The sequence below is a fragment of the Pristiophorus japonicus genome, chromosome 14, assembly GCF_044704955.1.
Source record: "Pristiophorus japonicus isolate sPriJap1 chromosome 14, sPriJap1.hap1, whole genome shotgun sequence".
NCBI classification, from domain to species: Eukaryota; Metazoa; Chordata; class Chondrichthyes; family Pristiophoridae; genus Pristiophorus; species Pristiophorus japonicus.
Window position 1 is genome coordinate 131,404,926 of NC_091990.1, and position 144,179 is coordinate 131,549,104.

A 144,179-nucleotide genomic window follows, 5' to 3' on the forward strand; every position below is an offset into this window, starting at 1 on the left:
TTCACATCTACAACCACAAGGAACATTTTACCCAAGAATGGGCCTGCATAGTCGCATGGACCCTAGACCACGGTTTGGAGGGCCAAGACCATAAACTTAGTGGTGCCTCCCTAGTTACATTGCTCAGCTGCAAGCATGTATTACATCTGTGCGCACAGGACTCTAAGTCTGCATCAATACCGGGCCACCACACGTGGGATCTGGCTATCGCTTTCATCATTACGATGCCTGGGTGGGTACTGTGGAGGTCACTGATGAAGGTCTCTCTGCCCTTCTTGGGAACCACTACCTGATTACCCCACAGAAGGCAGTCTGCCTGTATAGACATTTCATCTTTGCGCCATGGGAACGGCTTTATCTCTTCCTGCATTTCCACTGGGACACTGGACCAGCTCCCGTGAAGCACACAGTTTTTAACTAGGGACAATAAGGGGTCCTGGCTCATACAGGTTTTAATCTGTCGGGCTGTGACGGGTGATTGCTCACTCTCAAATGGTTCCATAACCATGACTAAATCTGCGGGCTGCACCATTTCCACCCCCGTGGTGGGCAATTGTAGCCTACTGAGAGCATCGGCACAGTTTTCTGTGCCTGGCCTGTGGCGGATGGTGTAGTTGTATGCAGACTACGTGGGCGCACATCTCTGGATGTGGGCCGATGCATTAATATTTATCCCCTTACTCTCAGAAAACAGGGATATAAGTGGCTTATGATCAGTTTCCAATTCAAATTTTAGCCCAAACATATATTGATGCATTTTCTTTACCTCAGAGACACACGCTAATGCTTCTTTTTCAATCATGCTGTAGGCTCTCTCAGCCTTAGACAGACTCCTGGATACATAAGCAACCGGTTGCAATTTCCCAAAATCATTAGCTTGTTGCAATACACACCCAACGCCATATGACGACGCATCACATGCTAGTACCAAACGCTTACATGGATCATACAACACAAGCAATTTGTTTGAGCATAACAATTTTCTAAATTTACAAAGGCATTTTCTTGGCTTTTGCCCGATACCCATTCATCCCCTTTACGCAGTAAGACATGCAGTGGTTCTAACAGTGTACTGAGACCTGGTAAGAAGTTACCAAAGTAGTTCAGGAGTCCAAGAAACGACCGCAGTTCCATCATGTTCTGTGGCCTCGGTGCGTTCTCGATTGCCTCAGTCTTCCAATCGGTGGGCCTGATGCCGTCCGCCGCGATCCTCCTCCCCAGGAACTCCACTTCAGGCGCCAGGAAAACACACTTCGAGCATTTTAACCTGAACCCCATGCGGTTGAGTCGACTAAGAACCTCCTCCAGGTTCTGCAGATGCTCGACTGTGTCCCGACCTGTAACCAAGATGTCGTCCTGGAAGATCACCGTGCGGGGGACCGACTTCAGTAAGCTTTCCATGTTTCTCTGGAATATCGCCGCCACTGATCAAATTCCAAACGGGCATCTGTTATAAATGAAGAGACCTTTGTGCATGTTGATGCAGGTGAGGGCCTCCGATGATTCCTCCAGCTCCTGCATCATGTAGGCCAAGGTCAAGTCCAGCTTCGTGAACGTCTTTCCTCCCGCCAGCGTTGCAAAGAGGTCGTCGGCTATTGGTAGTGGGTATTGGTCCTGCAGGGAGAAACGATTAATAGTTACTTTGTAATCCCCACAGATTCTGATGGTGCCGTTTCCCTTGAGGGCTGGGACGATTGGGCTGGCGACTCGTTGAATTCGATCAGTGAGATGATGCCCTCTCTTTGCAGCCGGTCTAGCTCGATCTCTACCCTTTCTCTCATCATGTACATACTGGTGTCACCTTGTGATGAATGAGTCGTGCCCCCGGAATTAGGTGGATCTGCACTTTTGCTCCTTGGAATTTCCCGATGCCTGGTTCGAACAGCGAAGGGAACTTGTTTAAGACTTGGGCAAACGAAGTGTCGTCAGTGGGCGATAGCGCTTGGATGTCGTCCCAGTTCCAGTATATCTTTCCCAGCCAGCTCCTGCCGACCATCGCCTGGTACCACCCAGAGTGGTAGCTTGTGCACTGTTCCATCGTAGGAGACCTTTACTGTAGCACTGCCGATTACGGGAATCAGTTCCTTAATATAAGTTCTTAGTTTTGTGTGGATTGGAGTTAAGACTGGCCTTGGGGCCTTGCTGCACCACAGTTTCTCGAAAGTCTTTTTGCTCATGATGGACTGGCTCATGCCTGTGTCCAGCTCCATTGACACCGGGAGTCTATTTAGTTCAACATTCAGCATTATCGGAGGACACTTTGTGGTAAATGTGTGCACCCCATGTACCTCTGCCTCCTTGATCTGAGGCTCTGGTTCGTCGTGATCTGCCGTGGATCTGTCCTCCTCTGCAACATGGTGGTTTGCAGGATTAACAAGATTTGCAGTTCACCTGCACATACGTTGGAGGTGTCCCATTGTTCCACAGCTCTTGCAAACATACTCTTTGAAGCGGCATGAATGGAAACGATGATCACCTCCGCAGCGCCAACAAAGTGTTAATGGCCTTGCATTCATCACCCTTGATGGTGGACTCTGGGACATCTGCGGATGTGCAGCTGCAGGCATGTGTGACCTGCCCTGTACGTTGCGATTTGAAAACAGCATCACTTTGTTCACAGTACTTGTATCAGCACTCGTGTGCTGAGAGATTTGCTTCATATTGTCACTGGTGGCAATGAACACCTGGGCTATCGCTATGACCTTACTCAAGGTTGGGTTCTCTGCAGTCAAAAGTTTGCGACGTATTGTTTTGTGGCCAATGCCAAGCATGAAAAAGTCTCTGAGCATGTGCTCCAAATGTCGTTCAAATTCACAATGTCCTGCATAACTCGCCACTTCCTGGCCTTCAGACCATTTGTAGGTGCAGAACCTGTACCTCGCCATCAGAACACTTTCCTTCAGGTTCAAATGCTCCCGGACCAGTGTGCACAAATCATCGTGTGATTTCTCCGTGGGTTTCGCTGGAGCAAGCAGTTTTTTCATGAGGCCATACGTTGGTGCCCCGCAGATGGTGAGGAGAATCACCCTTCATTTGGCAACGTTCGCTTCTCCATCCAGCTCGTTGGCTACAAAGTATTGGTCGAGTCGCTCCACAAAAGTTTCCCAATCATCTCCCTCCGAGAATTTCTCCAGGATGTCCACCGCTCTCTGCATCTTTGGGTTCGCTATCTGTATCTCGTCGCCAGTTGTTATGTATGAAGAAAGAATCCGATGGAACACTGTGAGCTCAAAGTAAAGTGTGATCTTAGTCTTTTATTGCAGGTCTCCAGAATGCCTCTCCAACCTGTGAGGCCTCCTTAAATACCTGTGCTCCCAAGGGATTATGGGATCCCTTGGGACTCCAGGGGATGAGCCTTCTGGTGGCTGTACAGAGTATATATAAGTTTACATATATAACAATAATGCCAGATAATCTATTTTTGTTATATTGATTGACGGATAAATATTGGCCAGGACACTGGAGATAACTCCCCTGCTCTTCTTCGAAATAGTGCCATGGGATCTTTTACGTCCACCTGAGAGGGCAGATCGGGCCTCGGTTTAACATCTCATCTGAAAGATGGCAACTTGACAGTGCAGCAGTCTCTCAGCACTGCATTGGAGTCTCCGCCTAGATTTATCTGCTTAAGTTGCTGGAATGGGGCTTGAACCCACACCACCTGACTCAGAGGTGACTGTGATTCCCACTGGGCCACCGCTGACACATTATAAGAGTAAAGAAGTCTTACTGCAATTATATAGGGCATTAGTGAGACCATATCTGTGTGCAGTTTTGTTCTCCTTACCTAAGAAAGGATATAGTTGCCTTGGAGGAAGTACAATGAAGGTTTACCAGACTGATTCCTGGGATGGTGGGATTGTCCTATGAGGAGAGATTGAGGAGACTCAGATCATATTCCCTAAAATGTAGAAGAAAGAAAGCTGATCTCATTGAAACACATAAACTCCTTACAGGGCTTAACAGCGGAGATGCTGGGAGGATGTTTCCCCTGGCTGGTGAATCCAGAACTAAGGGCCACAGTCTCAGAATAATAGGTTGGCCATTTAAGACTGAGAAAAAATGCCTTCAATCAAAGGGTTGTGAATCTTTGGAATTCTCTACCTCAGAGGATTGTGGAGGCTCAGTTGTAGATTATATTGAAGACAGAGATCGATTTTTGGATATTAAAGGAATCAAGGAATGTGGGAATAATGTAGGAAGGTGCAATTGAGGTAGAAGATCAGCCATGATCTTATTGAATGGCGGAACAAGCTCGAAAGGCTGAATGGCCTACTCCTGCTCCTGTTTCTTTTCTTATGATTGGACAACAGAAGCTATTAGTGAGCTTATTTGTGTGCAGCGATGGCAATCCCACAGACATTCCTCTCTAATTGCAGGTTTTGGTGGAGAAGGGGATGAGGATCAGAAGAGGTGTGGCACATGGGTGTGTTTGCACTTTAGATAATCCATTATGTCCTTCTGCCAACACTTTTGTGTACAGTGCAAGCGCTTTGTATGCGAACCTATCCCAGGACACCTGCCCAAAGAATGCCATAACGGAACTATTATTTTACAGCCAGAGCTGCAAAGCAGTTCCAGCACAGAGATGGCTCTGTGAATCATGTCGAGGTTACAACTGCATTCAACTTTTGTGCAGTAGGCTCCTTCTAGGCAAGTGCGAGAAATTTCTGTCACATCTCCCAACCGTCAGAACACATTTTCATCAAGCAGGTCACTGGGGCATTGTTTGTCAGGGCCAGTGAGTTTGTTAATTTTTCTCTGGAAAACAGCCAGAAACAGAGAGCCCTCCACTTCTACCATGTAATAAGATTCCAAAAAGTGCAGGGCATAACTGCCTGCAGTTATGTGGCGATACATGCCACACATCCCAATGCAACACTAGTATTGAGTAGAAAGGGCGACCACTCCACAATTTGCAGATGGTCAGTAAGATTTCTAAATCTCTAACATTAAATTGACAGCAAGACCAATTTTTTTTAAACAATTTGGAATAAGTTTATTAAACACCCACACATGCACATCTATCAGAGAAAGAGCAGTCCTCGGCTCTCCTCCGGATTTATTTAGTTGCAACAGATACAGTGATGTTACAATAAAAAAAGTATACTTTACTTCCCTCTGGCAAAGCACACAGTCTGCTTCTTTGTCCATAGAGGGAGGTCCTGCTTTTGCCATGTGCTAAGGAGAAGAGAGAGAGCAATCTTTGGCTTGAGGTTTTATACCTCTTGAGACCATAGTCTCTCAGAAAGCCTCAGGATTGTGTCTTGGTTCCAGGGCTGTTCCTGATTGGCTTCTCCTCATACATGTGTCTGTCTGGAGGGCTGGTGTCATTCCTTGATTAGGTTAATGGCTTTCCAATTAACATATTTTCTAGTTTGGTGAATTTCAAAGCCATGCTTCTTTTGTAACTTGAGCTCTGCCCAGCCAGGAGACATGAACTTGGGGAAGGTATCCATTTTGTTGCTTCAAACTTGTCTTTTCATATGATCTACACTTTTAACATTATATATAAAATATATATACAGAATCAATTTTACTATTACTAAACACCTTTATTCTTACAGGTCTGTGGCCATAAGAACAAAATTGTGCATGGCAATGCACTTTACCTTGGCAACTTCCATGATTCTTCCATCCTGCGATAGTCAATGCTGCCATTATTACTTGAAGAGCCAGGACGACTGCAGGGATTGTTTTTGGGAGATCCACGATGTGCATTGCAACCACAGCTTGTGACATTACTGAATGATCCAAGACAACAACAGTGGAGAGGTACAATAGCCCATACTTCCACCGGGGTTACAGGGGAGCACTTTGATAAACACTCGGACTGTAATTCCATTGTTTAGGGGTATCAATACTGGTGACATTTTAAATCGGGGCCCTGAAATTGGTAAATTTATACTAAACTGTTAGCATAGTTCTTTACCATCAACCTTCCTCAGTGGCACATCTGTACAACGGATCAGCCCTCCCTCATGTTAACAAAATATTTAAGCACAGAGACAGGCCATTCGGCTTAACTGGTCCATGCTGGTGTTTATGCTCCACATGAGCCTCCTCCCACCCCTCTTTATGTAACCCCATCAACATGTCCTCTATTTCTTTCTCCTTCATGTGCTTATCTAGCTTCCCTTAAATGCATCTATGCTATTCGTCTCAACTACTTCTTGTGACAGCAAGTTCCACATTCTAACCACTCTCTGGGTAAAGATATTGTTCCTGAATTCCCGATTGGATTTATTGGTGACTATTTTATATTTCTGGCCCCTAGTTCTGGTCTCGCCTGCAAGTGGAAACCCTTTCATAGTCTTAAGGACCTCTATCAGGTCATCCCTCAGTCTTCACATATAGAGAAAAGAGCCTCAGCCTGTTCAATCTTTCCTGATAGGTATAACCTCTCAATTCTGGAATCATTCTAGTAAATCTTTTTTACACCTTCTCCAGCACATCTATGTCCTTTTTATAATATGGAGGCCAAAACTGTCCATTGTACTCTTGTGTAGTCTAACCATGGTTCTATACAAGTTTAACATAACTTCTCTACTTTTCAATTCTATCCCTTTAGGAATGAACCCCAGTGCTTTGTTTGACTTTTTAATGGCCTTCTTAACCTGTGTCGCTACCTTTAATGATTTGTGTGTCTGCACCCGCAGATCCCTCTGTTCCACTATCCCATTTGAACACTTCTTTTCCAAGGAATATGTGGCCTCCTTATCCTTCCTACCAAAATTTATTACCATCCACTTGTTTACATTGAAGTTCATTTGCCAATTACATGCCCATTAAGTTTATTAATGTCTTCCTGTATTTTGTCACAGTCCTCCTCTGTATTAACTACACCACCCCCCCAATTTGGTGTCATCAGCAAATTTTGAAATTGTATCTCTGATTCCAGAGTCCAAATAGTTTATATAAATGGTGACCCTTGTGGAACACCACTGTCCACCATTTGCCGATCTGAGTTAACTACCTTTAACCCCTACTCTCTGTTTCTGTTTTCTGTTTTGTAGCCAGCTTGCTATCCATTTTGCTACATGTCCTCTGACTCCGTGTTCTGACCTTAGTCATGAATCTACTATGTGGTAGCTTATCAAAGGCATTTTGGAAATTCAAATATTCAAATGCATTACCCTTACCTATGTTTTCTGTTACTTCTTTAAAGAATTTGTTCCCTCTTAAAAGATTTATAATCCATGACTGACTTTCCAATTGAAAATTAGCCAGGCCATAACTACTTCAAGAGGGCATCAGCTTAAAATTAGAGCTCGGCCATTTTGGAGTGAAATCAGGAAGCAGTGTTTCATACAAGGGTAGTGGAAATCTGAAGCTTGCTGCCTTTTGGCTAAGATCATGCGTAACTGACCTGACAGGGGAGTAACCATGACCAGAAAGTGGTTCTCCCTGGATCAGGAAGGTGGTTCTCCAATGCTTTTTGGAAATAGGAGGTGGGTGGGGGGCTTGACCCATCCACCTCCATGGCACGAACCTGGTATTGCAGTACTTCCAGGAACGGTGCTTTGGCTCTAGGCCTTTTGGCTAAGAGCAAAAACATTGGCGCAGAGTGATCCTTGAATGGGCCCAAGGTGACCTTTGGCGTTTATGATCTGACAAGTTGATCTGACAAAGAATTGGAAAGATTGGCAACGAATAAAACATAAAAAAAAAAATCTGAAGCTTGCTGCCCCAAGAGGCCATGGATGCTGGGTTAATTGAAAATTTCAAGACTGAGATTGCTAGATTTTTGTTTAAGTTGGGGTATCAAGGAATATGGAACAAGGGTGGGTAAATGATAACTGATCAACTATGATCAAATTGAATGGAGGAAAAGACAGGCTGAATGGCTGCCTCTGTTCCAATGTTCTTAAGGAGCATTCTACAATATTTCCAAATACTTGACCACTGAAATGTTGCCTCTGAATCAGAGTTAATTGAAGACTGACTATTTTGATGTAAAGACGAGGTGATTCTTTGCTTTTTTTTGACTCGAGTTTGAAGCTGAAAGAGACCGCAGAGTCTATGTTGACCTGACACTAAACATGTCCAAACAATGCAGAAGAGGAATCAACAAAGATAATAGTATGTTGAACTACTTATCCAAAACAGAAGAATATAAGTCACAGAAAATAATGAGCAACCTTTATAGTGCTCTTGTCAAACTACACTTTGAAAATACTGCGTCCAGTTCTCGTCACTGAGAGATATTCAGGCAGTGGAGTGAGAAACCATAAGCTGATGTACAGTATCAGTATCTGAGTTATGAGGAAAGATTGGATGGATTTATATTTTTCAGCCTGGAAAGGAGGCTTTTGTAAAGTGATCTTATCGAGGTATATAAGATTGTTAAGGAAATAGAAAACGTTAAACTTAAATATTGGGCTAGTACTTCTGTGTACGGCACACGCCGTTGTTAATGTGCAAATTGGCCAGCAACTTGTGGCGAGGAAGAGATACCCAATGAATTACCAATCACCACAGGTCTGTGCTGTTCCACTGTTAGCTTCGCAAAAACTACATCTCACCATTAACCTTCCTGAAAGTTTTATGAAGTTGCTGCATTTACATATTAATTGCTTATTAAACACATCGCAAAGTTAAGTCTCGTAATTAATAGCATAGGTACCCTTTTTACAATGTGATAATTGTTAATGTCGGCCAGTCAACCTCTCTGGCCCAGAAAGTGAACAATTAAAAGTCTGGAGTCTCATTCGTTCAGGTAGTGAATTGTTCTTGGAAATTTTTTAAGTGTCAAATTTTTAATTTTTACAGTTTTTGTTTTCCTTTCTCTCTTTTTCTCGATCCCAATCCAATCTTTCTTTCCCTCTTTATTTTTCTTTCTTGTTTAATTGTTTTGTCTTATAACACTCCTATGAAGCGCTTTGGGATGTTTTACCACATTAAAGGCACTATATAAATACAAGTTGTTGTTGTTGTTGTTTCTGTACCTGATTTGATTCTAAGTCACCCTCCTTCTCAGTGATTCCTGTGTTTATTTCTCAATGTTTAAATCCCATTGGTTAAGGAGATATACTGTCGGTCCCACCATTCACGAAGGGTTCAGATGTCCTGTTGCCCTCCCCATGCTGCCATTTCCAGCAAATTAGGTCACAAAAAATGTTTGAACTGAAAGGTGCAGGAAAAAGTCTAACTAAAGACATATGCCATGAGATGCCCTGTTCCAGCAAGTTCCAGCCTATTACTTTAAATTAAACTTGCAGGATTAGAACTCAGGGATGCAGGTTTAAACTAGTAAAAGATAATCTGGGAACTGATATTACGAAATACTTCTTCACACAAAGGGTAACCAACATATGGAATAGACTTCCAGGAAGAGTAGTGGAGGAAAAAAATCTTGGAATCATTTAAGAAACAATTGGATGCTACTAGAGGGTAAATGGAAGGGTATCTCTGGATCAGTTAATTAAGAGGGGCCAAATGGTCTTGCCATTTGTAATTATCTTGTGATTAAGGTTATCTTTCCATGTGAGTGTAAAGATCCCAAGTGAAATGAACTTGCACAATAACTTAATTCCCAGTGAATGTGAGTTCACAAACAAAACTGCCAATAATTGAACATAAATGAGCACAAAATTGGCACTCATTTGGGAAGGCTAATGGCTGTTGTGACAAATGGAAATGTTACTCTGATGGAAGAGGTGTTCTTCGGCACACAATAAAGCAAGTAAGTAATGCAAGTAAGAAATAAACTTCATTTATACAGCACCATATAATGTACATAGGACGTCCCAAAACCTTTTACAGTGAATTAATTACTTTTGAAATGCAATTACTGTTATGTAGGCAAATATGGCATTGAACCTATGCACAGCAATATCCTACAAACACTAATCAACAACAACTTGTATTTATATAGCACCGTTTCACCAAGGCGCTTCACAGGAATATTATAAGATGAAAATCTGATACCAAGCCACATGTGGAGAAATTAGGACAGATGACCAAAAGCTTGGTCAAAGAGGTATGTTTTAAAGAGCTTCTCAAAGGAGGAAAGAGAGGCAGAGAGGTTTCGGCAGGGAATTCCAGAGCTTGGGGCCTAAGCAACAGAAGGCACAGCCACCAATAGTTGAGTGATTATAATCAGGGATGCTTAACGGAAGAATTAGAGGAGCGCTGATATCTCGGGGTGGGGTGGGGGGAGTTGTAGTTGGAGAAGATTAGAGGTAGGGAGGGATGAGGCCATGGATGAATTTGAAAATAAGGATGAGAATTTTAAAATCGTGGCCCTGCTTAGCCGGGAGCCAATGTGGGTCAGTGAGCACAGGGGTAATGGGTGAACGGGACTTGATGCGAGTTAGGATATGGGCAGTTTTGGATGACCTCAAGTTTCCGTAGGGTAGAACGTGGGAGGCCAGCCAGGAGTGCGTTGGAATAGTCAAGTCTAGAGGTAACAATGGCATGGAAAATGGTTTCAGCAGCAGTTGAGCTGAGGCAGGAGTGGAGACGAGCGATATTACGGAGATGGAACTAAGCGGTCTTAGTTATGCTTCGGATATATGGTCGGAAGCTCAGTTCGGGGTCAAATATGACACTGAGGTTGCAAACATTGTGGTTCAGTCTCAGACAGATGTTAGGGAGAGGATGGAGTCAGTGGCTAGGGAACGGAGTTTGTAGTGGGGACCAAAAACAATGGTTTCGTTTTTCCCAATATTTAATTGGAGAAAACCCCTGCTCATCCAGTACTGGATATCGGACAAGAAAGAAAGTCTGACAATTTGAGACCGTGGAGGGGTTGAGGGAAGTGGTGGTGAGGTAGAGCTGGATGTCATCAGCGTACATGTGGAAACTGACACTGTTTACGGATGATGATGCAAAGGGGCAGCATGTAAATGAGAAATAGGAGAGGCCAAGGATAGATCCTTGGGGGGAGACACCAGAGATAATGATGCGAGAGCGGGAAGAGAAGCCATTACAGGTGATTCTCTGGCTATGATTAGATAGATACGAATGGAACCAGGTGAGTGTGTCCCACCCAGCTGTATGACGGTGGAGAGGCATTGGAGGAGGATGGAGTGGTCAACCGTGTCAACAAATTGAGACGGACAAGGAAGGATAGTTTACCTTTGTCATTTGTGACTTTGAGTGCCATTTCGGTACTGTGGAAGGGGTGGAAACCTGATTGGAGGGATGCAAACATGGAGTTGCAAGAAAGATGGGCTCAGATTTGGGAGGCGACAACATGTTCAAGGACTTTGGAGAGAAAAGGGTGATTGGCGATGAGGTGGTAGTTTGCAAGGATGGAGGAGTCAAGGGTTGTTTTTTTGAGGAAAGGGATGATGACGGCAGATTTAAGGGAGCGGGGGACAGTACCTGAAATGTTATGTAAGGCAAATATGGCATTGAACCAGTTACGTATGTAATAACTCGATAGACTGAATACTGTAAACTAACAGGCACAAACCTGGCTCTGCTTTATTAGGGCCCAAAATGATTACATTACATGATGGTTTGCCTTTTATACCTGGGCTGCACACACGTGCATACAGCCCAATGACCTCCGACAGTCACGCCACCTGGTGGCTAGTAACGCCAAGCATACATACATGACAATATCCCCCTTTAAGATATTAGTAACAGTCATTTTACAAATTGAGATGCTCCGGGGCTTTCCGCTCCCGAGTTGATCGTCTCAGTTCAACTCCAGCCTTGGGCGAGCGTTCTGAGTCTGTTATGACCGGGGGCTGGGTAGCCGATCTGATGAGAGTGGCAATGACCATGTCAGGGATTGAAAGTCCAGATTCATTGATGACAGCGGAGTCCTCTGATGACTGAGGGTAGGTTGGTTGGTCACTGTGTCTTCCTCAGACTGTTCCGGTTCATCCGTGTGCCGCAACTTTTTCTGATCAACATGTTTCCTGCATGTTTGCCCATTCTTGAGCTTGATGATAAACACTCTGTTACCCTCCTTGCCCATAACAGTACCGGCGATCGACTTGGGACCTTGACCATAATTTAGTACATACACAGGATCGTTAACAGAAATGTCACGTGACATGGCAGCGCGATCATGATACCACTGCTGAATACAGACCACTGTCTGTATTCAACATGATCGTTCAAGTCAGCGTGGACAAGAGAGAGCTTGTCTTGAGACCTCTCTTCATCAAGAGTTCAGCAAGGGGGACCTCGGTAAGCGTGTGGGGTCTTGTCTTGTAACTAAGCAATATGCGTGACAAGCGAGTCTGCAGTGAACCTTGAATTACATGTTTCATACTCTGCTTGATGGTTTGGACCGCACGCTCTGCTTGACCATTAGATGCGGGTTTGAATGGTGCTGGCCTCACATGTTTGATACCATTGAGTTTCATGAACTCTTGGAACTCCAGACTAGTGAAGCAAGGTTCGTTGTCGCTTACAACGATGTTGGGCAGACCATGAGTGGCAAACATGACATGAAGGCTCTCAATGGTAGCTGTGGATGTACTGGATGACATGATTATACACTCTATCCACTTGGAATATGCATACACCACAACTAAAAACATCTTTCCCAGGAAGGGTCCTGCAAAGTCAATGTGGATCCTGGACCATGGTTTAGATGGCCACGACCACAGACTCAGTGGCGATTCTGGTGCTTTACTTAGCTGCATGCAAGTATTGCACTGATGCACACATGATTCCAGATCAGAGTCAATTCCAGACCACCATACATGAGACCTGACAATGACTTTCATCATGACAATACCGGGATGAGTGCTATGTAGGTCATGTACAAATTTCTCTCTGCCTTTCTTAGGCATAACAACACTATTACCCCACAGTAAACAATCTGTTTGAATGGATAGTTCGCCTTTGCGACGGTTGTAAGGTTTGGTCTCATCACCCATTTGCTTGGGTATGGCAGACCAATCACCACTAAGGACACAACGTTTCACAACCGATAATATTGGATCCTGGCTGGTCCAGGTCTTAATTTGTTCAGCCGTGACTTCACTTTCAAAAGCATCCATGACTAACAGTAGGTCTACAGGTTGTGGCGTCTCCACCTCTGGTGTGGGCAACAGCAGGCGGCTCAGTGCATCGGCACAATTATGTCATTCGCCAGGTCTATGGCGAATGACATTATCATAGGCAAATAATGTCAGCACCCACCTCTGGATGCAGGACGATGCATTGGTATTGATACCTTTGTTTTCCGAAAACAATGAAATGAGTGGCTTGTGATCTGTTTCCAGTTCAAACCGAAGACCAAAGAGATACTGATGCATCTTTTTAACCCCATACACACAGGCTAATGCTTCTTTTTCTACCATGCGAAAGGCTATTTCCGCCTTTGACAAACTTTTAGAAGCATACGCAACAGGTTGTAGTTTACCCGACTCATTAGCTTGTTGGAGCACGCAACCAACTCCATATGACGAAGCATCACAGGCCAATACTAGACACTTACATGGATCATAATGTACCAGCAGCTTGTTAGAGCAAAACAGATTAGTAGTTTTCTCAAAAGCTCTGTCTTGAGACGCACCTCAAACCCAGATATCGCCTTTTCTTAGCAGCATGTGCAGTGGCTCTAATAAAGTGCTCAATCTAGGTAGGAGATTACCGAAGTAGTTGAGTAGACCTAGGAACGAACGCAGCTCTGTCACATTCTGAGGCTTGGGTGTATTTTTAATGGCCTTGGTTTTCGAGTCCGTAGGCCTGATGCTGTCAGCAGCAATTTTCCTCCCCAGGAATTCGACTTCCATGAAGACGCACTTCGAACATTTCAGTCTGAGTCCCATTTTGTCCAGACGATGTAGAATCTCTTTCAAGTTATTCAGATGTTTGGTGGCGTCATGACCTGTGACCAGGATGTCATCTTGGAACACGATGGTTCTAGGGACTGACTTCAGCAGACTCTCCATGTTCCTCTGAAATATGGCTGCAGCCGAGCGAATTCCAAAAGAACACCTGTTGCAGATAAACAGTCCTTATGAGTGTTGATGCATGTAAGTTTCTTCAACGTCTCGACCAGCTCCTGTGTCATGTAGGCCGACATCCGATCCAGTTTAGTGAACGACTTCCCCCCCCGACTATCGTTGCAAACAGGTCATCAGCCTTCGGTAACAGGTATTGATCCAGTTTCAAAACTCGGTTGATCGTACGTAATCTTGTAGTCTCCACAAATCCTGACAGTTCCATCATTCTTCAACACAGGAACAATGGGGCTGGCCCATTTGTTAAATTCGATCGGTGGTATGACCCCTTCATGCTGGAGTCTGTTAAGTTCGATTTCAACCTTCTCCCTCATCATGTACGGAACCACCCGAGCTTTATGATGGACGGGTCTTGCATCCGAGTCCACGTGGATTTGCACCTTGGCTCCGATGAATTTGCCGATGCCTGGTTCAAACAGTGAGGGGAACTTGCTCAGCACTTGAGCACATGTAATATCATCCTCCGACGACAACGCTTTGATATCATTCCAATTCCATTTGATTTTTTCTAGCCAATTCCTACCATCGCCTGGAATAATCCATAATGGTAAATCATGAACCGCACCATCATATGACACCTTGACTACTGCACTGCCAATCACCGTTATGAGTTCTTTAGTGTACGTACGCAATTTGGCATTGACTGGACTCAGCTTAGGCCTCACAGCCTTAGTATCCCACAGCTTGTTGAATGTTCTCTGGCTCATTATTGATTGACTCGCACCCGTGTCCAATTCCATCGGTACTGGCACACCGTAAAGTTTCACGTTAATCATTATCGGTTGGCTCTTTGTTAGGAATGAATATAGTCCATACACTTCCTCCTCTGGTATCTCGGATTGCATATCTGGATCCACGCTATACTGGTCGTCATCCTCCAGGTGGTGTGTCGCAGCACGCTTGCTCAGTTGCGTACACATGCGCTGGAGATGCCCCAGTCTCAAACAGCCTTTACAAATGTACTGTTTAAACTGACACTGATGAGGCCGATGATTGCCCCCACAACGCCAACATGATGAAATCGGATTCTTTCCCGTTGGCAGACTTTGAGCAGCCACAGTCGAGTAGGCCCTGCCATAGGCAGCTCTGCCAAACGACGATAATCTTGTTTACAGTACTTGCCGAGTTCTGATTTTCAGATGATATCTGCTTTAAGTATTTGTTCATCGTCATGCATGCCTGCGCAATCGTGATGGCCTTGCTCAATTCCAGCATTTCCGCCGCCAGTAGCTTACACAGGATCACCTCGTGGTTGATGCCGATTACAAAGAAGTCCCGCAGCATGTCTCCCAACGCGTTTTCGAACTTACACGGTCCAGCTAGACGTCTTAGGTCGGCAACGAATTACGACACATCCTGGCTCTCAGAACGAACATGCTTGTAGAATCGATATCGTGAGATGATGATGCCTTCTTCTGGTTTGAGATGGTCATGTACCAGAGCACACAATTCCTTATAGTCCTTGTTCGTTGAACTTGCAGGCGAGAGAAGATTCTTTGAGTCTATAGATTTTTGGACCGCAAACTGTGAGGAAGACCGCCCTGCGCCTAACTGCGTCAGTGGGTTTCTCCAATATGTTTGCCACGAAGTACTGGTCCAGGCGAGCTACAAAATCTGTTCAGTCCTCTCCCTCCACGAATCGCTCCAGAATTCCTATTGTGTTCATTTTTGCATGCAAAAGGTTCTTAAGTTACCTCATCACCAAATGTTACATATGTAATAACTTGATAGACTGAATATTGTAAACTAACACAGGTACAAACCTGGCTCTGCTTTATTAGGGCCCAAAGAGATTACATTTAGGAAGAATAGACAGAAAGGAAAAGGAGGTGGGGTGGCGTTGCTGATTAAAGAGAAAATTAATGCAATAGTAAGGAACGACATTAGCTTGGATGATGTGGAATCTGTATGGGTGGAACTACGGAATACCAAAGGGCAGAAAATGCCAGTGGGAGTTGTGTACAGATCACCAAACAGTAGTAGTGATGTTGGGAACAGCATCAAACAAGAAATTAGGGATGCGTGCAATAAAGGTACAGCATTTATCATGGGCGACTTTAATTTACATTTTAATTGGGCTAACCAAACTGGTAGCAATGCGGTGGAGGAAGATTTCCCGGGGTGTATTAGGGATGGTTTTCTAGACCAATATGTTGAGGAACTAACTGGAGAGCTGGCCATCCTAGACTGGGTGATGTGTAATGAGATAGGACTAATTAAGGCCCCTTGGGGAAGAGTGACCACAATATGGTAGAATTCTTTATTAATATGGAGAGTGACACAGTTAATTCAAAGACTAGGGTCCTGAACTTAAGGAAAGGTAACTTCGATGGAATGAGACGTGAATTGGCTAGAATAGATTGGCGAGTGATACTTAAAAGGTTGACAGTGGATAGGCAATGGCAAACATTTAAAGATCACATGGATGAACTTCAACAACTGTACATCCCTGTCTGGAGTAAAAATAAAATGGGGAAGGTGGCTCAACCGTGGCTAACAAGGGAAATTAAGGATCGTGTTAAATCCAAGGAAGAGGCATATAAATTGGCCAGAAAAAGCAGCAAACCTGAGGACTGGGAGAATTTTGTAATACAGCAGAGGAGGACAAAGGGTTTAATTGGAAGGAGAAAATAGAGTATGAGAGGAAGCTTGCTGGAAACATAAAAACTGACTGCAAAAGCTTCTATAGATGTGGGAAGAGAAAAAGTTTAGTGAAAACAAACATAGGTCCCTTGCAGTCAGATTCAGGTGAATTTATAATGGAGAACAAAGAAATGGTGAACCAGTTAAACAAATACTTTGGTTCTGTCTTCACGAAGGAAGATACAAATAACCTTCGGGAAATACTTGGGGACCGAGGGTCTAGTGAGAAGGAGGAACTGAAGGAAATCCTTATTAGATGGGAAATTGTGTGTGGGAAATTGATGGGATTGAAGGTTGATAAATCCCCGGGACCTGATAGTCTGCATCCCAAGTACTTAAGGAAGTGGCCCTAGAAATAGTGGATGCATTGGTGATCATTTTCAAACAGTCTATCGACTCTGGATCGGTTCCTATGGACTGGAGGGTAGCTAATGTAACACCACTTTTTAAGAAAGGAGGGAGAGAGAAAACGGGTAATCATAGACTGGTTAGCTTGACATCAGTAGTGGGGAAAATGTTGGAATCAATTATTAAAGATGAAATAGCAGCACATTTGGAAAGCAGTGACAGGATCGGTCCAAGTCAGCATGGATTTATGAAAGGGAAATCCTGCTTGACAAATCTTCCAGAATTTTTTGAGGATGTAACAAGTAGAGTGGACAAGGGAGAACCAGTGGATGTGGTGTATTTGGACTTTCAAAAGGTTTTTGACAAGGTCCCATACAAGAGATTGGTGTGCAAAATTAAAGCACATGGTATTGGGGATAATGTACTGACGTGGATAGAGAATTGATTGGCAGACATGAAGCAGAGAGTTGGGATAAACGGGTCCTTTTCAGAATGGCAGGCAGTGACTAGTGGGGTGCTTCAGGACTCAGTGCTGGGACCCCAGCTATTTACAATATACATTAATGATTTGGATGAGGGAATTGAGTGTAATATCTCCAAGTTTGCAGATGACACTAAGCTGGGTGGCAGTGTGAGCTGTGAGGAGGATGCTAAAAGGCTGCAGGGTGACTTGGACAGGTTAGGTGAGTGGGCAAATGCGTGGCAGATGCAGTATAATGTGGATAAATGTGAGCTTATCCACTTTGATGGCAATAACATGAAGGCAGAATATTATCTGAATGGTAGAAGATTAGGAAAAGGGGAGATGCAACGAGACCTGGGTGTCATGGTACATCAGTCATTGAAAGTTGGCATGCAGGTACAACAGGCGGTGAAGAAGGCAAATGGTATGTTGGCCTTCATAGCTAGGGGATTTGCATATAGGAACAGGGAGGTCTTCCTGCAGTTGTACAGGGCCTTGGTGAGGCCTCACTTGGAATATTGTGTTCAGTTTTGGTCTCCTAACCTGAGGAAGGATGTTCTTGCTATTGAGGGGGTACAGCGAAGGTTCACCAGACTGATTTCCGGGATGGCAGGACTGACATATGAGGAGAGGCTGGATCGACTGGGCCTGTATTCACTGGAGTTTAGAAGGATGAGAGGGGATCTCATAGAAACATATAAAATTCTGACGGGACTGGACAGGTTAGATGCAGGAAGAATGTTCCCGATGTTGGGGAAGTCCACAACCAAGGGACATAGTCTAAAGAAAAGGGGTAAGCCATTTAGGACTGAGATGAGGAGAAACTTCTTCACTCAGAGAGTTGTTAACCTGTGGAATTCCCTACCGCAGAGAGTTGTTGATGTCAGTTCATTGGATATATTCAAGAGGGAGTTAGATATGGCCCTTACGGCTAAAGGGATTAAGGGGTATGGAGAGAAAGCAGGAAAGGAGTACTGAGGTGAATGATCAGCCATGATCTTATTGAATGGTGGTGCAGACTCGAAGGGCCGAATGGCCTACTCCTGCACCTACTTTCTATGTTTTTATGTTTTTATTACATGATGGCTTGCCTTTTATACCTGGGCTGCACACACGTTTGTACAGCCCAATGACCTCAGACAGTCGCGCCACCTGGTGGCTAGTAACCCCAAGCATAATTATATGACAGAACCTATGCACAGCAATATCCTGCATACAATAAATGGGATGAATGAAGTTAATTTGATTTTGGTGGTATTAAGGGAAAAAATGTTGGCCAAGATGCAGGAAAACTTCCTGCTCTTCTTCAAATATTGTCGAGCAAGCAAGTGATGCCTCAATTTAATATCTCATCTAAAAGATGGGCTAAAGTACATTGAGCTTTAAAAAAGAAAGGCTTCCATTTATAAAGCACTTTTCACTTCCTCAGGATGTCCGAAATCCCATTCCAACCAAAGATTGTTTTTGAAGTGGAGTCACCGTTGATTTTACATGAGCAATCGTGGCAACTAATTTGTGGATAGAAAGGTCCCACAAACAGCAATGAGATGATTGTCCAGTTAATCAGATAATTGGAGTTAATCAATTTTACTTGTACTTGCATTTAGATACAGGGAGGTGCCAACCAGCAGGAGATAATCTCTTCATTTAGGTGTCCATATTGTGCAACATTTCACAGTCAAGTGGGAGATCATGCTCCCAGATCTTTTCCAAATCCTTTTACAAGCTAAGAGTGTATAACAGCAATCTTTGCCAGCTTTTGCATATTCTTAGCTCACAAGTGACAATGAAACAAACTTGGGAGTATACCATCTAACTGCTCAAATCAACTGAGGAATATTGTGCAATGTGAAGACCTAAGTGATAAAAAAAACCAAGAATAAATATTAAAGAAATGTTTTGTGATCCTTAAGTAATGGTAACCAACTAGAACGGTCTGATGAAAGGTCATCAACCTGAAACGTTAACTCTGTCTCTATCCACAGATGCTGCTTGACCTGCTGAGTATTTCCAGCATTTTCTGCTTTATTTCTCTATTAATGCTGATCGATTCCCCTAACTTTAAGGGTCCCAGTAGAGGAGGGGAAGAAAGCTCTTCCTTTTGTCCTAAAATTAGTTCCATTAACTTCAGGACACTTTTTAGTTCAACAAATGGAAGATATGAATGAAATGAAGTGACAGCAACTTTATAGTGAAAGTAATTTATTTTTTTAATAACGTCAAGTAAACCGCATTATCAAAATTAGACCAAACCAAATATGAAATACCTCCAAGTTGAGGAAACCACAAAAATGCCACTTTAAAGCCCACAACAGTGCTCATTTCATAAAATGCAACGAATGATTGTGCAAGCTTCTTTAATCACAGTAATTGTGTGTGACTGTGAAATAATTTATTTGCAATTTGCATTATATTAATAATGTAAAGACAAAGCCCCTCGTTTCTAGTAGACCGAAGGGCTCTTCTGTTGCTGTGCTGGTTGATTTCTCCCTCTAAATCTTGGTTCCTGATGGAATTACTGCTTAGGGGTTTAAGTTACTTTGCAACAGTACAAACCAGTGGCTTTTTCGGGGGTGGAGTGGGGAAAGAGGGAGAAATAATCCTACAAACCACACTACAAGAAAATACAATATATACTACGTCTTATTAAGTTCCCAATAATGCAACTATGGGAGGATTCTGCATTGCTTTTTCAAGGTTATTGTCGAAGAAAAAAATGCATTTTATGAAAGTAAAGAGGAGTTGGGGGGCTGAAGATCTGGTATCTTGTCATCATGGTGCGATGTTAAAGGGAAATGAATTGTTTGGAGAGAGAGAGGGCGAGCGAGGGAGGAACTTTTTTTTTGTATACGTCCGCAGGTTGGATGAGGGGGGATTTAAATTAATTAAAAAAAACAACCGCGCCCTCGTTCAAAACACCAGCCGGTAAAACCTTTCCGTCCGCTTTTCTGTATGGAGGGTGAAGTATAGTTGTTGCGAGAGGGCGGTGTTTTGGTGGTGTTGTTGTTGTTGTCGGGTGGTCGGTCGGCTGGAAGCGAGCGGACTATTTGCGGGATTACTTTGCCGCTCGGTGCGGGAGCCGCTGTCAGCCTGCCGGCCGCCGCCATGTTGAATTATAATGTTAATTTTCTAGAAATTGTCCCACGGATTTGGACGGAGATTCCCGGCTCGTCCTGAGGAAAATAGGAGTTTAAATTTTTTTTGAGAAAGCGAAAGGACGACCCGGCGTTTTTTCTTGTGTTCGCCCCCTCTGGTCGCAGAAAGCAGACAAGTTGGGTAAGGTGTGAGAAATGGTGGCCGGGTTTGTGTGTGTGTGTTTTTTTTCAAAAAAAAATAATTCTCACTACTTTTTGTTCTTGTGAACATTGAAAATTGGGTTTTAACGACCGAGTGGCGGGGCGGAGAGGAGAGGGGAGCTGGCAGCCAGTGTGTTGGAGATGAGTTTTAGGCGAGGCTTTGCTTTTGGCCTGAAAAAAAAATATTTTATTTTTTCTCTCTCTGTAAGTCACACAAAATGGAACCGGTTTTAACTTCACTTTCATTCGTCTGCTTTAACTGCAATTTGTTTTTACAGTAACTTTTTGTAGACCTAATTTTTTCTTCTTGCCGTGTGTGTTTTTTGCGTTTTATTGACAGGTGTAAGTTTAAATTTCTACAATCTCTTTTTTTATATATATATATATATCTTGATTTAAAGAGACTAACCAATTTTAAAGAATCACACGCGCCGCCAGGTGGAGGAGAAAGGAAATGTTATCATTTGGGGGAAATAGGATTAAATGTTAGTAACTCAGTCTAAGTTCGAGTCTTTTTAGAAAAAAATATATTTGTTGTGTGTAACGTGGCGTTTGCCTGTAAGCGGTGGTTGTGAGGGTTTTAATTCCCTCTGTCTTTCTTTCGACTTGCTGCAAAGTGTCCAGAAACTAGCTTTAGGATTGTTGCTGAGGTTTCCTTTCGCTTTCAGTCGTAAGGGGGCAGTGAGATATCGCAGGGACAACAACTGCGAACTCTCAATCTTGTTACGTCTGTGTTTCGTATTGAGGTCAAGGGTAAGAAATCTACTATAGTAACAGAACCGGCATGGTACTGTGTAGTCAGCAATTCTGTGCGGAGTCTGATCTGTTCGTATATTTATGCAATAGAGCAATGTTTCCGAGGGGTTTTTGTATTCTTCTGCAGTAGTGTTGGAGATAATTTCCCCGTAACTATGGTTATTTTCTTGGAACTATTGCTATGATTGGAATTTATGTGGGATGCAGGATACAGTCTCCTATCCCTAATTTTATAACTGGGATATCTGGAAGATCAAACTAATTCTTGAAGCGGATTCGTTACAGTTTTAAATTGTTAATTTGTGGCTTCTAGTGCCTTTGTCAAAAGGGGGCATTTGATTTTACAAAATAGTTGAAGGGGAACTTCCATTTATTTTGTGTGTGTGTAACCAACTTCTAAATTAATTTGAATGTGTATATGATATATAAGTGCATAACCAAGAGGTGAAACATTTTTTCAACGATTAATGGCTTCAGTTGGTTCTGAAGTGTAATTTTTGCGAAAATGAAATAAACATGTATGCAGAGTATGGTGTATTGTGTTTTAATGCATTTTACACCAGTTTGAATTAATATGTAACATCAGAAATGATATAAATAGTATAGTTCAAGCCTGAGAAAGTCTTAAACTTAATGGTGTTTGGTCAGACCAGAGTTTGAGTATTGTGTCCTGTCTTGAACCCTGAAGGCAATGCAAAGGAATGCTACAAGACTGTTTCAGTGTCAGAGGATTTGATTATGAGCAAAGACTTGAGAAACATGAGTTTTTCACCCTTGAAAGAGGGCGACCTTGTACATAAGAGAGCAAACTGTACAAAATCTGGATCACGGCTGCAAACTAAATTGTAGGAACAGTTGAATGATGTGATGAGAGGGTGCTATTTGGATTCTTCTCGATTGATGAGTGGTGATGGACCAGTGAGCAATGATGGACCAAATAGCCGCCTTCATCTGAACATTTCTGTCTTTTTGAGAACTGGGAAAATGTGTTGCCTTGGCTCAGTGGTAGCAATCTCTCCCGAGTCAGAAGGTTGTAGGTTTAAGCCCCATTCCAAAGACTTGTGCACATAATCGAGGCTGACGCTCCAGTGCAATACTAAATGAGTGCTGCACTGTTGGTGGTCCCATCTGCAAGATAGAGGTGTCCTGGCTTTTGATACAAATGCCTCGCCCTTGTCTTTCTGCTGCCTACTGCCGCTCCACACCGCACGCCCCCGCTGCTCGTTGGTCCTGTGTGATCTTGGCCTGCGGCCCTTCTTTCGACTTTCGTCCAGTCTGTGTGTGTCTGCCTCTCTCCATCACTCCCGCAGTTTTCCCACACCGCACGCTGCTTGTTGATGACGTGTTGAGGAGCGTCTGCCCTCTTGCACTATTTGAAGAAGAGCAGGAGTTCTCCTGGTGCCTTGGCCAACATTTATTCCTCAACCAACATCACTAAAATAGATTGCTTTTGTGGGAGCTTGTTGAGATCAAATTGGCTACCACATTTCCTACATTGCAACAGTAATCACTCCTCAAAAATATTTAATTGGCTGTATTTTCAAATCCCTCCATGGCCTCGCTCCTCCCTATCTCTGTAATCTCCTTCAGCCCCACAACGCCCCGAGATGTCTGCGCTCCTCTAATTCTGCTCTCCTGAGCATCCCTGATTATAATCGCTCAACCATTGGTGACGTGCCTTCTGTTGCCAAGGCCCCAAGCTCTGGAATTCCCTCACTAAACCCCTCAGCCTTTCTACCTCTCTTTCCTCCTTCAAGACGCTCCTCAAAACATACCTCTTTGACCAATCTTTTGGTCACCTGCACTAATTTCTACTTTTGTGGCTTGGTGTCAAATTTTTATCGCATAATACTCCTGTGAAGCGCCTTGGGACGTTTCGCTACGTTAAAGGTGCTATATAAATAGTTGTTGATGATAAGCACTTTGGGATGTCCTGAGCTATATAGATGAAAGGCGCTATATAAATGCATGTCTTTTTCTTTAATAAGGTGATGTCAGTTTTATGAGCTATCTCCAGAGGGTGTTTGAGTATATTATATAGGTATCATTCTGGAAAATTTGATGTACAGTAGTTGTCATTTTGGATGGCTCCTAAATGCCATTTGCTTATGTTGAGTCGGCTAGTGATTATGAACAGCTAAAACATTTGCTGCATGCAGTAGTTGGGGAAGGATGCAAATTGTTCAGCTGGTATTCAAAATATAAGCTCCTCAATCTTTAGACTTTCAAAGTAGAATGTTGGCTTAGCTCAATTGGCAGCACCCGCCTCGTGAGTAAGAAGGTTGTGGGTTCAAACCTCCAATATGGACGATCACATAATAGAGGATGAGACTTAGTTTACCAGACTGAGGGCCAGCTGTATTATTAGTGGTGCTGAATTGCAAATAAGTTGTTAAACCAAGGCTCAGTCTGTCTGCTTAGGTGAATGTAAAAGATTCCATAAGAACATAAGTAATAGGAGCTGGAGTAGGCTATTTGGCCGTTTGAGCCTGCTCTGCCATTCAACAAGACCCAATCCACGTCCGGACGAGGTCAAGCAGGGCTGCGTCATTGCTCCAGCCCTCTTCTCAATCTTCCTCGCTGCCATGCTCCACCTCACAGTCGACAAGCTCCTCGCTGGACTCGAACTAAACTACAGAACCAGTGGTAACCTGTTCAACCCTTGCCGTCTCCAGGCCAGGTCCAAGACCACCCCAATCTCTGTCGTCGAGCTACAGGACACTGACGACGCCTGCGTCTGTGCACGCACACAGGCTGAACTCCAGGACACAGTCGGCGTATTTACTGAGACGCACGAAAGCATGGGCCTTACGCTAAACATCAGTAAGACAAAGGTCCTCCACCAGCCTGTCCTCGCCGCACAGCACTGCCCCCCCAGTCATCAAGATCCACACACGGCCCTGGACAACGTGGACCACTTGCCTTATCTCGGGAGCCACCTATCAACAAGAGCAGGCATTTACGACCAGATCCAACACCGCCTCCAGTGCAGCCTTTGGCCGCCTGAGGAAAAGAGTGTTTGAAGACCAGGCCCTCCTGTATGGCTCAGAAACATGGACCATGTACAGTAAACACCAAGTCGCTGGAGAAATACCACCAACGATGTCTCCGCAAGATCCTACAAACCCCCTGGAAGGATAGAAGCACCAACGTTGGCATCCTCGACCAGGCCAACATCCCCAGCATTGAAGCACTGACCACACTTGATCAGCTCCGCTGGGCAGGCCACATAGTTCGCATGCCAGACACGAGACTCCCAAAGCAAGTGCTCTACTTCGGAGCTCCATCACGGCAAACGAGCCAAAGGTGGGCAGCGGAAATGTTACAAGGACACCCTCAAAGCCTCCCTGATAAAGTGCGACAGTGACAACTGGGAGTCCCTGGCCAAAGACTGCCCTAAGTGTAGAGAGTGCATCCGGGAGGGCGCTGAGCTCCTCGAGTCTTGTCGCCGAGAGCATGCAGAAATCAAGTGCAGGCAATGGAAAAAGCGTGTGGCAAACCTGTCCCACCCACCCCTTCCCTCAACGACTATCTGTCCCACCTCTGACAGAGACTGTGGTTCTCGTATTGGATTGTACAGCCACCTAAGAACTCATGTTAAGAGTGGAAGCAAGTCTACCTCGATTCCGAGGGACTGCCTATGATGATGATGGCCAATCTTCTACCTCAACTCCACCTCCCCCCACCATCTCCATATCCCTTAATTCCCCCCAAATTATCGACCTCTGTCTTGAATATACTCAAGTACTGAGCATCCACAGCTCTCTGGGGTAGAGAATTCCAAAGATTCACCATTCTGAGTGAAGAAATTTCTCCTCAACTCAGTCCTAAATGGCTGGCCCCTTATTCTGAGACTGTGACCCCATGTTCTAGATTCCTCAGCCAGAGGAAACATTTTCACAGCATTAACCTTATCAAGCCCCTCAAGAATTTTTTATGTTTCAATGAGATCGCCTCTCATTCTTCTAAACTTTAGGGAATATAGGCCCAGTCTATTCAATTTTTCCTCGTCGGGCAATCTCCTCATCCCAGGAACCAGTCTAATGATATTTCGTTGCACTCCCTCTAAGGCAAGTATGTCTTTCCTTAGGTAAGGAGACCTGAACTGTGCACAGTACTCCAGGTGTGACCTCACCCAATTGGCCCTGTATAATTGTAGTAAGACTTCTTTACTCTTGTACTCTAATCCCTTTATAACATACCATTTGCTTTCCTAATTACCTGCTGTACCTGTGTGTTAACTTTGTGATTCATGTACAAGGACACCCAGGTCCCTCTGAATTAAAATATTTCCCAATCTCTCATTATTCAAAACATATTCTGCTTTTTTGTTTTTCCTACAAAAGTGGATAACTTCACACTTCCCCACATTGTATTCCATTTGCCATGTTCTTGCGCACTCAGTTAACCTTTCTGTATCTCTCTGCAGCCTCTTTGCGTCCTCCTCACAGGTTACTTTCCCACCTAACTTTGTATCATCAGCAAACTTGGATACGCTACACTCAGTCCCTTTATTTAAGTAATTAATACAGATTGTAAAAAGCTGAGGCACAAGCACTGATCCTTGTGGTACGCCACCAGTTGCAGCCTGCCAACCCAAAAAAGTCCTGTTTATTCCTACTCTGTTTTCTGTCCATTAACCAATAATCCTCAATCCATGCTAATATATTACCCCCAATCCCATGTCCTAATTTTGTGTAATAACACCTGACATCGGTAGTGGGTAAAATGATGGAATCAATTATTAAGGATGTCATAGCAGCGCATTTGGAAAGAGGTGACATGATAGGTCCAAGTCAGTATGGATTTGTAAAAGGAAAATCATGCTTGACAAATCTTCTGGAATTTTTTGAGGATGTTTCCAGTAGAGTGGACAAGGGAGAACCAGTTGATGTGTATTTGGACTTTCAGAAGGCTTTCGACAAGGTCCCACACAAGAAATTAATGTGCAAAGTTAAAGCACATGGGATTGGGGGCAGTGTGCTGACGTGGATTGAGAACTGGTTGGCAGACAGGAAGCAAAGAGTAGGAGTAAATGGGTACTTTTCAGAATGGCAGGCAGTGACTAGTGGGGTACCGCAAGGTTCTGTGCTGGGGCCCCAGCTGTTTACATTGTACATTAATGATTTAGACGAGGGGATTAAATGTAGTATCTCCAAATTTGCGGATGACACTAAGTTGGGTGGCAGTGTGAGCTGCGAGGAGGATGCTATGAGGCTGCAGAGTGACGTGGATAGGTTAGGTGAGTGGACAAATGCATGGCAGATGAAGTATAATGTGGATAAATGTGAGGTTATCCACTTTGGTGGTTAAAAACAGAGAGACAGACTATTATCTGAATGGTGACAGATTAGGAAAAGGGGAGATGCAACGAGACCTGGGTGTCATGGTACATCAGTCATTGAAGGTTGGCATGCAGGTACAGCAGGCGGTTAAGAAAGCAAATGGCATGTTGGCCTTCATAGCGAGGGGATTTGAGTACAGGGGCAGGGAGGTGTTACTACAGTTGTACAGGGCCTTGGTGAGGCCACACTTGGAGTATTGTGTACAGTTTTGGTCCCCTAACTTGAGGAAGGACATTCTTGCTATTGAGGGAGTGCAGCAAAGGTTCACCAGACTGATTCCCGGGATGGCGGGACTGACATATCAAGAAAGACTGGATCAACTGGGCTTGTATTCACTGGAGTTCAGAAGAATGAGAGGGGATCTCATAGAAACGTTTAAAATTCTGATGGGTTTAGACAGGTTAGATGCAGGAAGAATGTTCCCAATGTTGGGGAGGTCCAGAACCAGGGGTCACAGTCTAAGGATAAGAGGTAAGTCATTTAGGACCGAGATGAGGAGAAACTTCTTCACCCAGAGAGTGGTGAACCTGTGGAATTCTGTACCACAGAAAGTTGTTGAGGCCAATTCACTAAATATATTCAAAAAGGAGTTAGATGTAGTCCTTACTACTAGGGGAATCAAGGGGTATGGCGAGAAAGCAGGAATAGGGTACTGAAGTTGCATGTTCAGCCATGAACTCATTGAATGGCGGTGCAGGCTTGAAGGGCCGAATGGCCTACTCCTGCACCTATTTTCTATGTTTCTATGTTTTGTGGCACTTTATCGAATGATTTTTGAAAATGCAAATACACTACATCCATTGGTTCCCCCTTATCCATTCTACTCATTACATCTTCAAAAATTTCAAACAGATTTGTCAAACACTATTTCCCTTTTTATAAATCCATGTTGACTCTGCCTAATCATGTTACGATTTTCTAAGTGCCCTGTTACTATGTTCCTAATAATAGATTCTAGCATTTTGCCTACTTCTGATGTCGGACTAACTGGTCGAAAATTTCCCACTTTTTTTCTCTTTCCCTGTTTCTTAAACAGTGGGGTTATGTTTGCTCCCTTTCAATCTTTGGAGACTTTTAGAATCTAGGGAATTTTGGAAGATTAATTAATATCAGTGCATCTACTATCTCTGACATTATTTTCAAAATTCTGGACATTATTCAAAAAAGAGAGTGAATTCTCCCAGTTACCTGGCAAACTTTTCTCCTTCAACCACCAGAAATGCAGCATGGTTTTTCTTTCTTTTCATTTGCTATTTATGGACCTTGCTGTGTGCAAATTCAGTGCCATGATTGCTTACACTATATCTGTATACTATGAAAAGCAGAAGATGCTCACTCAATTAATAATTTGAAAGCTGCGATCGATAGATTATTGCGAGCCAAGGGTAGAAAAGGATATGGCGCCAAGGCTGGTGGATGAAGCTAAGCTACAGATCAGCCGTGATCTCATTGACTGGTGGGCTAGGCTCTGGCTGAATGGCTTACTCATGTTTTTTTCTCTTTTTTTTAACCAGTTAAATGAGCTGTGATGGCTTTGCAGTAATGAATACCTTTATTCAAAGCAATGGCCATGAAAACAGGTCATTTAATTTTACTTTAGTTCCCATTGTTTAAGTACAGTAACCAACAGGTGTGTATTTGAAAGTTGATGGGTTGTACTATTAGCCATCGGAGGTTCGTAGCTTTTTCATAAACATGTTTGAATAAAAATATTTTTAGCAGCAGCTGAGAATTGGAGGATCTGTTGAATCAAATTGTTAACAAGATATAAGTCTTTGACATATGAGTTTGTGCCCTTGCAATGACGATTTGTTTATAATTATTGTTTTTTTGAAGTGGTTTCTTCGACTGTACAGTAATGCAATGAATCTCTTGTTCTCAATAAAGTTAATGATATGAAATTACAGTACAGGTTGCACGTCCGAAATCCGGACACCGGGTCGATCCGTGGAGGGGTCATCTGGAAACTGGAAAATGTTCCGAAATCCGGACTCTTTTCCCCCCGCCTCTGGCCCGACTTTGCCCGCCATGACTTCACTCGCCCCGGTCCTCGGCGCCCTGACCTCCCCCCGGCCCCCTCTTCCCCCTTACCTCACTCAGCTGCTCGACCCCACCTATCTCGACCCAGACAAAGACGTTCCAAAATCCGGAAATACCTGGATTCCGGAATGGCCTCGGTTCCGAGGCTCAACCTGTATAAACATTGAATTGCAGTGTATGGTTATGTTAAGCAAAATACCAAATGTTGAGGACAAATATTAATGTTGAGGACAGCAGTATCATTTTCCAGCTTAAAAAAAAATTGCCAGCTGGATTTGTGTATGTCCTCTAACTCCAAATCTTGACTCGAGTATAATGAAAAAATTACACTGAAATTGTGCACAGCCAGGTTCCATAAACAATAAATGAATGACCTATGGTCCTCCGTTTGCTGTGTCTGCATTTGGAACAAACCCCCCACAAATAATTTGGAGAACCTCCCCTTATAAGTTTCATCCATTTTCAATCATCTATTACTTCGAGAAATATATAAATCATGACTGTAAAAAATTCCCCTTTCACTTTGTTTCTGTTTATGAATGTGCAACTATCCTGTCATGATGAGGATGTGTGGTTATAAATAACAATTGGTGTGCCATGAGATAGGTGCAGTAGAGCGTTGACGTGGGGGTGCAATTGACAGGAATATGGTCTCTATCCTGACAACAGAAAAGGAAATAGAGAATTTCTGAAAATATAAAATGTATGTTAGATGTCTTACTACTGGAGTTTCTGTTGTGTATTCAATAAAACATCTTTGTTGTAGAATAATCTGGTTGATGAGATTGTGTTACTCATCACTGCTTTATTTATGGCGTATGTTGCTCTTGTGATACCTGGGGAACAGCAACAACTTGCATTTATGTAGCACAGTTTAATGTAGAAAACTGGAGAAACTGTCCCAAGGTGCTTCATGGAAGAGAAAAGGGCATTGCACTTTCATGTGAGGGTTAGAAGAAGTGACCAAAAGCTTGGTTAAAGAGATGTATCCTGAGAAGTCTTTTAAAACTGTGAGGAACATAAGGACATAAGTAGTAAGAGCAGGAGTAGGCCATTCGGCCTTTCGAGCATGTCCTGCCATTCAATAAGATCATGGCAGATCTACCTTCCTGCACTATCCACATATTCCTTGATTCCCTTGGTATCCAAAAACCTATCAATCTCTGTCTTGAATATACTCAATGACTGAGCACTCTCGGCTTTCTGGGGTAGAGAATTCCAAAGATGCAAGACTGAGTGAAGAAATTTCTCCTCAACTCAGTCCTTAATGGCCGACTCCTTCTTCTGATAATGTGACCCCTAATTCCAGACTCTCCAGCTAGGGAAAAAATCCTCCACCTGAGTACCAACATTTTGCAATCTCACCTTTTTTAAAAAAAAAACATTTTTTAAATTTCCTGCTTCTCTACTTTTTCTATCAAAATGGATAACTTCACAAAAACAAAATATGACGGATGCTGGAAATCTGAAATAAAAACAGAAAATGCTGGAAATACTCAGCAGGTCGGGCAGTATCTGTGGAAAGAGAAACAGATTTAACATTTCGGGTAGGTGATCTTTGATCAGAACTGGGCTGTCGCTATCCCTTTGCAGCCTCTGCGTCGACCTGACAGCATACTTTCCTACCTTAATACAATCCCTATCACTAAAGAAGTACCTGTAGTAATCGGTAAAATAATGGGACCTAAAGGCGGACAAGTCCCTTGGACCTGATAGCTCACATCCTAGGGACTTAAAAGAAGTGACTGCAGAGATAGTGGATGCATTTGTTGTAATCTACCAAGATTCCCTGGATTCTGGGGCGGTCCCAGGGGATTGGAAAACCGCAAATGTAACGGCCCATTTAAAAAATAAAGGAGGCAGACAAAAAGCAGGAAACTATAGACCAGTTAGCCTAACATCTGTCGTTGGGAAAATGCTGGAGTCCATTATTAAGGAAACAGGACATTTGGAAAGGCATGATTCAATCAAGCAGAGTCAGCATGGTTTTATGAAAGAGAAATCATGTTTGACAAATTTGCTGGAGTTCTTTGAGGATGTAATGAGTCAGGTGGATAAGGGGGTACCAATGGATGTGTATTTGGATTTCCAGAAGGCATTCGATAAGGTGCCACATCAAGGGTTACTGCACAAGATAAGAGCTCATGGGTTGGGGGTAATATATTAGCATGGATAGAGGATTGGCAAACTAACAGAAAACAGAGAGTCTGGATGAATGGGTCACTTTCCGGTTGGCAAACAATAACTAGTGGGGTGCCGCAGGGATTGGTGCTGGGGCCTCAACTATTTACAATCTATATTAATGACTTGGATATAATGTAGCCAAGTTTTCTGATGATATAAGGACGGATAGGAAAGCAAATTGTGAGGAGGACACGCACAATCTGCAAAGGGATATAGACAGGCTAAGTGAGTGGGCAAAAATTTGGCAGATGGAGTATAATGTGGGAAAATGTGAGGTTATCCACTTTGGCAGAAAAAATAGAAAAGCAAATTGCAATTTTTCTCCATTTAAATTATGAAAGTGCTGCAGTACAGACGGACCTGGGGGACCTTGTGCATGAAACACTCAGTTGGTATGTAAGTACAGCAAGTAATCAGGAAGGCAAATGGAATGTTGGCCTTTATTGCAAGGGGATAGAGTATAAAAGCAGAGAAGTCCTGCTACAAATGTACAGGGTATTGGTGAGGCCACACCTAGAGTACTGCATACAGTTTTGGTCTCTGTATTTAAGGAAGGATATACTTGCATTGGAGGCTGTTCAGAGAAGGGTCACTAGTTGATTTTGGAGATGAGGGGGTTGACTTATAAAGATAGGTTGGGCCCATACTCATTGGAGTTCAGAAGAATTAGAGGTGATCTTGTCAAAACATAAAAGATAATGAGGAGGCTCGACAAGGTGGATGCAGAGAGGATATTTCCACTCATAGGGGAAACTAAAACTAGGGGACATAGTCTCAGAATAAGGGGCTGCCCATTTAAAACTGAGATGAGGAGGAATTTCTTCTCTGACAGTTGTGGGTGTATTGAATTCTCTGTCCCAGCGAGCTGTGGAAGCTGGGTCATTGAATATATTTAAGGTGGAGATAGATTTTTGAGTGATTAAGGGAATAAAGGGTGATGGGGAGTGGGCCGGGAAGTGGAGCTGAGTCCATGATCAAATCAGCCATGATTTTATTAAATGGCGGAGCAGGCTCGAGTGGCCATATGGCCTACTCCCGCTCCTAGTTCTTATGTTTTAACTTTGTATTGTCAGCAAGCTTGGATACATTACACTTGGTCCCCTGATCTAAGTCATTGATATAGATGGTAAATCGCTTTTTTAAAAATTCGTTCATGGGATGTTGCCATTGCTGGCAAGGCCAGCATTTATTGCGCATCCCTAAGGTGCTGAGAAGGTGGTGGTGAGCTGCCGCTTTGAACAGTTGCAGTCCTTGTGGTGAAAGTACTCCTATTGTGCTGTTGAAAGAGTTCTAGGATTAGGACCCAGCGACTACGAAGGAACGCTAATATATTTCCACGTCAGGATGGTGTGATGCTGCAGTGCATCTTGTAGATGGTACACACTGCAGCCACAGTGCGCTGGTGGTGGAGAGAATGAATGTTTAAGGTGGTGGATGGGGTGCCAATCAAGCGGGCTGCTTTGTCCTGCTCCTTCAGTGTTGTTGGAGCTGCACTCATCCAGGCAAGTGGAGAGTATTCCATCACACTCCTCCTGACTTGTGCTTTGTAGGTGGTGGAAAGTCTTTGGCGAGTTAGGAGGTGAGACACTCGGCACCAGACTGCTCAGCCTTTAACCTGCTCTTGTAGCCACAGTATTTATGTGGCTGGTCCAGTTAAGTTTCTGGTCAATGGTGCCCCCACCCCAGGATGTTGATGGGGGATTCGGCGATGGTAATGCTGTTGGGGCAGTGGTTGGATCATTGAACAACTGACAGGAACAGGAGGTTCCATGGACATCCCGATCCTCAATGATGGGAGCCCAGCACACAAGTGCAAAAGACAAGGCTGAAGCGTTTGCAACTATCTTCAACCAGAAATGCCGAGTGGATGATCTATCTCGGCCTCCTCCTGACACCTAGGAGTCCACGGCCAAAGACCGCCCTAAGTGGAGGAAGTGCATCCGGGAGGGCGCTGAGCACCTCGAGTCTCATCGCCGAGAGCATGCAGAAATCAAGCGCAGGCAGCAGAAAGAGCGTGCGGCAAACCTGTCCCACCCTTCCTTACCCTCGACGACTATCTGTTCCACCTGTGACAGAGAGGTGGCTCTCTCATTTGACTGTTCAACCACCTAAGGACTCATTTTAAGAGTGGAAGCAAGTCTTCCTCGATTCCGAGGGATTGCCTATGATGATAAGTCCAGTGTTGCAGCTTCCCCAGATTGGCAGCTCACTTTTAGATACGTGTGGTGTTGCTCTTAGCATCCTTTTATACACTCCTCATTGAACCCAGGGTTGGTCGCCTGGTTTGATATGGTAGATTGAGGGATATGCCGGGCCAATATCCCGGCTGTCATGCTGAAGACGTGCTCCAGAACTAGCCTCGTCTCTAGCCAAGCTGTTCCAGTATAGCGACAACACTGGCATCTGCCCGACAATGTGGAAAACTTGCCAGGTATGTCCTCTCCACAAAAAAACAGGACAAATCCAATCTGGCAATTACCACCTCTTCAATCTACTCTCAATCATCGGCGATGTCATCGACAGTGTTATCAGGCATCAGTAACTCACCAATAACCTGTACACCAATGCTCAGTTTGGGTTCTGCCAGGACCACTCGGTCCAGACCGCAGACCTCAGATTGTCGTGGAATAAAATTCTGCTGATGATGGCCCACAGCGCCTCATGGATGCCCAGATTTGAGCTGCGAGATCTGTTCTGAATCTGTCCCATTTAGCACGGTGATAGTGCCACACATAAGGGAGAATGTCCTCAGTGCGACGATGGGACTTTGTCACCCCAAGGACTGTGGTGGTCACTGCTGCCAATGCTGTCATGGACTGATGCATCTGCGACAGGTAGATTGGTGAGGACAAGGTTAAGTAGGCTTTTCCCTCCTGTTGCTTCTCTCACCATCTGCTGCAGGTCCAGTCTGGCAGCTATGTCCTTCAGGACTCGGTCAGTAGTGGAATTACCGAACCATTCTTGGTGATCGACATTGAAGTCCCCACTCAAAGTACATTCTATGCCCTTGCTACCTTCAGTGCTCTTCCAAGTGGTGTTCAACATGGAGGAGTACTGATTAATCAGCTGGGGGAGGGCAGTAGGTGGTAATCAGCAGAAGGTTTCCTTGCCCATGCTTGACCTGATGCCATGAGACTTCACGTGGATCTGATTGTATACCACTGTATTGCCACCTCTGGTGGGTCTGTCCTGCTGATGGAGGAGTCTTGGGCACTGACAATATGACTCTGTTAATATGACTGTCAGGCTGTTGCTTTACTAGTCTGTGGGACGGCATAAATTCCCATATGTTAGTGGGGAGGACTTTGCAGGATCGATGGGTGTGCCGTTGTCTCCGAAGCTGGTGCCGAGGTTGATCCGTCCGGCTTTATTCTTATTGTTTCTTGTAACGGTTTGTTGCAACTGAGTGGCTTATTAGGCCATTTCAGAGGACAGTTAGGAGTCAACCACATTGCGGGTCTGGAATCACACATCGACCAGACTAGGTAAGGATGGCAGATTTCCTTCCCTATAAGTGAAACAGATGGGGTTTTACGACAATCCGATAGTTTCATTAACTGAATTCAAATTCTACAGCTGCCATGGTGGGATTTGAACTCGTGTCTCTGGCTCATTAGTCCTGGCCTTTGGATTACTAGTTCAGTAACATAACCACTATGCCACCATTCCCGCTGACACCCAAGTACTGATCTTTTTGGTACCCCACTAGTTACAGCCTGTCAACCTGAAAATGACTACTTTATTCCTACTCTCTGTTTTCCGTTCGTTAACCATTCTTCAATCTTTGCTCCACCATATTATCCCCTATCCTATGAGCCCTAATTTTGTGTAATAACCTCTTGGGCCCAAGTTTCCATATGATTTGTGCCTGATTTTTAGGAGCAACTGGTGGAGAACGGACTATCTTAGAAATCGCAGTTCTCCACATTTTTTTTTCTGCAGTTCTAGTCAGGTAGAACAGTTCCACTTTGGAACAGAATTTTTTCTTCAAAAGGGGGCGTGTCCGGCCACTGACGCCTGATTTCAAAGTTTCCACAGTGAAAACGTACTCCAAACTAACTTAGAATGGAGCAAGTGAAGATTTTTGTAGAACTGAAAAAACCTGTTCTACACATTAAAAAATCAGGCGCAGGTTACAAATTAGGCGTCCAGAACGAGGTGGGGGGGGGGGGGGCGGGGAAGGGAAGTCATTAAATTCTATAATAAATCCTTATTTATACTTATACAAATATTATACAAATAAATCCAACCTGAATAAACATTTATAAGCAAAGAAAAGATTAAATAAACCATCTTCCTACCTGTGTGAAAGTGCTTCAGGCAGGCCTTTCGGGACCGAAGGCTGAACGGGCCGGCCCGAGACTTCGGGCAGGGCCTATCCCCAGCACCAGATTTACAGGTAGGTGGCATTGGGTCGGTTCGGGTCGGGGAGGTTCGGGTAGAGAGAGAGAGAGCGAAAAGGTCAGGTCGGATCCCGTGCGGGGGGGGGCGGGAGCGTGGGTCGGGTCCAGTCGGGGGGGGGGGGGGGTGCAGAGCGGGAGTCGGGGGGGTGGGGTGGGGGGGGGAGCGGCAGTCGGGCCGGGTCCAGTCCGGGGAGGGGGGGGAGCGGGTGTCGGGTCCGGGGGGGGGGGGGGGGCGCGGGTGTCGGGTCTGGTCGGGGGGGGCGGGGAGCAGGAGCTGGCCGTGGGAGGAGCCTTATTCAAGCAGCCCCAGTGAGGCCATTCGGCCAGGGCTAGGGGCTGTGTGCTTCGGGCCCCTCCCACACAGTTTCGGGCGCCTGGAGCTACTGCACTTGCGTGCCCACTGTAGCACGCATGTGCAGAGGTCCCGGCACTGTTTTCAGCGCAGGGACCTCGCTCTGCCCCCCCACAGCTCGTGCTGCGCTGCGCCGAGGGCCAGAGGACCTGCAGGGAGGTGGAGAATACCGAGGATTTTTTTAGGCGCACTTTGTGGCGCGAAAAACGGGCGTCCAGGCCGGGACTGCGCCGTTCTTGGCGCGTGTGGAAACTTGGGCCCCTTGTATGGCACCTTGTCGACTGCTTTTTGAAAATCCAAATAGAGTGCATCCACTAGCTTCCCACTTATTTACCCTGCTAGTTACAACCTCAAAAAAAACTGTCAAACACAATTTCCCTTTTATAAAACAGTGTTGGCTCTGCCCAATCATATTGGCCTGGTTTTTGCAGTGGTAATGACTGTGAAAATTGTCAGCTACCATTACCCCTCTGGTCTCGCTCACCTATCTCAGCATCTGGACATCAATTTGTTGCTGATCCACCCTACCATCAACTTTATCAGACCTCTGACTTTAAATCTAGTATTTCTAATGTTATCTCCTCTCTGCCCCCTGAGCTCTCGAATTAACATTTAACCACATTTATTTAACTTTGTTTCCCAGTATCAAGTCGCGTGCATGTTTTAACTGCTGCTCCGGACCCGAGCCCACCATTTCTATTTCTTCTTTTCTCTCGCTCATTTTTTCCCTTTTTTGTTCCCTTTACTCCTTCCGACATCATGCCTCCTTTTCTCCACTCTTGGGAACTCTGCTCTCACAAACACCAATTCTTCACTACTCATCACCTTTCTTACTCTCCTATCACCATCCCAGACTTGATTCCCTCTTAAATAATTCTACTGTTTCCCTCTGTGCCTCCATTGACATCCTCCGAAATGCCCACCAAGGCACTCCATTGGCTTTGGAAAGTCCAGAGATCGTGAAGACGCTCAAGTCTTTCTATTTGATCTGTTTTTCAGTTGTATTTTGCTGCTTGTGGTATTTATGAAAGCTAAATTATATAGTTTCTTGCTTTTGCTGGCAGCTGGATCTTGTACCTGGCTTCTCTTCAGGCTCTCTGCAATCTGCAGAGGTGACGGAGATGTATGTTTTTGCATCTTTGAGTCTGAATCGGGCTAAGGGGGTTCTCTAGTGTTGCTGGGTGTCAAAGGAGTGCTTAGTTGTGAAGTACCAGAACAGGTCTAGTTGGATATGAGAGAATTTGACAGCTAGCTGCTGGAAGAATATGATGTTGTGGAGGAGCTAACCTAGCCAGCAAAGATGCTGTTATGTTGGGATTGAGATTTATTTGTACTGAGCACAAATTATTGCACTAGATTGGGAGGGGGAGGTTTGTGATATACAACAATGGGATGGTTGATAACTTCAGTGCAACTATGGATGAGGTGCTTCTAGATTCCTGTTTGTTTCTGGGGTCCATAATGGTTGTGCAAGGTTGGAGGGGAAGCCTTGGCCTCTGTACCCAGGCAGTGGTAATGTTTCAAACCACAATTCCTTGAAATTGGGCTAACTAATAGTAACATCTGAAGTTTGGAACACAAGAAAATAAGAAATAGGAACAGGTGTAGGCCATTCAGCCCTTCGAACCTGCTCTGTCATTCAATAAGATCATGCCTGATCTTCTACCTCAACTCCATCTTCCCACATTATCCCCACATCCCTGAGATTCCTCAGTTTCCAAAAATCTATCAATCTCTGCCTTGAACATACTCAACGACTGAGCATCTACTGCCCTCTGAGGTAGAGAATTGCAAAGATTGACAACCCTTGAGTGAAGAAAGTTGTCCTCATCTGAGTTGTAAATGGCTGAAATGCGAAGGGAAGGTGATTGTTTAGCCACTGACAGAATCCAAGGGGGCACTGGTGTTTTTGAGCAGGACACAAAGAAGCTTAAGAAGTTAACTCCTCGTGGGCATGCTGGATAGGAAAATCGGTGTTTAAAAGAGACTGGGGTGGTTGGTTTTGTTTCTCGTAAGGTGGTAGCATTAGGTGGCTCTGGGGATACAGAAGGTAGCTGTGGGATTCAAGCCCATGATGGCAGCAGGAGAGTGGTATGGCAGAGTAGCAGTGAGATGGGATGTGGTAGAAAGTATCCAAGAGGGGAGAAATGATTTGGGTGACTGAAAGAGGAGGTGACGGGAGAGAAAAAAAGGAGATGGAAGTAATGAGCTTTGTTATGTACACACAAATAGACACGCAATTCAGGTTATATAGGCATGGCAGAGATTTGATGAGCTATGTTCTGGCCATATGCAGAGACTTAAAAGTGATGCCATGAAAGAATCCGAAGTTAGAAGTCGGATCTTGTGGTGGATTAAAGCTGACTTGTAGACACCTTGGAGTCAACTTTGAGCAGCCCAAGTACCAGTGTCCAGGTTTGGAGACAATTGTGGAGCTGCAGTGGATTCAGGAGCCATTGGAGGGGCAGAATATTATGATGTGTGCTGCAGAAGATTGTTCAGTGGAATCATCGGGCCGAGGATAAGTGGAAAGTTGACCATCAGCCAGCAGAGTGGTCCAGTGGAATTGCCTTGGGTGTTAGCAGTGTGAACCAGCAGATTCAGTATACTAGCAGAAAAGTGAGAAGCAGTACAACTTAAAATCGGTGACTTAATGGAGTGAAGTCCAGGGAGAGTTTGAACAATGGGTAGAGACCATCTCATCCATCAAGCCTGCTCCATACTATCATAGTGCAACTGAGCATCATGATTCCCAATGCCTACACTTTTTGTAAGCTGCGATATCTTCCATAACTAGAAATCCATCCAGCTCTCGGAACATTTGCAGCAAATTCGTACTTGCTGCAGGAGCTGACAGGTTGTCCAGAGATCGATGACCCCCATATGAAAAGCAAAGCTTTCTGACATCTGAGCCAGTGCTATGCAACTAAGTGATGCCTATTTTTTAATTAAAATATGTTTTTGATAAACTGATGTAATAACAATATTTTCAGTTTGTGCTTTTAAGGTGTTAGGGATTAATAAATGGATTTGCAGGCATCATTATTTTTGTTACCATTGTTTTCAGCCTTGGTCATTAAGCTCTGCTTCCTTGCCACTGAACCAGACTCTCTCAAGCCTTGGCAGCTTGTTTGATTGAGAGTTGAGCTTTAAATTTCACATTTTAGCCAGGATCTTGTTGTGGTGATGACTGTAAACTATCAGCGTCACCGTCATTACTCCTCTGAAGCTGCCAGCAACTTCTGGAATTACCGCACGCGCAGATAAATGTGGAAATCCAGAAGTTGCTGTTGGTGATTCTTCACTTAGCCACAGGCTGCACTGTGGAACCTGGAGCAGGCAATCAATTCAAATTAGTTGAACTGATATAAACTTCTCTTATTATGATGGAATAGTGCTGTGAAACCCCCCCCCCCCCCCAAACATAAAGCCTTGTTAAAAGAGGTGTAACTGGATTATTAACAGTGTACTTACTGCTGAACAACTGTTTTTGGCCCTGAAAGCTAAGTTTATATTGGTGGAATGTCAAATTTTCCCATTAAAATGATAAGAATTACAATGTGTTTTTGTGTGTGTCCCAATCTTTATTTAGCTCTGTTAAATTTATAAAAAGTAAATTTATCATCTGTATTTTACTTCCTGGTTTGCTTCAGTGTGATTGGCTGCTTCGCCTGCTTGATGACATCACTGTTGCTGAACGCTGCTGATTCGCTATATTTTGGCACCATTTTCAAACTTAAGGTCTGCAAAGGGGAAACCCATGGCACAGAGATCGCTAGATCTTTGTGAGCAGCTTTCATACTCATTGAATGGTGGTGCAGGCTCGAAGGGCCGAATGGCCTACTCCTGCACCTAGTTTCTATGTTTCATCAAGATCAGCGGCGATTGCCGTCCCTTCTTTGCTGACCACAAATTCCAGGCCTTTATCTTTCATGAAGACTGCTTCTTTCCACATTACCTATTTCCAGCTCTGCCACAGTCCATCTGCCAATTAAATCGTTATCCATGCTTTTGTCACTTTCAGACTGCATATCTTCTTGCTGGCCTTCCGTACATCAACCTTCAAAAACTCAAACTTATCCAAAATATAGCCATCCTGCACCCTTTCATGAGTTAAATCTTCTTCATCTGTGACTCCCATCAGTAAGGCCTTTGATCCATTTCTTCTACAAAGGCAAGTACTGAAAATAAAGAAAGCACGGATTACTGGAAATATTTTACAATGGATACGTAATTAGTTGAATAGTAGAACCCAGAGGGTAATGGTATCAGGATTGTCATCACCCTGGTAGAATGTTACCAGTGAGGTCCCACAGGGGTCTGTTTTGATACCCCATGTTTACTATTTTTGTGATCTTGAGCTAGGAAGCACAAGCACAATGGCTAAATTTGCAGATGATGATTATGAAGGTATTAGTCTTCAAAGATGAACAGTATGAACTACAAAAAGGTTTGAATATACTTGGAAATGGAGTAGACAGGTGGCGGATTAAATTCAGTGTAGGGAAATAGAAAGCGCTTTCGTGGGGACCAAAATTCCAGGAAGGCACTATTACTTAAACAGAATGAAAATAATGTGCATGGAGAATTGGAGTTCTGGGGATCCTGATTGACAACAAATTGAAGCTGCCACAACAATATTCGGTGGCGGTGAGTAAAAAAAGTCAGAGGAATTAAAATGTCACTACTGAGCTGAAATAGTGAGGTCATTTTGCCACTTTATGAACCATTGGTGCAAACGCACTTAGAATATTCATTACAGTTTTTGGCCGCCACATTGCAAGGATATTGCAACTATTGAAAGGATACAGAAGAGAGCAACCAGAATAATTGAGGGGATGGAGGGATTGGATTATGAGGAGTGATTATGTAAATTGGCCATTCCCTCACTGAAAAGGAGAAGGTTGAGCAGTGATATTGCTGTTTTTAGGATTCTAAATGGACTAGATAATGTAAACCATGACAAGCTATATTTCACTTTGTCCAGAACAGTAGAACCAGAGGACACAGTCTGCACTTGAAGAGGAGTAAATTCAAAACTAATCTGCAGAAACTATTTCAGTGACCGAGTGGTCAATCTATGGAACAAGCTCCCTCAGGAGATGCTGGAAGCAGTTAGTGTTGATTAATTCAAATGCAAATTAGATAGATTGCTTTCAAAAATTTTGGGATACAGTATGATTAATTTAAGATATGACGTGGTAAGTGTAGCATTCTTTGGAGGAACCGGTGACATTGAACCTACTTAAGGCCCAACATCGGTGAGGCTCGGGAGGCGGAGCGGGGAGATCGAGGCGGCCTACTTAAGGCCCACCATCAGTGAGGCTCGAGTCGGCGAGAGGCGGAGCGGGGAGATCGAGGCGGCCTACTTAAGGCCCAGCATCAGTGAGGCTTGGGAGTCGGCAAGAGGTGGGAGTTCGGGAGGCGAGCGGCCTACAAGAGGCCTACCAGTGCAGCTGCAGCAGGGAGGCAAAGAAGTAGAAAGAAATTGAAAGGTGACATTACAGCCAAGGGGGTAAGTGATTGGTGAGAAGTTTTTCTTTTTTCTTTTCCTTTATCAGTAAGTAACCTTTAGCATTGTTGCCAAATTAAGTCAATCTAAGGGTTAAGTCATGGCATGAGAGCTCGGACACGTGTTATGCTCCTCTTGTACTATGTGGGAAGTCAGGGATGCTTCCAGTGTCCCTGACGACAACGTGTGCGGGAAGTGTATCGCCTTCAGCTCCTGACGGACCGCATTGTGGAACTGGAGCTGCGGGTGGATTCACTCTGGAGCATGCACGATGCTAAGAATGATGTGAATAGCACATTTGGTGAGTTAGTCTTACCACAGGTAAGGGGTCCACAGCCAGATAGAGAATGGAAGACCAACAGGAAGAGCAGTGCAAGGAAGGTAGTGCAGGGATTCCCTGCGGTCATCCCCCTGCAAAACAGATACACCGCTTTGAGTACTGTTGAGGGGGATGACTCATCAGGGGAGAGCAGCAGCAACCAAGTTCATGGCACCGTGGCTGGCTCTGCTGCACAGGAGGGCAGGAAAAAGAATGGGAAAGCGATAGTGATAGGGGATTCAATTGGAAGAGGAATAGATAGGCGTTTCCGCGGCCGCAACCGAGACTCCAGGATGGTATGTTGCCTCCCTGGTTTAAGGGTCAAGGATGTCTCAGAACGGGTGCAGGACATTCTGAAAAGGAAGGGTGAACAGCCAGTTGTCGTGGTGCATATAGGTACCAACGGTATAGGTTTAAAAAAAAAACAGAATGAGGTCCTACGAGACGAATTTAGGGAGCTAGGAGTTAAATTTTAAAAGCAGGACCTAAAAAGTGGTAATCTCAGGATTGCTACCAGTGCCACATGCTAGTCAGAGTAGGAATCGCAGGATAGCTCAGATGAATACGTGGGTTGAGCAGTGGTGCAGAAGGGAGGGATTCAAATTCCTGGGGCATTGGAACCGGTTCTGGGGGAGGTAGGACCAGTACAAACAGAACGGTCTGCACCTGAGCAGGACCGGAACCAATGTCCTAGGGGAGTGTTTACGAGTGCTGTTGGGGAGGAGTTAAACTAATATGACAGGTGGGTGGGAACCTATGCAGGGAGACAGAGAGAAATAAAATGGAGCCAGAACCAAACGATAGAAAGGAGAATAGTAAAAGCGGAGGGCAGAGAAACCCAAGGCAAAAAACAAAAAGGGCCACATTACAGCAAAATTCTAAAGGGGCAAAGTGTGTTAAAAAGACAAGCCTGGAAGGCTCTGTGCCTCAATGCGAGGAGTATTCGGAATAAGGTGGATGAATTAACTGCACAGATAGCAGTTAACGGATACGATGTGATTGGCATCACGGAGACATGGCTCCAGGGGGACCAAGGCTGGGAAATCAACATCCAAGGGTATTCAGCATTTAGGAAGGATAGACAGAAAGGAAAAGGAGGCGGGGTGGCGTTGCTAATTAAAGATGAAATCAATGCAATTGTAAGGAAGGACATTAGCTTGAATGATGTGGAATCGGTATGGGTGGAGCTGCGCAATTCCAAAGGGCAGAAAACGCTAGTGGGAGTTGTGTACAGACCACCAAACAGTAGTAGTGAGGTTGGGGACAGCATCAAACAAGAAATAAGGGATGTGTGCAATAAAGGTACAGCAGTTATCATGGGCGCTTTTAATCTACATATTGATTGGGCTAACCAAACTGGTAGCAATGTGGTGGAGGAGGATTTCCTGGAGTGTATTAGGGATGGTTTTCCAGACCAATATGTCGAGGAACCAACTAGAGAGCTGGCCATCCTAGACTGGGTGATGTGTAATGAGAAGGGACTAATTAGCACTCTTGTTGTGCGTGGCCCCTTGGGGAAGAGTGACCATAATATGGTAGAATTCTTTATTAAGATGGAGAGTAACACAGTTAATTCGGAAACTAGGATCCTGAACTTAAGGAAAGGTAACTTCGACGGTATGAGCTGTGAATTGGCTAGAATAGACTGGCAAAGGATACTCAAAGGGTTTACGGTGGATAAGCAATGGTAAACATATTTTAAAGATCACATGGATGAACTTCAGCAATTGTACATCCCTGTCTGGAGTAAAAATAAAATGGGGAAGGTGACTCAACCATGGCGAAGAAGGGAAATTATGGATAGTTTTAAAGCCAAGGAAGAGGCATATAAATTGGCTAGAAAAAGCAACAAACCTGAGGACTGGGAGAAATTGAGAATTCAACAGAGGAAGATTAAGGGTTTACTTAAGAGGGGGGAAATAGAGTACGAGAGGAAGCTTGTAGGGAACATAAAAATTGACTGCAAAAGCTTCTATAAATGTGAAGAGAAAAAGATTAGTGAAGACAAACGTAGGTCCCTTGCAGTCGGATTCAGGTCAATTTATAATGGGGAACAAAGAAATGGCAGACCAATTGAACCAATACTATGGTTCTGTCTTCACGAAGGAAGACACAAATAACCTTCCGATTGTACTAGGGGACAGTAGGCCTAGAAAGAAGGAGGAACTGAAGGATATCCTTATTATGCGGGAAATTGTGTTAGGGAAATTGATGGGATTGAAGGCCGATAAATCCCCGGGGCCTGATAGTCTGCATCCCAGAGTACTTAAGGAAGTGGCCTTAGAAATAGTGGATGCATTGGTGATCATTTTCCAACAGTCTATCGACTCTGGATCAGTTCCTATGGACTGGAAGGTAGCTAATGTAACACCACTTTTTAAAAAAGGAGGGAGAGCGAAAACGGGTAATTATAGACCAGTTAGCCTGACATCAGTAGTGGGGAGCATGTTGGAATCAATGGTCCCGCACAAGAGATTGGTGTGCAAAATCAAAGCGCATGGTATTTGGGGTAATATACTGACGTGGATAGAGAACTGGTTGGCAGACTGGAAACAGAGAGCCGGGATAAACGGGTCCTTTTCAGAATGGTAGGCAGTGACTAGTGGAGTGCCGCAGGGCTCAGTGCTGGGACCCCAGCTCTTTACAATATACATTAATGATTTAGATAAAGGAATTGAGTGTAATATCTCCAAGTTTGCAGATGACAGTAAATTGGGTGAGATGTGAGGAGGATGCTAAGAGGCTGCAGAGTGACTTGGATAGGTTAGGTGAGTGGGCAAATGCATGGCAGATGTGGTTATCCATTTTGGGGGCAAAAACACGAAAGCAAAATATTATCTGGATGGCAGCAGATAAGGAAAAGGGGAGGTGCAACGAGACCTGGGTGTCATGGTTCATCAGTCACTGAAAGTGGGCATGCAGGTACAGCAGGCGGTGAAGTAGGCAAATGGTATTATGGCCTTCATAGCTAGGGGATTTGAGTATAGGAGCTGGGAGGTCTGCAGTTGAACAGAGCCTTAGTGAGGCCTCACCTGGAATATTGTGTACAGTTTTGGTCTCCTAGTCTGAGGAAGGACATTCTTGCTATTGAGGGAGAGCAGTGAAGGTTCACCAGACTGATTCCAGGGATGGCTGGACTTTCATATGAGGAGAGACTGTATCAACTGGGCCTTTATTCACTGACGTTTAGAAGGATGAGAGGGGATCTCATAGAAACGTATAAGATTCTGACAGGACTGGACAGGTTAGATGCAGAAAGAATGTTCCCGATGTTGGGGAAGTCAGAACCTGGGGACATAGTCTTAGAATAAGGGGTCGGCCATTTGGGACTGAGATGAGGAGAAACTTCTTCAGTCAGAGAGTTGTTAACCTGTGGAATTCCCTACCACAGAGAGTTGTTGATGCCAGTTCATTGGATATATTAAAGAGGGAGTTAGATATGGCCCTTAAGGCTAAGGGAATCAAGGGGAATGGAGAGAAAGCAGGAAAGGGGTACTGAGGGAATGATCTTATTGAATGGCGGTGCAGGCTCGAAGGGCTGAATGGCCTACTCCACTTATTTTCTATGTTTCCAAAACTCTCCACCACTGGGGTTCCTTGTGTCATGTCTGTGATTAGTCAACCACTCCATTATCATTGTATCATGTGACTACCAGGAAGGCGAGAAGGTAAACGAGTTGAATCTAGGTATTTTTTTCTCGTCAAGTCCTATGCTTCTCCTCTTACTGACCAATACTGGCTGCCTGCCCCTACAGCCTCTTCTCCACCGCCTCCCCCCAGTGTATTAAATTTAAAGTTTGCACATCTCTACATCGCTTTACTCTAACTCCACAACTTTGTTCGGTATTGTGTACAATTCTGGGCATCACACTTTAGGAAGGAAGTCAAGGGCTTGGAGAGGGTACAGAAGTGATTTACCAGGATGATACCAGAGATGAGGGACTTCAGTTATGTGGAGAGATTGAAGAAGCTGGTGGTATTCTCCTTTTGAGCAGAGAAGGCTGAGGGCAAACCGAATGGAGGTATCCAAAATTATGATCGAGCAAATAGGGAGAAACTATTTCTTTTGGAAAGTGGGTCGGTCATAATTGGCAAAAGAACTAGAAGGGAAATTGTTTCGCATAGATGGTTAAGATCTGGAATGCACTATCTGAAAGGGAGGTGGAATCGGATCCGATCGGAACTTTCAAAGGCAATTGAATATGTATTTGAAGAAGACTAAATTTCAGGGTTCTGGGGAAAAAGCTGAGGGGTGGGATTAAATTGTACAGCTCTTTCAAAGCGCTGTCACAGGCACAATGGGCCGAATGACCTCCTGTGCTATAATTTTCTATGATTCTCCCCACCATTGATGGAAGAACCTTCAACCTCTTGCGTTCTTTCCTATGGAACGTGCTCCTTGGATCCCCCTGCCTCGCCGTCTTTCTCGCCTCTTCTCAAAACCCAAGTTTAGCAAAACTTTTGGCCAATCATTCCAATCTCTTCCCTCCATGCTATGAAATTCTCACTCACATTTTCCATTTGTTAAATGCTTTTAGGACTTTTAACATGAAAGTTACTCTATAAATAAAAGATAGCAAGACTTGCATTAATGTAGTGACATTCATGACCTCAGGAATGTCCCAAAGCCAATGAGGTACATTTGAAGTGTAATCACTTGCGCACAGCAATGTCCTACAAACAGCAATGTGATAATGATCAGATAATTTGTTTTTCGTGATGTTGGTTGATGGATAAATATTGGCCAGGATACCGGGGAGAACACCTGTATACTACTACTAAATAGTGCATGGGATCTTTTATGTCTGCCTGAGGGTAGACGAGGCCTCGTTTTAAAGTTTTTTTTTAATTCCTGGAATGTGGGCGTCACTGGCAAGGCCAGCATTTATTGCCCATCCCTCGTTGCTTTTGAGAAGGTGAGGGTGAGCTGCTGCCTTGAACTGCTGCAATCTGAGGTACTCCCATAGTGCTGTTAGGGAGCGAGTTCCAGGATTTTGATCCAGTGATGAAGGAACAGCGATATGTTTCCAAGTCAGGATGGTGTGCGACTTGGAGGGCAGCTTGCAGGTGATGGTGTTCCCATGCGCTAGCTGCTCTTGTCCTTCTAGGTGGTAGAGGGGCTATCGAAGAAGCTTTGGCAAGTTGCTGCAGTGCATCTTCTAGATGGTACACACTGCAGCCACGGTGTGCCGGTGGTGGATGGGGTGCCAATCAAGCAGCTGCTTTGTCCTGAATTTTGTCGAGTTTCTTCAGTGTTGTCTGAGCTGCACTCATCCAGGCAAGTGGAAAGTATTCCATCATACTCCTGAATTGTGCAAAGATAGGTGGGAAAGCAAGTTATGAGGAGGATGCAAAATCTACAAAGTGATATAAATAGGCTCAGTGAGGTGGGCAAAAATTTGGCAGATGGATTATAATGTGGGAAAATGTGAGGTTATCCACTTTTGTAGGCAAAATTAAAAAAGCAAATTATTATTTAAATGGGGAGCGATTACAAAGTACTGCAGTACCGAGGGATCTGGGGATCCTTATACATGAAATACAAAGTTAACAGACAGGTACTGCAAGTAATCAGGAAAGCAAATGGAATGTTGGTCTTTATTGCAAGAGGGATGGAGTATAAAAGTAGGGAAGTCCTGCTCCAACTGTACAGGGCATTGGTAAGACCACACCTGGAGTACTGCGTACAGTTTTGGTCTCATTTAAGGAAGGATATACAGTTGACCTTCCCTTATCCGGAACTCTTGGGACTTGGCCTGTTCTGGATAAAGGATTTTTCCGGATGAGGGGTGGTCATATTAAATTGGATGGTCCAGGTACTGAGCAAGGGGATATCGGGGCTGGCTGGCTTGGGGCTGGGAGTGCGGCAGAGAGATTGTGGTGGGTTGGTGGATCGCGGGGTCAGGCCAGCGATTGCGGGAGTCGGCAGCAAGGAAGGACTTCAATTTATTCATGTCGGAGTTCTGTGCATGCGCCACCCGGTGGCCGGGAATGGTTCTGGATGAGGGGTCATTCTGGATAAGGGAGGTTCAACCTGTACTTGCATTGGAGGCAGTTCAATGAAGGTTCACGAGGTTGATTCCTGAGATGAAGGGGTTGTCATATGAAGAAAGATTGAGCAGGTTGGGCCTATACTCATTGGAGTTTAGAAGAATGAGATGCGATCTTATTGAAACATACAAGATACTGAGCGAGCTTGACAGGGTAGATGCAGAGAGGATGTTTCCCCTTGGTGCAATCTAGAACTAGGAGCCATCGTTTCAGAATAAGGGGTCGCCCAATTAAAACAGAAGTGAGGAGGAATTTCTTCTGAGGCTCGTGAATCTTTGGAATTCTCTAACCCAGAGAGCTGTGGAGGCTAGGTCTTTGAATATATTTAAGGTAGAGATAGACAGATTTTTGAATGATGAGGGAATAAAGGGTTATGGGGAGCGGGCGGGGGAGTGGAGTTGAGGCCAGGATCAGATCAGCCATGATCTTGTTGAATGGCAGAGCAGGCTTAAGGGGCCAAATGGCCTACTCCTGCTCCTATTTCTTATGTGCCTTGTAGATGGTGGAAAGTCTTTGGGGAGTTCAGAGGAGAGACACTCGCCGCCAGAATATCCAGCCTCTGACCTGCTCTTGTAGCCACAGTATTTATGTGGCTGGTCCAGTTAAGCCTCTGGTCAATGGTGACCCTCCAGGATGTTGATGGGGGATTCGGCAATGGTAATGCCGTTGAATGTCATGGGGTGGTGATTAAACTCTCACTTGTTAGAGATAGTCATTGTCTGGCGCTTGTATGGCGCAAATGTTATTTGTCACTTATCAGCCCAAGCCTTGAATGTTGTTCAAGTCTTGCTGCATGCTAGCATAGACTATGACATCATCTGAGGAGTTGTGAATGGAACTGAACACTGCAATCATCAGTGAACATCCCCACTTCTGACCTTGTAATGGATGAAGCATTGATGGAAGTTTTATCCAAAAAATAGCACCTCCAACAGTGACATACTGGGAGTGTGGGCCTGGATTTTGTGCTCAAGTCAAAAAGTTGTTAGGTTTGAGTAGTACTGTACTTACATTCCAGGAATATTACATTACTGTGTTGCCTGTGTCATGTATGCAAAGCAGGTTTTAAAGAATGTTCAAATATGTATGTAAGGTTTTATCACTTGGGACGCAAGACATTGCGTGTTGTTTGTGCCCAGTTGTGCCGATTGTGGCTTATGACTGATTCCTTGGATTTACCGTCAATAGTACATTTTTGCTCTACATGGCAGTGTTATATAAGCAGTACACTTGCTGGGAACAGACTTCTGAAAATTAGGAGTACTGCCAGCTCTCCTGGGCATGCATGTGTGTAACATGATACTGAATGTTCATGTAATACATTTGTGTCCTACAAATGCTGACCCCAATTTCAGAGGAGTCCAAAGCATCTTGGATGTATGGGCAATATAATGAGATCTATACTAATTGTAGCACATTTGAGAATAACAAAAAACATGATTTACCTTGAACTCTGAATTCTAGATTGGTACTGGCATCCTCAAAAATGGGTTTTTTGATGAGTGCAGATGCTTGCTGGTGTAATTAGTTGTAAAAGTTCAAGATTTGTGAACTAGATCTCAGTGATCCCTCTTCTTACCATTGCTTAGGCTTTCTTTTTCTTTTAGATCTGCCCATATTGTATACAAGTGCAGTCTCCAATATTCAGTTTTCCATAGACCAGTTCCCAATTTTTGCTTTGGTTTGCTGTTAGAGGTAGTAAGTGTGAAGGAGGCACTTCACTACAGGCAAGATTATCTTGCGTTCACTGTCACTTACTTTCTAGTACATAGAAACAGAAAATAGGTGCAGGAGTAGGCCATTTGGCCCTTTGAGCCTGCACCGCCATTCAATAAGATCAAGGCTGATCAGTCCTTCAGTACCCCTTTCCTGCTTTTTCTCCATACCCCTTGATCCCCTTAGCTGTAAGGGCCATATCTAACTTCCTCCTAAATATATCCAATGAATTGGCATCAACAACTCTCTGCGGCAGGGAATTCCACAGGTTAACAACTCTGAGTGAAGAAGTTTCTCCTCATCTCGGTCCTAAATGGCCGACCCCTTATCCTAAGACTACGTCCCCTGGTTCTGGACTTCCCCAACATCGGGAACATTCTTCCCGCATCTAACCTGTCCAGTTCTGTCAGAATCTTATACGTTTCTATGAGATCCCCTCTCATCCTTCTAAACTCCAGTGAATAAAGGCCCAGTTGATCCAGTCTCTCCTCATATGACAGTCCAGCCATCCCTGGAATCAGTCTGGTGGACCTTCGCTGCACTCCCTCAATAGCAAGAACATCCCTCCTCAGATTAGGAGACCAAAACTGAATACAATATTCCAGGTGAGGCCTGTACAACTGCAGTAAGACCTCCCTGCTCCTATACTCAAATCCCCTAGCTATGAAAGCCAACATACCATTTGCCTTCTTTACTGCCTGCTGTACCTGCATGCCCACTTTCAGTGACTGATGAACCATGACACCCAGGTCTCGTTGCACCTCCCCTTTTCTTAATCTGCCACCATTCAGATAATATTCTGTCTTCGTGTTTTTGCCCCCAAAATGGATAACCTCACATTTATCCACATTATACTGCATCTGCCATGCATTTGCCCACTCAGCTAACCTGTCCAAGTCACCCTGCAGCCTCTTAGCATCCTCCTCACAGCTCACACCGCTACCCAGTTTAGTGTCATCCTCAAACTTGGAGATATTACATAGAAACATAGAAAATAGGTGCAGGAGTAGGCCATTCAGCCCTTCGAGCCTGCACCATGGCTGATCATCCACCCCGGCACCTCCACACCCCCCGACCCCCCCCAGCTGCAAGGACCACATCCAATGAACTGGCATCAACAACTCTCCGGAGCAGGGAACCCCACAGGCCAACAACTCCCCGAGTGAAGAAGTCTCTCCCAATCCCAGCCCCAAACAGCCCACCCCCCATCCCAAGAGCGTGCCCTCCCCCGGCTCCGGACCCACCCAACACCGGTAGCACTCCCCCCGCACCCAACCCACCCCGTCCCGTCAGAATCCTTCCCAAATGCCGAACACCCCCGGATGTCGAGCCCCCAGCCCCGGCCACCCCGGAGCCACACCCCCGCGACGCCAACCACACCACATCCACCAACCGCCATCTGCGCAGTCAACCCGTCCACCCCATTCTGAACAGTCTCCGCACAGAGCCCCCAGGCCCGCCCCTCCAACACACTTTGCACCCCCCAGACCTCCGCTGCAATGTGGCCCCTCCTGTCCCCCGCCCTGGGTTTCTCCGCTCCCCACCTCTACCACTCTCCCCTCCATCCCCCTTCCCCGTCTCCCCTCAACTTCCCTCTGCCTCCCCGCACAGGCTCCCATCTTGGGGGCGGTAACATTCTGGGGCAGGGAATTTTAGCCCCCAGCGTGGAAGTTCTGCTCCCGTCGCAGAATTGGCCTTCCCGCCCCTCAATGGAAGCGGAGTGCAATTTCCCACACTCCACTTCCTTTGGGGGCAGTTACTGGGGGACGACTGGATGCTCCTGTGACAGTTTGAACTGGTGCTCTCCACTCTCCCGTCCTGTGACAGTTACACTCAATTCCTTCATCTAAATCGTTAATGTATATTGTAAAGAGCTGGGTTCCCAGCACTGAGCCCTGCGGCACTTTACTTGTCACTGCCTGCCATTCTGAAAAGGACCCATTTATCCCGACTCTCTGCTTCCTGTCTGCCAACCAGTTCTCTATCCACGTCAGTACATTATCCCCAATACCATGCGCTTTGATTTTGCACACCAATCTCTTGTGCAGGACCTTATCAAAAGCCTTTTGAAAGTCCAAATACGCCACATCCACTGGTTCTCCATTGTCCACTCTACTAGTTACATCCTCAAAAATTCCAGAAGATTCATGAAGCATGATTTCCCTTTCATAAATCTTGGTCCGATCCTGTCACTGCTTTCCAAATGCTATTTCATCCTTAATAATTGATTCCAACATTTCTCCGACTACTGATGCCAGGCTAACCGGTCTATAATTACCCGCTTTCTCTCTCCCTCACTTTTTAAAAGTGGTGTTACATTAGCTACCCTCCAGTCCATAGGAACTGATCCAGAGTCGATAGACTGTTGGAAAATGATCACCAATGCATCCACTATTTCTGGGGCCACTTCCTTAAGTACTCTGGGATGCAGACTATCAGGGCCCCGGGGATTTATCAGCCTTCAATCCCATAAATTTCCCTAAGACAATTTCCCACCTAATGAGGATTTCCTTCAGTTCATCCTTCTCACTAGACCCACTGTCCCCTAGTACATTCGGAAGGTTATTTGTGTCTTCCTTCGTGAAGACAGAACCGAAGTATTTGTTCAATTGGTCTGCCATTTCTTTGTTCCCCATTATAAATTCTACTGAATCTGACTGCAAGGGACCTACATTTGTCTTCACTAATCTTTTTCTCTTCACATATTTATAGAAACTTTTGCAGTCAGTTTTTATGTTCCTTGCTAGCTTCCTCTCGTACTGTATTTTCACCCTCTTAATTAAACCCTTAGTCCTCCTCTGTTGAACTTTAAATTTCTCCCAGTCCTCAAGTTTTTTTTTAGCCAATTTATATGCCTTTTCCTTGGCTTTAACACTATCCTTAATTTCCTTTGTTGGCCATGATTGAGCCACCTTCCCCATTTTATTTTTACTCCAGACAGGGATGTACAATTGCTGAAGTTCATCCATGTGATCTTTAAATGTTTGCCATTGCTTATCAACCGTCAACCCTTTGAGTATCCTTTGCCAGTCTATTCTAGCCAATTCACGCCTCATACCGTTGAAGTTACCTTTCCTTAAGTTCAGGACCCTAGTTTCCGAATTAACTGTGTCACTCTCCATCTTAATAAAAAATTCTACCATATTATGGTCACTCTTCCCCAAAGGGCCTCGCACAACAAAATTGCTAATTAGTCCCTTCTCATTACACATCACCAGTCTAGGATGGCCAGCTCTCTGGTTGGTTCCTCGACATGTTGGTCTAGAAAACCATCCCTTATACTCTCCAGGAAATCCTCCACCACTGCATTGCTACCAGTTAGGTTAGTTCAATCAACATGTAGATTAAAGTCGCCCATGATTACTGCTGTTTTCTGCCCCTTGGTAATCCGTAGTTCCACCCATACCGATTCCACATCATCCAAGCTAATGTCCTTCCTTATAATTGCATTGATTTCATCTTTCACTAGCAATGCCACCCCACCTCCTTTTCCTTTCTGTCTATCCTTCCTAAATGCTGAATACCCTTGGATGTTGAGTTCCCAGCCTTGGTCCCCCTGGAGCCATGTCTCCGTGATGCCAATCACATCGTATCCGTTAACTGCTATCTGCGCAGTTAATTCATCCACCTTATTCCGAATACTCCTCTCATTGAGGCACAGAGCCTTCAGGCTTGTCTTTTTAACACACTTTGCCCCTTTAGAATTTTGCTGTAATGTGGTCCTTTTTGTTTTTTGCCTTGGGTTTCTCTGCCCTCCGCTTTTACTATTCTCCTTTTCTATTTTTTGCTTCTGACTCCATTTTATTTCTCTCTGTCACCCTGCATAGGTTCCCATCCCCCTGCCATATTAGTTTAACTCTTCCCCAACAGCACTAGCAAACACTCCCCCTAGGACATTGGTTCCGGTCCTGCCCAGGTGTAGACCGTCCGGTTTGTACTGGTCCCACCTCCCCCAGAACTGGTTCCAATGCCCCAGGAATTTGCGTCCTTCCCTTATGCACCACTGCTCAAGCCACATATTCATCTGAGCTGTCCTGCGATTCCTACTCTGACTAGCACGTGGCACTGGTAGCAATTACTACTTTTGAGGTCCTACTTTTTAATTTAACTCCTAGCTCCCTAAATTCGTCTTGTAGGACCTCATCCCGTTTTCTATCTATATCATTGGTACCTATATGCACCACGACAACTGGCTGTTCACCCTCCCTTTTCAGAATGTCCTGCACCCACTCCGAGACATCCTTGACCCTTGCACCAGGGAGGCAACATACCATCCTGGAGTCTCGGTTGAGGCAGCAGAAATGCCTATCTATTCCTCTCACAATTGAATCCCCTATCACAATCACTCTCCCACTCTTTTTCCATGAACTTGGCTGCTGCTGCTCTCCCCTGATGAGTCATCCCCCTCAGCAGTACTCAAAGCGGTGTATCTGTCTTGCAGGGGGATGACCATAGGGGACCCCTGCACTACCTTCCTTGCACTGCTCTTCCTGTTGGTCTTCCATTCACTATCTGGCTGTGTACTCTTTACCTGCGGTAAGACCAACTCGCTAAACGTGCTATTCACGTCATTGACTCGAACTAAGTCTAATGTTCAGCCCTTAGTAAACTGAAGAGTTGTAAGTTCTAGCTGAACACCATTGTGTTGAGGCAATTCGATGTACTACTTTTGACGAGAGAAAAAAGTGGGCATTAAAACTGGACATTGCTGCTTTTAGCAATAATTCATAACACTGAACATTTGTGAGGTGAAAATTCTTAGCCGTTCAAATAGTTTGCGTGTGTGATTTCCAGTGTTTAACAAGTTGCTATGCCTATTTTGCAGATTATCAAGCTAGTCTGGTTGCTATAGTAATAATAAAATGTATTTACTTCAACAGGGAGAAGATCAGAATTTATTGTAAAGAAAGGCTGCCTTGTCTTGACATTGACTAAATGCAACTGCTTCAGGTTGTTTGTGGGTATGAAGTGGTTGGGAGAAACAAAGAATATGTTTGTAAATGGCAGCAGGAAAAATGGGGGAAGGTTGTCCAGTGAACATCATCAGAGTCAATCCAAGCTACTGCACTCTGGAAGGGGAAGTTCAAGAGCCAACTCAAGAGTCACATTTGGAAAACGTAGTACCCGTAAGTGACTTTTTTTATGTGATTGCTTTGGTTTTGTTGAATCCCTAAATCAATCAGCCACCACATGCATTTGTAATTTATTCACTGCGTTTTAAAAGTAAGAATTCAAGGTGATGCACTTAAGTTCTTGAGAGATGTGATTAGGGCACTTGATTGTATAAATTCAAGTTTCCCTCCTATTTTTGCAGGCATCACTTGCAACACAAATGCAGTGTTTGGGTTTAATCTGCTACTTTCTGTTTGCGTAAAGATATTTTGAGCTTTGAATCTTAATTTTTATTAAAGGAGTGAATTAATTATTTTTTTGCCCAGTCTATACAATACAATCTGTTTGGGTGTAAAATTTGCACTCATTCAGACTGTCCTTTTGATGATCTTATGTTGTTAAATTCATGTCAGCAATCTGATGTGTAAAAGATTGCTGAAAGTAACTGGGATTCTGATGATTAAGTATTGAAAGAACTTGAGATTGGGTTAAATGGTAATTATTGACCTTTGGTGCATGTGATTGATTCTTAGCTTTCCATTGACTTTGTCATCAGGAACACTTTTGCTCCAAATTGTAAAGATGTCATCCACTGGAAAATTGATTCAAGGAATGGCATTGATGATGGAAATGAGATTTAAATTTTATAGGGTTGATGAATATAAATGCGACAAAGAAATATATGTACTTGTTGGTCAAAGATTTTTGCTGCAGCATTCTTTAATGACACATTGGAAAGAATAATTCAGACCTAGCATCCTTGGAATGTTTTAAGAGACTACACATCAAAAATACTTCATTGGCTGTGAAGCACTTTGGAACATTCTGAGGTCATGAAAAGTAAATGCCAATTAAGGCACGACCAATATTGTGTGGTTTTTGTTTTTAGGCATGATGGGTTTTGAGGGTCATGGCTCTCGATATGTACCTTCCACTGGAATGACAGCCAAAGAGCTGTGTGAAAATGATGATCTAGCAACAAGCTTAGTCCTTGATCCCTATCTGGGGTTTCAGACACACAAAATGAACACCAGGTATGTCAGGCAAGTATTAACCACTCCAATTTTCAAATCTAAATAGATTGCTGATGCGTTAGCAGTAAATTATAATCTCAACTGTGGATGCGATACAAATATTATTTTTCTCTCCCATTTTTCTCCTGTTGTAGGTTGCTCACCACCCCACATCCTCCTCTAACCAGGAGGGTGGGATGGTCTGGGCCGCGGACCTCTCGATGACCGCCATCAGTAACGCTCGTGTTTGGCAGGCAGGTGTGACTGAAATGGGGTGAGCCTGACGATGTCAGTTCCTCCTACCTCCCCCGAGATGGAACGCCTCGCTTCTTCGCGACGCTCTTGCAGCCTAGCCAAGAACTGACCAAACTGACCCGATTGAGGTAGGGGGATTCAAGTAGCAGGCAGTCCTGGGACTCGAACCCGCGACCTCCATGTTGGGAGGCGAGCGCTGTATGGGGCTGTGTAACTTAAAATGTTCAGTATGTAGTATTGCTGAAATAAGGTTCAGTCCTCCCTACTTCCAAAATCCAAGTCATTTTATCCCCCTCCTTTTTGTTATTTTAAAAGCTTGGCTTTTATTAAAATTAAGCAGTTTGGAAAATGGCGGTTTCAAGATACCTGTGGTATCAAAAGTACCTGTCCCACAATTTTATTTTTGTTCTAGTAAAACCATTTTCTGTATCTACGTTTCACTTGTCCTAAATGATGGGTAGCAGAAAAAATTGCTCCACCTGTAATCGAACTTGATCTGTCACAGACAAGCAGATTTGACTATTTTCTTACCAGTGTTTTTAAAAAAAATGTTTGAATAAAATATTATTGAGGTCTCTCTTCCATTATACATTGTACACCAAACATGTCAGCCAAAAATGAAACAATTGAAAATGTACAAGTTCATTACTATGGGGACAAAAAACCAGTGAGTACAAAGGATTAACCCTGGAAGATGAAATAGAAGTGCTTAATATTTTTGGAAATGCACAAGTGGATTTTTAAAAAACTGGTGAAAATAGTCAAATCAAATCCTTATTTATGTGTGTGACCATTTGATGCTAGAAATGGGACAAATTAGAATGAAGTGTTCCACAACGTTGAAGCTTCGTTGGTGATAATTTACGAAAAGAATTCCTGAGGTCATCAGATAAGTAACACAGAAATGGTAAGTCAAAGCTGTGTACACCATCTTGATAGTTAGATGCGCTATGACGTTTTCCTATATGGTGAGTTCTTAATCTTATATGTGCTAAGTGTACCCTTGTGGCAAGACAAACAACTGAGGGCGAGTGCCTGTTAACTACTCTTGTGTACCTCATTGTAACTAACTCTCCATTAACTCATCTATTGAGATATATGTCGGAAAGCTGTTGGTATCTGAAAATGCAGCCAGTTCACTTGGATGCATGGTTGTATATTCTGCTGCTCTCTAGGCAATTCCAGCCAGTTCATTGGCTTCATTTTCAGTGTTCATCAGAGAGGTCTGTTTTTTAAAAATTCCTGTTGTATAATTGTGCATCAAAGATAGTTTTCTTTTTATTGGTTCTTCTAGAAAATAGAAAGTGTTTTAAATGAGACTAATACATGCATGTATGAAGGTGGTATTCTCATGTTGCCAATGACTTTCGTTAGATCACATTTTGGATAGAAAAGTTGCACTCTGTAATTGAACACTTTAGATTGCTATTTTGTACAGTGTTTTGAAAGGAGGTGTAATAGTTCTCTAAACTCAGCACTTGATTACAAGTGTAAAATAACTTTTCCGTCTGTGTAGCTTCCAAGGAATTACTAATATCTGGTATAGTAGACTTTACGAAGGTTTTGTCCAAGGTTAGTTTTCAATGATTCTGCAATTTAAATTAGAACAGTAAGGGGAATAAATTTTACATAATACAGGTCTCTTTATCTATCAGTTGGTGGGGGAAGTGTTTAGCTGAGCTATACAGACTAAAAGGCCCCAGTTTCAATTGCTGGTCTATGCTGATTAGATTATTCAACTGTTGTGGAAGTTGATGATTGACCTTGGTGCCCTCACTTTGGGAAGAAAAAATTAACCAGAGTTCTTGCTCCTGATGAGCAGAAAAACCGGTTTGGCTATGGCCTGTGAATACTTGCTGTCTCGGCTTTCATGTCAAGAATGGCCACTTGGCCACTTTACTGAAGGCACCCACTGCTGGCGGTATCGTATCTCACCATAAGTGTATTAGGAAAGGGGCAGGGGGGAAAGTAACTTGACAAAAAATGATCAAACAGTAAATAGTCCAGGTACTAGTTTAGTTTCCTACTTAATTAAGTAACTTTAACTAAATTGTGATCATCATCATAGCTTGTCTCTCCAAAACCGTGGTCAGGGGTCTTGTGTAGTAATCTATCTCGAATAGTTCCTCAGAAATGCAAGATGTTGACAGGAGGCACTGCATCAGGCAATCTTCAAGCGTTTGCTTAGGCTCTCATTTAACATATTGAATCGTTTATCAGCTTCTACTTGGTCATATTGTAACCAATCTTCGCTGCCCTAGCTCGCGCTTGATTTGAAGTACACCAGTATTTTTGTTTGAGGTTAATGCCTAAATGGAGTTGTTCTGAAGGAACCGGGTCTTCAAGATCATTTGCATTTCCTGCCATTATGTTATACTGTAGCCTTTCACAGTGGTATTTTATGGTAAAGGATTTTCAGGGGCAAAATTCTTTAGGGATTACAGCCTCTTGGATGGTGAAATGTGTCCAGGAGCATACATTCATTTTTGTCTCCTATTTACTGAAGGCATCCTGCCACACTGATAGTGATGCAACCCTCGCGAGGCAGTATGCCAACAGTGTGGGAGTTGGTTTCGAAGTCTCTTGGTTGACTCTACAGGATTGATAAGTTCAGCATCAATTTTGTGTGCATGGCTCGAGCATTACCATATGGGCACGGCATTTGTAATTGAGGAAAACAGAGCAAGACTAGTTTTGAAATCAGCTTCTCATTTTGTGTTTAATACCTAGACAAATGACCAACCAGAATTCCCTGATGCGAAGATTTATCTATGCAGATGATCTCTCCATTACCACCCAATTGAAAAGATTTGAGGACATTCTGCCCATCCTAACTGATTCCTTGAGTGCACTTGGAGTGTATCACACATGGTCCCTGAATGCCAACCCTTGCAAGCCACAAGTTTGCACCTACACCTGAAATAATGTCGGGCCAAGCAAAAATTTCAGATAGCGTGGGATTGTACAATCCTTGAGCATTGAGTATATAGTGGGGGATGGGATATCTGGTAGTCCTTTTACTAAACTGTTCTTGTATAAATATCTTCCTTTATAAACCGTTAAATGCCAAACACTCATTGAAAATGCAATTGTGTTTATTGTTAAACACAAGACTTCATAACTAGCACTTAATGATTTTCTTTAAGTATTGGGAAATAAACATCTTGGAGCACTGTGTGCAAATCGAAACACTCACATCTACAGAGTGTATACTAACAACACCAGTAGTGAAGATTCTTCCACTAATCTGCGTGTGTTTTTCTTGTGCATGTAGGAATCATTATGATATCTTTCATTTTTGTTAAAGGTTATCGGCTATCATTAGCACCAAAACTTTTAACCAATACCTTTACCACATTTCTGCTGGGGCATGGGAAGAGTAATTTTTGTGGATAATTGGAAGTGCAGGCATATTCACACCACTTTATGGCAGAGTATTGGTGTTATGTGTCGATGAACGTATGTATGATCAACACTTTTTTAGAATAGAATATCGTACAAATTTTCAATAATATAAATTAAATATTTTCATTACTTAACTGGAATCTCAGTTCCATTGAAGCACATCTGAGAGGGGAATAGGACTTGTGCAATGTGTTGGCCATTAGGGGTGGGCGGGGGAATGGATGTCGGGAGTGGGACAGAATAGATGGTAAGCAGGGGGAGGGGGAAATGAGTGGAAAGCGACAATGAATGGGAGGTGAGGAGGAAATGCATGGCACAAGGGGGGAAGGGAGAATGGGTGGTATTGGGAGGGAAGGGAAAATGAATGATGATGAGGGATAGCCAAATGGTTGACAGTGAAGGGAAGTTCGGAGTGGTGCTTTGGGATAGGAAGGATAGTATTCGATTTAACTGAGAGGAAAGGGACTTGGGAGGGGGAGTCATAAAAAGAAGAATGCCAGCTTCAACTGATCAGAGAGAGCCAGCATGAATTTTTAATGGGTAAGGTCTTGTCTAATGAATCTAGTGGAATTTTTTGAGGAGGTAACCAACGTGGTAAATAAGGGAGTTTCTATGGATGTTATTACATTTTTTCTGGAAGTCCATATAAATAAGATTCCACATAAAAGGCTAACAAAAATGAGAGCACATAGAATTGGAGGCAACCTATTGACTGGGGTAGGGAATTGGTTAGGAGGTAGGAAGTAGGGATAATAGATATGTATTCCATTTGGCAGGTTGTGACGAGTGGTATCCCCCAGGGATCCGTACTCAGCTTGGCACTATATTTATAAATGACTTGGATGAAGGAATAAAAAGTCATATATCCAAGTTTGCTGATGTCAGCAAATTAGGTGGCAGAGTAAATACTGTAAATGGAACGGAAAGTTTCAGAGAGACATTGATGGATTGAGTGGGCAAAAATGTGGCAGACATGAGTTCAATATGGGGAATTGTGAGGTCACCGAAATGGTGAGAAGCTACGAACAGTGGAGGAGCAGAGAGATTTGGGACTTGAGTACAGAAATGCCAAAAAGCTTGTGGACAGGTACAAAAAATAATTTGAAAGGCTAAGGAAATGTTGCCCTTTATCTCAAGGGGGCAGGAATACAAAGGAGTGGAAGTTATGTTAGGTATGTAAAGCTCTGGTTAGACACCATTTAGAGTACTGCATTCAGTTCTGGGCGCCACACTACAGGAAGGATATATTGGCCCGGATTTTGCTGTCAACGGCTAAGTGACGGCACTCGCTGTTAATCTCGAAGAAAGCTGACAACATTGATGTAGTCTCTGTGGCGTCGATTTCGCCTTTCCCGACGTTATTTTGATTCTGGCGCGAAATCTAGGTGATCAAGGGGTATGGCAAGAAAGCAGGAATGGGGTACTGAAGTTGCATGTTCAGCCATGAACTCATTGAATGGCGGTGCAGGCTAGAAGGGCCGAATGGCCTACTCCTGCACCTATTTTCTATGTTTCTATCTTCAGCATCAGTGATGTCATCAAGCAGGCTAAGCAGTCAATCACATTGAAGAATTCTCTGACGGCAAGCCAGGAAATAAAATGCACTGATTATCCTTTTTATACATTTTACAGAGAGCGAAATAAAGGTTGGGACATAGACACAGAATTAAGGTAGAAGCTGAAATATCAAACTTAAAAAAAAAAAGTTTCAGTATATTAAATATGAAATTATAATAATGGAAACATTTGACATTCCACAAATATAAAGTTCGTTTTTCAGGGCCAGAGAGGTTGGTCAGCAGTAATTATGACTTTGTATGCCTTTAAAAATCCAATTCCGCCTCATTGAACAAGGCTTAACTTTTTCGGGGGATTTTAAGAGCGATGTGACAGCCTAAAAGGGGTTGTTCTTGTCAGTTCAGTCATTTCTCAAAGATTGTCATCTGTGAGGTCTTCAGCAGCAAGACCTGTGGAGGAGCAGGGAATCACTGACAGCAACTTCTGATTTCTGCGTTTAACTGTGCGGACACCAAAAGTTGCTGTCAGTTTCACAGGGCAATGACGGCGAACGCTGACAGTTTTGCTGTCATTACAACCGCAAAATCCGGGCCATTGACTTTGGAGGGGGTGCAACGCAGGTTCACGAGAATGCTAATGTGTCTAAAAGGGTTAAATTATGATGATGGGTTGCATAGACTAGGCTTCTACTCTTGAATATAGAAGATTAAAGGGTGGTCTAATTCAGATTGCATAACATGAGAGGCAAATTTCCTTTTTTAAAAAAAAAAATAAAGTCTGGCTTTAGCTATACAGGTGCAGCGTTGAGAATCCGGAATCCTCGGGACCGAGGCCGTTCTGGATTCCGGACTTTCGATCGTCTTTCTGACATCGTGAATCCGGAAACACACGAGCCCAGGTTTGGGTATTTCCGGATTTCGGAACGTCAAGGGGTGGGGGGGGGGGGGGCGTTCGTCACAGAGGAGCTGTTCGGGCTGCTGGTCCCGCCGAGGTGGTGTTCGGCCGGGCCCCCGCCGCCAAGGTGGTGTTCAGGTGGGCCCCCGCCACCGAGGTGGTGTTCGGGCCAGCCGGCCCCGTCGCAGGGGAGGTATTCAGGTGGGCCGGTGAGGAGGCCCCGAGGTAAGGGCAGCGGTGGCAAGCCCCGAGGTCGGGCAGCAGCAGGACCCTGAGGTCAGCAGGGTCGGTGATTCCGGAACATTTTACAGATTCCGGACGACCCTGCCACCGATCAGTCCGGATTCCAGAACATTCCAGAACAACGGATTTTCGAAGCTGACTCACTCTAATTCTTCAATTATGAAGTTTTGCATTCACTGTTACAAAGGCCAGAACAGTATACAGTGACTTGACTATTTTTGTTCCTTTAAAATCTTAATGTGCCTCAATATTTTTATTCAAACTTTTTAGCTTGCAATCTCGACCATTTTGTTTAAAATTTTAGTTAAATATAGACTTTAAGACTGAAAACAGTTTAAGTTTTAGCTATAATCAAAGGGAGTTACGCCATACTTGTATGGTTTGATCTCAAAATAGAGGTGTCTTCCAGCTGCTTTTTTAATTCGTTACTATATTGCACTCATTGCATACAACTTTTATACCATGAACCATGCATAAAACTTACTGTTAAACTCTCTCTTTCCCTCAAGATTTCGACCCATAAAAGGAAGACAGGAAGACCTCAAAGAAGTAATAGAGGATTTCAAAAAGAAGGAGAATTTAGAAAAGGCTTTCAAAGCACTAACAACGGGAGAATGGGCACGACACTACTTCCTCAACAAAAATAAAAGTCAAGAAAAGTTATTTAAGGAGCATGTATGTGGAGTTTTCTTTATTAAAATGTTTTTTTCCCCTCAAGAATTTTTCAGAAGCACAGTATATGCTTAAGGGCATAAATGATCGAAGCAAAGTGCTCCAGCTCTCCAAAACATTGTTTTGATACAGTTTGATAGAAAAGTCTGCTGAAGCATAAAAGCCTTCGAAATCTCAAGATTTTTCTGCTTAGCAGTTTGAGTATAATCAGCCTTCTGCTAAATTTCACAAGGACAGTTTTGGAAATCTAATGACTTCTGTGTAAAATATTTTAGTGTGCTTTCTTGTTTTGTTATTGAATAATAAAATGCTCTGTGATCGTATAGCCTGCTGTTCTGCATTTTCCCTGTGACCCAACTTATTCTAGCTCCTTCAGGTCGAAGGAAACTGTTCCATATTTTAGAGTAGAATTTCCTCCATTGAAGAGGAAAGAATCTTCTGGGCAAGCTGAGCTGACTCCAAGCTTTGTTTTGGAGCAGCCTTATTGGCTGCCAGGAATATTTATGTTGTGGTGGATGTGATGTCTGTAGCAGCACAAACTCTTATGAAGGTAATTTTGGTGCAGCAGGTTGCATAAGTGTGGTTCATTTTTGGCAGCAACACACTTGGTGATGCAAATGATATTTTGTAGACTACTTCATTTTGTTGCATTTTCAAGCTCCACTGATGGTGCTCAGTGTACCTGTTTAAGAAATATGCAGCCTAAACTGTAGAAATTCATATTGTGGATTAAAATTTTTCTTACAAAATAGAGGAGTTCATAATCCTATTTGGGGGGCCCCACATACCTGGTTGAGAGGAATCTTATCTTTCCTCATGACAGCACAGAAGGAATTGTAATATTTCCTACTATTGTTTTGTGCACTCCTAGCCACTTGTATGACCGCCATTAATTCTGGTGAGGGAATGTGAGAGATGACTGCCTCTTGTGTTTCCACTCGTTCTCCTAAGTCCCTGGACAATGTATCACATTATTTGACCATGATCACAGAGTGAGCAGGATATGGTAAATGCTCCTGATCGGTTATTTACCCCAGGCATCTAAACATTGCTCAGCATCTCGATTCAGAATCAGAAAATCATTGGGTGGGAGTAGTTATCTCCTGTTTCACACATCAGTGTGGTGCTGCACTAAATGTCAGACCTTAAAGGATGGAGAGACCAGTTTAAAAAATTTATTTGGAGAATATAATGATGAGGCCAATTCCCTGTGAAAAATATAAATTGTTGGCCCAACTCATAAATAGCCAAGTGCATTACCGTACTGGACTGTGGTTCAAAGATCTGTCAATTGAATATTTGAATTTGTAATTTATAGTTTAGCACAACTTAATTCCACATTCAACTGTATAAGATTAACGTATATATGAAAAGTTATACCTACAAAGTGTTTAATGTATTTTGGGCAGGTTTTTATTTATCTGAGAATGTTTGCTGCCGAAAGTGGATTTGAACTCTTGCCATGTAATCGGTATTCATCTGAGCAAAATGGAGCCAAGATAGTTGCAACCAGGGAATGGTAAGAATTGGACGAATTGTAGATCATAGATTTACTTTTGCTGTGGTGATTTTATTTTTAATGTTCAATAATGGCATGATGGAACTCTGTTAATGGAAGAATTAAACATAAAAGTAGTTGTAGGCGCTGCAGTCCATAACCTACAACGCTCTTTTTGAAATCCTGTTTTGATTCTAGGGAATTAAAGCACTGCATTCTATACAGAATGGAAGAAACATTTTTGCAACTTTTATTCCTGCAAGTTGAGTCTGTGTGCATTTAATACAATAATCAAGCTGATTCCATTGTCAATAAACTGATAACTACTCGTTACAAATAAAAACAGAAAATGCTGGAAACATTCAACATGTCAGGCAGTTACTCAGGTCGATGACCTTTCATCAACAGGTGAACAACTTTTAAGCAAGTGCAGAGCCAGGGAAAGGGGGGTGGGGGACAGGGGGGGAAGGACAGAAGAGAGAGGTCTGATAGGGCAAGAGTGATTAAATGACAAAAATTAGTATGGCACATAGAAAATAGGTGCAGGAGTAGGCCATTCGGCCCTTTGAGCCTGCACCACCATTCAATAAGATCATGGCTGATCATTCACCAGGGCAAGAGGAAGTGATAATGAGACAAGTTAAAAACAAAAGATGAGTCAAGAGGAACTTTTAGTGGTTACAGCAGAATAGCAGAGGAGGAAGGAAGCATGGAAAATCTGCAAAAGAGGAGAAGGCTCTTGTGGCCCAGGAATGTTGCTGAAGAAAAGCAGGTAGGCCTTGCATTTGTGCTGAAGAGCTCTAGTTTCTAAGTTGATTTCTGCAAATGGTATCACAATTGGCAATTGGGTGTGATTATATAATAAATAAAGAAAATGAGTACACCTGAAATATTAAAAATTGAAACTTAATCAACTAAAATGCACATCAGCAACTAGCTTTTATATAGCGCTTTTAAAGTAGAACAATGTCCAGGAATGCTTTGGTGTAGCCAAAGAATAAGATGTTATGAGGGGTGGAGATGGGTTTTAAGCAACATCCTAAAGGAGGTGGTGCAGGAGCTTAGGGATTTGGGTGGTGACACCGCTTCAAGAACTGGAGAGGAAATTGGTAGTAGGTTGAAAGGACAAAGGGGTCAATTTGTGTGTTTTTTCTAGGTGGGGTGATAAGTAGTTTTGAAAGGGAAGAGGATAGTACTGGAGGTGAGGGAACCATTTACAATGGTGACCGGGAAGGAAAGGGAAGTGGAGTCTGTAATTTAGTGGGAATGGAGTCAAGGGAGCAGGAGGTGAGTCTCATGGACGAAGTGAGCTTAGAGAAAAGTATGAGGGTCGATAGAGAAAGATGGGGGTTCAGGGCTTGAATGGGAGAAGCCTAGGGGAGGTTTGGCTTGAGGAGGGAGAAGTAGCAGAGGGAAACGAATGGATGATCTCAATATGAGACATAAATCAATGAGCTCTTTGCAGTTGGGGTAGGGGAGAGGTGTGTTGAGAGTCAGTGGAAAAATTAATTCAATAAAGAAAGACTTGCATTAAAATAACACCTTTCATGTCCTGGCATCTTAAAGTGCTTTGCAGTCAATTAACTACTTTTGGAGTATAGTCACTGTCGTAATGTAGCGAATGCAGCAGCCATATTATGCACATAAAGCTCCCACAAATGGTAATATGATAATGAGCAGATAATCTGTTTGGTGATATTGATTGATGGATAAATATTGGCCAGTACACCGGGTATATCTTCCATGCTCTCCTTCAAAATAGTGCCATGGGATCTTTTACGTCCACCCAAGAGAACAGGCAGGGTTTCGGTTTAACGCCTCATCCAAAAACCGACACCTCTGACAGTGCAGCACTCTCTCTTATGGACTGAAGTGTCAGCCTAAATTTTTGTGCTCAAGTCTCTGGAGTGGGACTTGAACTCTCAACCTTCTGACGAAGCTGAGAGTGCTACTAACAGAGCCATGGCTGACAGGAGATCTGTGTATAAACAATCCATTTGTTGCCTAGAAGTTTAAAATAACTGACTTTTTAAAATTATTCCGAGTAGTTGAGCAGCAGATAGTTACAAAATCTTTTTCAGTATTGGTGCTAATCAACATCATTACATACAATGTACTGTCAAGCCAGGTTCTCATGTCCTCGACAATTTATAGTATTTAGTACCATGTATCCTTTATTTACTGGCAATTTTCTTTTGGGTGTATTTACAAGGTTTAGTTTCGGTGAAAAGTGGTTTCCAGTTTGCTAAATTTGTGAAGTGTAACTCCAAAGTTAAAGGCACCTTGAAGAAGCCAGAGTAAGAAGGAGTGAGACTCCCTTCTCCAGGGAGTGTTCCTCCTCTTCATTCTGATGCGACACCTGCACTGTAATAAGTACCTTTTTCATTATACATAATGCCACTCACAATTTCCTGCTTAGATATAGAGGTAAAACCTTAGTTATTTTCGCTCTTGCTTGGCTTCGGCCACTATAAGGAAAATGAAACTAAAGAGGTTGACCTTTTGCAAAAAATAGTAACTGCAACCTGTTAATAAATATTTTCCCCTATCACTTCTCCCCCCCGCCCCCCCAGAAAGAGTTACTTCAGTGGATGATTCTGATGGCATTATGTACTTTGCAGATAAAGATCTTAATTTTGTACAATATTTGACTTGTACATAGGAAGAAGAATGACAAGATTGAATTGTTGGTTGGCTGCATTGCAGAGCTGTCAGAGATGGAAGAAAACCTGCTTCTTCGGCATGGAGAAAATGATTTTAGTGTTATGTTTTCCACAAGGAAGAACTGTGCTCAGCTTTGGCTTGGACCTGCTGCATTTATTAACCATGGTATGGAAACCTCCCTAAGTGTTACTTGCAATGAATAAATACAGTAGTTAATGCATTGCTATAATTCATATGCAATCTACTCCCACTAATTCAAAGTTGTTTTGCTTGCTGGAAAGAAATTCAAATTATCCAGTACTTCAGGTTAAAGATTTTTATGAAACAACACAGCAAAACACTTGGAATAGTAAAATCCCCATAAAGCATCAAAGCGACTATTGAAATGCACATAATCGAAACTTAGGCATTGTACAAGCTGTGCAATGCAAACTTCAGTTATTTTGCAAAATACTTAGTGGTTTGCTTCCTGCTGACATCACAACAACAACTTGCATTTATATAGTGTCTATAGTAAAACGTACCATGTCGCTTCACAGGAGCAATTACCCAACCAAATTTGACACTGAGCTACAGTAAAGGAAGACCAAGAAATTGATAGAGAAAATGGAATTAGAGAGTAAAATAAGACATAAAAACAGACTGTAAAAGCTTCTGTAGATATGTAAAAAGGAAGAGATTAGCAAAAGTAAATGTGGGTCCCATACAGGCTGAGATAGGAGACATAATGGGGAATAAGGAAATGGCAGAGAAATGAAACCAATACTTTATGCCTGTCTTCATGGAAGAAGACGCAAAGATATTCCTGGCTATAGTGGAGAACCAAAGGTCAAGTGAGAATGAGGAACTGACAGAAATTAGTATTAGTAAAAAAAAATAGTACTGGAGAAATTAATGGGACTGAAAACCAACAAATCCCTTGCACCTGATGGCCTACATCCTAGGGTTTTGAAAAAGGTGGCTATAGGGATAGTGGATGCATTGGTTGTCATCTTCCAAAATACCAAAGATTCGAGAACAGTTCCTGCAGATTGGAAGGCAGCAAATGTAACCCCACTATTTTAAGAAAGGAGGAAGAGAGAAAACTGAACTTTCAGTTAGCCTGACATCAGTAGTGGGGAAAATTCTAGAATCTATTATTAAGGACCTGATAACAGGGCACTTAGAAAATAATAATAGAATTGGGCAGAGTCAACGCGGATTTATAAAAGGGAAATCATCTTTGATGATTCTAAGTTTTTTGAGGTTGTAAGTAGCAGAATAGACAAGGGAGAACCGGTGGATGTGATGTATTTGGATTTTCAGAAGACATTTGAAAAGGTGCCACACAAGAGGTTATTAAACAAAATTAGGGCTTGTGGGATTGGAGGTATTTTTCTAGCATGAATTGAGGATTGGTTAACAGACAGAAAACAGAGTAGGAATAAATGGGTCATTTTCAGGTTGGCAGGCTGTAACTAGTGAGGTACCGCAAGGTTCGGTGCTTGGGCCTCAGCTATTCACATTTTATATCAATGATTTGGATGAGGGGACCAAATGTAATATATCCAAGTTTGCTGTTGATACAAAGCTAGGTGGGAATGTAAGTTGTGAGGAGGATGCAAAGAGGCTTCAAGCAATATAGACAGGCTAAGTGAGTGGACAAGAACATGGCAAATGGAATATAATGTGGAGAAATGTGAAGTTATCCATTTTGGTAAGAAAAATAGAAAAGCAGAGTATATTTTAAATGGTGAGAGATTGGGAAATGTTGGTGTTCAGAGGGACCTAAGTGTCCGTGTACACAAATCACGAAGTTAACATGCAGGTACAGCAAGCAATTATGAAAGCAAATGGTATTTTGGTCTTTATTACAAGAGGATTTGAGTGCAAGAGTAAAGACATTGTAATTATGTATGGCCCTGGTGAGACCACACCTGGAGTATTTTGTTTTGGTCTCCTTACCTAAGGAAGGATACACTTGCTGGAGAGGGAGTGCAATGAAGGTTCACCCCACTGATTCCTGGGATGGGGGGGGGTTGGGGATTGTCCTATGAAGAGAGATTGAGTAGACTAGGCCTGTATTCTGAGTTTAGAAGACTGAGATAAATACATTTTTGGATATCAAGGGATATGGGGATAGTGCAGGAAAGTGGAGTTGAGGTAGAAGTTCTTGATGACTGATCAGGCTCGAGGGACCAAATAGCCTACATCTCCTATTTCTTATGTTATAAAGACACATTTGATCATAAAGTTGGTAGGTTAAAAGAAGAGAGAGTTAGATGTAGTCCTTACTACTAGGGGGATCAAGGGGTATGGCGAGAAAGCAGGAATGGGGTACTGAAGTTGCATGTTCAGCCATGAACTCATTGAATGGCGGTGGGGGCTCAAAGGGCCAAATGGCCTACTCCTGCACCTATTTTCTATAGGTACAGAAACTGAAAGGTTTAGGGAGTGAATTGCAGAGCTTGGGGCCTAGGCAGCTGAAGGCACGGCCGATAATGGTGGAGCGAAAAAAATTGGGGATGCGTAAGTGGCCAGAATTGGAGGAGTGCAGGGTTATAGAGCTGAATGAGGTTATAGAGATAGGGAGGGGTGAGGTTTTGGGTGGATTTGAAAACCAGGATGAGAATTTTTAAATCGAGGTGTTGTCGAACCGGCAGCCACTGTAGGTCAGGGAGCATAGATGATGGATGAACGGGACTTGGTGCCAGTTGGGACATCAGAGTTTTGGATGAACTCAAGTTTACGGAGGGTGCAAGGTGGGAGGGCAGCCAGGAGAGCATTGGAATAGTCGAATCTAAAGGTAACCAAGGCATAGGTGAGGGTTTCAACAGTAAATGAGCTGAGACGGGTGATGTTATGGAGGTGTCGCATTCGTCCAATAAGTATTTAGCGCAGAGAGAAATTCTATTACAATAACTGCCGTGTTTGGCAACCACTTCATCAGCAATCGTACAGAATTGGACACCAGGGCTGTGGTTAGGGCTGGATCCTCTTAATTCCATCTGCTTGCTGGATCCACTTGCCTGGGCCTTTTTCCACTCGCAAGCAGCAGCATCCTACCACACAGCATCACCAATTTCTGAGGACTTCCTCATCAACGCTGACACTGGATTCAAACCTCACGTCTCTTGGCAGTCACAACAAAGAACTTGTGCATTCCGAGGTTAGCTGCTTCAGATTTGGCAATCGGTGTCTGTGTAAGATTCTTGATTGCCAGATGTAACAGTTTCCTCTACAGTGGGATGAATTTACTGTGATGAAAGCAACCAGCAAGGGAATCTGCCTTTAGATGCTGGCACTTCACAAGCCCCACAGTTGTGAACTATTGAAGCAACATTCGTGCCTTATAATACTAAAGTGACGCAGACATTTCTCCAAAAAAAAGTACCAGTCATCCATGTCTTTTTCTTGTTTCTGTATGTTACGGGAAGTCACAACACTGTGAAAACATAACCGGCAGCAGCTTTCTTTTTTCCCCAGCAATGCTAATTCAAATCATGACTATTTCCCTGGTAAGGTTTTTTATCCCAACTAAGCATTTTGCATTGATGAAATTTAGCATTCTGCTTGCATGAAGCTTGTGAAAAAGGCCAGTTTCATCACCATTAAAGAAAAGTTTTGGTGTATATGCAGTAACATTTCAGAAATGCTCACCCAGTTGGCAACACTTTCTGTGGCACTTTGCTTGTCTCCTCATCTGTGGTTCTGGACGATTGGTGGCTGATTCATGATGCAAAAATAGCATTTATTCTGAATTCTTTAGTGAATTAATTTGCCTTTTCCAGCAAGGCACAGTTGGCTTACTCAACGTTTAGCTCCTTGAACTAGGTTGAATTTGAATTAAACCAGATTTTACTGGTCAGGGCCATCTGGGATGGGAATTTGAATGAACCATTAATTCGAATTAAGCAATACATTTTCAATTGGGCTTTTTGTGCAATTTTTAAACATCATTTGAATTAAAAAAAAATGTAATTAAAGGTAGAGGATTGTATTTAGTTTGCCTATCTACTTTTTATTTTCACATCCAATTTTCTATCCTGTTCTGTTCTTGAAAATTAACATTTATACTGCAATAGTATGTGGCCCAAATGACCATATTCCCGTAAGTTTGCACAGTAAGTGTTGGCAGACTATTTGACTATGGGGATCCACCACAGCTAAACTTAATCCCTTCCACACACATCTGCTTTAAACAAGGTTCATTGGATAATTATCAGGAATGGGAATTCTAGCGACTTTTTTCCCTCTATCCATCTCCCCTTGCCTTTAAAGAAAGAAACTTCCATCTAATATAGTGCCTTTCACATCCTCAGGATATTCCAAAGCACTATATGGTCATTTAATCACGAAGTGTAATCATTATTATGTAAGCAATAATCACAGCCACCTGAGTAGGCAGTTGGGGCCTCAGTTTAATGTCTCGTGAAAGACAGCATCCCTAACAAAACGCTCTCTGTACCGCACTGGAGTGTCAGCCTAGATTATGTGTTGAAGCCCACAACCTTTTGACTCTGGTGAGAATGTGGTCAACTACTACCATGCCTGAGAACAGCTTCCTAAGCAGCCCATTTATCAGGGAGGTTTAAGAAATGAGAGTTTCTTTAGCCACTTTTGCTAATCCTACACTGGGACACCAGAATGCATTTGTGACTCGAGCTAATAAGTATTGGCAGGCATCACTGGTGAGCTTGATCCTGTCTTTCTACATGCATTTTCCAGCAGGGCTCACTGGATAGCAATTTGCAGTCGGGACCCTGGCTGACTTGTTTCTTGCTCCTTGGTCTGTAAAAACTCAATTCCACATCAGGGAATGCAATTACTCATTGAAACATTGGAAAGACTAGACTAATCATAAATGTAATTGGATAGTGGAAAATTTACATTGGTACAGTTTGAGTGCGAGACATTTTGGAACAGAGCAGTGGGAACTTCATTCTGGGTACCTAATAATTATATCAAATGCTCACAAGTCAGGCACAGCAAAGCTGACTAAATATGCTTGTATATTGTACTCTAAATAGATCAATTATTTTCACATGTATTTGTTTTAAAACTCATGAAATATTAATGGCTTTATTCTGTTCTTTTTCCCAATTTGATGTTCTTTTAAGACTGCAGGCCGAACTGTAAGGTAAGCTATGATTTTGGTATCCTCAACTTATTTTGTTTTTATGAACCACAAAATCAGATTTTTGCCAAACAAGAATATATATTTATGTTGGCTCTTTTTAACTTTAGTTTGTATCAACTGGTCGGGATACAGCTTGTGTGAAAGCATTAAGAGATATTGAACCGGGTGAAGAAATCTCCTGTTACTATGGGGATGGTTTCTTTGGGGAAAATAATGAATTCTGTGAATGCTACACTTGTGAAAGGTAAGAAATGCTATTTTGTAATTTGGTTATCTAATATGGAGCAGTACCTCTTTGTAGTTGAATGGGAACTCTACCCTATATGTAAAACAACAAATTTCAGACCTTCAAACAAATTCCCCTGTTGTGTTCTGACCTGTTGTAAATAAATGCAGCTTTGTACGGTTGCACTTATTTCACCACCAGGGTGATGACATTGCTTCTGCCTGCCTCCACGGCATTCTGGGTAGAACACCATAAGAGCTTATAGTCTAGCTAGACAGCCATTTTTTTTTCTTTGTGCATAAAATGGGCACTTTATTACTTCTATGACCCAAAATTTGATATAGATATATTCAGATTTACAGTTTTTAAAATAGGGTGGAGTTCCTCAAGTGTTTTTAATCTTAAGTTTATATTTTAGATTAGCTTATGAGTTGCATTTTTTATTCCACTTTTTTATTTGAATAAAATGAATCGTATTTAAGGCAGCATGTGCTTTTGTGACATGGCAACTTAATATACAGGAACCTTCCCATGGTTGTGCTACAAGAGAGCTTGAAGTGGCTTGCTTTCTTCCTCCAGGCGTGCGCAAGGTGCATTCCGATCAAAACCTGGACTTCCTGACCCTGCACCTATCATAAATAGCAAGTATGGACTCCGAGAAACAGACAAACGTTTGAACAGATTAAAAAAGTTGGGGGATAATGGAAAAAACTCTGACAACCAGTCTGTGAGCTCAAACACTGATGCAGAGATTACTCAGGAAAAAGGTAGTATATCTAGTTTTGCTTCCATCTTTTTCTGCCAGTTTCTCCCAAGCCGCCTTTCTTGAAGGCATTAACTCTTCTGTAGTGGTACATTTCTGTTAATATTAGTCGCTTGGTCATGACCTGCATTATGGAACCGCTCTCTAACTAGCCATTTTTCATGTGCAAGCATAGTCCTTGAGTGTAAGCAGAGTGTTTGGTGCCAGGGGCATCACTGCCAAGCTTTATCCTCCACTTCCCACACACAATTCCATTAAATAGCAAGTCAGGACCATGAACCCTGAGGAATCTATAGTTTTAAAATAACTGTTTGTTCCTCCCCTTCCCTAACCCTAAGGAGCTGAGGCCAATTGTAGCATCTCAGCTGTTGCCCCAACCAAGATAATTTCACAGCAGGGATTGAACCTGGGTCCTAGAATCTGAAAAGTTTACAGCACAGAAGGGGGCCATTCGGCCCATTGTGTCGAATGACTTTTGTTTCCAGAGTAATCAAAAGCCAATCCCACTGCCCAGCTCTCTCTCCATAGATCTGTATCTTCCTCTACTTCAAATGTTTATTTACTCTTTCCTTAAAAGATCAACCATTCCTTATCGCAGAGCATTCCATGCTCTCACAACTCAGCATAAATAAATGTTCCTAAACCTCTTTCCTCTTTCTCTCTGACAATTTTAAATTGATTACCACCTCATCACTAACTCCTCAACAAGAGAAAAATAATCTTTTTCTTTTGACCATATTAGTTCTTGGGATGTGAGCAAAATTGGCAAGGTATAGAATCATAGAAATTTGCAGAACAGAAGGCAGCCATTTGGCCCGAAGTGGCTCTTTGAGAGATGAGTCGTACTTAATCTCTCACCCCGGCTTTTTGTCCGCAACCCTGTAAGTTCCTCATTCTCAGGTACTTGTCCAACACTCTCTCAAAATTATTTATGCAATCAACTTCCTCCACCTTTTCACATAGAGCACAAAGCAAGATCCTGACAACTGAGTGAAAAATGTACTTCTCATCTCATATTCGCTCTTTTGCCAATGATTTTACATCGATGGCCTCTGGTTACTGACCCACTTGCCAGAGGGAAACGTTTTTCTCTATCTACTCTATCAGAACCTCTCATCATCTTGAACATAAGAACATAAGAAATAGGAACAGGAGTAGGCCATACAGCCCCTCGAGCCTGCTCCGCCATTCAATATCGTTACTGATCTGATCATGGACTCAGCTCCACTTCCCTGCCCGCTCCCCATAACCGCTTCTCGTTTAAGAAACTGTTGTATTTCTGTCTTAAATTTATTCAATGTCCCAGTTTCCACAGCTCTCTGAGGCAGTAAATTCCACAGATTTACAACCCACAGAAGAAATTTCTCCTTGTCTCTGTTTTAAATGGGTGGCCCCTTATTTTAAGATCATGCCCTCTAGTTCTAGTCTCCCCCATCAGTGGAAACATCCTCTTTGCATCCTCCTTGTCAAGCCCCCTCATAATCTTATACGTTTCGATAAGATCACCTCTCATTCTTCTGAATTCCAATGAGTAGAGGTCCAACCTACTCAACCTTTCCTCATAAGTCAACCCCCTCCTCTCCAGAATCAACCTAGTGAACTGCCTCTAAAGCAAGTATATCCTTTCATAAATATGGAAACCAAAACTGCATGCAGTATTCCAGGTGTGGCCTCACCAATACCCTGTATAGCTGTAGCAAGACTTCCCTGCTTTTATACTCCATCCCCTTTGCAATAAAGGCCAAGATTCCATTTTGTGTTTCATGCACAAGTACCCCCCAGGTCCCGCTGTACTGCAGTACTTTGCAATCTTTCTCCATTTAAATAATAACTTGTTCTTTGATTTTTTTTTTCTGCCAAAGTGCATGACTCACACTTTCCAACATTATACTTCATCTGCCAAATTTTTGCCCACTCACTTAGCCTGTCCATGTCCTTTTGCAGATTTTTTGTGTCATCCTCATACATTGCTTTTCCTCCCATCTTTGTATTGTCAGCAAACTTGGCTACGTTACACTCAGTCCCTTCTTCCAAGTCGTTAACATAGATTGTAAATAGTTGGGGTCCCAGCACTGATCCCTGCAGCACTCCACTAGTTACTGGTTGCCAAGCAGAGAATGAACCATTTATTCCGACACTCTGTTTTCTGTTTGTTGGCCAATCCTCTATCTATGCTAATACATTATCCCCAACCACGTGAACTTTTATCTTGTGCAGTAACCTTTTATGTGACACCTTGTCAAATGCCTTCTGGAAGTCCAAATACACCACAGCCACTGGTTCCCCATTATCCACCCTGTTCGTTACATCCTCAAAGAACTCCAGCAAATTTGTCGAACATGACTCCCCTTCATAAATCTATCCTGACCAAATTTTGCTTTTCCAAATGTTCTGCTACTGCTTCTTTAATAATGTACTCCCAACATTTTCCCAACCACAGATGTTAGGCTAACTGGTCTATCGTTACCTGCTTTTTGTCTGCCTCTTTTTTTAAATAGGGACATTACATTTGCAGTTTTCAAATCTGCTGGGACCTCCCCAGAATCCAGGGAAAACCTCTGTTAGGTCATCACTTAACCTTCTCTGTTCCAAGGAGAACAGTCCTACCGTTTCCTATTTCTCCTCATAACTGAAGTCGCACATCTCTGGTAACAGTCTAGCAAACCTCCTCTGTACCCTTTCTGAGGCCTTTACATCTTTCTTGAAGTATGGTGCCTAGAATTGTCCACAATACTCTAGCTGAGGCCTAACCAGTGATTAATAAAGTTCTAGCATGATCTCTTCAATTTTATATTTTATGTTCTATTTATAAACCCAAGTAATCTATATGCTTTTTTAACCACTTTATCAACTGCTGTACCACCTTTAAGGATTTGTGCATAGGTTTCTGCTCATGTATACTTTCAAAATCATACCATTTGTAGTATACTGTCTTTCCATATTAGTCCTCCCAAAGTGCATTACTTCACACTTCTCCGCATTGAATTCCATCTGCTATGCTGCGGCCCATTTCACCATCCTGTCTATGTCATCCTGAAGTCTACAACTAATCCTCATCATTACTACATTGCCAAGTTTTGTATCATCTGCAGTATTGCTTGTCCTTACTTATCCTGAGGGCAATAAGAGTCAACCACATCATGTAGGACTGGAGCCACATTAAATGCCAGATTGGTGGATATTTTCTGGTGTCGCCTATGTCTTAACTTGCACACGTTTGATTCACCCTTTACCCCAGTGCTCGTCGACCTACATTGGCTCCCTGTTAAACAATGCCTCCATATTTAAACAATTTTCATCCTTGTTTTCAAATTGCTCCACTGCCTCACCCCTTCCTATCTTTATAATCTCCTCCAGCCCCACAACCTTCTGAAATAACTGTGTTTCTCTAATTTTAGCTTCTTGAGCACCCCTGATTTTAAATCGCTCCACCATTGGTGGCTGTGCCTTCAGCTGCCAAGGCCCTAAGCTCTGGAATTTCTTCCCGAAATCTCTCTACCCCTCTCTTCCTTTAAGACTCTCCTTAAAACCGATCTCTTTGATAAAGCTCTGCCTTAATATCTCTGTGGCTCGGTTACAAAATTTGTTTGATAACACTCCTGAGAAGTACCTGGGATGTTTTACTACGTTAAAGGTTACGTCGTAGTTTAGAAATTTCTGAGTTTAATTTTACAATTTGCCACGGTGAGAATAAAACTCTCAACCTCCCCTTTGTTGGTCTTCTCTGCTCCTGGGCAAATAGTCCCAATATCTTAAATCCCTCCTCATAACTTTAGTTTCTCATTCCTGGAATCATCCTGATGAATGTACGTTGGATATATTCTAAGAAATGTTCCCTATTTTGACGACATACATCATCTTTATCACTGTCTATCTTGGTAAATAGTCAAATTTATTCAATATTGTGGGTCTGTTCTTGAACATCCTACCTAACGACTGCATTGCGCCTGAACAGTGACCACCACCTAGAATGTGCATTCTAGGAACTCTTCAGATTCCTGTATGTGGCACAGGGTCCTTAACTGCTTCTCAAGCTTAGAAACCTTGAGTTCAACTGAAAGCAATCTGGTTCGCTTCCTACATGTGTGGTCATTCTGAATACCCAAGGCAACCAGGAGCTCCCAAATTGATAGTTAACACACATCATGGACTTCAGTTATTCGGTATAAATTGTTTTCCCTTAAAGGTTAAGAAAAACAAATATAACTCAACCTTTTGACATGCAGTGTCTAACTTCCATTCTGCATCAGTTGGCAACAATGCATCACAGATGTCTCCATCAGTAAAAAGACGAACACTGATACCTGCAACCTTGGCCAATTGATGGTGGAGCTACTTCAAGCATACTGTGTGGCAGGTTCAGTGAGCTAGTGTCAACTTGTGGTTACCAAAATGAGACGCTCCATCAGCCAAATGCTTGGTCAATTGGTCAACTCAAGATTATCAAATACAATGAGACTTATTCTCTGAGCTGCTCAATTAGCATTACACACAACAGAAGCGTTTGGCAATGTCTGTTCTACAAGTTTAGTGCATTGGCCATGTGGATTTAGTTTGGTTCCCTTCCATTCAATTTTTTCCAGAATTTTTTGCTTCTCTAATATTTTCACAATGCAGTTGGGATCAGTCTTTTTGTTCTTCTCTCTCTCGTTTTTGTGGACATTCCACTGATCCAAGTTTTTTTGGGGTGCAATTTAATCAGCAGTAATGGCCTATCTGCCCTTGGATCAGAAGGTGAAGAATCCACTATTATTGAGAATAAATTCCTGTATGTAAATATATAGAATATTTCAACTATAGGCCAAATTATTTTATCAAGCTTCCAGATATAAATATGCTAATCTCTGCCGCAATCCTTCCCCCACCCCTTTTTTTTTAAATGCAAACCTCATAAATGTGATCTAAGGCTAATTAACATTTGTTGCAGCATGTGCTAAGTTAGAACACTTTACAAAACTTCTGGACTTAACATTGATTTTAACAATTTCAGATCATAGCCACCGCTCCCATTTTTTTCAGAGCAGCTCAGAGAATAAGTCTCATTGTATTTGATAATCTTGAGTTGACCAATTGACCGAGCATTTGGCTGATGGAGCGTCTCATTTTGGTAACCACAAGTTGACACTAGCTCACTGAACCTGCCACACAGTATGCTTGAAGTAGCTCCACCATCAATTGGCCAAGGTTGCAGGTATCAGTGTGTAGGTAATGGTTCTGCTGTTAATATTTACAGCTCCTCTCGACCCATCTTTTGTTTCGTTACTTGTCCCATTACCATCCTCTTTTGCGTTGCACTATCGTCCTCTTGCCTATCACAGACCTTACCTTTTTGTTTTCCTCCCCTTCCCCGCCTCTGTATTTGCTTAAAAACTGGTACATTTCTAACCTTTTTCAGTTCTGACGAAAAGTCATCAACCTGAAATGTTAAATCTTTCTTCCCAGATGCTGCCTGGCCTGCTGAGTATTTCCAGCATTTTCTCTTTTAGATCATCTGTTTGTCTTGTGTAACAGACCTAGGATATCCAAATTATAGTGACAGTGAGATGTGTTTGGAGTGTTTTTTAATTCAACAACTGTGGTAGTCAGTACTTCCCTATGTATTAAAATCAGTAAATCCTATCTTCTGTAAATATCTTGCATGGAGATTTCTATGTCAATTGTGTCCATTTGCTACATTTGTAATTGCGTTTTGACACCTTTAGGTGGTGCAGTAGTAAGGTTCCCCCATTTAAAGCACTCAGCTCTTTGTCATGTTTTGCAGTCACAGCAGCTTGTGATTCTGCAGTTCCATGCTATGGTCACTAGAGACTGCTATGGAACAAAGATTTCTGAGCTTTCCCTTCATCACTAACGTGGATTTTTTTTACATTGCTCCGGTAATTCAATCATACTTCTGTTTTGCGGGTTTACATTTCTTCCTCCCACCAGCTCTTCAAGACTAGCAAGGGTTCTGCTCAAGGCCATTCTTTGCTTCTCCTCCCATTCTCTTAAACATGACTGCCGAACTTTCTGATCTTTTTTTCCTCTTGACTCATTCTAGACCTCCGCTTTTATCTTAATGTTTGCCCCCTTCCTCCTATTAAGTGGTGTGTGTGTATACCTATATTAATGCCCATTTAAAAAAATCCACCTAACTAATAATTCTGATGCCGAATGTTTAATCAAAAAGCTGTGACTGGGGAAACTACAGGTTATTCGACTAAGAGGTCAAACACCAGAAATAGTATTTTGCAAAATGAAAATGTTGCTAATTTACCTACATTTCCTGCAACTACAGCCTGAAGGGTACTTGAGAGATTAAATGCTAGACTGGTAAAGGGTTTAAAGGAGGTCCTGCAGGAATCAGTGTTGCCACTGTTGGCATTGGGGTTAAGTATAATGGGGTAAATTTTCCCCAGTATTTGCGCTGTTCTTTTTGGAGCAGGCTGCTTTTTCTGGCCTAACTTAAAAATCCCCAGTTTCCCCAATCAATTTGCACCAGCGTAACTCATTTAGTTACGTTTTTTTTAGGTAAGGTTTTTTTTTCCTCCAAAAGGGGACGTAACCAGCCACCTACTCCAATTCTGGCCATTTAGGGAATATTGGCCAGCTGATAGTTCCTCCATTTCTACTTAGGCCTCTCGAGAAAACCCTTGCGGAGAGTTAAAGAAATCAGCACAGGTAAGTAAATTGGAGGCCATTCGGCCTGGGCTAATGGGCGGGGAGTGGAGTGGACCTGGACCGGCACTCACTCGGGGACCGGAGAGGCTCGGCGGGGGAGGGAGCAAACTGGTCGGCGCTCACTCGGGGGCCACAGCGGACCAGGAAAGCACCTCACTCAGGGACCGGAGAGGGTTCCAGACAGCCGATCTGAAGGCTTGGTGCCCGGGGAGGGAGGGAGGGAGAGAGAGGTCACCACTGCGCATATGCGGCCATTTCAGCGTCGTCAAGAGCGTCAGGTATTTTTCCCATGCCCAGAAGGTCCGGCTCCTTCTTCCAGCGCAGACCGCAAGCTCCACCCCTCCGAGGCGACTGGCCACGCTGCGCGGCTCCAGATTACAGCACAAACATCAGGGAAACTTCGGACAAGTTTTTCTTGCGCATTTCTTGACCTAAATAAGCGGCGCAACTCTGGCAATATGCCAGAAAACAGGCTTGGAGAAAATTGAGCCCTATATTTGTGGTAATCTAGTGTAAAATCTTTTCCTTGTGTATTTTATTTTAGAAAATATAGATTGCAAATTACAGTATAATTTATATCTATATTTCAGCTGCAACTAGAAAATCAATCAATATGAAAAAGGATAGCAAAAGCAGAACAAGGCAAACTTTACCCAGAACATCAGCTGCCTCTAGCTCTACCTCATCCTCTTCAAAAATATGTTCTGTAGGTAATTCCAAGGTACCAAAGAAACTGAAAACCTCAAGGCCAGTTAGATCTTTGCCCTCAAAATCGAGGTTAAGAAGTGAATCTAGAAGATCAGAGCAAAAGACCACTTTTAGAAGTCTTGAAATGGATAATTTAGTTCTGAAGGAGCCTAAAGTAGTTCTTTATAAGAATTTGCCACTTGAAAAGGACAAAGATTTAGAGGGACCAGCAAAAGTTGAAGGTTCGGGTAGGTGCCTGACCAGACATGCTGTTCGAGAAAATAACATGAATTCTGTAAAAGAACTACATAAAAGAAATTCCCGCTTGCGTAATGGAACAGTTCCTTGTACCTACATGACCAGGCGGGCAAAAAGAACAAGACTTGCCCTAAAAGAGTCCTGTGATGTTGCTTCTTCTTTGGAGCTTGAACCAAATACAGTGGACAATGAAAGTCTTCATTGCACAGAAGAGAGCGAACATGTGGACTCAATTCAGCATGTCTGTGATGGCACCCGTGTAAATACATTGATCCAAGAGTCGTTATCTGATGTAGGGACAAATTGCCAAAGTAATGGCATATGTTTGAGCAGAAGGAGGTCACAACAAGGAAAACTAGAAAAAATTACTGCACAATTGGATGAATATGAGCACACGTTAGCTTGTTCCGTAAAAGAGGATGTGAAGGAGGAAACTATACCAGAATTAATAAGTCCTCCTCCAATTCACAATCTTAATGGGAGTGAAAAAGTTGATTTGGTGGATGTATCTGCTGTATACCGAGACTGTGTTGGTTCATCAAATGGTGGCACTTCAGATTCCTTTGTGGTTTCTCACAAATCAAAAAGTTCAGAATCTCATAAAATGAAAGATGACTATTCCAGAGCAACAGGTGAAAGAAACAGAAAGAAACGACGAATCACAAGGTATGATGCACAATTGATACTTGAAAATAGTACTGGGATTCCCAAGTTGACTTTGCGCAGAAGGCGTGACAGCAGTAGTAGTAAGACTAATGACCAAGAAACGGATGCAAAGAAATCCAAGATCAGTATCAAACTGAGCAAAGACCATGAAAATGAAAATAGTAACAATTATGTAGCAAAGCTCAGTAATGGGTTTACCACAGGCTCAGGAAGTAATTCCACAAAACTCAAGATACAGCTGAAACGTGAGGAGCAGAATAAAGGAATTAAGCGATCACACTCCATCATGGAAGACCTTTGTGACAGTGGTGTGTGTTGCGATGATGCTGTTTTGTTGAGGTCTAATGGAGAAGTGGATGAGCACAGACAACACAGAGATGAAGATGAAGAGGAGGATGATGATGAGGATGATGATTCTTCATCTTCTTCATCGTCGTCGTCATCCTCGTCGTCCTCATCTTCCTCATCGTCTGAGGAGGATGATTATGATGACGAATTTGAAGATGACTTTATTCCACTTCCTCAGGCAAAAAGACTAAGACTGATAGTTGGTAAAGACTCCATAGATATAGATATTTCATCAAGGAGAAGAGAAGATCAGTCTTTAAGGCTTAATGCATAAGTTTTGATTCTATACTAACCATAATGTACAGTACTTTCCAATCAATTATTCCACATTTGAATGAACTTACTGTAAATTTTGATGGCACTTCTGTATTCATTATCAACATAAATATTGTAGAAAGTGTACAGTATATTGACTCATTTGATTTGTTTTTTTTGCAGATTTTTATTGTACTATTAATAGCCTTACCATGTGCAATTCTGAGTTTTGGAGGGAGCTAACTCTCTGTGGTAGAATTAAGGTATAAAACAGAATTGTTGTACATAAAGACCAGGATTTCTTTTCTTTTTTTCTCCTTGAGCCTCAATATTTTGAAACACAATTATGGTGGATATTCTAATGTTTTTTTAAACTGAGCATTAACTTGCTCTCCTGTATGAATGAAGGTTAAAGAATACAAGAAGCGATAGTGGCAGCAAGTAAAAACAAACAACAAATTTCTATAAGCTGTTCTCATCACCAGCAAGGAATTACAGCTTTTAGGCTCGTTTGCTAGGTGTTTTCCCCAGGTTTTGTCAGTTTTACACTGTATGCTGTCCCAGATGTACTGTTCGTGGCCTTTGTCAGTAGCCAGCTATTGGTTGGAAGTTTAAATAAATGGAGTTGTTTAAATAAAATAAGTGTGAGCCATTCGCTGACCTTGTATTACAGAATAAGGTGTGCAGGGTATTGTACTTTACAGCATAAAAGTATGAATATAGTTTAAATGGCACCTATATATGTAAATTACTCTGAATCCTTGTACTCACTTTTGACTGTTAAATGACACAAAACAATATTTGTAGGTTTCCTGGAAAAAGATTGGTCATGTGTTTAATTTTTTAAAACAAAAGTCAACACCTTTTTGTAATGATTTGGTATTAAAGTCATAAAAGCTGAATTTAAATTTGAACTTTTTATACAAACAATAATTGTATATGTATTTTGTAATGGTAATGATCATTCAGCATCTCCCTTCATCTCTCCCACCTGCAGCTCTTGGCACTTTTCAACATACTGACAGATGTTTGAGTTCGTTGTTGAATTCCAGTATCAGGCTTATTAAGGCAATTGGTTTTAGCCAAAGATTTGAGAGTGAAAATGGAAGACTTGTAAGTGATTCCATGAAAATAATTCTTAGCTAAATTTATGCCACACATGTCTTGTGTATAAGGTTTATGCCTCCACTGAGCCACTGTTAGAAGTTTTTCATTTATTCTAATCATTTGGGACAGCAGTTGTTTATTTTTTTTATAAGCCTCTTGCCCAACATGTCTTGTTTTTTATTATGTCTTTAGTAACAATTTTGAGTCTAAATGAATTTTTTAAAATCACTTTAGCCCAGTTCACATGATGTCACCATGTGTGTTACTCTGTTCTTTGAAGCCTGTGTGAAACCAATGTAAAGCTAATTAAAATGAATGTAAACTGAAGGTTTTTAAATCCTATGAGTACTATAATTGGAATAAATAGCAGGGACCAGTTTACATAAAAATAATTTGTCTCCAGATCTGTTAACCAACTAGCCCTCATGATGCTTAAGAATTATACAGTGAACAATTCTTGGTTTATTTTGCATAAACTCTTAAGTCCTAGGCACGTATATTCCATTTAAAACGCCACCGCTGCTGTTATGCAGGGTATAGATGGTATACTCATCAAATAGTTAGCCTTCAAGTACCATATGGAGCAGCTACATCGTACTTTCCAATTTTTACACTGAGGTTTCGGCTGTCATGTTTGTGAACTGATTCTTTACCTTGTGTTTTCGCAATCTCTCCACATTTGCTCTCATTTTTTGATTTTTTTTTTTTTCCCCTTTGGTACGTACTTCTGCCACTGTTTCTCAAACACATCGCCTATGTTTATTGTCCTGTATATGTCTCCCTCAGTAATTCTGTGTTTACTGTGTCCCTCATTGTGTTTTGTGGATGGTATCTGTTTTTCTTGCTTTATTTTCACTGTTGCATTCTGCTCCCATCCACATCCTTTTTTCACTCGTATGCCTATGTTTCTCATGTTTTCTTAAGGCTTTTTTCTTCAGCCCTCTTTCTGTCTCTCTCTCATGCCCATTTTGTGTTGCATTGCTGCTTGTGACGTTTTATTTCTGTGTCTCTCTTTCTCAGCATTCTAGTGTCTCTGGTCTTTGTTTCTGCATCATTCATGTCTCTTTGGATTACAATCAATTCATCCCTCTGTCACCATTCTCTCACTCTCCTATCGATCTCAACATTCTATTGTTCTCTTTTGCATGTCCTGTTCTACCCATTACATCTCTCTCTCCTGTGCCTTTCTATTGCCCCTCCAATTTTTGCAGGTTTGAAAGTTAAGTTAACTTTTTTACTTGTTTCTCTTAGCTTCTCTTTAATACTCTTGATATATGCTTTTGTTATCTTTGTACTCTCTCGCCTCATATATTTTGTTGTCCCCTTTTGCTCTCGCTTGTTTTTTTAGGTTGTTGCTCCAATCTGTGATGGTGCCTTTTTTTTTTAAAAGAGGTCCATTTGCTATCACTCTGTTTCTGCATTTTCTTGCATCCTATTTTTGTTACTTCCTGCTCATTTATTTTCAGTCAAGAAGAGAGACTCTTGTTAGATCTAATTGTGATCTTTGCTGTCCTTAACGGTATTTGTTTTTGTTCATTGAGAGCCTTTTTATTTGTGTGCATCTTTATGCATTTACGAATGCAGGCAGGGGAGAGCAAGATCAGACCAGTTACAGGTGGATGGAAGCATCTGATTGGATCAGGAGTGGGGTAAATATGCTGAAGGGTTGACTGGGGTTCATGGACAGATGAAAAACTGGTACTCGTTAGTATAGTGGTGAGTATCCCCGCCTGTCATGCGAGAGACCGGGGTTCAATTCTCCGACGTGGAGGCAGTTGTTTCAAGAAGTCGAATAACTTAAAAGAGTTTCATGGACAGATGAAATGAACTAGATGAGATTGATGGTTTGGACCAGGGCAGCAAATAGGATAGGATGGGTTGATGGTGATGATTAGGATGGACATAATGGAATGAGCTAATAGTCTGAACCAGAACAAGGCTATAACCAACAAGGGAGTTAAAGATAAAATTGACACTTCCAGGAATTTTGGAGAGTGGTGACAGGATGAAATGAAAATGACACCCAGATTATTTTTTTTAACTTGCCTTTCTTTTGAATAGTTCCAATGCATTGCTTTATTTTCTTGTGTTTTACAAAATTTTGTGTTGTGATCTTAATCTTTTTTCCTTACTTAACTTTCCCTGCCCATTAAGTAGTTTCTAAATATTTTTTTCTTTATTATCATGCCCTAACAGAAATTTTAACATCCAAAGACCACAGCACCTTGAAGGAAATATGATGCTGCCAATAATGCAACCATCCAACTTTGTAATACTCCCAATTTATTTAAGCATTAGCAAACTGTATGGAGTATATAATAGGGTAAAGAAAATTCCAACTGTAGTGCTCCCTGGAAAATAACTTATGAAACATAAATAAGTCAATAGTATTTTTAAAATGCCTTTTAGGTCAGTTCAGGTGTGCACATATAATTTTGTTCTACTGCTCCCCACTCTTGCATTATGAGAGCAGTTATACATTTAATGGTTACTTGGTGATGGATGTTGCCCAATTATAAGATAAAAAACTTAATGGTGTTTTATTATCCAATCACTAACAAACTCATCTTAAACTTGCTCCATCAGTCAAATGACATACAATTAACCCTCAGAGTGCTACTAAGCCCAAGGACAATCGAGTCTTGTTGGGCTGCCTTCACAATGCAGAAAAAATATTTTAGCAATAAGGCTAATCTCATTATTCTACCATTAGCCCTATATAACTTGAAAACTAAAGCACAATTTTAAATAAAAATGAAGATAAATTATACTTGCCATATATTTGCTATGTTTTTCCCTCCATCTCTTTATGCCCTACTTTTATTTTGACATTTATATTGGTGTAAAATTATTGACTTGATTTTATTTGTTTTTTAGTTTTTCATTTAAATCATTTATTTACCATATTTATTCAGTGTGACTCTCTCCATTTTGAACCTGGGCATAACCTTTTAAACCGACCACTTGATTTTGCTTAAGAGGTTGCAAAGCCTGTTTTTTCTAACCATTTGAAAGCAAAGATCAATCGATTGTTGTGAAGTGACCAGATCAATCTGAATCAAACCAGAAAGGGATGGTCGCGTTGATAAACGCATCAGTGTGTAGCACTTGCAGACCAGAAGGCCTCAAGTTAAATTCCAATCCTGTGCGTGTTAACTGATCTCAGCTGAGGCAGTAGTTTGGATGCTGCAATTTTCCTGAACACCCCTGAGGAAAAATGAACAAGGATTCCTACTCTAGTGATGCATTGTGTATATAAATTTGGGTGAAGACTGGGACAAGCTTAGCTGTGGTGTTATCTGTCAGTGTTGTCCAATACAATAGCTGCTATCCACATGTGGCTAATCGGGAGCTCTGATGTCACTTTCTGCTGAGCAAATAATTAAACGTCGTTGGGCATTTGATCTCAATATTCATTTACATGGTGTATGCATGTGGACTTGAACCATTTTGCACATTTGTTGATAAAATAGTAAAACAAAAAGCGTGTTCAAGTGTTTTAGATCATTGTGATTACTTATTTAGTTACTGAATGCTGGTAGATGTCTGTTAAGTAAATATACACATGCTGTACATTTACCTGTATTGTGAGTGTATGTAAGGTATTTTCTACTAAAATTGGTGCATGTGGCTGAAAGGGTATTGCCATCGCCACATCAGTGGCGAATGGGTGATTAATATTGGACAACACTGCTCTTAACTTTTGAATATCTGTTAACACTTACAATTTAGGCATAAAGAATGACTCCTTGGGAAAGTTACTGAAGGACTACTGGAGCCTGTGGAACTTTCTCCCAGCAAATGTTAGAGCCTTTAGAAAGGGGGGAAATGAAGCAAGAAGGCATTGTCAGTGATTTGAGTATGGTCGCATGGTTAAACGTATCCATGGTGCGCTCTGAGTTAAATTTATTTCCCAAGAAATAGAAAACAACAGATGTCTACAAAACACTATATATAGGATAAGTAGTCTGGCAGAAAGCAAGAAGGCAAAAGGACATCAAGTGGGTGAAATGTCCTATATTGATTAACTTTTACTGAAAAAATCAGTACGAAGTGGAATCTCATTTCCTGTGCTTTTGTCGATTTTAAAATTTTTTTGCTCAATTTGTCAGCAGTAGGAATTTCAACCCCACCCCCGTCAAAGAAGTTGAGGCAATGAAATAAGCAATGAAAGCCAAATTTCACTGATTTATCTGTATTTTCTCAATGATGCAATGCACACATGTTGAACATAATCATCCAAGTTTCCCTGATATTTCCATCAACTGATTTTTTTTTCCTTACCACTAATCTGTTGTTGAAATACATTCCAGATTGGTTTACTTGGTATCATGTGGAATCGTCTTGCTGTTTCACAATTTTAAAAAAAATATTGCGAGCAGTGAATCTCATTGTAGGTGGTGACCGTTAAACAAGTTCTGTGATCAGAACATTATTTGAGCTGAAATTGAATTGTAATTTAAAATGTGAAAGGAATTTTATGTTGCTCAATATTATATGGAATAACATAATCTCTATATAATGCAGCTGTTCAAAAAGCAGTATAGTTTGTAGCTGTTGAATATAACCTCCCAGATGTTTCCTTTTATATATTTTTTGTGAGCTTTCCAATTTGAAGTTTGCCATGGAATTTTATATTTCCACTAACTATTGGGAGGATTACAAACTTAATATTCTTGGCTGCAGGAAAAATGTGGAAGGAAAAAAGTGAGGTGATTTGGCAGTATTGATCAAAGAAACTTCTAGCACTGGAGAGGGATGATGCAGTTGAGCATTCAAAGAAAATCTATTTGGTTAGCGTTAAGGAACAATAGAGGAGCTATTATGCTACTGGGTGTATACTATAGGCCACCAATTAGTGGGAAGGAGATAGAGGAGCAACTTTGCCAGCAAATTACAGAAAGATGCAAATACTACAGAGTAGTGATAATGGGGGATTTCACTTATTCTAATATAGCCTGGGATAGTAACAGTGTAAAGGGCAAAGAGTGAGGGTGCAGGATTTGGGGTGGAGAATTCCTGAAATGTGTACAAGAGAACTTTCTTTCATTGTGTTTCCAGCCCAACGAGGAAGGAAGCAGTGCTGGATCCAGTTCTGGAGGAGGGCTAACTTCAGTGAGTTGAAAAGGGATCTGGCCCAGGTGGATTGGAATCAAAAATTGGTCCGTAAAATGAGAAGCTTTCGAAAAGGAGATGGTTTGGAGAATGAAGTGGACTCATTCACATCAGGGGGAAAAGAAGGGCATCCAGAGAGAGAACTCCCTGGATGACTAAAGATATAGAGGTTAAAATGCGACAGGAAAAGGAGGCTTCTGACAAATGTATGGTTCATAATACAGTAGAGAACTAAGCCGAATATAGGGCTCAATTTTCTCGGGTCATTTGCACTTTTTTCTAGCATAATTATTTAATTCAAAGTTTCCACCTGGAATGTGCGCCGGCATAACTGGTTTGGTTACAATTTTTCTAGGTTAGATTTCTTTTGACGTCATGACAATTTCCTCATGTCTGCCAGTTTTTAGCATTTTTCACAGTTTGCCCCCAAAATTTTTATCCTAGGTCAGCGTATCTGGCCACTCCCGAAAAATTTTCTGGTGAGTTAACAGAAAGCAGCACACATTGAAAAATCAGTGCTGAAGATACCCTTGTTTTTGATCAAAGTTTTTGAAAGGTGTTCTCTAACACTTGAAATACCCATAATAAAGTTCAACTTTTTTTTACCTTTCAACGGAGTGCATGGAAGTTTCTTGGATTTCTGAAGTTTTCATTTTTTTTAACTTGCACACCACCAATGTCTTCAAGCAGGGCTGTAGGGCGGGGGAGGGGGGGGTCGTACCGTCGGCTGTCAGAATCTGCCACAGACTCTGAGCTCGGCTGGAAAACAAGCCCGGGGGGTGGGGGGGAAACAGTGGCGATCGGAAGGCTGTTGCACTAGGCACAAGACTGCAATGAGTTTGGGAGTGAAGAGAAGTCACAAGACTGCAATTAGTTTGGCGGAGAAAGGGAGAAGTCACAAGACTGCAATTAGTTGGAGAAGAGTGAGGAGAAGTCAAGACTGGGTATGGTCCATCCATACAGAGCTTGGGGAAAGAGAACAAAGAACCTGTCCTGCCTGCCTTCCTGCCATTTTGAGCTTGCAAATGTAAAATTTTGCTATGGGGGCAATACTGTCCATGCCATACCTTGTGCGAGCCTTCTGCATGATGGTGCTACGTAGGAGACAATTGATTCGACGTCATCGCATGAGGAACATCAGAGCTCATAGGGTGCTGGGCAGGAGACCTTATCCACATCGGGTATTATCGAGACAGGCATTCGCACCCGTGTGAGAAGGCTGCGTTCTCGCTAAGAAGTAACTAAAATCTGTGAGTTGGTGAAAGCAGACCTGCAACCTAAAAGTGTCAGGAGGACTGCTTTGTCAGTTGAAGTGAAGGTTACAGCTGCACTTTCATTCTATGCTTCCGGATCATTTCAAGCTACAACTGGGGATGTGTGTGCCATTTCTCAACATGCAATACATGTCTGCATTCGGCAGATGACAGCTGCAATATATGCACGGTGGCTAGTGTTTAACGGTCACCACACATTTTTTTTAAAAATCCACACACAGGCATCTTCCACCCTTCAACATGTAGTTCGGGACCTGGAATATTAGGTCCTTCATTGAAACACCTGTGAACTCATCCTTTTTTGGCATGCAAGCAAGTCATCCTCGTTTCAAGGAACTGCCTATGATGATGATGATGCACGGAGGAATGACTACATAAAGTTCCCCATGACTGCCCAAGCAATGTGTGACAGAGCTATGGGCTTTTCCAGGATTGCTGGATTCCGAAAGGTACAGGCTGCATTGATTGTACACACATTGCCTTGCGAGCACCTTTTGGAGGATTCCAAGATGTACAGCAACAGAAAAGGCTTCCACTCATTAAAAATATCAGTCGATGCAAGATACCCTGGGAGCACCCATGATGCGTTCATCCTTCACAAGAGTGTTATATCTGCCATGTTTTGGCAGCAGCCAGAAGGACAGAGCTGGATACTGGCAGTTAACTCCAACATGCGGTAGAGGATTGGCTAACTACCAGAAAACAGAGAGTAGGGATAAATGGTTCATTCTCAGGTTGGCAATCAGTAACCCATGAGGTGGCACAGGGATCAGTGCTGAAACCCCAACTATTTACAATCTATATTAGCGACTTGGAAGAAGGCACCGAGTGTAACGTAGCCAAGTTTGCTGACAATACAAAGATGGGAGGAAAAGCAATGTGTGAGGAGGACACACAAAATCTGCAAAGGGACATAGACAGGCTAAGTGAGTGGGCAAAAATTTGGCAGGTGGACTATAATGTTGGAAAGTGTGAGGTCGTGCACTTTAGCAGAAAAAAAATCAAAGAGCAAGTTACTATTTAAATAAAGATTGCAAAGTGCTGCAGTACAGCGGGACCTGGGAGTACTTGTGCATGAAACACAAAAGGTTAGCATGCCGTTACAGCAAGTGATCAGGAAGGCCAATGGAATCTTGGCCTGTATTGCAAAGGGGATGGAGTATAAAAGCAGGGAAGTCTTGCTACAGTTGTACAGGGTATTGGTGATGCCACACCTGGAATACTGCGTGCAGTTTTGGTTTCCATATTTATGAAAGGATATACTTGCTTTGAAGGCAGTTCAGAGATGGTTCACTAGGTTGATCCCGGGGATGAGGGGGTTGACTTATGAGAGTAGATTGGGCCTCTACTAATTGGAATCCAGAAGAGTGAGAGGTGATCTTATCGAAACGTATAAGATTATGAGGGGGCTTGACAGAGTGGATGCAGAGAGGATGTTTCCACTGATAGGGGAGACTAGAACTAGAGGGCATGATCTTGGAATAAGAGGCACCCATTTAAAATTGAGATGAGGAGAAATTTCTTCCCTGAGGGTTGTGGAACTCACTGCCTCAGAGAGCTGTGGAAGGTAGGACATTGAATAAATTTAAGACAGAAATAGACAGTTTCTTAAACAATAAGGGGTTATGGAGAGCGGGCAGGGAAGTGAACCTGAGTCTATGATCGGATCAGCCGTCTGGCCTGCTGCTCCTATTTCTTATGTTTTTCTATGCCGTCCCTCATGCGCCCTGACAGTGTCTCAATGACCTGCAACATTCCCTCCCTCATGTTGAGCAAAACTGTCTCGACGACCTGTGACATTCCTTCCCTCATGTTCAGTGATAGTGTTTGAATCTCTCTGACATTCCCTCCCTGATGTTCACTGACAGCACATCAGCTACCTGTGACATTCCCTCCCTCTTGGTCACTGACATGGTTTCAGCTGACTGAGATATTCCCATTTCTCGTGAGATTGCTGTTACTTCTCCCAACAATTCTGCTGCCTCATCACCCACCCCATTAGTGTCCAGGAGTGATCGCATAAGGGCAATGCTCTCCCCACTCATTGCCATCATCTGAACCACATCTGTTAGATCCTGCACCTCAGGAGAGCATGGTCGAGCTCTCCTTCCCCCTCCTCCCCACAGGTGTGGCTCGCACCCCACCACTGGAACGCGCAGCCTCGGAAAGTGGGGCCCTGGGTGTGCCTCGCTGCACCCCACCACTGGGACCGGCAGCCTCGGATATTAGGAAACTATGGAATGTCCAACCAACACTCAAACCACTAGTCACAGAAGGGGCTGTCACCTCGATGGGCGGCACCTGCACCTCCACCAACATCAGTAAAACAGTGGGGGCTTCATCCATCTCTTCGCACACTTTACACTTCTCTGTATTGAACTCCTTCTGCCCATTTCACCACCAGTCTGTCATCCTGAAGTCTACAACTATCCTCATCAAGTTTTACATCCCAACTTCATAATGCTGCTCCCTACACCTAACTCTATGTGGATTATAAAAATTGGAGAGAGTAATGGACCCAAAATTGACCCTTGGGGTTCACCACTGCAAACTACCTCCCAGTCTGAAAATCCACCATCACCCTCTGATTCTTGTCACTAAGCCAATCCCATATTTGGACCGCCACTTTTCCCTTAATTCCATGGACTTTTCTCCTAACAAGCTTCTTGATCAACCCTTCTCTGTTACCTCATTAAAGAATTCAATCTAATTAGTCACACACGATTTGCCTTTAACAAATCCATACTGACTCTCCTCAATTTACTCATGCCTTTTCAAATGCAAGTTTATTTTGTCCCTGATAGTTTCCAATAACTTCACAATCACCGTTGTTAGGCTGACTAGCCTGTAGTTTCTCGGTTTATCCCTCTCCCTTTTTTTGAATAGTGCTATAACATTAGCAACCCTCCAGTCATCCGGCACTACTTCTGTATCCATTGAGGATTGAAAGATGCCTCTTATTTCTACCTTTGCTTCTTTCAGCAACTGAGGATGCATTCCATCTGGACCAGGTGATTTACCAACCTCCAATAATGCTAATCATTTTAGTACATCTATCACTATCCTAGCTATATCTTCCCTTTCATCTTTTAGGGTAACCTTCACATCTGTATTATTTGTGAAGACAGATGCAAGGTACTCATTTAATACTTTAGTCATATCCTCTACCGCTACATGAGGATCTCTCTGGGTCTTTAATAGGCCCAACATTTTCCCTAGCTAACCTCTTGCACTTTATGTTCATAAAATATTTTAGGGTTGAATTTAATGTTGGCTGTTAATCTTTTCTCGTAAACTCTCTTTGCCTCCTGTATTAACTTTTTCAATTCCCTCCTGTATTTCCGTAATCTTACTGGTTATTAACTGAATCTTCTTCCTGAAATGTGCCATAAGCCTCTGTTTTCTGTTTTATTTCCTTTGTCATCCAGGGTGCATTAACTTTGGATGCTCTACCTTTTCCTTTCAAAGGAAAATGCCTAGTTTCTACTTGAACTATCGCTTCCTTAAAGCCCTCCATTGTTCTGTTTATTGGTTTACCCTGCCGAATGCCTTTTCCAATCTATCTGTGCTAGGTCCCTTATTTAATCATTTAAAATGAGCTCTTCCCCAGTTGAGCATTTTTACCTTCAATATTTTCTGGTCTCTTTCCATAATTACTCTAAACAGAGTATTGGTCACCGTTAGCTAGATGATCTCCTACTGTAACACACTCCACTTGCCATACTTGATTTCCCAGAATCAGATCCAACACTGCTTCCTTCCTCGGACTGGAGACAAAATTATTCTGTACATCTAGCAGAAATTCCTCTGTGCCCCTACCCTTAGCACTATATTTTACTATTCTATTTTTGTTACAAGGCATGGATATTTCCAAACATTTGCTCATCTATCTTCTGCTCAGGGGGAGTGGGGGTGGTCCGGTAAGGGGAAATGAAGATATCTAAAGCGAAAGGTCACTGCAATAGAGCAGTGCAGTGATTTGGGTAAAAATAAGCAGAGTGTGACAGGAAAGGACAGAGAGTTTAATGTTAACAGTTCAGCAGAGAATGTCAAAACAGGGAATAATTGGTTTTAAAAAAAATAATTAAAGGCTCTTTATCTCCATTCACAGAGCATTTGTGACAAGATGGATTAACTAGTGGCACAAATAAAGATAAATGGGGTTGATCTAATAGCCATTACAGAGACGTGGTTGCAAGGTGACCAGGGTTGGGAACTAAATGTTCCTGGGTACTTGATGTTTTGACAAGACGGGCAGAATGGAAAAGAAGAGGGTAGCCCTGATAAAGGATGACACAAGGATGGTAGAGAGAAAGTATCTTGGTTCGGAAGATCAGGAAGTAGAAACATCATGGGTGGAGATGTGAAATAACAAGATGCAGAAAATACAGGTGGGAGTAGTATATAGGCCACCTAACAGTAGCTATACCGTTGGACAGAATATAAATCAAGAAATAGGAGCTTGTAACAAAGGTAATACGATAATCGTGAGGGACTGTAATCTTAAAAGACTGGACAAATCAAATTACCAAAGGAAAAGTTCATAGAATGCATTCGGGGCAGTTTCCTAGAGCAATATGACATGGAACCAACCAGGGAACAGGCTATTTTAGAGCTTGTATTGTGTAATGAGACACACTTAATTAGTAATCTCATGGTAAAGGATCCCCTGGGGCAGAGTGATCATAATACGATAGAATTTCACATTGCGTTTGAGTGTGACTTGCCTAAGTCTGAAACTAGAGTCTTAAACATAAATAAAGCCAATTACATAGCGAGTTGGCTAAGGTAGATTGGAAAAATAGATTAAAAGGTATGGCAGTAATAAGCAGTGGCTAGTATTTAAAGAAATATTTCATAATTCTCAACAAAAATACATTCCATTGAGAAACCAAAACTCCACAGGAAAAGTGATGCATCTATGACTAACTAAAGAAGTTAAGGATAGCATTAGATTTAAAGATGAAGCTTATGATGTTGTGACGAATAGTAGTAAGCCTGAGGATTGGGAAAGTATCAGAAACCAGCACAGGATGACCAAAAAATTGAAAAAAAGAGAAAAAGTAGACAGAAAAACTAGCAACAATTATATAAGAACAGATTATAAGAGCTTCTACAAGTATGCAACAAAGGAGAGAGTAGCAAAAGTAAATATTGGTCCCTTGGAGGATGCGGCAGGAGAAATTATTGTGGGGAATAAGGAAATGGCAGAAATGTTAAACAAATATTTTGTATTTGTCTTCACAATAGAAGATGCAAAAAGCAAACCTAAAATGGTAGTGAACCAAGGGTCTAATGAGGGTGAGGAACTTAATATAATTCATACAAGTAGAGAAAAAGTACTAGAGAAGCTAATGGGAGTAAAAGCCAACAAATCTCGACCCGACGGTCTACATCTTAAGGTCCTAAAAGAGGTGCCTGCTAAGATAGTGGATGCATTGGTTTTGATCTTTCAAATTTCCTTAGATTCTGGAATGGTCCCAGCGGATTGGAAGGTAACAAATGTAACACCACTATTCAAGAACAGAGGGAGAGAGAAAATAGGGAACTGCAGGCCAGTTAGCGTGACATCAGTTGTCGAGAAACCATTGTTAAGGAAGTGGTATCGGAGCACTTAGAAAATCATAACGTGATTAAGCAGATTCAACGTGGTTTTATGAAAGGGAGATCATATTTGACAAATTTATTAGAGTTTTTTGAGGATGCCACTAGCAGGGTAGATAAAGGGGAACCAGTGGATGTAGTATATTTGGATTTCCAAAAGGCATTAGATAAGATGCCACATAAAAGCTTATTGCACAACATAAGGGCTCATGGGATTGGAGGTAATATATTAGCATGCACACAGGATTGATTAACAGACAGAAAACAGAGAGTAAGGATAAACTGATCTTTTTCAGGTTGGCAGGCTGTAACTAGTCGGGTGCCGCAAGGATCAGTGCTGGGGCCTCGGCTATTTGTAATATTAACCTAGATGAAGGGTCCGAGTGTAATGTATCTAAGTTTGCTGATGATACAAAGCTAGGTGGGACAGTAAGCTGTGAGGAGAACACAGTCTGAAAAAGGATATAGATAGACTAAGTGAGTGGGCAGTAAGGTAGCAGATGGAGTTATGATGATGGGAAATGTGAGGTTGTTCACTTTGGTAGGAAGAATAGAAAAACAATATTTTTAAATGGTGAGTAACTTTTAAATGTTGGTGTTCAGAGAGATTTGGGTATCCTTGTGCAAGAAACAGAAAGCTAGCATGCAGGTACAGCAAACAATAAGGAAGGCAAATGGCATGTTGTCCTTTATTGCAAGGAGTTGGAGTATAAGAGTAAGGAAGTCTTACAACAATTGTATAGGGCCATGGTGAGACCACACTTGGAGTACTCTGCACAGTTTTAGTCTCCTTATCTAAGGAAGGATATACTGTCTTGGAGACAGTGCAACGGAGGTTCACGAGATTGATTCCTGGGATGAGCGGGCTGTCTTATGATGAAAGATTGTGTAGCATGGGCCTATACTCTCTAGAGTTTATAAGAATGAAAGGTGATTTTATTGAAACATAATAGATTCTGAGAGAGATTGACAGGTAGATGCTGAGAGGTTGTTTCCCCTGGCTGAAGTGTCTAGAACTAGGGCACACAGTCTGAGGATAAGGGGTAGGCCATTTAAGACAGATGAGGATTTTCTTCATTTGAGGGTTGTGAATCTTTGGAATTCTCTGGCACAGAGGACTCTGAATGCGGAGTCTCTGAATATATACAAGGTTGAGATAGATAGATTTTTGGAGTCTAGGAGAATTGAGGGATATGGAGATCAGACGGGAAAGTGGAGTTGAGGTCAATGATCAGCCATGGTCTTATTGAATGGTGGAGCAGGCTCGAGGGGCCGTATGGCCTAATCTTGCTCCTACTTTGTAAATTGTTGTCTCCTCCTCACTGTTCCAAGCTTTTTTTTAAACTCCCAGCAATGTAAAAGCTCCCCCTCTGTTCCTTAACTCAAGCCAAATAGATTCGGTCGTAGAACGATCTAATACATTCTTTCTATTTAGAACTGTACCATCATCCTCAATCAATACTGCCACGTCAATACTGGGACTAAGGGTGGACAAGTCTCCTGGACCCAATGGCCTGCATCCTAGGGTCTTAAAAGAAGTGGCTGCAGAGTTAGTGGATGCCTTAGTTGTAATCTACCAAAATTCCCTGGATTCTGGAGAGATCCCAACGGACTGGAAATCCGCAAATGTAACGCCCCTATTTAAGAAAAGAGGAAGACCGAAGGCAGGAAATTATAGACCAATTAGCCTAACATCTGTCATTGGGAAAATGCTGAGGAGTCTATTATTAAGAAAGTAAAGCAGGACATTTAGAAAATCATAATACATTCAAGCAGAGTCAACATGGTTTTATGAAAGAGAAATTATGTTTGACAAATTTGCTAGAGTTCTTTGAGGATGGAACGAGCAGGGTGGATAAAGGGGAACCAGTAGATGTAGTGTATTTGAATTTGCAGAAGGCATTCGACAAGGTGCCACATAAAAGGTTACTGCACAAGGTAAGAGTTCACGGGATTGGGGTTAATAGCATGGATAGAGGATTGGCTAACGAACAGAAAACAGTCAGGATAAATGGGTCATTTTCAGGTTGGCAAACTAACTAGTGGGATGCCACAGGGATCAGTGCTGGGGCCTCAACTATTTACAATCTATATTAATGACTTGGATGAGGAGACAGAGTGTAATGTAGCCAAATTTGCTCTTGATACAAAGATAGATGGGAAAGCAAGTTGTGAAGAGGACATAGTTAGGTTAAGTGAGTGGGCAAAATTTGGCAGATGGAATATAATGTGGAAAAATGTGAGGTTCTCCGCTTTGGTAGGAAGAATAAAAAAGCAAATTATTAAGTGGAGAGAGATTACAAAATGCTATGGTACAGAAGACTCTGGGGGTCCTTGTACATGAAAAACAAAGTTAGCATGCAGATACAGCAAGTAATTAGGAAGGCAAATGGGAATGTTGACCTTTATTGCAAGGGGAATAGAGTATAAAAGTAGGGAAGTCTACAACTGTACAGAGTGTTGGTGAGACCACACCTGGAGTACTGCATACAGTTTTGGTCCCCTTATTTAAGGAGGGATATACTTGCATTGGAGGCAGTTCAGAGAAGGTTCACCAGGTTGATTCCTGAGATGAAGGGTTTGTCTTATGAAGAAAGGTTGAGCAGATTCGGCCTATACTCATTGGAGTTTAGAAGCATGAGAGGTGATCTTACTGAAACTTAAGAGTCTGAGGGGATTGACAGGATAGATGCTGAGAGGATGTTTCCCCTCATGGGAGAATCTAGAACTAAGGGTTATAGTTTCAGAATGAGGGGTTGCCCATTTAAAACAGAGATGAGGAGGAATTTCTTCTGAGGGTTGTGAATCTTTGGAATTCTCCACCCCAGAGAGCTGATGGAGGCTGGGTCATTGAATATATTTAAGGTGGAGAAAGACAAATTTTTGAATGATAGGGTGTCAAGGGTTATGGGAAGTGGGCAGGAAAGTGGAGTTGAGGCCAAGACCAGATCAGCAGGCCCGAGGGGCCAAATGGCCGCCTCCTGCTCCTACTTATTATGTTCTTATGTTTGTGTCCCTTCCAGTTTTTCCTTCTCTATCTTTCCTGAATACTTGAATACCAGGATTATTAACCCATTCCTGGCCTTGTTTGAGTTATGTCTCTGTTAATGCAACCATGTCATAATCCCATGTGGTAATTTGTGCCTGTAGCTCCCCAACCTTTATTAGTTAGACTACAGGCAAAAGCCTCCATCAGTTTTTCCATTTTCCTCAGTTTGATCCCTGCAATTTTTGGGATATTTCTAATTTTACTACGAAATGAGTACTTTGCATCTGTCTTCACAGAACACAAGTTGCTGCCAATGTAGCAGTAAAGGAGGAAGCAGTCGTGACACAATAGGATAAAAAATAGATGAGGAGCTACTTGAAAGGTTGGCAGTACTCAAAGTAGAAAAATCACCCAGCCTTCATGGGCTGCATCCCAAGTTACTTGAGAGAAGTAGGGGTGGAAATTGCAGAGGCTTTAGCCACAATCTTCCAATCCTCATTGGATATAAGGGTGGTGCCAAAAGACTGGAGGATTGCAAATGTTACACCTTTGTTTAAAAAGCGGAAGAGGGATAAGCCTAGCAACTATAGGCCAGTTAACATAGCATCAGCTGTGGGGAAACTTTGAGATAATTGGCATTTGGAAAAGTATGGGCTAATAACTGAAAGTCAGGACAGATTTGTTAAAGGCAAATCGTGTTTGACTAACTTGATTGGGTTCTTGTCGAAGTAATGGAGAGGGTTGATGGTGATAGTGCAGATAGTGTGTATATGGACTTTCCAAAGGTGCTTGACAAAGTACCTCGTAATAAACGTTAGTGAAATCTAAGCCCATGGGATTATAGGGGCAATGTCAGCGTGGATACAAAATTGGCTAAGGGACAGAAAGCAGAGAGTAATGGTGAATGACAATCACACTGGAGGGAGGTATTCAGTGGTATTCCCCAGGGGACTGTATTAGGACCACTGCTTTTTTTGTTATATTAGTGACCTGAACTTGAGTGCACAGCATAATTTCAAATTTTGGCGGTGACATGAAACTCTGAAATGTAGTAAACAATCAGAAGGATAGTAAGACTTTAGGAGGACATAGACTGGTGAAATGGGCAGACACATGGCAGATGAAATTTAACGCAGAGAAGTTTAAAGTGATACATTTTGGTAGGAAGAATGAGCGGCAATCTGAACAAACTGGTACAATTTTAAAGGGGATGCAGGCAGTGGAAGACCTGGGGCTGTATGATTCTATGCACCATATTGTCAACTTGGCTCAGTTGGAGCATAATCATCTTTGAGTCAGTAAGTTACGGCGTTGGGTTCCACTCGAGAACTGGAGCACATAATACAGATAGATAATAAGAATTAGGGGCAGGAGTAGGCCATTCGGCCCCTCGAGCCTGTTCTGCAGTTCAATAAAAGATCATGGCTGATCTATCTCAACTCTATTTTTCTGCGCTGTCCCCATATCCCTTTATTCCTTTAATATTCAAAAATCTTTCGATCTCTGTCTTGAACATACTCAAAGACTGAGCTTCCTCAGCCCTCTGGGGTGGAGAATTACAAAGCTTCACCGCCCTCCTGAGTGAAGAACTTTCTCCTCATCTCAGTCCTAAATGGTCGACCCATTATTCTGAGACATTGACCTCTGGTTCAAGACTCCCCAACCAGAGGAAACATCTTCCCTGCATGTACCCTGTCTAGCCCCTGTAAGAACTCATGTAAGAATGTTTTATGTTTCAATGTGATCACCTCTCATTCTTCTAAACGCTAGAGAATATAGGCCTAGTCTGCTCAATCCTTCCTCAAAGGACAATACCCCATCCCAGGAATCAGTCTGGTGAACCTTCATTGCACTCCCTCAATGGCAAGTATATCCTTCCTTCGGTAAGGAGACCAAAACTATACACTGCTCCAGGTGTGGTCTCACTAGGACCCTATATAATTGCAATAAGATGTCTTTATTCTTATACTCAAATCTTCTTCTATAAAGGCAACATAATATTTGCTTTCTTAATTGCTTGCTGTACCTGCATGTTAACTTTCAGTAATTTGCATACAAGGACACTCTGGTCCCTCTGAACACCAACATTTCCAAATCTCTCTCCATTTAAAAAAAATTCTGCTTTTCTATTTTCCTACCAAAGTGGATAACTTCAGATTTCTCCATTATATTCCATTTGCTGTGATCTTGCCCATTCACTTAGTTTGTCTATATCTCCTTGAAGCCTCTTTGCATCCTCCTCATAACTTGCATTCCCACCTAACTTTTGTATCATTAGCACACTTGGATATATTACATTTGGTACCCTCATTCAAATAATTGATATAGATTGTGAGTAGCTGAGGCTCCAGCACTGATCCTTGCGACACCCCACTAGTTATAGCCTGCCAACCCGAAAATGATCAGTTTGTTCCCACTCTCTCTTTTCTGTCCGTTAACCAATCCTCAATCCATGCCAGTATATTACCACCAATCCCATGAGCCCTAATTTTGTTTAATAACCTCTTGTGTGGCACCTTATCGAATGCCTTCTGAAAATTCAAATACACCACATTCACTGGTTCCATCTTATCTATTCTACTAGTTACAAACTCAAACAACTCTTAACAGATTTGTCAAACATGATTTCCCTTTCATAAATCCATGTTGACCCTATGATGGTGACGTGAGAGTAGATTGGCTGGGAACCAATGTTGACGGGGAGGTCGTCAAGGCAGGCATTTTGCAGTGCAGCTGGGGAGAGGGAGAGATGAAAGGGCTAGGAGATGGAGAAATACGTGAACATAGCTATGGAGTGGCAGCCAGTACACGCACAGAAATAGATGTACATGTCTGGAAAAACCATCTATAACTAAAGGAAATTCTTTCAGGAGTCTGTGAAAGGTGGTTGTGACAAATATGAAGCAGTTCTGTCTTTTGTCCCTAAAACAAAGACACTATACCAGATTATTTTCTTTAAGCTGCCTGCAGCCTCAACCTATTGTATTGTGGAGGTTGTTGGGTTTGTTTCGATAATCTCCTTGATAGCAGGCTTGAGCTTCAAATTTCTTGAAATGAGATGGATTGCAATTTCTCCCATCGAGGTAAGGTGCTTTCTTTCTTCTCCAAGAAAAAGACAATTTATAGAACAATGCAGTTTTAAGTATGAACATTTATTGTGAATGGTAGCATTATAATAAAAGGAAATATCTGTGCATTGTTCATGATTGATAAAAGCAACTGTGCTCGAAACAAGGGGAAACTCAAACGTGTGTCGTTTTTATTTACTACCATTAAGTGTTAAATCTGGTTACTGCTGGAGGGTACTGGAATATATTTTGAATAAATCCCATCTGTCTTTAGTTCTCCATAAGCACAACTCATTCTATACATTGATTGATCTTTTCCTTTAATGTGAATTTGAGCCATCTATTTTCTTAACCTCTTGGATTTACACAGCAGTTCCTTTTGTCCTGGACTTGCTGACATACTCCCTCAGTCTCCAAGACCTGTACCCTTGTTAATATGCCAGGAATCCTGGGAGCTTCGATTGCTCATAAACCCATTGAAATATAGAGGATTGAAGAAAATAAAGCACAGGGCCTAAGATAGCCTGAAGACAGGAACTTGCTCTGAAAAGCAATGTGCATCATGGTTACAAAAGGTAAATCATGGATAATTTAACCCGAAATGTATTGTATTTGGGCCCTCACTTTTATGCCAGATTTCACACCCACCTATTACCTTTGGGACAGTTACAATTGTGGTGTTTACATGGGGATGTTAAATATGTTACAATTTTTTTTAAACTCATGGCCAGGATTTTACGGTTAGCGGTGAAGGAACGGCCCTCGTTGTTAATCATGCCGACAGACTTTCCGTGGATTTTTGATTGGCAACAAGTGGCATTTAGAGATTATTTCCATCATGGCTCCCTCTACAGGGGATCTGTGTTGTGTGTGAGCAGTTTAAGCAACAGCATAACTCTTCAACCAATCAGATTGAAAAATCCTCATTGAGACACACCTAAACCAAGAAGTATAAATTAGATTTAATTCATTATAAAATCATGTGCAGAAAGTGAAATAAAGAGAGGGAAAGAACGATACGATTAAGGGAGAGAGATAAGCGAGAGGAAGAAAAAGTTTTTAAAAATGATATTTCTATTTTTTTTCAAATCTCCAACACTAATTAAATTCTGAAGGAATGAGATTCCATACTTGTAAAATTAAATTTTCAGGACCACGGGTTGCTTTGGTAGTAATTATGAATTATCACACCGTTAAAAATTCACTTACACCGAAATGGACAAGCCCTAACTTTTTCAGTGTTTAGAGAGTAACTCATGGGTAAGTACAGCAACTTCGCACCCTTACATGTATTTTAATGTCGAATCTATTGAGGAGGCACTGATTCAGCGCAGCCTGTGGAGGAGCAGGGTAATTCTGACAGCATCTTCCAGAGTTCCATGTTTAACTGCACATGTGCATACTCTGGAAGTTGCTGTCAATTTACTCTGCAACAGTGAGTGCTAATAGCCTCACAATTATTTTCAATGCAAATGCCAGGTCATTGTGATTACAAATGCTATCTAGGTATATTGAAGAATTAGTTCTGAGGATGTACGCAATCATAATGCTTAAGATATTTTAGTCAGTGATCACCATCTGCTAAAACCCTACTGATGTTTCCTATATGTTGAAGTATTGTATTAGTGTTGTAACCTACCCAGAATTATTGCACACTGATAATCAGCATTTGCATATATTGTTATGAGCTGCACTGATCCACAACTATATTAGCAAGGACTAGATTCTCGGTTTTCGGTGAAAACGGTAGTTTTATGCCAAAATTATCGTTTTCTTTGCACTGCTGTTTTTAGGCCTAACTTTCGGCCTTTACGTCTGGTAAAGTCAACGGGTGCAAACCACAAGTTTTGGCAACTTTAGTCCGGGACCGGTAGTGCTGCGAGAGGTGCCTTGGGCGGGGGTGGAGGGGGGGAAATTGCAAAAACATTCACAAAACCCTTATCTACTAAATCACTGAAAAATAATTGTAAAAAATAAAAACTAAGTTACCTTTTTTGCATGTCTTCATACTTACCGCTGCTGGCAGGGCTGCACCGACAGGTTTGACCTGTTGCTATTCTGGGCGTGGCGTAAGAGTGCCGAAAGTACGACACAAACGCAATCTGCGTCGTTGCACGTTGGCGCACCTCTCAACAGCGGTACCTGGAAGCGGCGCCGCAAAGAGGTACCCAAGGATCCTGCCGACCAAATTTTCGCCACGAAGGCTCAAATCGCGCGAAAACCCGGTCGAAAGGTTTTTTTCCTTTCGAATGGTGATTTTCAAAACTGGGAGGATGTAAATCTGACTTTGATGGTGTACAATGGGTAATATTATTCAGCCACCCATTATACATCTCTCCTAATTTTAATTGGCAAATCAGGAGAGATGTATAATGGGCAGCTGAATCAATATTGGCCATTTTACACTATCAAGCAAAGTTTAAAATTACCCCCAAAATGTTGGTAAATAGTGAGAAATATTGTTTCTTGATTCGCAACAAAGGAGCATAAGCTCGGGATTATCACTAGAGAAGCAAAGGATTCCTGTTGAAGAAATGTTTTCCCACAAAAAGTTATTTACCACAAATGTCTACTGAGGCAGAGACTACCCACATTACAACAGTGACTACACTTCAAAAGTACTTTATTAGCTGTAAAGTATTTTGGGACGTCCTGAAGTTGTGAAAAGCACTGTATAAATGCAAGTCTTTCATTATTTAAAAGGGAATTGGATATGGATTTAAAAAGGAATGATATAAAAAGACAAGTGAAAGAGTGCAGATAAGAGTAGATATTCAGTTAAGAAGCTGGCACTGTTGCAGACCCTGTGGGCTGATACAGTGCTGTCATTTTCTTCTTCTATCATTCAATTTAAAGTTGGAGTGACAGTAGGAATGGTTGGTTCTGTGGTATGAAGGAAATAAGCAGTTGCAACTCTCCCATGTAATTTGGCTTATTTCCCACGTGTTACTGTTTTGTTAACTGTAAAATTTTTGGCTGAGTGCAATATTTTTTTTAACAATATAGGAGGAGATATGGAGTTCTTTCTGTTGCTACTACACGAACGATGCACCCAGGGGCATCATACTCCCAATTCAGTCACTTTTATCTGACTGGGCCTAGGATTTCCTGCCTCTCATTAATACATTTTTCTGCTTCTTCACCAGTTGTCACCTTTTAATGCATTCTAGCATATTGAGGGTGAAAACTGACTCAAAGCCACCAGGTAAGATTTTTTTTTTTAATTGCGTCCAGTTCACAGTTTTCTTTAGGCCTGTGTTCATTTAAAATTTCAAGCTTTTCTTTTGCTTGATGGCCGGATTAATTTAAATAGCTGAGGTTTCCTGTCAGAAAAGCTATCTTGTCAAGCACATGTGAAATTCCTTCAACCGCTGAAGCAAGGCTGAATTTCTCCAAGGCACCATTTTCAGCTTCTTTATACAAGGTTTAGGACTAATAGAGTTATGGTTTAAAATATGAGAAAGTCTTATATTAAAATCCTATATTTATATATACTCAACTGGTAGTAGGATAGAGCAGAAACCAACAGATGGGCATCACATTCTTTGTTGCTGGTTAGTTTTCTCTGCTATTTAGCAATTGAAGGCATGTGTGAGCATTGAATTACCACACATAAAACAGTAAGGGTCTGCGCAAGTTGCTAAATGGTACCTCTGTCAGTGTCTGCTGTTCGTTTTGGTGAGGAGATGAACTGCTTCTGGAGGTAGCTGGAAACCAACAAATCAAGTGAAGGCCTTTGGCTTCCATTATAGTACTGGTTTTATACTATTTGCTACTGACTTCAGTGGTGTTGTCAGCAAACTCCCGCTGAGCACCTCGAGTCTCAACGGCGAGAGCATGCAGGCAGTGGAAAAAGCGTGCAGCAAACCAGTCCCACCCACCCACCCCTTCCCTCAACGACTATCTGTCCCACCTGTGACAGAGTCTGTGGCTCTTATATTCAGCCACTAAAGAACTCATTTCAGGAGTGGAAGCAAGTCTTCCTCGATTCTGAGGGACTGCCTATGATGATGATGAATAAATGGGGTATTAGTAACACGAGCCATTTTTTTTAAAAAGTGGAAAAAATAGGTGTGATTGTTTGCTCCTGATCGTCTTGAATAATGGTTCAAATCCAAATAAAATACAGTATTTGCAAAAAAAACAGCCGGGGAATGCATCAATTGCCTCACCATTTGTAAACTGCACTGATACAAGGGCATTTTTAATTCTGCTAGCTGACCGAAATACGATCTCGACATTATCATGCACAGTGCAGAGTGCTGTTTGCATTTGAATCACCTTTGTGATTTTCCTGATCTCATACATTTTTTTTTGGACCACCTTTCTTTGTCCTTCTGGTTAGGGACACTGCAGTGATGCTGTGGGTCAGCACCTCCCAAGTCTGAAATTGGTGAACAACTACTACATGCATCACTACAGCAACAGTCCAGTCCATAAATCTAGCATTTATTCTGCGTTGAGCTTCCACAATAGTTTCCAAACCACCACTCTTCACAAGGCTGAAAAGCCACAGACACTTTCTCGTGAATTATTAGGGCTGATAAGACACTTAATAGATGCTAAACAGCTCACCTAATCATTTTTTGCCACTAGTTGGAGTGACGGGATGAATAATTTTAGCAGCCAGTGGAAGTTGCGGCCTACATTAAGATTGCACTGATGGCTGTTAGTTTCTTTCGTTACCACGTGGCCAACCGTGCCACCAATAGCCGATTTTTTTTTTTTTAAGTTTGATTTTAGAAAGATTTAATCTAAATCTAAAAGTTAGAACATTTGTAATCTGGGAATTTCTTTGTGCATCAGTCCAGTGCTCACATAATGTGGAGTGTCATTTGAATGATCAAAAATGCAAGTGTGAAGAATGGTGAGGAATCTATAGCGTCAAGCCTCCTTGAACACTTAGTTTAATTTAACTCTCTTTGGGAGATCTCAGACAGCCACATGGAGCTTTAAGATGGCATTCCTTAACAGACCTTCTCTCTCAATAGAGCTCCCTATACCTCCTAGCTAGAGGGCGCTATGCAGTATATCGATACTTCCTAGCTAGAGGGCGCTATAAGTTATCTCGCGACACCTTTCCTTTCATAAGAAACAAAAATGAATTAAAGTTAGCTTCAGTATAAACGGGTAGTTAACTTCTCATGAATATATGTATTAAACAACTACAAGTTTTAACAAAAACAACAAAACTCTTGGCTTATTAATTCTTTATCCAAGTATCCAGTGTTCATGATTTCTTATGTCTGTACATAGTGCTCCAGGTATTTTGGTTTTGTGCGGATTCTGTTGCTTCACCTCAAACTGGTTGTTTCAGTGGTATTCTGTGCACTGATGGCTTTATCAGTGCTCTGAGGGGAAATATCAGGCAACATATCCCTGTTTTCACGTGTTAGACACAGAAACATAGAAAATAGGTGCAGGAGTAGGCCATTCAGCCCTTTGAACCTGCACCGCCATTCAATGAGTTCATGGCCGAACATGCAACTTCAGTACCCCATTCCTGCTTTCTCGCCATACCCTTTGATCCCCCTAGTAGTAAGGACTACATCTAACTCCTTTTTGAGTATATTTAGTGAATTGGCCTCAACAACTTTCTGTGGTAGAGAAATTCCATAGGTTCACCACTCTCTGGGTGAAGAAGTTTCTCCTCATCTCGGTCCTAAATGGCTTACCCCTTATCCTTAGACTGTGACCCCTGGTTCTGGACTTCCCCAACATTGGGAACATTCTTCCTGCATCTAACCTGTCTAAACCCGTCAGAATTTTAAACGTTTCTATGAGATCCCCTCTCATTCTTCTGAACTCCAGTGAATACAAGCCCAGTTGATCCAGTCTTTCTTGATATGTCAGTCCCGCCATCCCGGGAATCAGTCTGGTGAACCTTCGCTGCAGTCCCTCAATAGCAAGAATGTCCTTCCTCAGGTTAGGAGACCAAAACTGTACACAATACTCCAGGTGTGGCTTCACCAAGGCCCTGTACAACTGTAGTAACACCTCCCTGCACCTGTACTAAATCCCCTCGCTGTGAAGGACAACATGCCATTTGCTTTCTTAACCGCCTGCTGTACCTGCATGCCAACCTTCAATGACTGATGTACCATGACACCCATGCACCTCCCCTTTTCCTAATCTGTCACCATTCAGATAATAGTCTGTCTCTCTGTTTTTACCACCAAAGTGGATAACCTCACATTTATCCACATTATACTTCATCTGTCATGCATTTGCCCACTCACCTAACCTATCCAAGTCACTCTGCAGCCTCATAGCATCCTCCTCGCAGCTCACACTGCCACCCAACTTAGTGTCATCTGCAAATTTGGAGATACTACATTTAATCCCCTCGTCTAAATCATTAATGTACAATGTAAACAGCTGGGGCCCCAGCACAGAACTTTGCGGCACCCCACTAGTCACTGCCTGCCATTCTGAAAAGTACCCATTTACTCCTACTCTTTGCTTCCTGTCTGCCAACCAGTTCTCAATCCACGTCAACACACTACCCCCAATCCCATGTGCTTTAACTTTGCACATTAATCTCTTGTGTGGGACCTTATCGAAAGCCTTCTGAAAGTCCAAATACACCACATCAACTGGTTCTCCCCTGTCCACTCTACCGGAAACATCCTCAAAAAATTCCAGAAGATTTGTCAAGCATGATTTCCCTTTCACAAATCCATGCTGACTTGAACCTATCATGTCACCTCTTTCCAAATGCGCTGCTATGACATCCTTAATAATTGATTCCATCATTTTACCCACTACTGATGTCAGGCTGACCGGTCTATAATTCCCTGTTTTCTCTCTCCCTCCTTTTTTAAAAAGTGGGGTTACATTGGCTACCCTCCATTCCATAGGAACTTTTCCAGAATCTATGGAATGTTGGAAAATGACTGTCAATGCATCCACTATTTCCAAGGCCACGTCCTTAAGTACTCTGGGATGCATCAGGCCCTGGGGATTTATCGGCCTTCAATCCCATCAATTTCCCCAACACAATTTCCCGACTAATAAGGATTTCCCTCAGTTCCTCCTTCTTACTAGACCCCCTGACCCCTTTTATATCCGGAAGGTTGTTTGTGTCCTCCTTAGTGAATACCGAATCAAAGTACTTGTTCAATTGGGCTGCCATTTCTTTGTTCCCCGTTATGACTTCCCCTGATTCTGACTGCAGGGGACCTACGTTTGTCTTTACTAACCTTTTTCTCTTTACATATCTATAGAAACTTTTGCAGTCCGTCTTAATGTTCCCTGCAAGCTTCCTCTCGTACTCTATTTTCCCTGCCCTAATCAAACCCTTTGTCCTCGTCTGCTGAGTTCTAAATTTCTCCCAGTCCTTGGGTTCACTGCTATTTCTGGCCAATTTGTATACCACTTCCTTGGCTTTAATACTATCCCTGATTTCCCTTGATAGCCACGGTTGAGCCACCTTCCCTATTTTATTTTTACGCCAGACAGGAATGTACAATTGTTGTAGTTCATCCATGTGGTCTCTAAATGTCTGCCATTGCCCAACCACAGTCAACCCCTTAAGTATCATTCGCCAATCCATCCTAGCCAATTCACGCCTCATACCTTCAAAGTTACCTTTCTTTTAAGTTCTGGACCATGGTCTCTGAATTAACTGTTTCATTCTCCATCCTAATGTAGAATTCCACCATATTATGGTCACTTTTCCTCTAAGGGCCTCGCACAACAAGATTGCTAATTAGTCCCTTCTCATTACACATCACCTAGTCTAGGATGGCCTGCTCTCTAGTTGGTTCTTCGACATATTGGTCTTGAAAACCATCCCTTATGCACTCCAGGAAATCCTCCTCCACCGTATTGCTTCCAGTTTGGTTAGCCCAATCTATATGCATATTAAAGTTATCCATGATAACTGCTGCACCTTTATTGCATGCACCCCTAATTTCCTGTTTGATGCCCTCCCCAACATCACTACTACTATTTGGAGGTCTGTACACAACTCCCACTAACGTTTTTTGCCCTTTGGTGTTATGCAGCTCGACCCATATAGATTCCACATCATCCAAGCTAATGTCCTTCCTAACTATTGCATTAATCTCCTCTTTAATCAGCAATGCTACCCCACCTTCTTTTCCTTTTATTCTATCCTTCCTGAATGTTGAATACCCATGGATGTTGAGTTCCCAGCCCTGGTCATCCTGGAGCCACGTCTCTGTAATCCCAATCACATCATATCTGTTAACATCTATTTGCACAGTTAATTCATCCACCTTATTACGGTTACTCCTTGCATTAAGACACAAAGCCTTCAGGCTTGTTTTTTTAACACCCTTTGTCCTTTTGGAATTATGATGTAGTGTGGCCCTTTTTGAATCTTGCCTTTGTTTACTCGGCCTTCCACTGTTGCTTTTTACCTTTCTACCATCTGTTTCTGACTCCATATTACTTCGCCCTGTCTCGCTGCATAGGTTCCCATCCCCCTGCCATATTAGTTTAAACACTCCCGAACTGCATTAGCAAATGTTACCCCTCGGACATCAATTCCAGTCCTGCCCAAGTGCAGACCATCCCTTTTGTACAGGTCCCACTTCCCCCAGAACTGGTTCCAATGTCCCAGGAATTTGAATCCCTCCCTCTTACACCACTGCTCAAGCCACGTATTTATTCTAACTATCCTGCTCCCTCTACTCTGATTAGCACATGGCACTGGTAGCAATCCATAGATTACTACCTTTTTGAGGTCCTACTTTTTAATTTAACTCCTAGGTCCCTAAATTCAGATTGTAGGACCTCTTCCCTTGGTACCTACATGTACCACGACAACTGGCTGTTCACCCTTCCTCTCCAGAATGCCCTGCAGCCGCTCCGAGACATCCTTGACCCTTGCACCAGGGAGGCAACATACCATCTTGGAGTCTCGGTTGCGGCCGCAGAAACTCCTATCTATTCCCCTTACAACAGAGTCCCCTATCACTATAGTTCTCCCACTCTTTTTCCCACCCTTCTGTGCAGCAGAGCCACCCACGGTGCCATGAACCTGGCTGCTGGTGCCTTCCCCTGGTAAGTCATCTCCCCCAACAGTATCCAAAACGGTATATCTGTGTTGTCGTTGAAGTGTTGTTTCGTGTGTTAGTTGGCTGTGTTGGCAGCGGATCGTCTGTGGGTGTCACTGAGATCTCTGGAGTTTTGATGAATGTCTCAGTGCTCATTCTCAGATGTTTCCTATTTCTGCGATACTCACGGGTATTGACCTGATATGAACGAATGCCGACTTGTTCCTGAACCTAAGGTTTTTGCCACTCTTTGCTTTCTCGCGTTTGTTTCAGTCTCACTGTTTCTTCTTCCTGCAGTTTAGGAAGTGCTTGTAGCACCTCTGTTTTAGTAGTGTGCTTGTTTGGCATGGTTCCTTTTTTTGTTGACGATGACGTCGTGTATGATTCTTGGTTTGAGTAGTTCATTTGCGATTGGGATGTTTGTTTTTGTGCGGCGACCGAGCAAGCATTGTGATGGCGAGCTATTAAGGCCTTCAATTGGTGTGTTTTACAAGATGAGAAGGTTCATGTAGAAGTCATCACTGTGTTTCTTCGTCTTCTTGATTAACCGCTTTGCGTTGTCAACCTTTCCATTGTTTTGTGGATATTCTGGTGAGCTTGTTGTGTGATCAAATCCATATTCTGTGGCAAAGTTTGTGAACTGTTGTGAGTTGAAGGAAGGGTCCATTGTCGGATTGAACCTTGTCTGGAATACTGTGGTTAGAGAACTGTTTCTTGAGATGTTTGATGATGACAGCGGCATCTTTCTTTCCATGCAAATTGTCTATCTCGAAATAGTCCGAGTAGCAGTCCACTGTGCATAAGTTCTCTTCGCCATACAGTGTGAATATGTCACAACCAATCTTTTCCCATGGTCTCTGAGGGAGGTTGTGACTTATCAATGGTTCTTTTTGTTGGCTCGATTGATAGGTGTTACATGTTTCACACTTTGAAACATAGTCTTTTATGTCACTGTTCAGTCCTGGCCAGTAAACGGATTATTTGGCACATCGAAGAGTGCTCTCTACGCCAGTGTGAACAGCATGCAGTCGCTGACGACTGTCGGATCTCAGGAATTTTGGTATGACACAGCGATAGCCTTTCAAAACTATGCCATTCTGTGTTGTGAGTTCATCTCGAACTTTGAAGTATGCATGTGTTTCAGGTGAGCATTATTCATGTGTCGTTTCTGGCCATTCCGTTGATTTGTTGTATGACCAGTTGGAGTGTGGAGTCGCTTGCAGTTGCGCATTGTATAGTAGTCAGTACTTGTTTAGAGAGTGGGAGAAAGTCCACCATGTGGATGCATTCCACTGCAATTTCCTCAGTGATCTGTCCACATTTTCAAGGTATGTGCGCGAGAGGGTGTCTGCTAGGTACATTTCTTTTCCTGGTTGATACTTTATTTCGATGTCATATTCATTGAGCCAAATGAGCAGACATTGTAGTTGCTTGGGTGCTGCAGATAACTGCTTGTGCCATATAGCAACCAAAGGCTTATGGTCTGTCCATAGCGTGATCTTGCGACCATATACTTATTGATGGTTTTGTTCCACTCCGAAGACTTGAGCGAGCAGCTCCTTTTCGATTTGAGAGCATCGTGTTTCTGCTGGAGTGAGCGCTCAGCTCACGTATGCAATTGGTTGTCTCTGTAGCAGAAGGATGAACCCAAGACCCTTGCTCGAAGCATATCCTTGACCTTCGGTTGTAAGTTTGTGGTCAAAGTACCTGAGCACCAGCAAATCTGTCATGCGTTGTTTGATAGCTTCAAATGCTTTGTCTTGTTCTTCGGTCCAATTCCAGACTATGTCTTTATGAGTAAGCCGTTCCCTTGCTCGAAGCATATCCTTGACCTTCGGTTGTAAGTTTGTGGTCAAAGTACCTGAGCACCAGCAAATCTGTCATGCGTTGTTTGATAGCTTCAAATGCTTTGTCTTGTTCTTCGGTCCAATTCCAGACTATGTCTTTATGAGTAAGCCGTTGCAGAGGCTCGCTGTGGTCTGAAAGATCTGGCAAGTATTTTGCGAGGTATTTTGTCATGCCAACAAATCATTGTACACCTGCAGTTTCTGCATTTCGTTGATTGCGACCACTTTGCTTGGGTCGGCTTTGAGTCCATCACTCGACAGTATGTGTCTTATGTGTTTCACTTGGGAGCTCTTGTATTCGAATTTATCAAAGTTAAATTTGATGATTTGCTCTCTGCATCTCTACACGAATTTGTGTAAGTTTGCATCATGATTCTGATTGGCCTCTAAGTGTCTCACTGTGTCCAGTGATCAAGATATCATCTGCAATCTTGTAGATGCCATCTAGACCCTCGAGGTTCTGGTCTAGCTTCTGGAAGATTTCCGGGACAGGATTGATGCCAAATGGCATTCTATTATATCGATATCATTCCCATGGAGTCTGGAAGGTCATGAGGGAGGAGAACTATGTGTCTAGTTCACATTGCAAGAAACCCTCCTTGCAGTCTGGTTTAGTGCAGACGTTTATATTTTATATCTGTGGCAAGATGTCATTAATCACAGGAAGTGGATAGTGTCTACGTTTCAGGGCATTGTTCAGATGTTGAGGGTCGATACATACTCGTATCTTTCCATTTGTTTTTTTCTACAGTCACTAGACTGGATACCTAGTCCGTCGGTTAAACAACTTTCGTGATGATTTGTCGATTTTCCAAACGATAGAGTTCCTCTTTTAACGTTTGTCTGATAGCTATTGGCACGAGTCTGGGTGGCATTACAGCTGGTGTCGTTGATTCATTAAGTTGAAGGTGAACTGTCCCTGGCATGTGTCTAAGTCCCTTAAATACATCTGGATACGCATTGTTGACATCAGTTTTTGACTAGATCGAGATGTTTGCCTTGTTCGTAGTTTGCGATTCGCGAGTTTCATTTATCACCATGATATTCTGATGCTGCACTTTTATCAGTTGTCGCTGTTGAGCAGTGCGTGAGCCAATCAGTGGTGCACTTTGGCCCTCCATGATCACAAAGGGCACAATGTACTTGTGTTTGTTCTTTGTTTTTCCAGTGACACATTACAAGTCCCTACCACTGGAATGGTTGCATGGTTATCATATAGTGACTGTATTGTCTTAGATTCTTTTGTCTTTAAGCCTTTTGGTAAGTATCTAAGAGGTAGCACATTGTATGTAGCCCCACAATCTATTTGCATTTTTACCATTTGACCTTTAATGGAGAAAGTAGCCATAATCGTGTTGGGATACTTTCTGTCAGCTTTGTCCTTGTGCAATCAACTTTACCAAGCATCTTTACAGTCATGACTTCAAAATCATATAACTCTCTTCATATAGTGCATGAACTTTTGACTTGCCCTTATATTTAGGGTTGTGTGTAGACTTCTGCCTCGAACCACTTTGTCTGCACTTTTGAGAAAAGTGGTTTAGTTTGCTGTAACTTGTGCAAGTCTTCCCATGTGCTGGGCATTTAGTTTTTGACAGCTCATGTCTTTTGCCACAATATCTGCAATTGTTCATGAACTCTGTGAATTCTTTCTTTGTGGGTCGGGGTTTCTGTCTGACAGTTTTGACATCTTCAGAGTCTGTTTTAGTGAGCTTCATGGATTTCATTTGTGCAACAGTGGCCTCTGTAGCCTTTACAGAGCATCACACATTTATCGAGTGTTAGGCTTGATTCTTCCAACAGCCTCTTACACAGAGTTTAGCAGATATTCCGCAGACTATGCGGTCTCTGATTTAAATCATCCCTCAAATTGCCGAAATCACATAACGATGCGAGTTCTCTCCTTTCACGAGATACCACTTGTCCCCTTGTACACAGTTGTTAACCTGGTACCTATTATGTCTGTAGTGTACCTATGAATGACTCCATGAGGCAATGTGTTGTACTCAAACTATAGTGACCTTGGTCCTTTATTCGTAACTCCAGAGTGAGGCAGCCGCATGGTGGCTCCCCCTTTATACAACTCCTGCCACCAGGGCAGGAAACTCCGGTCTCCACCAATTGCACCCTCTCGTGGTGCCAGCATGTGTATATACACAGTGAAAACTTTATTGATAGTAAATCAGGTAAACAAGTCTCCATCTTATGCAACTATACAGTGACTACACTGAATATATATCTATAGTCTGCATATATAACAGTACCGTTCATAGATTATTTTGGTTTTGCCTTTACAGTGCTCTTCCCAGAGCTTCAAAATAATCTCAATTTCCTACTTGTCTTTCACTGATTTGTAGGGAAAATTGTTGTGGATATCTAGGGCATCGCTGCCAATGGCAGTGATATACATTGCAACCCTAATTCTATCTTTTTTCCACAATATTCGTGATAATTTCATAACTTTCCCACAGCTGTTTAAATTTTTTCCAGTTGGCTTTCAAATCGCCAGTCACCTGCAAAGGAGTTGGGAGAGGAATGTGCGCGGGAGTTGGCACCGTGGTGGTCATGATAGCTCGCTACAGATTAGGAATTTGAGTTTGTCACATACAAGGTATACAGATCAAATACCCAGAGGACTAGAACAAGTCTAATAGTAAAATATCGTGGTCGTGTAATTGTAGAAATACTTTTTCAATCGAGGCTCTACAATAACTTATGCCACTTTAAGTTTATTTTACTAATGCCTCTAGATTATTTTACAAGCTTATGACTATTTATCACCCTTCACGGATCCACGTGCGATGTGTAGGAAGCACGCTCTGCACTGCTTAACGTCGATTTCGATCGGCTCGAAAAAGTCTTCCAGTTCCAATATTTCAGTTGTAGATACGTTCAACGAAAGATCGGAACTGTCCGCTTCTGACATCATGTATTTTATAGTCTCTTGAACAATATTAGTTCAACTTAACTCTATTTATTTGGGAGATCTGACAGCCACATGGAGCTTTAAGATGGTGTTCCTTCACAGACCCTCTCTCTCAATAAAGCTCCCTATACCTCCTAGCTAGAGGGCGCTATACATTATCTCGTTACAGAAACCATATAATCCCAATTGCTGCAGGAATTGAAACAAGGAAACAATCCACGTCTGCTGTCCTTGCAATTTATTTTTGCCACTCTGATTGGAGACATAGTTGAAATCAGCCAGTCTTTAGTGTTCGAATACTTTGTTGGTAATAGCTCTGTTAGTTCGGGAAACAGAGTAAATTATATTTATTTCCAATAGTTTCCCAGCAGCAACCAAAACCAAATCACCAGTCAGTCGAATGCGACTTCAGAGAAGCTTTGTATGCTACAGGCATGACACACATTGCTATCCCTGAACCACTTCCTCATTTTTAAATGAAGGGGTTTGTTTCTTTTAATAATAGAGCATGTAGTAAATGTGCAGGTTATGTGCGATGCCAGACACAACGGCCCTGAATTTGCGGCCGGAGGCTTCCAGCAGGGAAATGTCTCCAAACCGCAAGAAATGTACGATGGTCCCGGAGGTTCAAACTGGGCCTCTCTTAGCGTACGCATGCGTAAAGGCTCACGTATCCCAGGTGCTTTGGGATCATGTGGACCAGCCGAACCAATCAAAAAGGGGGATTCCATTTATGTACGGAATCCTTATAAGCATGAATAGGAATCTCAAAAAAAAACAATTGCACACCAGTTAAATAAAAAATAAATTACATGTTCAAAATTAATTAAAATACAATTAAATTAAGCATTTAAAACAAATAAAAAATTTTGAAAAATAAAGTTAAACATTTTAAAGGGGCTAATAATGGGCTCAATTTTCCCCAGTGCTTTACACCGTTTTTTTTGGAGTAGGCTGCTTTTTCTGGCCTAACTTAAAAATCCACAGTTTCCCCAATCAATTTGCACCTGCGTAATTCGTTTAGTTATGTTTTTTTTAGGCAAGTTTTTTTTTTCATCCAAAGGGGGCATAACCAGTTACCTACACCAACTCTAGCCATTTAGTAAACTTTGGCCAGCTGATAGTTACTCCATTTCTGCTTAGGCCAGCGTATGTGGCCTCTTGAGAAAACCCTTGTGGAGAGTTAAAGAAATCGGCGCAGGTAAGTAAATTGGAGGCCATTCGGCCTGGAATGGGGCGGGAAGTGGAGCGGAGTGGGACCGGCACTCACTCGGGGACTGGAGAGGGTCGGCGGGGGAGGGAGCGCACTGACCGGCACTCACTCGGGACCGGGGGGAGGGAGCAACTGTTTTATCCAGAACGACCTGGGCATGGCGATGCCTCTGGAAGTGCCATATCTGTTTTGGAGATTAAAGAACATGGAGTATCAGGAGGAGCGTTACTCGGGTAACTCCTCAGTGATGGCAGAAGCACGAATCCAAACTCAACTTTGCAACTGTTTAACAATCTCTTTGTCATCATTTAACCCCACCTTCACAAAAGTTACAAGTCCATTAATCCAGTGTCCATCCTACATCATCACATCACATCAGAATTCTTTGGCCCTACATGGTCATCCAAATCTACATAACATGAATGAATAACCGAGCATGACATAAGTCCACAGTTTTCTGTATGACCTATCATTTCCATGAATAACTAATTAAAAGCAACTTAAAAGTGACCATAAACCATACCATTCTTTTCTTACTCTATGCTTACCCTGGATATCTCGCTGCACCTGCTTGAGGTCCCGGTTTGGCAGCCTCTCGAATGCCAACTCGGAGCTGTACTGCGCATGCGCATCCATTGCAGCGGCGTCAAAACTTATGTTTTTTTCCCCCACGCATTCGCAGAAGGCCCGACTGCGTTTTTCGGCGCAGACAGCAGGTTCCACCTCCCGAGGCGAATGGCTACGTTGCGCGGCTCCAGATTACAGTATAAATATCGAGGAAAGTTTGGATATGTTTTTCTGGCACACTTATGGACCTAAACAATCGGCACAACTCTGGCAATTTGCCAGAAAACTGGCTTGGGCAAAATTGAGTCCAATAATCTAAACTTATTTTAAAGATTTTTTATATTTAAATTTTTAAAAAATTATTTTAATATTTATTTAAACTCATAGGCTGGTAAAAGAAGGCCTTACCGGGCGTTCGCTGGGCAGTAGTTCGGCAAATAGCCCAACTCTTCGCCAACGAATGTCCATTTCCTGGGGATGTGGTGGATCTGTCGAGCTGAAACTTGACAAACCGCAAATTCCGGGTTTTTGTGCATGCGCATCACACGCAGAAAGCCAGAACATGCGGGGGCACTTACGGCTGCATACGTGGTTATAAGCCCCAGAAATTCCGGGCCATTGTCACAAATGGTTTGCCAACTACAAAGGGTTTTGCTGCGATTCCTACGTTTTAAATCATCCTTGCTGAATTGTGATGTCCAAAAAAGTGAGATGATCAGTAAGTATTATTCACTAATAGTACCCTGATCTAATGTTGCATTTTGTGTCATTAATGCTACATTATTGGTATTTCAATTAATTGTAGATATGGACTGACTACTTTCTAAAGTCCCAGGGGGCTAAATTGGTTAGCCCCCGAAAATGAGCGTGGGGATCACGATGCGAGATTAACCTGTGCCCGTTGATTGCAATGCAGGCAGCACGCCAACTTATTGCCTACTTATTTAAATGATCTCTACGTTCAGCCAGCACTAACCACAATGTTTATTGGCTGGATACATCAGCGGGGGCCAATATCATGAGGCGAGCACCAATGTTCCCACCAATATTTTTTTGTGCACTGTCCCTTTAAATTTGCTGCGCAGTGCAGTCACACATGCGCGATATCTTTTCCAGCGGCAATAGCTGTTGAGCAGCCTGTGCCGGACCACCCAATCGAGGCGCAACTGCGAACCTTGGGGGGGAATGTTGGCTAGCACCAGTAAAAGCTAGCCTGCACCTCTGAAAGGGAAAGGAAGTTGCATTGTGGGAGTCGTGGTTGAAGAGATTCTGACCTGGGAACGAGTGAGAAATGGCACAACAGGGGAGAGAGTGGGTTCCCAAGATTTCTGGAGGCTGCACTGGGAGGTCTTGGTGGTGGAGATGGAAAGGAGGAGAGATGTCCTGCAGCCGCAGGGGGCGGTAGAAGGCCCTCCAGAGACGAAGTTCAAAAGACAGTGGGAGCAGATAGCAAGAGCGAACCGGAGGGATGCAGGCGCGCTACTTGTCCTAATTCACCTGCAGGAGACGGTGCTGGCCTTTGCTGAGGCCGTGGCCAGCGGTGGGGCTGAAACCATCGAAGATGATGGTATTTTCATACCTAATCCTCCTTGCATACCATTCCCCTCCCCCCCCCCCCCAATCTCATCATCTCTTTTGAGTTACAAGCTGCAAATGGTTTAAACATGCACCTCTTACTTTCCCCACACCACAATCTTACCCTTGTGCCTGTTTTTCCTTTCAAATACCCAAGTGGTACAACTTGGCCAGGCTGTGGAGGAACACCAAGAAGAGAGTGATGATGACGACACAGCAACATCACCTGATTTCACATTCACAGCCGCCAGCTCAGATACTGATATTTAGAGGGTAGATTAGGAAGGGGATCTGCACGTGGTGAGACACTGTGCACGAGTGGTCTGCAGCCAGGGCAGGGGGAAAAAAATAACGCAGGTGCCAGCTCGTTGGAGGGCGAGGTTGGTCACAGGTTCCGGTGATGAGGACTTCGATGGGGCAGTCTCATCATCGGTCCCTCGGAATCGAGGAAGATTTGCTTCCACTCTAAAAATGAGTCCTTAGGTGGCTGAACAGTCCAATATGAGAACCACAGTCCCTGTCACAGGTGGGACAGATAGTCGTTGAGGGTAAGGGAGGGTGGGACAGGTTTGCTGCATGCTCTTTCTGCTGCCTGAGCTTGATTTCTGCATGCTCTCGGCGATGAGACTCAAGGTGCTCGGCGCCCTCCCGGATGCACTTCCTCCACTTTGTGCATACCCATCTTCTGTGACTGCCCTACGAAATGTTTGGTGTATTGGAAATCCTGCCAGAAAGCTTGCGGTCAATGTCGAGGAGCATGGTGGAGCTCAGCACCAACTTGGTACAGGGCTTTGCGCAGAGCTTGGAGCCCGTCCTCTCAAGCATGGAAGTGGTGGCGAACTTTATTTGCACACTTGTGAACCCAACCATGATGCAGTGTCTGATGGCCGATGTCACAGCTTCCATTGCAGCACAAGCAGCATCCACCCAGAGTCTAAGTGCTGCAGTGGATGCTCAGACTGCTGTCACACAAGGTCAGCCTGCTGCCATGCAAACTCAGACTGCTGCCATTATGGCTGTGGATTACAATGTACAAAGGGACTTGCAGGGTATCACAGCAGTCCAGCAATCCGTCCTCCAACAGATAACTAGGATTGCTGCGGCGCTGCTCCAGCGGAGTGGTAGTGGCTCCATGGAGCACGAACCTGCTGTCCACTCTCAGAAAGACAACTTTTGTCCCCTCGCCCCTGCCGCTCCACCAGTGCCCTTGCAGTTGCCTGTCAGTCAGTCAGCCAGCCAGCCCAGACTGTTGCTGCCACTGCTGAGAAGGTGCAGTCCACAGCTGGGCTGCCCTGGGTCAGAGCTGTTTGAGGTCATCCTACAAGGCCATCTGTAGTCTCCCCCACAAAGTCAGCAGCCTTCCACCAGCCATGCTGCAGTCACTGGCGTAGCACTGCATAGGAGCGACAGGAAAGGCAAAGACATGGAGAAGATGGGCACTAAGGGAATGCACAAGGGTGATTCGTTAACTTTTGTATGCAATATGGTTATTTATTTATAAATTTGATTTGGAATGTTTATTTTGTGGTGGTTTTTATTTTTGCGTTGTGGCCAAGACGACGATGTGATGTTCAGTGACAGCGAAGGTCAAATGTTGGACTGTTGGCGAGTGGGGAATTGGGGTTGCGGTTGCTGATATCACACTCGGATGAGTTCTTCATGGACAGCCTGGGCACAAAGGGACAATCTAGGTTGCCTCCTCTTTTCCTATTCCTCCTCCTCCTCCTCCTCATGCTCCTCATGCTCCTCAGCTGCTCACTGTAAAGCTGGTGGCAAGGGCTGTGCCCTCATGATGACGAAGTTTTCCAGCATGCAGCAGGCTGCCACTGTTTCAGCATACCAATGGTCTGCTGTATCACCTTTCATGTGACAGCCTGGCTTTCATTATATACATGCTGTGCACATGTGCATGGGTTGCGCGCCGGAGTCATCAGCCATTGTCACCCAGTAGCCACCCTTTGGTTTGCTGTGGTGGCTGAAATACATCTGGCAGGGCGGACTGCCATAGAATGAAGGCATCATTGACTGTTGCCTTGATATCCGGCAGTGACCTGCATAGATCGCTGCCTACGGTCTCTCACCAGCTCGAAGTTGAGGGAGTGTGGAATCCATTTCGGTTCTGTTATAGGGCAGAGTTGACATGTGGCACCTGCAAAGCGACGTGCACTCAATGGCACCCTGCACCATGTGAAGCTGTGTGCCCACCCCACCTGCTTGTCTCTGGTAAGAGAGAATGAAATGCAGTCAGCTCTCTTTGAATAGAGAGCCTCAGTGACCTTCCTCATGCAATGGTGGATGGCAAACTGTGACATGTTGCAAATATCTCCAGCTCCATCCTGGAAGGAGCCATAAAAGTTCCTGGCCACGTTCACCTTCTTAGCCATTGGCAATGTAGTCCTTGCCCTCCTCTGAGGTTCCAGTTGTGGCTGCAGCAGGTGGCAGATTTCAGTGAGGATATGGTCTGCTGAAAGCACTTCTTTCCCCCCTCCCCCCTCCTTCCCTCTTCCAGCAGTGTGTCCTGCTCTGTTTGGCCCCTGTTCATTCTCCAAGTCATGGGGCTAGACTTTCCACTAGGTGGCTAAGGCCGAAAAATATGGGCCTTGTTCCAGTGATGTGGGACATCTTGACCTTGCTGATCGCTGGGACAAGGCCCATTTTTTTTGGCGATTTTCCACTCTGCCTTACCCCAGCGATGTCAAATGGGTGATGTGATTTTTCGGCGATCTCACAATCACCCACCGAAAACAGAAGTTTAAAAAAAAAAGCTTCCCGAGCATCGCTATTCTGCGTATGTGTGGGATTTTTTTTTAGGCTGACTTTCTTTGCCACGTTTTGAGAGGTCAGGAGTCATCACACATGCTCATAAGGCACAGGGAGGGTCAGAGAGGGAGAGAGAGAGTGGAGATAGAGCGAGTGAAGAGAGGCAGAGGAGAATTGTTGGAATTTGCTGTGATCAAAAAAAGTTATTTTTACTTTTAAAAATTGATATGTCTTTTTATTCTGGAAGTGGCCGGAAAGTTACAAAATTAATTTTAAACTTTATTAAAATGATGTATCAAAATGGAGGGCGAAAGTGAAAGGAAAAGGGCAAAACTCTTCAGCGAGGAGACCAACGAGGCACTTGTCAACATTGTCCATGGCAGGTGGGACGACTTGACACTGGGTGGGCGTGAGAAACCTCCACCCCGTGTCTACCGAAAAATCTGGCAGGAGATTGCCGATGTCATCACATCTGCATCCCATGAGATGCGGACACCTGACGAGTGCCGGAAAAGGTGGAATAGCTGTTGGCAGCAGCCAGAGTAAGTTGCATGTTACATTTAAAATGTTATATGTAATATTTTATTCCATGCAAATTTTAATTGGAAGCTTGAATTTTATTTATTTCTTCTATTTAATTAAATTATAAATTAATTTATGCATCCTAACTATGTTGAATTTTATATTTATGCAATCTTGTTGATATGCAATGCAATTTTTTAATCGAACATTGCATCTCTGGCATTGAATTTAAGTCTGTCATTCTTAAATGTTTATTACCAAGTCCATTAGCTTATGCCATGCCATGTTCTCTTCTCATTTTCAGAAGAAGATATCTATCAACCGTTCGGAGCAGAGGAGGGCAGGTGGCGGCTCTGATCAGCTCCAGCATCTGTCAAAAATTGAGGAGCTTGTGGTCGCACTGGTGGGACATGACAGCCGCTTGGTCACAAACCGTAGTGCAGCCGAACCCAGCCTCGAGTCTCGTGTGTAATGGGAACTGTGTAATGTGTCGAACAATATTTTAAAAATCTATCTTAGTTACGCATGTAATGTCCTGTAATTATAATGCAATATACTTGTGATGTACTCTTGATGTACGAATGATGTCATGGCAGCCCTGGTGAACCCTTGTGCATATGGGGTATTGAAAACTATTGATATGTAATGTTTCCTATTAATAATCACCATTCATGTTCTAATAAATTGTTTAGAAATGTCATTCGTGTTTTTAAGGTCAACCTGAGAAGGTCGTCTCACTTCAGCCATCCACTCCTCCTGCACCATCAGCAGCTACCACCTCGGAGGAGGAAGAAGATGAACAATTTAGTGTGGAGGAAGAGGAAGAGCAGGAGGAGGAATGAAACATTGTTGTTGCTGGGGGAGGGAGGCGGTGGTGGGGGGTGAAAAACCTGCGGTCATCTCTATTGAGAGGGATGAGGCACCGGGACCAAGCGGTGTGCAGGTGGCAACGCCAAGGCGCGATATTTTGCACACGCTGACCCTACGGAGGTCGGGTCAGCGAGGTGGGCAGATGGAGTGCTTGATATCCCTGTGCAGGGAGATGGTTGCGACCTTATCCAGGGGTTCAAGGGTTTCTCCACGAACTGGAGCCAGTTCGCAACAACCTGGAGCCAGTTCAACACGAACTTCTCCAACTGGTCCAACGGAGATAGCATGTGAGAACTTGGAGGCGATTCGAGAACGGACCACCGCAACCAATGCCCTTTGGCATGTGTTGCTGGCTGGACACGGCGCTGCACCCCAAGGTGTCGTGTCTGTTATATATGTAAACTCGTATTTACTCTGTACAGCCACCAGAGGGCTCGTCCCTTGGAGTCCCAAGGGATCCCATAATCCCTTGCGAGCACAGGTATTTGAGGAGGCTTCACAGGTTGGAGAGGCACTCTGGAGACCTGCAATAAAAGATGAAGGTCACACTTTACTTTGAGCTCACAGTGTTCAGTCTGACTCTTTCTCCATACACAACAGTGTCGGCTTGGAGTGAGACCCCAGCACTCAAGCGAGTACGGAGGACACAGTTCCTCCTGACTCAGAAGTGGAGCCTCAAGCTTCTGCATCCACTCCATCACCTCCACCGCGGCAGGAAGTCTTGCCTTCCCATGCTGCACACCACGTTCATGTCGGCCTGCGTAGACCAAAACGGGTGGTTGAGGTAAGAACACGGGGTGGGAAAGGACCTGGAGGGAAACGTGGCCGCAGGTCGGGAGGGGGGGGGTGTTTTTCAATTATATTAAATTGTTAATGTTTTGTTCATCGTTGTTTGGGGTTGGGTGGGGGGGGTAGGGTGGGTTGGGGGAAGAGAGAGGGTGTTGTTAACACTCTTTTTATTTTAAATTAATTTGTTGTATTAATAAAATTAATTTATTGAATTCAACAATTGTTGTGCCCTTCTCTTAGTTACATTAATTACATTAAGCATAACAATTTCATATAACATATTTACAGTTCGTTATTTGTTCAGTCTTTTATTATAGCCGTACTTTCCTTAAGCTAAGCATTAATGCAGATGCCTGGCCAGTGCAGGCAAAGCAAAAATGAAACCCCACGCAAATGAAACTTTTGATTAACCGTAACTGTAAATGCAAATGTGAATATCCACAATGAAAGTTCATGCAGTGTTCATAAATGAGCTGCTGACGCAACAGCTTAGCAGCCGTGTAACTGCCACTGGGTACTGGTCTTCGGGAGGGGATGGTGGTACCAGTGCTAGATCGCCAGGCTGATTGCGCTCCCCTAGGTCCTCGCCTGCCTCCTCCTCCGCCTCTTCCTCCTCGTCATCCTCATCGGCTGGCTCTTCCGTCTCCCCTCCTTCTGGAGGTGGACCTGCAGCCCCATCTGGCATTACTTGTCCTCTCCTTATAGCTAGGTTATGCAGCATGCAACATACCACGATAAACTCATCGATTTGGTCAGGGTGGTACTGTAGACTGATCCAGGCATCTGAAGCGCTGCTTTCGGACTCCAATTATCTTTTCAACGATGTTGCATGCCGCTATGTGACTTTCATTAACGCTTCTCTGCTTTAGTGATGGGATTATGCAGAGGGGTCATGAGACAACTGGCAAGGCCATATCCTTTATCCCCCAGCATCCAACTGACCTTCTGGCTGATTGACAAACAGGTCAGGGATAGCACTCTCGCGTAGGATGTACGCATCATGGATGCTGCCAGGAAATGTAGCATTTACTGTCATGATTATTTGGTTGTGGTCGACAACAAGCTGCACATTTAGGGAGTGGAACCCCTTTCTGTTACAAAACATCTCCGTGTTCTTTAAGGGGGCTTTCAGGGCAATGTGCGTGCAGTCTATTGCTCCCTGCACCTTGGGGAAGTGTGATATTCTGTAGAAACCCAAAGCCCCCTCGGTCTGTGCCTCCCTGGTCATTGGGAAGCTTATGAAGTCCATCCTGCGAGCATAAAGGGCTTCAGTCACCTGTCGAATGCAGCAGTGTGTGGCGTGCTGAGAGATATGGCAGATGTCGCCAGCTGAAGCCTGAAAAGATCCTGATGCGTAGAAGGCTAGGGCAGCAGTAACCTTCACCTCAATGGACAGTGCGGTTCTGATGGTGCTGGAAGGCTGCAGATCACCCTTGACGAGTTGGCAAATTTCATCGATGACCCCCTTCTGGAATCGCAGCCTCCTAAGACGAGCATTTTCAGACAAGTTCAGGTAAGATTGCTTTTCCAAGTACCTTCGTTGGCTGTACGCTCGCCTCCTCTGTCTCCGTCTCTGTCTACGCATTACTCTGCCACCTCTTTAATCCTTTCAGTAACCAGCGTGTGAACAGTTACAAGGGAAAGCATAGGCCCCATCACTATCAATAATTACTTTCACAAAATTAAACTAATCTCTCATCTCTCTACTCTCTCTACACTGTATACCAGTCAGTCTAACAGGCCCCAACAATATCAGTAATTATTTTCACTATCGATAAAAGCATTTTTCACCAAAAAAAGGCCTATACAAAACCTACTATCAATATATATATACCATAATATAATATTCTGAGTTGATCTACTATCTATAAATAACTCTCTAAATAACTCAACTATTTAGCTGCTTTTTTTCTGTTGCCTCCAGCCTTCCTCCGATCTTCAAAATGGCGTCCATAGTGCCCATTTCCTTCTGTTAAGCCTGGGAAAAGCAACTATTTCTCGACGATCTTTTCGGCCTTGCATCAGCCCAACGAAGTGCCGGCTATGTGCCGAAAGTTGGGATGGACCTTTTATCGGCGATCAGTTCGGCTAAGTGAGCCAAAACTTGGGGGCCTATTTTCCATTTTTTGTTGAAAATGGGAGATCGAGGTCCGTTTTGGGTGATAGATGGGCCTGAGATGGGCGATGTGAAATGGAAAGTCGAGCCCATTCTGTATTCCAAGGGCAATGCCTGCTAGTGCATCCATGTGTGGCAGCAAGTGATTAAAGCCACACCTGCCACACCACTCCCTGTAGACTTTTGCAACTTGAAACAATTGTGGAATGCACCAAACGCTTGTAGAATCATAGCAACACCCAGAAGAAATCAACCAGCAATTAACCTTTAAGTAGTTGATGATCCCTTTAAATCGTGCTTGTAGTTGGTATGCCCGCATGCCAACGCCCTCACCAATATGGCGACTGCCGCGATTCACCCCACAAGCATACATGTGTGCATAACGAGTGCCATTTTGATACCCAAACAGCACCCACAGTACCCAAACGACCCCAAGTGTTACTGATCCCAATTTTGCACCGACAATGTCTTATTGAGCTCATATTTAGACGGTGTTTTACAATGTAACCCAAAAAAATCACATGTTCTTTGTGGTTTGTTGGACACTACCATACAATGTGTCTTCTGGGACTGTTTGGCATAGGCATTGTGCAGTGTGATGTTGATGATTAAATTGCTGATTTGCAGGTTGAAGCAAGTTCTGTCTGTGTAGCTTGGTGAAATGTGAACAATGCCTTAAAAGAGTAGTTGGGGGCCTAATTAGAAGCTGTTTCAAGCACACAAATACAATGTTGTTCATTTAATGTTTGGTGTCTTGGAATGTGGGATGGCCTACAATGATTTTGTTTCTCTAAATGGAAGCCAAAACAAGCCAGCTCTCAAAATAGAATATTATATTTTCCACATTTGTTTGGGTTACATTGAGTAAATTTTGAAGATTATAAACACTACAAAGATTTAGATTAAAGTCTAAAACAACAAACCTGTCAAGCATTGTATGTTACATTACTTTTATTTCATTCTTCATTTTTTGCACTTTTGAAGTTTTCATCCACAAGTGTCAACGCATATAGATAAACCATGATCTATTTCTCTACATAACACACCCACTCACATACTACCCCATACCACCTCAGTCAAGTCCTGGATGCACGCTTAACCTTGTGTATGGTAGACCAAAGGTTTTGCAGAGCTAATAATAAGAGTTTGTTGAGATGAGCATAGAGGAGATCTAAATTATCAGCAAAGCCAGTCCCCAGATTCCATCAGGTTGGCTGGTAATAGTGAACCTGCCATCACTGTGACCTTCTCTCTGCAATGGTGGTGATTCAATGATGGTCAACTTTAGAAACTCTTACTATTTGATGGCGCCATATGAGCTGTGCCAGGCAATTGAGGAAAATGACATGGTGCCGTTTCATCTGGAAAGCATCAATATGTATTTTTATGCTTTGAAAACCACCTCCTTCCACCTGAAATAATCTGTTTGGCTGCTCCTCCTAATCTTCATCCTGCTGGTTGTGTTTTGGCTGATTTAGGCAAATGTAGCCTTCTGTGTTTGAATGTTATTGACCAATGGTTTTGACCCTGGTATTTTCTTCAGACAATGAGACAGAACATAAGATGGGGATGTGGTTAGCTCCTGCTACAGCCATGTTTTAAGCGTGCGATACATGAGTCGTTCCGCGGGCGGGACTCCCGTGACAAATGCGGGCGAGACCTATAGGCCAGCAGGAGGCGCGATAGGCGGTACTGAAGGGAGGGTCCTTGAATCCGGAGCATGTCCTGTTTTATGATTTGAACTGCACATTCCGCCTGGCCATTGGAAGCCGGCTTGAATGGTGCTGTCATGACGTGTTTGATACCATTACCCGACATAAACTCCTGGAATTCATAGCTAGTGAAACACGGGCTATTATCGCTAACCAGGATGTCCGGCAAGCCATGGGTCGCAAAGACTGTACGCAGACTCTCCACGGTGGTGGATGTCGTGTACAAATTCAATATGATGCACTCGATCCATTTCGAGTACGCATCGACAACAATCAGGAACATTTTTCCCATGAACGGGCCCACGTAGTCTACGTGAATCCGTGACCATGGCCTGGTGGGCCAAGGCCACGGGCTGAGTGGGGCCTCCCTGGGAGCATTTCCCAGCTGAGAACACGTCGTGCACCTGCGAACCCAGTGTTCCAGGTCTGAGTCAATTCCCGGCCACCATACATGTGACCGGGCAATGGCCTTCATTAGCACGATGCCTGGGTGCTCGCTGTGGAGTTCCCTGATGAATGCTTCTCTTCCTTTCTGGGGCATGATTACCCGGTTGCCCCATAGCAGGCAGTCGGTTTGGATGGAGAGCTCGTCCATCCGTCTGTGAAACGGCCTGACCACATCGGGGCACGTTCCGTGTGTGGGTGCCCAATCCCCAGTCAGAACACATTTCTTTATCAGTGATAGGAGGGGATCTGGTGAGCTGTGATGGGGTATCTGCGGTGTCGAAAGCCTCAACAGTCATGACCATCCCCGTGCTTTGTTCCAACGCCCCCTTGGTGGTCACCAGTGGGAGCCTGCTGAGCTCGTCAGTGCAATTTTCGGTGCCTGGCCAGTGCCGTATGGCGTAGTCATATGCAGCCAGCGTGAGGGCCCACCGCTGTATGCGAGCTGACACATTGGCATTGACAGCCTTGCTGTTGTCCGACAGCAAGGCTAACAGTTTGTGGTCCGTTTCTAACTCTCACCTTCGACCGAAAAGGTACTGGTGCATCTTTTCACCCCGTAGACACATGCGAGTGCTTCCTTTTCAACCATCCCATGTCCCCATTCTGCCTGGGAGAGTGACCTGGAGGCATAAGCCACAGGTTGGAGTTGGCCCTCATCATTACTCTGCTGCAACATGCACCCAATCCCATAGGATGATGCATTACACGTTAAAACCAGTTTCTTACAGGGGTTGTACAGAGTCAACAGCTTGTTAGAACAAAGCAGATTCCACACCCGATTGAAAGCCCATTCCTGACAGTCCCCCCCAAAACCATTCACAATCCTTATGCAGGAGCACATGCACTGGCTCCAACAATGTGCTTAAGTTCGGCAGAAAGTTCCCGAAATAGTTCAATAGCCCCAGAAATGACCACAACTCCGATGTGTTGCCGGGCCTGGGCGCACGACGGATTGCCTCGGTTTTGGATTCGGTAGGCCGGATCCCGTCTGCGGCAACCCTCCTGCCCAAAAACTCGACCTCTGGGGCCAAAAACACACACTTGGACTTCTTTAGTTGCAAACCTACCCGGTCCAGTTGGCGTAGCACCTCCTCCAGGTTGTGGAGGTGTTCCTTGGTGTCTCGACCGATGATTAGGATGTCATCTTGGAATACGTTTGTTCCAGGGATGGATTTAAGCAAGCTTTCCATGTTCCTCTGGAAGATAGCGGCCACTGAACGAATGCCAAACGGACACCTGTTGTAAATGAATAGCCCCTTGTGCGTAGTGATGGTGGTCAGAAGCTTGGATTCTTCAGCTAGTTCCTGAGTCATGTCGGCTGAAGTGAGGTCCAACTTGGTGAACAGCTTGCCACCTGCCAGCGTGGCAAAAAGATCCTCCGCTCTCGGAAGCGGGTATTGGTCCTGTCGTGACATTCGGTTGATGGTGGCCTTGTAGTCGCCACAGATCCTGACCGAGCCATCTGCTTTAAGGATAGGAACGATGGGGCTTGCCCAGTCACTGAATTCAACAGGCGAAATTATGCCCTCTCTTAGCAGCCTGTCCAACTCGCTCTCAATTCTCTCACGCATCACATACGGCACGGCTCTGGCTTTGTGGTGCATTGGTCTGGCGTCCGGGGTGATGCGTATCACTACTTTGGTGCCCTTAAAGGTCCCAACACCTGGTTGAAAAAGTGGCTCGAATTTCTGTAGGACCTGTGCACATGAACTTCGCTCCACAGATGAAATGGCGGCACATCCCCTCATTTCCAGTTCATCTCGGCTAGCCAGCTCCTCCCCAAGAGCGCGGGACCATTCCCCGGGAAAATCCAGAGTGGCAGCCAGTTCTCCGATCCATTGTGTGTGACCACCAAGTTTGCACTGCCTAGTACTGGGATGATCTCTCTGGTGTACGTCCGTAGCTGCGTGTCAATGCGTTCCAGTTTGGGCCTGTTAGCTTTGAGTGGCCATAGTTTTTTAAATTGCTGGGCACTCATAAGTGACTGGCTGGCTCCTGTGTCCAGCTCCATGCGTACCGTGATGCTATTTAATAGAACTTTCATCATCATAGGTGGCGTTTTGGTGTACGTGGTGTGGACGTCTGTCACATGAACCCGCTGGACTTCAGCGTCCATAGCTTTGCCCCAAGCATCACCCTGCCTTGCAGACCCTTGTCTGGTTCCTCTGCCTCGTAAACTAGCCTCGCTACGGGCTTTCTGCACATTCTGGCCAGATGTCCACTGAAGTTACAGTTTCTGCAGATAAATTGTTGGAACCTACAGGTTTTCGCAGCATCTGCCACCGCACCTCCAGCATGAGCTGAGATTGTTGTGAACAAAGGAACTGTTAACAGGCATTCCTCTCTGATTGTCTCTTTGATTACTCCTGAGCACTCTGTTGCTGAGTGTCAATGGTCCCATCCGGGGGTGCATTATCCCTTGTGATGGCATGAATTGCCGATCCCCCTGCCATTGTCTCTGTTGCTGGCCCACCCTAGAGCCTGTTGCTGCCTGGGCAGTGTCGAATTGCCCTTGCCTGCCTGCGGGGTTCTGTGTCTCGTTTACAATGTCCAACGTGGTCCATCGCCACGTTGGAACCAGGACTGCGCGCGTAAATTATCTTGGTCTCCTCTTCCGCTGCCATGAAGGTCTGAGCTATCAATGTTGCCCTTTCCAAAGTCAAGTCCTTGGTCTCTAAGCTTCCTGAAAATCCCGGCATGACCAATGCCCTCAATGAAGAAATCCCTTAACATCTCCCCCCTGCAGGCGTCTGTGAACTTACGAGGCTGGCCAAACGCCGAAGGTCTGCAACGAAGTCCGAAATGCTTTGTCCCCCTCAACGCCGGTGTGTGTAGATCTGGTGCCGGGCCATGTGTATACTGCTTGCCGGTTTGAGGTGCTCACCGATCAGAGTGCTGAGCTCTTCGGGTGCAAGCAGGTTTTTCATCAGCGCATACGTCTTGGATCCACAGCTGGTCAGTAGATGTGCCCTCCATTTGCCAGCCGCTTCCTCTCCCAGCCAGTCCTTCGTGACAAAGCTCTGCTGGAGCCCCTTAACGAAATCGTCCCAGTCCTCACCAACACAGTTACCGTTCCTCTGTGCTACCGGTGGCCATCCTTCTGGGTCGTTGATTCCCGTATCTCATTGCCAAATGTGGTGTCCTTACACCTTACTATAAAATCACACGAGGCATGTACTGCAGACAGGGTCACTACGTGACCTGAACCTTTATTCCCAGGACCAACAAGTGCTGACCCTGCATGGGACCTACCTTTATATACCTGGATGACCAGGTGAGGAGTGTCTCCCACAAGTTCACCCCCTGTGGTCAAGGTATGCATTACTCAGGTGTATACAGTGTACAGTGTTGTTACATAAAGGTTACAGTTATGTGAAGGTTACAAACATGACAGGAACAATAATTGTTTTCACCACATGCTTGCAAGAATCCATCATGGATGTTATTTCCCAATACAAGCTGCTGCTTCTTTGGAAGTCTGAAGTAACTGAATAAATACACAAGAGAATAGTGTCTTATAAGTGTTTTAAAGCATAAGTCTTTATAGCAAGTTAGCAACCCCTTTTCCATCCTTCACCAAAGAATAGATTGCCACTTGTTGGATTTTGAAATGAGATGTACAGAAAATTTCTAAAATTAAAACCAACGCACACATGAATGAAGCTCCTATCAATCTGATAGAATTACATTGAAATTCCAGCACAGGCCATATGGCCCAGTCAATCCATTTTGTGCTTATCCTCCACACAAGCAGTAGTATTAATTTCATGTGCCCACTCTATTTCCGTGTCCCTTTATCCATCCTTCCCTCTACGATCTATCCAATTATACTTTGAATGGGGGAAGATTGGGGGATGTGGGAAAGCATTTGGGGTTCTGATTCACAAGACATCAAAAGCAGCACCTCAAGCAGATAAAGTCATTAAAGAAAAATGAAATAGTCTTGAAAGTTGACCATCTCTGCTTCAACCATTAACTTTGGTAATGCATTCCACAGCCTCTCAACCGTTTGTGTAAAAGTTTCTTCTGTTCTCTTATCGAAAATCACTCAACATCCATGCATGTGCACTTACAGCGGGAATCAGCGGAGGGTGCTAGGAAAAGGGAGCCCGAGTTGATTTTTGCTGATCTTTCGCCTGGAAGCACCGAGGCCAAATGATCTATCCCAATTGCTGCTTGGGTTTAAATGAGTTAAACACGCACTAGGCATTGTGTGGTTCAACAGCACAGTGTGGTCCTACTCAGGTTTTATATAGATTCATCATTACATCTTGACTTTTAAATTCTATCACTGTTGCTATAAAACTTAGTATTTCATTTTTCTTTAATGACTTTATCTGCTTGAGGTGCTGCTTTTGATGTCTTGTGAATCAGAACCCCAAATGCTTTCCCACATCCCCCAATCTTCCCCCATTCAAAGTATAATTGTTACTTTCTTTAACCAAAATATACCAACTCGTATGGAATTCCATCTGCCACTTTGTTTTAATCAGTATCCCCTTACAGCTGCCTCAGGTCCTCAATTATTTATGATGTCTCCTATTTTAGTCTTGTTTGAAAATGTCGACACCATTCCTTCTAGCCCCATGGGTAAAATGATGGAATCAATTATTAAGGATGTCATAGCAGTGCATTTGGAAAGAGGTGACATGATAGGTCCAAGTCAGCATGGATTTGTGAAAGGGAAATCATGCTTGACAAATCTTCTGGAATTTTTTGAGGATGTTTCCAGTAAAATGGACAAGGGAGAACCAGTTGATGTGGTATATTTGGACTTTCAGAAGGCGTTCAACAAGGTCCCACACAAGAGATTGATGTGCAAAGTTAGAGCACATGGGATTGGGGGTAGTGTGCTGACATGGATTGAGAACTGGTTGTCAGACAGGAAGCAAAGAGTAGGAGTAAATGGGTACTTTTCAGAATGGCAGGCAGTGACTAGTGGGGTACCGCAAGGTTCTGTGCTGGGGCCTCAGCTGTTTACACTGTACATTAATGATTTAGATGAGGGGATTAAATGTAGTATCTCCAAATTTGCGGATGACACTAAGTTGGGTGGCAGTGTGAGCTGCGAGGAGGATGCTGTGAGGCTGCAGAGCGACTTGGATAGGTTAGGTGAGTGGGCAAATGTATGGCAGATGAAGTATAATGTGGATAAATGTGAGGTTATCCACTTTGGTGGTAAAAACAGAGAGACAGACTATTATCTGAATGGTGACAGATTAGGAAAAGGGGAGGTGCAAAGAGACCTGGGTGTCGTGGTACATCAGTCATTGAAGGTTGGCATGCAGGTGCAGCAGGCGGTTAAGAAAGCAAATGGCATGTTGGCCTTCATAGCAAGGGGATTTGAGTACAGGGGCAGGGAGGTGTTGCTACAGTTGTACAGGGCATTGGTGAGGCCACACCTGGAGTATTGTGTACAGTTTTGGTCTCCTAACCTGAGGAAGGACATTCTTGCTATTGAGGGAGTGCAGCGAAGGTTCACCAGACTGATTCCCGGGATGGCGGGACTGACCTATCAAGAAATACTGGATCAACTGGGCTTGTATTCACTGGAGTTCAGAAGAATGAGAGGGGACCTCATAGAAACATTTAAAATTCTGACGGGGTTAGACAGGTTAGATGCAGGAAGAATGTTCCCAATGTTGGGGAAGTCCAGAACCAGAGGTCACAGTCTAAGGATAAGGGGTAAGCCATTTAGGACCGAGATGCGGAGAAACTTCTTCACCCAGAGAGTGGTGAACCTGTGGAATTCTCTACCACAGAAAGTTGTTGAGGCCAATTCACTAAATATATTCAAAAAGGAGTTAGATGAGGTCCTTACTACTAGGGGGATCAAGGGGTATGGCGAGAAAGCAGGAATGGGGTACTGAAGTTGAATGTTCAGCCATGAACTCATTGAATGGCGGTGCAGGCTAGAAGGGCCGAATGGCCTATTCCTGCACCTATTTTCTATGTTTCTATGTTTCTATATCCACATCATTGATGTGAACAGAAGCGGTCCCCGACAGAACCCTGTCAAGCACCGCTACCCACTTCCAGCCACTGAGAAACTTTCCTGAACTCCCTTTCTCTGGTTTCCACCCTTATAACAATCCAGTTTCCTACACTTCCCTAATTCCATGCCCCTTAATTTCCTGCAATAGTCTCTTATCGAAGGCTTTGTGAAAATCCATGTACACGACATCCACTGTGTTTTCCCCATCCACCAGATCTGTCACCTCCTCGAAGATTGGTATCATCATCAACAGCAACTACTTACATTTATATAGGGCCTTTATTATAGGAAAACATTCCAAGGTGCTTCATAGGAGCATAAACAGAAAAAAAATGACACTGAGTCAAAGGAGGAGATTTTGGGAGTGGTGACTCAAAGTTGGGTCAAAAAGGTGGGCTTTAATGAGGGTCTTAAACAAGGAGAGAGAGGTGGAAAGGTTTAGGGAATAAGTTCCACAGTGTCGGGCCTGGACTGCTGAAGGCATTGGCCAGTAATGGTGGGGCGAAGGAAGCAGGGGATGCGCAAGACCAAATTTGGAGATCAAGGAGAATGAGAGAGAGAAACAATGACAGAGGTGATGGGTGAGAAGGACTTGTGGGTTAAAATGCAAGTATCCGAGATTTGGTTGACCACAAATTTATGGAGGGTGGATGATGGGAGGCCATCCAGGAGAGAATCTGAATAGTTAAGTCTGGAGATAACACATGCATGCGTAATGATTTCAACAGCAGATGGGTGATGTTATGGAGATGGAAGGAAGATGCTCTTTGAAATGAAGAGGGTATGGGTTTGGAAGCTCAGCTCTGGGTCACTGAGGTTACGAACAGTCTGGGTCAGCCTGAGAAGATGGCCAGGCAGGGCAATACAATCGCTGGTGAGGAAATGGAGTTTAATGTAGGGGCCAAAGACACTGGCTTTGTTCATAATCTTTAATTGGACTAATCCAGGCAGGACAAACAGGCTGACAATGCAGGCAGTGGAGAAGTTGAGAGGGATAATGGCGAGGTAGAGCTGGGTGTTGTCAGAGTCCCTGTGGAATCTGATGCCATGTCTTCGAGTGATAATGTCGAGGGGAAGCATGCAGATATAAAATGGGGGGGGGGGGGGCGGGTTGGTGGGGGGAGCGGGGGGAGATAGATCCTTGGGGGACCCCAGATCTAGTTTGTCGAACAGTATCTTCCTTTCTAAAATTTGTTGGCTCCTTCAAGTTATTTTCCCTTCTCCTCGATATTTAATAATTTAAAAGATTCCAATTAAAGTTTCCAAAATTTTCCCTGCAGCAGATGTTAAACTAACTAGCCTCTGTCTCTGCCTTTTTGAAGATTGGAATTATATTGGCAACTCTCCAGTCCTTGAGCACACATTCATTCTCGGTTGAATCCTGAACGATAATGTCTAGGACCTCCATTATTTCTTGCCCCATTTCTCTCGGAATCCTTGGATGTATCCTGTCAAGCCCAGGTATTTTGTTCTCCTTTAGCTTAACTCATTTTAGACTTTCCTTTTATTTCTTATATCTGTCTTCTCCCTTTAAACCAATTTAGAATTTACCTCCTCCCCCAATATCCTTCTATTTTGTAAAAACTGAAGCAAAGTACATGCCATATCATTGCCAATTTTATCTATCCTCTACTAATTCCTTACATTTCTCCTCTGAGGACCTCTTTTTCTCTCTTTTTCTGATATATTTGTAAAATACTTTACAGTTCTTAATTTCTTGGAGGTTCTTTCCTCAGACTTATTCCTATATGGCGAATTAGTCTGAATTGTGAAATCATACGATCCTTGTGTTTTACCGTCAAAATTGCATGGAACAAAACAACAAGGAGGGGCCGGTATTACACTGTACTGTATAAAGTATTTAATTGCTTCTGAACATAGAATTAGCAGTTCATAAAAGCAGAGGCACTGGGCCTCAGGGGGATGGGGCTGCTGACTGGCCACCTGGTATGAACCACATAAAAAGCATGTTCTACATATGCTACATAAACATCTTCAACACTCTTTGTACGCAAGCAAATAAAATCGTAACCAAATGAGTCCTGCACACATTTTAGGAATTTCATTCCCTTTTCCCTGTTTACGATCAAGAAGTGTGTAATTAAAATCTCTAAGAACAATAATCTTTTAATTCTTCTTCTGCTCCTTGATCTGTCTACAAATTTCCTCTTCCATTTCACTCTCAAAATTATGGATCTGTAGTACAAAGCAAATAATGTAACAATCCCTCATCTTGGATCCCTGAGTCTCCCTGAACCACTTTTTGTTCACATTGGTTCACCCCATAATATGTATTCCCTCCTTCACCAATATTGCCACTTTTCCTCCTTTCTTTCTTTCTATTCCTTTTTTGTTTGTATTTAACACTGGGCTGGATTTTCGAGGAGTTTGCGACCAGGTTTCCACCGCTTTTGACCCTCTGTGGCAAAAACCCGGTCGCAAAGCCCGGGCGAGATCCTCGGCCCCTTGTTTGTGGCAGCTATGGGGTGTGCCATCGGCGAGAGCTGCGGCGGACGTGTAACAACGCTGATTGTGTTACCGTCTGAGTTTCGGCACTCCCGACCTGTACACCACACCCAGAACAGCGACAGGTCGGTGCAGCCCTGCCAGCAGTGGTACATACGAAAATCTGCAAAAGATACAAGTTTTAAAGTTTTTATTTTTTTTGCAGCGATTAGTTAGTTAAGTGTCTTGGTAATGTTTTTGGAATGTTTTTTGTGAACTCCCTCCTGCGCCCCCCCCCCCCCCCCCTGCCCAATCCCCCTTTCCAAAGGCTCCTCTCTCAGTGCAAATGACCCTGAACTAAAGTTGGCCAAACTCACATTTGGCACCGCGAATAATTGTGGAATGCCTCACTTACCAATGTGTCCCTGGAGCAGACCCCAAAGGCCGAAGTTTGGCCTAAAATTGGTAGCGCAGCAAAAACAGTAATTTTCACGTATTGCTACCGTTTTCGCCCAAAAACCCGAAAATCCAGCCATGTTTTCCCTTGATTTTGATTTGTCTGAATGAAAACCTCATTGCTTTATCTCGGTCTTTTCCTTGCTTGTAGCTGATACTCCTCTGATTCCTCTGATACTCCCTACATTCCTTCTGTATAGTCTTCCTTTTTCTAAAATCTCTTCTATTTGTATATTAACCAAATCTGTTTCTGACTTTTCTATTTGCACTTTCTGATTGCTTTTATTTTCCATGCCCCCTTCAAGTTTAAGTACCTCTTCACTTCCCTATTTATCCATTTTGTCAGTTTATCAGCTCCCTTCCTGTACAGATGTTGCTCTTCCCCAGAACTGCATCCAATGCCCCATAAAATGAAACCCTCTTCCTGACACCAATCCTTTAACCACATGTTTAGATTCCTAACCTTACTATCCTTGCCTGTTATAGCACGTGGTTGGGGGAGTAATCCAGAGACTATTACCCTTGAAGTCCTGTTCCTAAGCTTTATCTCCTGGACTCCTTTTTCAGGATTTAGGTGATTTCTGGAATACTATTAGGAGACAGTACTAGTCCATCATAAGATGTCAGGAGACTGACCAGAGTCTTACTGTCTTCCAGAGGGTGATGTGACTAAGTTTCGACATTAAAGTGAACTTAAAAAAAAACCCATAAAATTTATGTCTGTTTTAAAATGTTGAACTTTTCCGGAAATCCCAGTTCAAAATCCGCCAGTCTATTTCGGAAAGAATTTGTATTGATTTGTGGGAACCTGGTGTCCAGGCTGCACAATCATAGGATGATATAATCTACAATAGCAGGGTAACGCCTTTAATATTGAACATACCTATCACAGTGCCAGCAACAGGTACTGCTGATGCTTACAATGAGTTTTCAATTAAATACGAGCCCCATATAAGGAATTTAATATATAATTGATATTCTGGAAGTGTTGGCACTTTTCTTGGACTTGGATACTCTTTTCTCCCCACTTACCCCCCCCCCCCTTCGCTTTGCTCTCTTGCCTCCCCCCTGCCCCCCTCGTTTTGCTCTCTTTACCCCCCTCCTCCCCCCTCCCCGCCTCGCTTTGCTTTGTTCCCCTCTTCGTTTTGTGCTCTCTGACCCTCTTCACCTCACTTTTCTCTCTCTCTCTCTCATGCTTCATTTCTCTTTCTGTATTATTTTTCTTCCTTTCTCCTCCCTTACTTACATATTTAATTCCTTTCTATCTCCCTAACTTCCTGCTCTTTCTTCACATCTGTCACTTTCCTCTCTTTCTGCTCCTTCGTGGCTCTCATATATTTGCTTCTGCAACATGTTTTCTTTTAATTCTGCTCTGGGGCTGTGCCATGGTAAGCAGCATGATGTGGTGGACGAGAATTTAAAAAATAGCAGGGGTAATGGAAAATGGCTCAACTCTCCCCAACCATCCTGGATAGTGGTTGCACTAGATGTGATCAGTCTGTGTTCCCAGAAAGGTGGTATTGCCAGCAGTAGTCCGGGAAGTGGCTTTAAATTCTTGGAAGCACTTGCTATGCTTTTCCTGTCTCAGTAAAACTACAGTAAGTATATTTTTAAAAAACTTTAAAACTACTTCCCAGGTCACAGCTAGCAACGTAATATTACGACCTTCCTCGGGACAGAGTGAGGGCAGGAGGGTGAAAAATGCATTGGCTCTCGGGACGAGGATGGACCAGGATTAGAAATGGGAAGTGTGGAAAAACCAACAGCACTTGGTTAATCTAAAAAATGTCGGTGTCTATCACACTCCAGACCTAACACTACAGATGACATATTTGGTATAAAATGTCAACAAATTACAAGGAACAATCTTAAAAATGTTTTATTTCCTGCTGTTTTTTTGACCTTGAGACAACAAGGAGAGGACAGCAGCTGCCAATTTAGAGAAATTTCCAACAGCAATACTAATTAGCCTTTAATTAACCGCTGTGAGCACCTGATCAGTGGGCTTAGAGTCAGACAAAGTTAGAAGCGAAACATCACGGACGAGATATTTAATCTCTCTCTTGTAAGGTTATACACTTTTCCAGAAGGCACAGAAAGAGGCCATGAACAAAAAATTGATTAAATTGAGTTAATACAAGCTTTTGGGATTGACTGGACAAAGGGAGAAAAAGGGTGCCAGCCTGGGGCAGGTGGTGACTCATCACCAATTAAGGACAATCTCTGCGGTTGAGAGCCAGACTGGTTTTATTCATAGAAACAATGGGTTTGATACATTTGATATAAACCCACAGAAGAGCCCCTGAACTGATTGGCTGGAGGGGGAAAAACAATTCTCTTTGGAGACTCCAAGTCTGCAAGGAACCAGAACAACAAAGGGACCCCACAAGATGTACATTTTTGGAGAACAAGATGCTTAAGATAAGGAGTTATCTTTTGCCCTGCAGATTCATTGTGCAAATTGGGGACATCCAGATCCATCGTCACAATCAGTCAACTCTGATCACCACAAACAACGGATTGATCCAAACACATTATCGGAAATCGCAGCTCAGCAGGGGTATTATTCATAAAGTGGATATAAGTATACGAGCTAGAAGCAGCTCAGAAGTGAAGTATGGAGGCAAACGGGAAGGAACAGAACTGAAGAGAACAACCAGAAGAGGGAACAGCCGGTCACAGAAACAACGACCACGAATCTACAATCTCTCAGAAGTCTAGTTCTTTCATTTTTACTTAGTTTTTTGCATAATAAAACTGACACTGGACTAAGCCTAAACTTTGCGTCACTTGTAGTCCTTTTTCCTGTATTTCCTGAGGTCTATGAATCAAGGTAGAGCGTAAAACAAACACCCGACACTCTGCCCGTTTTACAGGCATCAAAAGGACTCCTAGGTGTCCAATATGGATCGCTCATTCCACACTGGGAGTGCGCTGCCCACTAGACTGGATCAGGCTCCTTCATAAGCATCCAGGGTGCATGCCAATTTTGCAGTCAGTGGTGAAGGAACACCGCTCGCCATTCACTGCACTGACAGCTGCCCACAGAGTTCTCATCAGCTTTTGAGTAGAGATTTGCTGTCATCGATGTCTGATCCAACATGGTGCTCTCTGCAGGGGATCTGTGGCATGAATGAGCAGGTCAAGCAACAGCGTGGTTCTTCAACCAATCAGATTGAAGAATCTTCATTGCAAAACGCAGGCCGTCATTTTGCCAACAGTGGGCGGCCAGCACTGGTGGCATGTGGGGAATGCTCTCTCTGCGCCATCCTGCCCTCGCCACAATCTTCCGTTGATGGAGTTTGTTAAGCCTGCCCAGCAAGGTTCCCGTCCAATTAACAGGAAGCCGGTCTGCTGATGTCATCTGATGACACTTCATCAGCCGATTTCCTTAAAGGGACCATGCCCACATTCATTTTGACAGTTGTGCTGTCAGTGGTCTGCAGCATTGAGGTGCTGCAATCACTGACGAGCACTGCACAAGGGTGCACGGCTGCACCCAGGCACTCCCATGAATCCCTCCAGATGCTTTATATGTATTATTCCCCATCTCACATTCACCCTTATCCATTCATACAACTAACAACACACAAGGGGAGGCACTTGGGTCTTTTAGCCAATGTTCATGTAGAGTTTCTACTAATGTGTTGTCAAACATTGACATCTTTATTTTGAACACTTTGTGTTATTGGACAAATTTGAGTGCACTTTTGGAAGGGGCTTAGTGAGTTGTTGTGAATAGTCAGACATAAGGGTACCCTGCACAATTGTGATGAGTATGAAAGGAATGGCTTGGGCATTGCAGGGATGCTTTATGATGCTGGTATGGGATTGTGCCAACCTGGCGCATCATGTGGCAGCAAGGGTACAAAGCGTCACGTGAAGTAAATGTGGCCAAGTAAAAGGGTGCCTCCCGGGCAGCAATGTGGTCGGGTGCTGGTGCCCTGTGTCCTGTGTAGCATCAGGTGATTGTGGAGAAGTTTAATGTTGTTTGTGGTGATGCTGATGTGTTTAGTGATGGTGTTGGAGCTGGTCATGGTGGGTTTCTGAGGAACAAGGTGAGATTTTTTCAAGGGCATCGATGCTGATGGAATAGATGACAGGTGAGGTTGAGATGACAGAACCGATATGTCAATGGTGAGAGAGGTGGCTCCAATGAGGTGACACTGGATAAAGAGTTCATTGCAAAAACTTCCAAACTGCATGCAGCTCAAAAGTGACTTCCAAATCCTAAAGGCTTGAGCTTCTGACATTGGAAAGTGAACAGCTTTTGTACCATTTCTGCAGCTGTCAACTAGCCAAAGCAATGGAGAGTCACTGAGACCCCGACACACTTACCTGGTTTGAAACCCGAAGGACAGCAACTCATTGAAAACTTGGTAAAATGGTAAGTGCCTGGGTAAAATCCTTTTAAATACCTCTAAATTACCTCTTAAGCATCTTAATGGACTGGCCCGCCGTTTGGTGTTGGGTCTGCAATCCGCACGCCATCAAACCCGCACTCGCAGGGCTGGGAAGATTCTGGCCATATGGTCTAAACCAGGAAGGATAAATTAGATTTAAATTGTACAGAAAGCAAAAAAATGAGGGACAGAAAGATGGGATTAAGAGAGAGAGAGATAAGAGATGGACAGAAAAAGTTTTTTTTTTTAAGTTTTAATATTTCCAACAATAACTAAATCCTGAAAGAATGAGACTCCACGTAAATTTAAATTTTCAATGCCAGAGAGGTTGTTTGGTAGTAATTATGGCTTATCATGCCATTAAAAATTCACTTGCACCTTATTGTGTCTGTAAGCACTCGAGTAATGACTCCACGAGCCAAGGTATTGTACTTAAACTGTGGTGACCTTAGTACATTTATTACAGCTCCTGAGTGAGGGTACAGCAATGGTGAGCTCCCTTTTATACCTGGTTACCTGCCGTGTGCAGGTGACCCCTAGGTCTCCACCAGTTGCACCCTCTGGTGGTACAAGCATCGTGTATACAGTGTGAAGGTACATCTAGTAGTCTTATGTAACTGTACATTGAGTGTACAGGGAGTATACTTAAGTTATACATACACAACACACCTGAATGCACCAGCCCTAACTTTTTCTGCCGTGTTTAGTGGGTAAAGTCCAATAATCTCACGCCTTTACATGGACAATATATTTAAGTAAGGGGCTGATGGTTGTTGTAGTCTAGGGTTGTGAAAATGGGCTGCATCAGGTTGATTCCGGAGATGAAGGGGTTGTTTTAAGAAAGGTTGAGCAGGTTGGGCCTCTACTCATTGGAGTTAGCCGAATGAGAGGTGATCTTATTGAAACATATAAGATTCTGAGGGGGCTTGACAGGGTAGATGCAGAGAGGATGTTTCCCCCCGTGGGGAAATCTAGAATGCGGAGGCATAGTTTCAGAAAACGTGGTCGCCCATTTAAAACTGAGATGAGGAGGAATTTCTTCTCTGAGGGTTGTGAATCTTTGGAATTCACTACCCCAGACAGCTGTGGAGGCTGGGTCATTGAATATATTTAAGGTGGAGATAGATTTTTGAATGATCAGGGAGTCGAGGGTTATGGGGAGCAGACAGGGAAGTGGAATTGAGGCCAAGATCAGATCAGCCATGATTTTATTGAATGGTGGAGCAGACTCGATGAGCCAAATAGCCTACTCCTGCTCCTATTTCTTATGTGATACGCTCAACAAATCATGGCACTAATGGGTAGCAAGGACCCAGCAGCAGTGCTGTTTAAAGAGCTTATCCCTCCATACAGGTCAATTTCTTGTTTAGCCTTTCATGCTGCTGGTTAACTTCTGAGCATCTTGGGCCTATTTTTTGCCTTTTACAACTTAATTATGATTGTGGTTATCCTGTTTTTGCTGGTGGTGGACTGCTTTTGTGTGCCTTCAAAAAGGTTTTGTTGTAGTCATGGATGTCTGTTAGCTCTGCCTTTGGGGCTGGAGGATGAGGAGAAACAGTGAAGGAGAGAGCAGGAGCAACTGGGAGAAGAGGGAGAAAGAGGGCAGAGTGCAGGAACCCATACTCTCACTGAATCTTCGAGGAGCACTTCTACCTCAGCTCAGTGAAGCTGCTGTCACAAAGGAGGGTGTCAGTGAGCTAAGTCATCTGTTGCAGCCTCAACTCTAGTCTCAAAACAGGGCCACACGGCGTGTGGCTGTTGAGGTCACCGTGGCATTTACCTTTTATGCAATAGACTCCTTCCAGGCTGCAGCAGGTGATATCAGTGACATCTTTTGCTGTGTCTAATCGCCGAGAGCATGCAGAAATCAAGTGCAGGCAGCAGAAAGAGCATGCGGCAAACCTGTCCCACCCTCCCTTACCCTCAACAACTATCTGTCCCACCTGTGCTAGGGACTGTGGCTCTCGTATTGGACTGTTCAGCCATCTGAGGGCTCATTTTAAGAGTGGAAGCAAGTCTTGCTCGATTCCAAGGGACTGCCTGTGATGATGATGTCATTTGCTGTGCACTGCTTTATCAAGGATGTCCAGCGCTACCTATGCCAGGAGGAACATCTACATCACAGTCTCAATGGACAGGATGAGAGAACCCTCGGCTTTTCCCACCTTGCAGTCTTCCCTAGGGTGCAAGGTGCCATAAACTGCATTTACATTGCCTTGTGTGCTCCATATCACCATCCTGGCATGTTTCTGAACAGGAAAGGATTCCACTCCCTCAATGTCCAATTTGTTTGTGACCACAGGCCGCGCATCATGCAGGTCTCTACCCGCTTTCCTGGCAGCGTTCTGAATTCATTCATCCTGAGTCCGTCCTCTGTGCCATCTTTATTGCAACTGGCTGTGACTTCACAGGATGGCTACTGGGCGACAAGGGTTATCCCTTTCAAACATGGTTCATGACTCCTGAGCACAGCTGCAGAGATGGGCTCCCATGTGAACCATGCTGCCACCGGAAATATTATCAAGCAGACAGTCGGCCTGCTCAAGCAATGTTTGGGAGGATCTTTGTAATACAGCCATGATCGTGCAGCTAGATTTATGGTCATGCTCTGCGCAGTAATAAGGGACCAGCCCTTCCCACCACCTGGGCAGCAGGAAGAGGAGAAAAAGCAGCATGAGGAGGAGGAAGAAGAGCAGGAGCAACATCGACAACCAGTCCCCCTAGCTGCCAGAGCTCTTGGAAAATAAATCATACAAGAGCATTTCACGTGAACCATCCCTCCTATCCTCAATACACCAACAGTCTCACAATCCTTATCACCACCATCCTTACTACCACCATGCAAACATAGAAACATAGAAATTTACAGCGTGGAAGGAGGCCATTTCGGCCCATCGTGTCCATGCCGGCCAACCAAGAGCCACACGGCCCTCGGCCAACAGCCCTGAAGGTTACATATAAACCTATGAACAATGGCGGAAAGGTAGAGAGCAACCAGTCCACTCTACACAACTGTGACACCCACTGCAGTAAAACATTCTACAATCCACCCCAACCGGAACCATGTGGTCTCCTGGGAAAGGCAAAAACCAGATTTAAAAACCCAGGCCAATTGGGGGAAAAAAAATCTGGGAAAATTCCTCTCCCACCCATCCAGGCGATCGAAACTAGTCCAGGAGATCACCCTGGCCATATTCGATTCCCTGCAGTACTTGCCATCGTATCTGCGCCAGCCAACAAAAGGTTATCCAATCTAATCCCAATTACCAGCTCTAGGTCCGTAATCCTGCAGGTTACGGCACTTCAAGTGCCCATCCAACCACCTTTTAAATGTGGTGAGGGTTTCTGTATCCACCACCTTTCCAAGCAATGAGTTCCAGACCCCCACAACCCTTTACGTGAAGAAGCCCCCCCTCAAATCCCCTCTGAACCATCCATAAACCACCTTAAAACTATGCCCCCTCATAATTGACCCCTCCACCAATGGAAATAGGCCCTTGCAATCCACTATATCCAGGCCCCTCAAAAGGTTGTACACCTCAATGAAGTCTCCTCTCAACCTCTTCTGTTCCAATGAGAACAAACCCAGCCTATCCAATCTAAGATTCTCCATTCCAGGCAGCATCCTAGTAAACCTCCTTTGCACCCTCTCTAGTGCAATCACATCCTTCCTATAATTCGGCGACCAGAACTGCACGTCGTACTCCAGCTGTGGCCTAACCAGAGTAT

At 43.3% G+C, this 144,179-nt stretch overlaps 1 protein-coding gene and 1 non-coding gene across 4 annotated transcripts; both read left to right on the forward strand.

Moving 5' to 3' along the window:
• Positions 1-7,331: 7,331 nt before the first annotated feature.
• LOC139280380 (U2 spliceosomal RNA) lies at positions 7,332-7,529 on the forward strand. Its single transcript, XR_011596661.1, has one exon. It is a non-coding gene; the product is annotated as a U2 spliceosomal RNA (small nuclear RNA).
• Positions 7,530-20,465: 12,936 nt separating this feature from the next.
• kmt5b (lysine methyltransferase 5B) lies at positions 20,466-83,117 on the forward strand. Of its 3 annotated transcripts, none has more exons than XM_070899618.1 (10): positions 20,466-20,675; positions 54,249-54,494; positions 55,370-55,523; positions 62,318-62,483; positions 63,890-63,999; positions 66,641-66,807; positions 71,742-71,761; positions 71,869-72,005; positions 72,567-72,754; positions 80,001-83,117. In XM_070899618.1, exons 2-10 carry the CDS (start codon positions 54,332-54,334, stop codon positions 81,641-81,643), a joined length of 2,748 nt encoding a protein of 915 aa, XP_070755719.1. In that variant the 5' UTR covers positions 20,466-20,675; positions 54,249-54,331; the 3' UTR covers positions 81,644-83,117. The 3 variants fall into 3 exon arrangements, with proteins under 3 accessions (XP_070755719.1, XP_070755718.1, XP_070755720.1); XM_070899617.1 differs by having other exon boundaries at positions 20,466-20,670; XM_070899619.1 differs by having other exon boundaries at positions 20,466-20,670; positions 55,370-55,514.
• Positions 83,118-144,179: the final 61,062 nt, after the last annotated feature.

What these genes read in the sequence shown, in the direction of transcription:
- kmt5b (XM_070899618.1), top strand. Translation starts at nt 54,332, where the DNA reads ATGAAGTGGTTGGGAGAAACAAAGAATATGTTTGTAAATGGCAGCAGG. An exon ending in AAAAGTTATTTAAGGAGCAT is followed by an intron (nt 62,484 to 63,889) that starts GTATGTGGAGTT and finishes TATTTTGGGCAG; the next exon opens with GTTTTTATTTATCTGAGAAT. An exon ending in GAATGCTACACTTGTGAAAG is followed by an intron (nt 72,006 to 72,566) that starts GTAAGAAATGCT and finishes TTCTTCCTCCAG; the next exon opens with GCGTGCGCAAGGTGCATTCC.